The sequence below is a fragment of the Corylus avellana genome, chromosome 2 (genome assembly GCF_965113065.1).
Source record: "Corylus avellana chromosome 2, dhCorAvel1.hap1.2, whole genome shotgun sequence".
In the NCBI taxonomy this organism is placed as follows: Eukaryota; Viridiplantae; Streptophyta; class Magnoliopsida; order Fagales; family Betulaceae; genus Corylus; species Corylus avellana.
The window spans coordinates 40,291,007-40,411,836 of record NC_142491.1 but is presented as its reverse complement, the minus strand read 5'-3'; the positions used below and the strand labels follow the sequence as shown (position 1 = coordinate 40,411,836).

The following is a 120,830-nucleotide window of genomic DNA, read 5'->3' as shown; positions in this document are numbered from 1 at the left end:
TAACCGATAATTTCGGTTAAAATTCTTATTGGTTCGGTATCGGTTAAGAAACCGTTTAACCAAATAACCGATAAGAGCCAAAACCGGACCGTTTTGACCGATACCCACCCCTACACGTGGCACCTACTTAATTTTTTAATTTTTTTTAAAACTAAAAAAAAAAAAACAAAAAGGAAAAAAAATTGGGGGTGGCCATCTGGCCGGATGGGGGAGCCAAGGGGGTGGCCGTGCCACCCTCTAGGTGCCCAAGGGGGTGGCCGAAACCACCTCCAGTGGTACTGGGGATGGCTCGGCAAGCGAAGGGGGTTGGCCAAAACCACCCCCAATGGTGGTTGGGGGTGGTTTCGGCCACCACCTAGACTCTCGGCCACCCCCAATTTTTTTTCCTGTTCTTTTTTTAAAAAAATAAAAATAAATAAATAAAAAATTAAGTAGGTGTCACGTGTCAACATTTAATTGGTTTACGTGAAATTTCGTTAGGTTAACTAAGAGATGGACTAACTTGGTCATTTATCAAAATCGCAGGACTTCCTGTGATAAAAATGAAGTCCCGTGGAGATAAAAATAAAGTTGTCAAATTTTAACGGTATTAGGTATTTATCCTTTTTTTTTTTTTTTTCCCTTATCCACTTTCTTAACAAGTGTGCAATGTGGCAAGAATATGATATAAATTAGCGCTGGTCCTGGCCTAGTTTAAAAAATAAAAGAAACGTGGCTTCCAGAGTGAAGACATAAATTGCGTAAAGTGTGTTCACACCCTTTGATATCCTTCCATGCGATGGAAGAAAGAAAGGTCCATGATTGACGAAGCAAGCCTGGAAATAGGATCATGCGGCCCCACCCTTCCAACTCTGCTTACTTGTGGGTCATGCATCAGATGGATGCCTTCCTCCTAGCTTTGACTCTCTCAACCAAACTCCAGAAAATCTCACATGCAGCTCTCTAATGGAGATCAGAACCATTGACATGGCTAAGGCCTAGGGAGTAGGGATTTGTTTTTCAACAGATTTGTTATGAGATGCATCAGAAGAATATGACTGCAACTTCCCCAAACTCAGGTTCCACGACTTCCTTTTCTTCACATTTTCCTTTTTATCATCTCTTCCTGATTATAATAAAGAAGAACAAACAAACAAACAAAAAAAAACTAAGGAATGAATATATAAAATTAGCCTTGAACACAAAGTGAAAGAGACTAGGGGAGAAATTTACTTACATGCTTAAGCTGTACACAAAGTGCTTTGCAAAAACAAAAACAAAAAGGCATTGGGAAAAGAGAAAGATGTCTGACAGAAGCAACATGGGGGAAACCAATTTTCTCCTTTACCTTTGTTGCAACCCACAGAACATAACCTTTCTTCAGGAGCAAGCTTGCTCTCTTGTTCCCCTCTCTTTTAAAGCAAGCACCTGCTTGTATGAATATGTAATTAGCATGCACATATTAGGCTATACATTAATATTTAATTTCATGAGGGGATACAGGCCGCTTTTATATACGAGCAGGAATGCTAACATTCTTTTTAGTGTACATTCACTCTTTGAAGTAATCGTAGTGAAAGAGATGAAATAACAAATAAAAGTACATATAAAATTCACCCAATGATGATTTTCACCTATATATTTGTGTGTGAAAGACTACAATTTCTTACATATTATAGGCATGCATATGAATTTCATTTATGAATGAGTGAAAATGCCTGTTGTGATCTTCCTCTCACTTAGAGACATTAATGGTATCCCCATACAACTTTGCCTCTTTCAGTGTAGTCTCTTTTGAGAGACTTCTTGGATAAAATTAAAGGTCTTATCTAGAAACATTCCATCAAACCCAACCACCTATGACTTTTACACTTTTTTTTTTCTAACTTGCAAGTTTGAAACCAGTTGTCCATCCTTTGCCCCCCACCCAACAACCCTACTTTCTTTTTCTCCAATCGCTCGGGTCACTGCTTTTTCTGAATTCCATCATGTGTTCTTCAACCTATTTTCTTAGAATCAACTTTCACCAACTTTTGTACCCTTTTTTCTACAAGGAAAAACGAATATATTTTACCACTCAGTTAGTGCTTAGTTAAGGAAGACAAGTAAATATTGAAAGGGTTTTTGTCGGAGGAAATTGACGAAAGATAAAGTAGTGCATGCTCCTTTTGACTCATTGAAGTAGTACTAGTGGGTTTTGTTGGCTTACTTCAAGCAAATGGGGAGAGATTTTTCAAGATTTTAGACTCCTAATAAGCTTAATTGGTTGCAAATTAACCAGGCATTGTATACCTTGTAAGGCTAAAGAGCATATATATACTTTCTTGTTCCGAAAATTATATATAATTAACCTATCTTCGTGGGCGGAACTAAGATTTTAGATGTGGAGAAACGAATTTTGAGGCTTTGGTAATTCAATATATGTTTCTTCTTTTAATTAATGGTTATAATTTATACATTAGAAAAAGGAAAAAGAGAAAAGCAAATATGAAGGAACATCTCAAAACAATTGTCTTAAGAAGTAATGTAATGAACCGACAATGATGTCTCATTAGGTGAAAGTTATTGGTTTGAATGATGAATCCTTCACTCTTTTTTTTCTTTTTTCATACCAAAATCATTTCTCAGAAGAAGAAAAAAGAATCAATCACTCCCACAAATGATCGATGATAAGTGAAGGTTGAAAAACTGTATACATATTTTGAAAATGATTCTCTAGAGTTTAAAGCAACAATTAATGTAGCCATCAGTCATGCAAAAAAAAAACAAAAACAAAAAAATAAAAGAGGAAAAGAAGAAAAGGGTTCCCATAATAGAGCAAAAGCTTCGTCGTGGACATGTATATATATATATATATATATATATATATATATATATATATATATGCAGAGGGAGAGAGAAAGACAGAAGATGGGAAGGGAAACTCATTCATCATCCTCTTCCATAGACAGCAGCAACCACTCAGGTGCTGCCTCCTCTTCTTCCTCTCTCTCGCTTCCAATCCAAACTAATAGCAAAAGCGGCGGCGGCGGCGGCTGTGGTGGTGGAGGAAGATTGGATTTGACGACAGACCTGAGACTTGGTCTGAGCATCTCACCCTCTTATTACAATGACTTCTCTGCCACCCAAATGTATGTGATTAATATCTGACAAACATTTTCAAGACAAAACTTGTGAGATTTTCCCGTTTGAGTTGCTTATAATGTTTCTGACATTAATTTCAGGCCGCCCATCAGATCAATCCTGAGGAGCGAAGATGCAGGGAAATCACATCAGGATCTGCAGGAGAATCGACGACCCTCCTTATTTATAAAGATTTACATGGAAGGAATTCCCATTGGCAGAAAGTTGAATCTATTTGCACAAGATGGTTATGAGGGTCTAATAAGAACCATTGCCCATATGTTCCCCACCACATTTCTCTGTAAGTAGTAGTCCCAAAACATATATAATTACTTCTTACTTTAATTGCTCAAATTCGTTGCTTTCAAAACTTTAATTAAGCTGATAAATTTGGGCTCAATTGTGTTATATTAATTACTATTATTCATATGATATATCATTTGGGATATGTAATTAATTTTCACTCACTTTGTGTATATATATATATATATACAACAGACTCTAGTGTTGATGATGATCCAGTTCATTCTGATAAATATCATGTGCTGACTTATGAAGATAAGGAAGGAGATTGGATGATGGTTGGAGATGTGCCATGGGAGTAAGCACACCTTAACATCTCTCTCTCACTTTTTTTTTTTTCAATGTCTCTTTTAATCTTTCAATTTTTGTAATATTCTCCTCCGATCTATCATTGAGGTAGCAATATTCCCTTCCGCGCCTAAAACAACAAAAATTACTCTAACTAAAAGTTTAGAAGAAAAGGAAAAAAAAAAAAATCGCTTTTTCCTATTTTATTATTATTATTACTATTATTAATTTCTATCATTTAAAATAACGATACGAGACCATGCAATAGTAAATTGGAGGGACATTGCAAAAATTAAAACATTAAAAGGGACATTACGAATTTATTGATAGTTAAATAAGATAAATGTTTGGGAAAACTTCAATTTAACTTCCTGAACTTTTAGCCAATTTGACAAAGTCTCTCTCAACTTTAAGCCATTCCCCCTTTTTTATTTGGCCCTCTGGGGGTGGCCGGACCACCTCCTTGACCATGGGGGTGGTTCCACCTTGATTTTTTTTTTTTCTTTTTTAATATTTGTGTTTTTTTTTTTTTAAATAATAATTTAATGCCCAAAACAATGTCGTTTTTGGCTGGGTGGGTGCTGAAGTTTGGGGTCCAAAATGGTGTAGTTTTAACGTAAGGATATAATGAGCATAAAAAGTCAAACCATTTGAGTTTAACGTTGAAAACTAACAAATGGGTTTACAATGATAGAAATTGAAAGTTCAGGGGTCAAAAGTGAGAAATTTGAAAGTTTAGGGGGCTTTATCAAATTGATTGGAAGTTTAGGAGACCAAACTGAAGTTTTCCCTTTTTTTTTTTTTTTTTTTTTTTTTTTTTTTTTTTTTTTCCATGGCTTTACACCTCCTATCTTATTTAATCAAATTTGGCTTTGGCAGGATGTTCTTAAACAACGTGAAAAGACTGAAGGTGACGAGAGCCGACAAATGCTAGATTATTGAATTTGTTCAATTCCTTCCACCAACATTATATATATCAACGTAATTAGCTCATCCATAAAATGTATTACGCTTAATTTTTAACTAAATTTATTAAACTGACAAATACTTTTAGAATATTAATTCAATTTTCGCATTCAATTTTAAAATATATATGAACATCACATACTCTATTAATCTGATTAAAAATACATACAAAAATCACAAACACGTTAACTTGCATGAGTTGCGCCATGATGCTTTTGATAACTTCAATTTCGATTACAAAAGCATTCACTTATTGCTACATTCATGTATGATCATCGTTCGTACTAGAAGAGCATTTGCGTCCGGCTCAGTAAATTTTATGTGTTGGATAATGCATAGACAAAACTCTTCACCTTGAGTACAAATTAATATTGTTGTATACACCGTTGTTATCGGGAGTGACGAGGGTTCAAAATTTTAAAACTCTCCCAAAGATTTTTGTTTTTGTTTTTGTTTTTTTTTTTTCTTTTTAAATATACCCTTAAAAACTTTTTTTTTTTTCTCTGCATTTTTTTTTTTTTTTTGTATAGTTCTGCCTACCTGGTTGTTATATTATTTAATCAATTGGTCATTTAGTTAAGTGGGATTAAGGAAGACAGGAAAATTAATGAAAGGGTTTTTGGCTGAGAAAATCAACAAATTAAGTTTCCTTTGTTATTTTCCTTTTGATTAATCGCAACCATCCTAGAAATGTTAATTATTATATTAGCGTTCTTAATAATACATTGATATATAATACATCCACACTCCACCTAAAAGAGTCATGCGTGGAGAAACTTTTTTTAAAAAGTCCAAGAAGTCAATTTATTTCTTGTTTTGGGGAAGAATTACATGAAGATTCACTAATTAAGTTTTGCTTCTTAAGAAAAGATAAGGTGCTTCTTTTGACCTATTGAAGGACTAGTGCCTAGTGCCCTACCTATTTATACCACTGATTTGCTGGTTCTGTTGGCTTATTTCAAGCAAATGGAAAGATAATTTTCAAAGTTTTACATCAGTTTGTAGCTAATTTATGTCCCTTGCTAATGTTCCTTGGACATTTATCTCCAGCATGCGTTTGCATTGGCATGATTGTAATTGGATATTGACCAAAAGAGAAATGTTACGAATTCATCTCTTATTCATCATTTTGTCAAATCCACTACTAAATCTATATGACATACATTTAGTCTTACATATTTAATGGTAGATTTACCCATCTCTTATACAGAGATTGACAACAAATGAAAACAAAACATTTCTATGACCAAAATTATCTTACCTTTGTGACTTGTGTCAAGCTCTATGGGAACAGAACCTCACTGGTGGCAATTGCAATTTAAGGAGGGTAGAGCACAAGGACGAATCTTAATTAAGTTCTTTCTTAAAGCATCTCGAGCAGAACAGGCAAATGACCTATAATAATCAATTGCTTATTAGTGTCGGAAATGTTCTTATGAGTCATGATCACTTTATCCTTTTAATAGACGCAACGTAATCTGTGACATCATCTTCTCCCTATGATATTTGTCTTCCTGGAACAAAGTGGCGCATTTCTTTGTTTTTGGTTTTTGTTTTCTTTGTTAATTGGGTTAAGATTTTTGTGCTAGCCGCTTGTATTCAGTTTCTCAACTAAAAATTATATTTTTATCTCATAATTATTTCGTAGAACGGTAAACTTTTGTGCCCATAATGTGGCATATTTGGCCAGTCAGATTTTTTTTAACCGCATTCATATAGCTCCCCCTCGCTCATTTCCTGTTGTTAGTGGAAAAGACTCCCCTTCCCCGACTTTTCTTAGTTAAGCTTTAGTTTGTTTGTTTTGCTTTTGTGCTTGTTTTTTTTATGTACCTTATAAAGAAAAAAACAAAAACAAAAAACAAAACAATGCAAAATCACAAAGACCCTTCCTTGATGTACATGAATGAGAGTAGTGACACACGAAAAAACAAGCGACCTTTTATGTCGGGAAATTTCCCGGCAAATGTTCGCCTGCTCGGAGTCGCACCTCCGAGGCCTACAAATACCAGCAGACGTATCCCAAACCACCAACAATTCTCACTCTCACTCTCTCCGCTTACTCTGTTTCTCTTGGTTTGCTTTCTTCTTCGTTTTCTTGTAAAAAAACTTTTTTGATCTCCGCTTAATTACTCTGTTTTCTGGTTTGCTTTCTTGGGAAAACTTGTTTGATCTCCTCTTACTCTGTTTCTTGGTTTGCTTTATTGGGTTTTTTTTTTTCAAGAAGAATTCTCCAACTCACCCCTCTGAATTTCACAATCCGACTCTATGCTCTCTCACCAACACAAGTTTTCTTTCACTGCCATGGATGAAAGAGAAGATGTGTCCACTGACCTGAAACTTGGTCTGAGCACCTCATCCTTTGATGACAATGGCGTCCCTGCCAGCCCAAGGTATGCGATTGGCCTTTCTTTTTATCTGACAAACATTTCAAGACAAAAACTTTAAGATTTTCCTTTTTGGGTTCCAGTTCCTCATCCATGTTCTCACATTTCAGGCAGCAGCCATTAAACGATCTGCAGGATCGTCCCTCCTTGTTTATCAAGGTTTTCATGGACGGCATTCCGATCGGTAGAAAGGTTAATGTATTTGCACAAAATGAGTATGATAGCCTCATCAGAACCATTAATCTTATGTTCCCCACCACCAATATCTGTAAGTACCAAAACAGAATTTTTTTTTTTTTTTTTTTTTTTTGTAACTTCTAAATAATTTACCACATTTTATATGAATAAGATTCATTCAATTTTATAAACTTTTTATTGTTGAAGTATAATGAAGCTACAATAATACGAGAATAATAGCGGAACTGAAAAAGAGACAAAGAATTACAGGTGGTTGGATGCTAGATAATTAATTTTTACTCACATGTGTATACAACAGACTCGGGTGCTAATCGGGATCATTCCGAAAAATATCATGTGTTGATTTATGAAGATATGGAAGGGGATTGGTTGATGGTTGGAGATGTGCCATGGGAGTAAGTCTATCTCGTATTTCTTTGATTTTTGTTTTTCTTTTTTTAAGGAGAAAGTAAATTTACCTTCCTTTTACTAACAACAAATTTGCAATATTTGCCTAATCTTTTAATTATAGCCTGATAAAAAAAAAACAGGAAGAATGAAAAAAAAAAAAAAAAAAAAAATCTATATATATTCATGGCTTTACAATAATTTTCCTCCTAAGGTTTTAACAATTTTGGCTTTGGCAGGATTTTCTTAAGCAATGTGAAAAGGCTGAAGGTCGCCAAAGCCAAAGCTGCCACTTCTTCCATTTCTTTGCCATAAACATGACAATAGGGTTAGAAATGGTGTTTGATTAGAATTTGTATTAAAGTAGAACTTTATTTGATAAGGATTAGTGGTTATCAACTAGGATTAGAATTAATTTCTTTTTAGGTTTATTGTTATTAACTAGTTAGGTATTATTTATCTTATTTTATCGTAAGTGTCTATTAACCGCACTCAAATCGGCCTCAATAAAATAGCTAAAAGCTATTTTAGCCGATAGCAAATAAAACTCCACATCTAGCTTAACAAAATAATTAAAGATTTGCCGAGTTTGCTACTGTGCTCAACCAACATCAGCTCAACAAAATAGCTAAAAAGCTATATTAGCTAGTATTGTAGCACCCTTTCAAAAAAAAAAAAAAAAAAAGCTAGTATTGTAGCAAAAAATACTCCACATTCGGCTCAACAACATAACTAAAGATTTGCTGAGTTGCTAGAGTGCTTAGACTGCTTAACAAATCTTTAGTTATATTAATTAAAAAAAAAAAAAAAATTCTTGTTCTCTTTCTCCTTGGGGAATAATAAAAGTAGATAAATAACGAATATTTGAAATAAAAAAGAGAAAGCGAATAACTAAAATGCTGAATTGGATGTAAGTGTTTTGAAAAAGTTGATAGCTAAAATAAAATTAAAAAAAAAAATGTATTTTTCTCTTTTTTCCAGGCGACTTCCTTTTGTAATTTGCTTAAGCAAGGACGAAACTGTGATGATTTTTGTTTTTGGAGGGGGGTTATGTAATTCAAATATAAATATAAAGTTATATATTTTTTAACAATTGATTTTTGATTTTTTTTTTTAAAATGTTACTCAACCTTTTTAAGTGTCAATTTTTCAGTATTCTTGTCTACTTAGCACATGAGATAGTAGGAGAATGATTGTAACTTTAAAGATTTATATATGTTCAAAATAAAATTTTCAAAAATTTAATGTTATTTGGATAAAAGGAAAGGATCCAACTTATATGCGGTAGTAAAAACTACTGCATAGGTGCGGTTAAATAGGTTGCATCAATAATCTTAAGTCAATATCATTAAGAAGAATTAATGATGTAATTAGGTGAAGCAACCTTGGGACTATATGTGCGCCCCAAAGCCACCAAATATGGTTATTAACCACGAGTAATGCATGAAATAAATAAATAAATAAATTTGAAAGAAATGTAAAATCAATCCTTATAATTTACCTCATTTGTAATTAGCTTTACATATGGTATTAAAATGAACTCAGAGATCCTTGATGTATGCCAAAAAAAATCTAGTCCCGACAATCAAATTTTATTCACTACTTATCAGATTCTGATAGCGTGAAATATCATAGTCAATAAAATTGTGACATTTGTCATATTTAAGTCAGTATTACACAAATAAAATATGTTAAATTAGTGGATGGAATTTGATTGTAGGGACTAAATTGTTTTTTTGGAATACATAAGCCTCTAAGTTCATTTTAATACCACAAAGAGCTAATTATAAATCAGGTAAACCATATGAATTAATTTTGTATTTTTTCATTTTCTAAATTTCATTCGAAAAAATGATGTGAGACGGCAAAAAATTAATTTTTTATTTTTTATTTACTCTTTTATCCATTTTGTCATCCCACTCACTCTTTTTTTTTTTTGATGAATTCTAAAAGAAGTGACGCTTCACATCATTTTGGTATTTATTTTTTAGTAAAAAATTTAGTATCTCTAACTCTTCTCTTAATTTATCACATACTTGCCGGTGACTTGACAACTTGTTGATATCCAATAATTCCGTGGGCAATTAAACTTAAAAAATTGGCTCCACATGAGGCTTTTTTTTATATATAATTTTATTATTTTTAAGATATAATCATAATTTTACAAAAAAAGAAAAGAAAGTACAATATGTTTAATTTGGAGAAGTAAAATGCTACCCTCTCCCTCTCATTTACGTCAAAGTGAAAATTATCATTAAAATTAAAATTCAATAAATTTTGTGAGAAATTTAAAAAAATAAAAATAAAAATTGTTGGAGTAAATCGCTTTGAAGGTAATAAAAATTGAGGGAGTGATTTTTTTTTCTTTTTTGGATAATTGTATAATAAGTCCTTGGGTCAACTCTCTAAAATTTAAAAATTCTTAAATTTTTTTTTTTCGAAAATTTACTCATGGGTTAATCAAAATGATAATAAAATTTTTACTGTCAAAATTTTTTAACAGTCGTTTAGTTTCACTCAAAACGCACCGTTTTACTTCATTAAAATATTAATTTTTTTTATTAATTTAATTTTAAATTGAAATCTAAAGATTAAAATTAAAAATTAAAGAAAAAAAAAAAAACCAAGAATTGCCCGACGGTGGGAATTGTTCCTCGAAGATTGTTTTCCGAGAGGTCCAGCGTTGTGAAGCTGGTCATGAACTTGATTTCGCTGGGGATTTCGCCTGTGAGCTGGTTTCTCGAGAAATTGAGAATGCTGAGATCCTTTAGCTTGGAAATCCCTTTGGGAATATCACCAAACAGGTTGTTTCGACTGAAATCGGCGGAGGTTAAAGAGGTACAGCTCGAAATTGAAGTCGGAATTTCGCCGCTGAGATTGTTGGCGCTCACGTTGAGTGTAGATGAAAGATTTCTTCCGGAATCTCACCGGTAAAACTATTCATTTCCAGCGATAGAGTCTGCAAATTCTTGAAATTTCGAGAGCTGGGGTGTGTTCGCCGGGGTTGGGGCAAGAAGTCCTGTCGGTAAGGGTAAAGCCATGGCTGCTCCTCATAGGATAGGGACGAACAATAAGACAACTTCGTCCTCCCGAGGATTTTGGCTTTTTTTACAGATCAAATCTCATACGGACTCATCTATGTGTCTCTAGCAAACTAGGCTGTAGGAAGATCCAGAAAGCATGTCGCCAGTTCCAGACATTTACCGCAACATCATTTGGCTGTGTCTCTCTGTGTGTATTTGGGTAAATGCATCTTCCAAACCCTCCTATCCACCTCTATCTATGTAGTTTTGGTCAGGTTCATCTCCCATTTTTCCTCGCATCCAAACACGAATTTAACGGAAACCCAATTGAGCTAAGGAATGAAAATCAAAGGATACGCCTAATCATTACATTATTATGAATTTATACACAAATTTCACAATTCCATTTCAATTTATACAACAATCGCAAAAGTCAACAGGGAAACCCTGAAGCTGTGAAGTATAGTAAGCATACAGATCTAGATCTCAATACCCAAATCAAATCCAAACGAGAAAAGGAAACTCAATGCTACATTTAGCGAAGCCAAGAAGATAAAAAGCTGCAATTAAAAATATTTATTGAGAATTAAGAGTCATCTGCCTCTGTTATTGAAATTCATCTTCTCGTAGTAGCGAATCGAGAGAAGCGAAAGCGAGAGATGAACCTCGTCTTTTCTTCACCGAGTCGGCGGCTTCGACCTGATTATCGGCGCGAAGGGAGACCAAGACGACTACGACGAAGAACAGTACGGCTATCCACCACTTCAATTTTTTTTTAATTTTTTTTTAAAATTAATATTTTAATGAGATGAAGCGGTGCGTACTAATTGATACTAATAGCTGTTAAAAAATTTTGACAATAAAGATTTTATTGTCATTTCAATTGACCCCTGGAGTAAATTTTCAAAAAAAGAAATTAATTTTTTTTTTGGAAAAATGTATAATAAATTCCTGAGTCAACCCTTCAAAATTTAAATTTTCTTAAGTTTTTTTTTCTTCGAAAATTTAGTCCCTGGGTCAATTGAAATGACAATAAAATTCCTACTGTTAAATTTTTTTAAAAAACGTTAGGATAACTCAAAACGCACCGTTTTACCCGATTAAAATATTAATTTAATTTAAAAAATTAAATCTAAAAATTTTAAAAAATAAAATAAAAAAATTGGGGGTTTGGCGGTGGCTTGCGGGCCACCCCAAGTAGCCACCCAAACCACCCCTGGGGGTGGCCACGAGCCACCCGAAGGGGGGGTTTGGAGTTTCCCGCAAGTCACCCCTGGTCATCACCCAACCTCTATGAGGTTGGGTGGTGAGTCTGGTGGCCAAGGGTGGCACCTTCAATTTTTTTTTTTTAATAAATTAATAAAAAAAATAATATTTTAATGAGGTAAAACGGTGCGTTTTGAGTTACCCTAACGTCTGTTAAAAAATTTTAACAACATAGATTTTATTGTCATTTCAATTGACCCAGAAACTAAATTTTCAAAAAAAAAAGAACTTAAAAAGATTTAAATTTTAGAGAGTTGACTAAAAGATTTATTATATATTTTCTCAAATTTTTAAATTTTAAAAACTCCTCTCAAGGAGTTATTATACAATTATTATTATTATTATTTTTAATTGAATATGAGGACTAATTTTTAAAATTGGCAAAAACTTAAAAGACCAGTTTTTTTATTTATTTATTTTATTTTCCCTAAAATTTGAGCAATCGTTAACTAAAAGGTTCCGGTGGGTCAACTAGAAGACGGTCAGGATCGGTGGCAAAACGGAAGGGCATAGAGTACGCAAGACAGCCGGAGACGAGGGAGGAGTGGCGCACAGTCAGTGGGACGCCGTGAGGTCTTTTGGGGGATTTTGTAGTGTTTATTCGACATTGGAGCTCCATGAAAGCTCCGGCGTCAACTTCCTATAAGGCTCCCGTCAGGTTCAGGATGTAAGTAAAGTTCAAATTTTTCTTTCGATGTATTTGGCGTTTTGGGCGGGGGATGATGATGATGATGGTGGGCAATGATATGACACAGGCCGACTGCAGAGAATTTGGTGCCAATTCGTCTGGACATCGAAATCGACGGCCAGAGGTTCAAAGATGCTTTTACTTGGAACCCTTCTGGTAATTCTTTCTTTCCTTTACCCCCATATGTTTCTTCTACTTCTGCATCTCTGACTCAATCCCAACACAAAAAGTAAGCACTTTTATGTATACCCATGGCGCCGATTTTCGTTTGCCCTCATATATGGGAACTTTGATTGGTGTATGTAGATCCCGATTCAGAGGTGGCGGTGTTTGCGAAAAGGACAGTGAAAGATTTGAAGCTCCCTCCAGCATTCATAACGCAGATTGCTTCATCCATTCAAGTATATGGAATTGCCTACATGCTTACACCTTTGCTTGTTATGGTGGACATTGATACTTAGATTGCTTCATTCATTCATATGTATTATTTGTTGGTCTCTGCTTACCAGTCGCAGCTAGCAGAATTTCGATCACTTGAAGGGCAGGATATGTACACTGGGGAGAAGATTGTTCCAATTAAGGTTTATTTTAGCTAACTTTTGTCATCTACATTTTTTTGTTCACTCCTTTTCGATGGTTTAGTTATTAACAGAACATCCATTGTACTTTCTTCCCAGCTTGATCTTCGAGTAAATCATACACTTATAAAGGACCAGTTTTTGTGGGTAAGGTTAAAGAATATGTGCTGGATCATATGACACGAACATTAAACTTCATGTTTAGCTGATAGTGCATATCAAATGCTTTTATCTTTTAAGATTTTGACACGCTTAAGCATTCGTTTTAGGCTTGATTGCTTGTGAAATTTTGGATTTCAGGACTTGAACAATTTTGAGAGTGACCCTGAAGAGTTTGCTAGAACTTTCTGCAGAGATCAGGGCATTGAAGACCCTGAAGTTGGAGTAAGAACAACTTATAACCATAGCATTTATAAAAAAAATTAATTATTGCCTCCATGTATGGGTGAGTAGAGGTTGTTTCCATACCCTTCGTGGTCTGGCAGTATATGCCCTGAAAAAAGACCCAAATTGAGATGCAGTGTTGCTTGCTTAGATCTGTTCTTGTTTGTGTGTCATTAACTGTCATGTAGAATGGACCAATGAATGGTATTTTCTGGGTGCTAAAGACAACATTTTGATTTTTCTTCTTGGGTATTGCTTAAAGAAGAAATAGAAGAAAGTCTGAACTGTTTTCATGTGTCTTAGACTTTTAGACATTATTCTCTCTCTCTTACACACCCGCATGCTCACACACATTAATTTCAAGTTCTTGAAAACATGCTAATACCCAAGGTTTGTTTTTGCAGCCTGCAATTGCCTTCGCAATTAGAGAGCAACTTTTTGAGGTTTAGATTTTATTGCTAGTTCTCTCTCTCTCTCTCTCCTCCTTTTTGTCTTCATTTGCACCTTATAAGGTTGGTGGACATGCCATGACTTAGGTAGGCTGGTTCATTCACTATGTTCTTATCATATTTCATGTTGTAGATTGCAATTCAAAGTGTAGCTTCTGCAAGAGAAAGCAGAATAAGCAAGAAGGGTCGCCGCGGGGCTGAACATGCTCCAGCCAGGTTTGTATACTCGTTTCTTGGATGTTGCTCATATCCCATTTAGGATAAGAAGATGGATAATGATTGTATGATCTTATGAATTTGCTTCTGAAATAATATAATGTTATTGCTCTTTTGAATTTTAGAATGTAACATTATGGAAAGACTACTGTGTGCACCTCCTAAGAAAGAAAATAAATTTATACACGAGTCACTAACACTCTTTTTTCTCTTCCAGTAAAGCAGGTGGTGCTGTATTGGACCTGATGAAGCTATTTGGTCATAAATCTACTGTTGTCCGGTATGTATATTCATTTTCAACTCATTCAAACATGCATTAATACCTTCTTTAAGGCCCAGCATTCAGGGCCCAGTATTTTTTTTTTTTTTTTTCATAAAACTAAGACTGGGATCTGAAGAGTGATATAAAGAATGATGGCATCTATGCTAAGGTACTTGAAATTAGAGTCGTCTTCTTAACATTAGAAAGATATACTCTTTTCCACCTGCCTCTCCATATTCTCAAGTACAATGTCCCACACAGCCTTTTTAGAAGAACAGAAGATAACTTATTAAAAGAGAAATAGCTCTCCTTTCTGCATATTGAATATACTGTTATCATTTACATATGAACCACATACTATCACATACTCTTGTTCTAATCTTTTTCTAACCATAAAACCACTTTAAAGTTGGGCAACTAAGTCGCTTAAAGACTGTAGTTGTTCACAATGGCAGTCTTTCCCATTCACCAGGTATAATACACCTTTAATAGAAATAAATGTTGCATCAATTCTTTCATGTCTTCACAAAAAACCATCTTCCCAAGTTGAAAATGCCTGAATTATCATTCAATGATTTGCAGTGTAATTCCATTTCCGTTTACCAAGCTGTATAGTGTCAGTTGTTTGATTAGGAAATTCTCAATCAGTCCTCTATCCTTAAGATATATTTGGATAAATTGGTTTTCTTATGATTTTATTCAGTTTTTCGTTTTTCTTCTAGCACGCTTAATAGTTATGTAACCTGTTGCTCCCAAATGCATCAGGAAAAGAAAGGAGTGGGATGTATACGAACCCATTGTTGATCTTCTATCTAATGAGGAAGTGGATGCCCTTGAAGCAAGAGAAGAGAGGAATTTTTGGTGAATCAACACTTCTGAGAGGCGTGCATGTAGATTTTGAGGCACCTCTGCTGATTTGGAGTTTTCACCATGATAAAAAGCCTTTTGCTGTACTCATAAAATAGCCTAAATTCTAGGTCTGCACAATGAACTTGGTATCTTTTGTTGTCTAGTTTTTCCCCGATTTCTCTGTAGAAAGATGATGTCTAATATTTGACAAGTGTCTAATATTTGACAAGTGAACACGGTGGAACTCATAGGTTCAAACTTTAAATTAGGGATTAGTTTCCAGTATATTTGCAGATTTCTTTCAGCTCTTTTATACTTTCTGTTTGATGGGCTTTATTAATCGTAATTAAATATCACCTTTTAAAGTATTACAACTTTTATTACAAGTCTCTTACAAACTGATTAGGCAATTTACGTAGCACTTATCACATCAGTCATCAGACAATTAAATTTGATTGTGGTTGATGTGACAGTTCATTTTTTTTTTCTTTGAAGGAAAATCATTTTTATCTCATTAATAGAGGAATTAAGAGCATTAAAATTTTTACAATCACAGAATATAACGTTCTGAAAGATCCTAGCCGAAGCTAAAAGATCAAAGTCGTAACTAAAATATTACACATCAAAGATGTCAAACATCCGCTAACCTATAACTAATCTTTAGTTAGAATAATAGATCTGCGCTAGGCAGACACAAACTAATGCATAGGTAGCACTTATTTCTCGACTCTAGAATCAAAAGGACCTCATGCCGACACACATGACACTTATCATTTCAGTCATTAGGTAATTAAATTTGATTTTGGCTGACATTACAATGTCACGTGAACTTGAAAATTGTAATAAAAGTAGTAATACTCCAAGCATCTTTTGGGAGTTCTCCAACCAGTACAAAGGAAGGTGGAGCGGAGATAATGAATGGATTAGTGGCTCATAGGGCTCCATCTTAAAGATTCTCCAATCAATTAATTCTTGACATATCAAATTAATAAGTAAAAATATTGGAAGTATTATAATTTTAACTGTAATACGTGGCTCAAGTAGTAAGTGACACGTAGCAAAAAAATAAAATAAACTAACAAAATTCAATAGATAAATTTAATTGTTTAATGATTAATGTGATAAGTGTCGGTTTGTAAACTGTCAGTTTATAAAGAATATGTAATCTTTGTAGTACTCGTATCAGCAAATAACATTCTTTATAGTAATGCTAGGTACCACATTCTTTATAGCCGCTTCAATGTAAAGGAAAATATTTTCATCCCAATGGAAGGCTACACGAAGCTGACATGGAACATCCAGTAACTATTGGATGAACCTTAACTAAAAGAAAAAAATATCAACTAGCTATCAGATGTTGCCACGTGGCTTAATAAGATATTTGTACTCTTAAAGAAGTGATGTCATGCAATCCAATCTTCCAATAGCAAGACCGTGAGTCCGTGACTATTGCCTAAAGGGATAAGGTGTGAAATGCAAATGCCTTTCCAAATTCAACCCATCATTGATCGGAAACACAAAATGCAGAAGCAAAAATCAAAAGTGAAAGAGAAAAAAAATCTGGGTTTCTATCAAAATTCAAAATCTCACCATGATATTCATTAATCACAGGGATTCCCTATAAACAGTAACATTTTTTCACCAAAAGAAAAAGAAAGAAAGAAAGAAGCTAGACTACAGAGCACCAAATGTAAAAGGGCATTTTATATTAATCTGCCCACTCCAACCTCCATTTTTGGGTCCCTCTTCGGGGAAATTCCTTCATGTTGCCACCATTTGAACAGGATCATCAGCCCAACCCTGAACCAGATCCGAAAGGTTAAGATCTAGCATGATGGAAAACATGAATATTCTTCTTCTTCTTCTTTTTCTTTTTTTTGTTTTTTGTTTTTCTTGGGGGTTGGGCTGTAGAATAGAATATCAAGAAGTGATGTTGCAGGCAGTGGGCTTGGACTTGTCGAGAATGGACCACATCACCTGAACATCTTCATACCCGCAGGCCATCACTTCGCCATGCAAATCCATCCCACGATTCTCATTATCATTCCCTGCAAATCATGCACCAAACATTAACTAAATTATTATTATTATTATAAGTAGTGCTGCTGCTGCTGCTTACATTATTACCTAGGGCGACAACATCAACATGGGATAATTAATTACCTGGCTGTGGCTTCTTCTGATGATCCCTCGGTTGCTGGTTGAAGAAAGTGCAGGCTTTTCTGAAGGGGGTTGTGATTGTCTTCTTCCATGAAGCCATTGAGATGATGTATTTTGCTGTGTTTTTTTTCTTTTTTGCCAAGGAGAGGAAGTTTGTGTAGATCTTTCTTGCAAGTTTCAACGAATGAATTCTCCACGCCTTTGTATAAATGCTAGGGGTGTTTTATATATATATATATATATATATATATATATATATATATATATATAAAGAGGAAGATATGGGGGAGAGAGGCAAGATCCGTGAGATGAGCTTTTGAGAAGAGAGAGGAACATCACTACTTTCTAATTTCTTATCTCATCGTCAAAAAAAGGTTGCCGACTGCACACAAGCACATGGCGCACGTGAACTCACTCCCCCTCATATTTTTTTTTTTTTTTTTTTTTTTTTAAAGAATTTGCCTTTTCATTTGTACCAACGAACCAGGGACGGCATAAAGGAAGGAGCTTTTTAATTTCAAAATTAGTAATATTATTAGTTTTATATCAAATATTAAATATTAACAATCAATTTAAAAATCATTTTTCTAGGTTTTTTTTTTTTTTTTTTTTTTTTAACATAAAAAAAAATTATTAATCAAATTTTTGTATTCAAGTTTTCTTAATACATTATAATATAAGTAATCATTTGATATTTCTTGTGACATAATCGATTGTAAATAAGATTCTATACTAGTTTTAGTTTTGAAAAATCTTTGAGGAAAAGCAATTGCTACAAGTATTGTCAATAGACAATAATATTCCTTTAACTTTTTTTTTTTTTGGCTCAATCCCTAAGGTTCCTCTCATTTTATTTTGGGAAAAATACAAAATCGGTCAATGTAATTTACCTGATTTACAATTAGCTCCCATGTGGTATCAAAATAAACTCGAAGGTCCCTGGGGCATTCCAAAAAAACAATAAACTTCCTACAGTTAAAACTTCGTCTACTAAATTAACAGATTCTGTTAACGTGACATTCACTTAAATACAATAATTTTATTGATTCTAACGTGTCACTCTATCTAAATTTGTTAATTGAGTGGACGAAATTTGACAGTAGAGAGTAAATTATTTTTTTGGCATTAGCTTAGGAATCTCCAAGTTTATTTTGATACCACATAGGAGCTAATTGTAAATTAAGTACATGCAATAGTGCTTAGAATTACTACTGAAAAAATATATAAAAGATCGTTGGGCCATGCGGGTTCTCCTTAATAATTATAACCCATACCTTTAACCAATTTAACTCGTAATATAGGATCGTTCAACTCAGGTGTTTTTGTTATTGGGATAGGTGAATTATTATGGATCTATCCCCTGAGGGAACTAGACATGATAATTTTTCATCATCCGGCTCGAGCACAAGTCAAACGAATGCAAGTAATTCAATTCTTACAGGTAAATGCTCAATACCCAAGTAGGCTTACAAAGTTGACCATAATCAAGTGCTTTTTGGGTCATTTCAGACCTTGCGATTTTATTTTATTCCCCAAAAATAAAAAAAATAAAATATCAAGACTTTTTACGTACAAAGAATTTACTTGTTACTATCAGATGCTAGCGTAGACTGATTTTACATTTTTTTTCCTTTCACACTATTATTATTATTATTTTACAAATTTAGTATAAAAGGGCCTTTGTCTCTTTGCTAAATGCATTATTGAGTGAAGGTTTTCATTATTTTAATTAATTTTATGGTGAGGTTTGACTGCATAATCCATGGACTTGAATTATTTCATTGGGCTCATCGCTGGTACAGAATAACCCAATAGTGAAAAAATTGGGCCTTTGTAATTAAAAAAAAAAAAAAGAAAAAGAAAAAGGAAGGGCATCATGTGATGGCCACATGGTGTAGTGGGAACATGGAGACTGACCAAGACATCCATGTCTCATGTCTGTGTGGGGTCTCCATGTACTTTGCACAATTTCACTCCAATATTATTTATTTATTTGAGACTAATAATTGAAGTATTATATTATATTATATTATATTATTATGCAATCCCCAATATATATTATTAATCTCCCCACATTAACCCCACTCCCAATTATATAAACTATGGAGGTTTCCGTTGATTATAATCATGAGTTGACAAATGACATTCACGTACTTTGATGGAGTCGGATCATATATTATATATTGTTTTCATATGGATAAACATCTCCTACAATTCTTTATCTGAAAATTATAGGAAAAATGTGAGAGACGACTTTTCTGTCCGAACAAAATGGACATATTAGATCTGAATCTCGACCTAATAATTTGAGTAAAGAGTTTATGAATCTCACTCACTCGAATAAGAGATCGGACTATCTAAAACCTATTCGAATAAGTAAGTCAAAGATTACGTAGCCGAAGATGGAATCTTCTCTTTCTCTTCACAAAGAAGAAAAAGAAAAAAATCCATGCCCACGTTGCTAACACAACACGAATGGATAATGATCAATTATGAAGTGAAGGTTTAGCTTCATTGGAGTCCTAAACACCATTATCTAATGCTAATGGAAAATGTAATGATGACTCAATTGGAAACCATAGTTTATAGTTTATAGAGAAATAAATGTAATAGTAAATGTCGGTCTGAGCACCTCGTGGGACGTTAACTTCAGTATTTTTTTTTTCCTTAGAGAAATGTGAGACTAAATCAGTGCATCCCCCTTTGTTTAAGCTTATGTAAAATGTTCTTTTGTTTTTGTTCTTCCCTTTCACTTGTAATTTCTTTATTCCATCCCACAACCCAATCCCAGACCCAGAAGTCTTATATTATTACTATTATTATTATTATTGATTCATCAAATGTTTTAAAAACAATGAATGTTTCATTTCAAACCAAGAAACATCACTCACTGAGCTGGGGATATATACTGGTTTGCACATGTAGACATGATTGCATTGCATGTTTGGGCATTTAATACATTGTCGGTTCCTGATCTTGTTTTTCTTTTTTTCTTTTTTTTCTTTTTTTTTTAAAATAGCATCTCTTGTTGCGAATAAAATATAGTAATTTACACGGGAATAACAGAAGAAGTAATAAGTAATGTTATATGTCACTCTCTTATCTGTTAATCTTCTTAAAACTTGTGTAGCGTGATTTTTCTTAACTGTTGCATGGGAATTAACTTTCTTTTTTTTTTTGGTTGGAGGGACCATACTACATAAGCTCTAGGAGGATGACGGATAATGTCATGGTGTATAGTGTTACTTGTCACGTGGGTTAATTTAACCTATTTTTAGTAATTTCTTATGCCAACCACTTAAAAGAACAAAAGAATAAGTCACTTAAAATAAGTCATATCAATCAATGTAACATGTGTATAATAAATGACTGTAAAGAGTAATAACAATACTCTAACGTGTGAAAGAGTGATAAGTATAATTCTTAATTGAAATTGTAGTAAATTGTAGAGTTAGAGTTCAAATCAAAACATATGTTCTAACACCATGTGAAATTACTTATCATTTTAAAAACTTATAAAAAAATATATATTAATTTAATTATTTAATTAATATTCTACATGATATATTAACAAAACAAACACAAATCTATAATCAATCTATTCATTGACAAAGAGAAATCAATCTCACCCACACACATACACACCTCTAATCTAAGAAACACATTTTAAAAAAGAATCATGTCTATTTTACCAAAGATCTCAAGAATGATTGGAGGGAAGTGATTGATTAAGAGAAAAATTGGGATGGTTTTGTGGCGGTGGGTGAAGAATGAAGATGAGGGAGAGGGACCACAGAAAGCCCAACTTATTTGAAGAAAAGAGATGGTGATGATGATATTTGGAAAGTGCAAAAAGGAAAATACGGAATACGGCCAAGCAAACAACACCCACACCCACCAAACCCTAAAGTAATTTGTGCTTCCCTTTTTGAATGCCCACACAATATGCTTCTTGTCCCTTAAAGCACAGAAACTGGCCCCTACATAAAATAAACCATATTATTATTATTATTATTATTTTGTTGAGAAGCGTTAGGAAGCCAAACAAATGAATTCAGAAAATTTTTCAAACTGACGTGACAAACCGTGAGTGACAGACAAGAGAGAGAATTGCATTTTTTTAATTTAAAAACCCTTGTTATGTCAGTTTGAAAAATTTTTTGAATTCATTTGTTTGGCTTTCTAACATTTCTCTAATTTGTTTTTGGCGTTTAACTTGAGTCAATTTCGACCGACCATTTCTCTCTTTGTTTTTATTCAAAATTTCCACCTCTCCCTTCAAACCCCAATCAAATCATTACACTGCAAAAAGGTTAAAGTCTTATACTACTGCATTGCCAATTGTGAAAGTTTTGACCATTTCTTGCCATACCAATTAATTTGACGGTGGAAGACTAGACCTTCCATTAGAAATATTAAGTACATGAAATTTTTTTTAATTAATTTAAGGTTTTGAGACGACCTATGATTTAATATGATATGAAAAGAAAAGATCATCATGGTTATGTTTGTTTAAATTTAAAACAAAAACGTTAACAAACTACCCAAATACAAAATATTCATAAGAATCATAAAATAGTTTTTATCTTTATGTCACATTAATACGCTCTAATTGTAGTGCTTTCACCTAAATCTTGCAGGATGGTGGCATATTACTGTCGACTAGTTCGGATGTGAAGGCTAAGGGACTAACGAGTTTTCTCGATGATGACTCTAGAATAGTTTTTCAACCAGGCTGAGACATCTCAATTTGTTATTAGCTGTAGTTTTTCCCAATGCAATAAGGTGAGTATATATGTTTTCAAATATATGTAATGAGGGTAGGTTTTTACGGACAGAGATCTCCTACAATTGGGAATTCTAAGAATTCTATGTGTCTCTAGATCAATCAAATCGGGTAGGGGTTGTGAGGGAGGCTTAATGAGACTCTTTGCCCGAATCGAGAGTCCATCGTCATAACAAGCTGCACGAATAGGAAAGTTCCCTATTCGATTTGATTTTGACATTATATAGGCTTGTGTTGCTCTCCATGATCTCTACCTCTAGAAGAAGAAGAAAACTTAGTGGTAACATTTGCTTATTTAGATATCAAGATTATTGTAATTAGCTTATAATATTTATAGAAGAAAGACGCATAGATTAAGACAGTTCGGCCTATGACCAACGTCCACAAAATAAAGCTTTTTTGACTACATCTTTCAGGTTAAGTTTACAATACATGCAAGGGTTCTATTTATAGGGTTAATACATGGTTTGAATTCAGTATAATCATAATCAAATCCCGTGATTCAATCTCATCAAATCATCTTCAAATCCTTAAATTTAGGATAATATAATCTTCATTAATCTCAAAGGCTTTCTATAAAAAAACATATAGATAGATGAGTGTTTATATATAGGAAGGCATAAAAATAAATATACCCTTGACTGGATTCTCCTTGAATGAGATGAGTTTGAACTTTGAAGCACCTTTTCAAGGTGGAAGCTCAATTCAAATGCAAAAGAATCTTCAACATATATATGAAACTCCAAAGCATTCAACTTTTCTTTTTTCTTTTTTCTTTTTTGTTTTTTTTTTGTTGTTTTTTTGTGTGTGTTTCTTTTGGATGCATCCAAGCGATCAATGTGATTCTCTAGCTCCACTGTTACAAACAAATGGGAACCGTGGAAGATCGAGCACCAATGGTGCCATTCACGCTCGATCTCATCTCAACCGCAGCTTATATATATACACCGCTGATTCTTCTTTCCACTTACCACCTCCATTAGAATTTAAAAATTAAAAAATAAACGACTAAATGCTTTTACTGTTTTCCTTTTGCCGGCTGGAATTGAACTTAACTAATTAGCTAGTAATGATTATTATAATTTTTTCACAAAAATATCAAGCTACATCAACTGTGCACCCCTCATTTGGATCATATGTGGTGGAATATTTTTCTTGTTAATTAGGCCTTATTTGGTTAAAGAGAATGTTAGAATATTAATTAAAGATAAATGCTATTTAGTAGCAATAGCACCACCTTGTTTGGTATAGATGGAAAGGCTATATTCCTTGGCATGCCATGATCCTTTGGTTAGCAATATGAGGTAAACTCAATGTGCCGGCATGCAAAGGTTCAAATACTTTTACTTCAGATTATTAGCACCTGATTGGCTTCGGTTTTCAAGGCCGACTCTTTCAACCGCTTAGACATCCATCCCTTTCGCGCTTCGCCCGCCCTATCTATCCACACCCCGGCAAATAGGGGCTTATCTATGTGATTTGGTATGCTTTGCTTGCGCCTATCGGCGGATATTGTCATACATACATATGTCTCCATACAACTTAATGATGTAAGTACGTGTAACAGACTAACAAAGAAAATTGGACCTTGCATCAACAGTTGTAAAACAAAAATAAATGATTTTCACTGCAACATCATCCTAGTTGTATTGTAGTCTACTGAATAATATTATTCTTAATTAAATAATTAATTTTTGTAATTTATTTATAACAAAAAATTAAAAATTAAAAAGCCAAAGAGAAAGAAATGAAGGCTCTAATTATTTCGGCATAAAATGATTTTTTTTAAAAAAAATATTTTTCGTAATTTTTTAGTATTTTGTGCGACGGAAAGTACGCAATAACTAAACGGAAAACATTTTTGGTTTAACTAGAAAAGCCTCTTTAATTTCCGTAAAATAGTTTCATTTTTTTCCCCCAAAAATAGAGGATATAATTTTTGATAAAATGAAGAAATAATTATGGAAATCAATAAATTCCAAGAAACTTGTAACACAAACACAGTGGAGAGGAATGGTGGGCTTAAGAGCACCAATACTTTAAAGCTGCACATGGAAGAACCAACAAACAAAAGATACTGAAAAAGGGATCTTGAAAATTAAAGAAGAAGCTCCAAATAAGTTTAGATGGTCCTCCTTCCAAGCAACTACACAAAAAGAAACACAGAACCATTTAATTGAGACTTGCTTTTATCAGCCTGATTCCTTCACTTAAGGGAGCAGGAACAAGATGTAGATCATGTAGCTTAGAATCCTTTATTATGAGTCAATAAAAATTTGCATATGGCCCTGTCTTCCTTCTTAATTAAACATTCAATATCCTTCACCACAATCATTTTCTTCTTCTTAGGGTTAGGGTTACTTTTTCTTGTGTTTGCTTTCTTTAGGATATATATATATGGCCATGAGTTGTATACCATATACATGCATTAGGTTCCTGCACCATTTTAATCCCTCAGATTAAGACCCCGCATCGAGATCATATCATGTTAGAGAATCTATCATATTTCTCATAGCCGGTGAGATGCAAAAAATAAGAACGCAATCACAAAACATAGAGATTTAAGTGGTGCACACGTCCACAAGGTTTCAACAAGATTTCACTATTTTCTAGAGAAAACTATACAGAAAGCGTCAAGAATACATCCGTACAAAACCCTAGTCATAAACGACTATAAATATGACTGCAAACTGGGTCAAAACACCAAAACAAGCCAAAAAAAAGTATGACTCCACTCCATAGACGTCTATGCCTTAGGAAAACTTCCATTTAAACCGTAGAAATCCTAACGTCGAACCGGGTTAGATAAAAAAAAAACTAGGCTCCACATAGCCTAACATATCATTCTTCAAACCTTGATATTTTCTCTGGCCATTTCTTTTCGTTTTTGGTTCTCATTAATTGGTGTTCAGAATAGCTTGAATCTTTTTTACTTTATTTAAGACAGATGATGGTCAACTTTAAGTCCATTGATGCCTCACAAAATGATCTAAATATGTACAAAATCTGAGTATTCTTACATGGTATTCTGAGTATGAGGAACAAAATCTGTAGAGAATATGTAAAGTTCAAGCACACTTTCTTAATTGTATAATTAACTTGTTATTTATGGTGTTTGCTTTGTATAGGCTACTCCATGAGTTGTACACCATATACAACCAGGTTCCCTGTACCTTCTCAAACAATCTTTTTTTATCTCTTTCTTTCTTTCTTTTTGGGTTGTCATAGGTTATTATATACCATACGCATGCAATTACTTCTCAATGTTGGTGATCATTACTGCCTCACAAAATGTTAACGCAACCATATATAAAACGCAGGGCTCAAGGTTTATTTTTATTTATTTAATATGGAAAAAAGGGTTACAACATAATGAAAATCAAGAGGGGGTGGCCCGAACCACAAGCCAAGATAGAATTATAGTGCTTGCAATAAGTACAACTAAGTAATAGAAAATCGGCAATCAACTGGAGACCGTTAAAGGAGGAGAAGCGCTACTAAAAACTAATGCAAGAGCTAATTTTTTTAATTGTCACATCATCAAGTTGTGTAGCAGTTGTATACAAAAGGGTTCGTTTTTAGTTTGAAATTTCATAAATTATGCAATTTGAAAACGTGATATTTAAAAACGCAGTTCAGTACTTGGTAAAATCGTTGTTTGGTCTTTAAAATCAAAGTTTAGCATTTAAAATAATGCATTTTTAAAAACGCACCCTCATTCCCATATGTCAAAATTGTAATTTCTTAAAAACAAACTCCCAAACAATATTACAAAATCAGCGATTTGGTTTAAACTCATATTTTGGTCTAAAAAATCACAATACCAAATACACTCTAAATAACACTGGTACTGATCATACTCTATTAAATCCGTGAGTTATAATTTGGACTATGAAATGCAGCGTTTCTGTTTCAAGTGAAATCGAGAGAATTCCCTTAAAAGAGAATAAATTATAGAGGGAAGGTAATGATCATATTTATCTCAAAGAAAGTGAGTCCTAGAGGGATTGTCCTTTATTCATCTCCAAATTCGCATTATGTAGCTAAGAATGTCAATATGCACTTTCCCTATATCGTGAACTTCACGCCCATAAAGGTGATCATATATCATCGCTTAAGAAAAAAAAAAAGAAAAATACATATTACCCTTTTAAACTATTTATCTATTTGCACTTTGATCTTCAATGTTTAAAAAGTGATATTTGACCCTTCCAAACTTTTAAATTGTTGCAATTCGACAATTCTGACTCTTTTTCTCCCAAAATGCCCTCATCCCAAGTTAAAAAAATAAAAATAAAATTAAAATTAAAAATTAAGGGGTGTCCGGTCTGGGGGGCCCAACTGGGGTGGCCGGTCACCCCTTAATTTTTTTTTTTAATTTTTAAATTTTAAATTTTATTTTTTTTAACTTGGGATGGGGCATTTTGGGGAAAAAAATAATCCAAAATGGTCGAATTGCAACAGTTTGAAAGTTTTGAGGGGGGGGTCAAGTGTCATTTTTTAAACATTGGAGATCAAAATGCAAATGAGGAATAGTTCATGGGATAAAATGTATTTTCCCCCCAAGAAAAAAACACTAACACTATACTCTAAAACTAATATCTACTTTTGGTTTCGTTGCAAAACTATATCTATATATAACTTAATTGTTACGTATTTGATTTATTTTTTCACCATGTTAGAACCTTAATTTACACAGAAAATAGGCAGTCGATGTTTTTGCATAGAAGATGAACAACTATATATATATATATATATATATATATATATATATACACAATAATACAGAGTATATATTATGGTATCAAGGGATCATGATTCATGCATATATATTGGTCTCCCTCATCTCCAAAGCAGATTGGTCTCCTCATGTTTTATCTTTAATATCATATAGATTAGTTGAAATATGTTGTGCGATAGATAGCGGCTGCTTTTCTTTTCAATTGTGGGAATTACAGAAGTACTGTATTCATAGGATGTCTGTCATCATTGGTTTGTAGTTAATTAATATATTTTGATGGCGGAATTTTGTTTGTTATGATCAAGATCAAGGGGCTGGAAGAAACAAGAACCCAAATTAAAAGAGAGAAAATCTAAGTAAAAGTAATAATAATAAATAAAAAATATAAAGATATTATTATTAAGTGGTAATCATGATTATTTATTGCTCAGAGATTAGGTGCACACTTTAGAATAAATTACATACAAGAAGAGAATGGAAAAATTAAAGGGCATGGATGGGGGGAAGCATAAGCTGCTATGGAGCTGTATCTGTCAGGGGGCAGTGACGGCGTAAGAGTCGGAGACACGAGATGCATGGAATCTGTCAATGAAGGCGGTGGCTTTGCCGTCAATACCAGGCTCTGCAATCCAACGTCCGCCGTCTTCATCGCTTGTACATGTTCTTCTAACACCTTCATCATCATAGTAATAATCATCTCTGCTGCTCCCCCCTGAGAAACATGCCTTGAATATGCCGCATATTGAAAAGGATGATGATGATTTCCTCCCCATCTCTCCAAATTATCTTCTTCTTCTTCTTCTTCTCCTCTGTTTTTTGTTTCTGGAGTTGTTGTGTGAGTGCTGCTGGAGCAAGAAATATCTGGGTGTATTTATAGGAGGAGGGAGAGAAGTAGAGGAGACACTCCCGCCAGGTTGGTGGTTGTTTTAAGATTAAATGGACGGTATGGATGGTTTGAAAAGACAGGTTGAGAGAGAGGAAATCAAGGGTGTAAAGTAAATGTGAGAGAAAGAATAATTTTTATGGTCCTCTGGTTTTGAAATTGACCAAACAGTTTGATTTGGGTGGTACATTACCAACCATTTTCCATTTCTTTCAACCTTTTTTTGCTTTACCCAAAAGATGCCTTTAAACTCTATTAATTTAATGCCTATGGAACTCCCATTTACTTACTTTGCTGAATCTCCTCTTCAATTCTCTCCATTCCCTTTCTCTCTTTGAATTTTTACTTTCTTTGTTTCTTTCTTTGCGTAACATTTAACTGACATAGAGAATAAACGATAAAGTTACGATTAGAATTCAAACTCATGATATTTTGACACTATGTTGAATCACCATTTAAATGGATGAAAAAAGTATATATAGTGCATGTTTAGAATTGCGTACAACTTACTTGTAGGTGCTCTTTGTTAATTGTTCAGCTCTAGAACGATACAACCAACTTGTAGGTGCTCTTTGTTAATTGTTCATGGAATGAATCATGGGGCTAATTAAAATAATTGTGGGTTTAAAAAAGTAGAAGAAAATTTTGTATTTTCAAATTGCTGGCAAATGAATGCATAATTTTAAAGCTTAAACTGCAATTTAACTAATCGCATGCACGTTTTCAAATCGTTACTTTTAAATGGTTCTAGTTGAATCCATCTTATAATTAGAAAAAAAAAAAAGGGTGAAAAACTTGTGATCATTACACTCTTCTTTTTTTTTCTTTTTTTTTTTTTTTTTTTTTTTAATTTAAAAGACGGGAAGGGGCAACCAATGTAATTTTTCTCCTTGGGTGTGACCATCAGGGTTTTCACCCGCTGTGAAATGTTCGGTTTGAACCATAGCTACTGTCTGGGAAGGCGAGTCCGTCACCACAGTCCCACCATAGTGCAAGTTGGTAAAGCCCCTTCTTAGTAGCATCTGGCTCGCGAATTACTACCACAAGCGGTTCGAACCCGAGACCACTAGGAAGAAAGGAGGGAGAGAATTGAACCTTATCCTCTACTGCTTTACCAACTCAACTATTACCTTAGTGGTGATCATTACACATCTTTTGGTAGCCAGAGAAAGTTTCTCCGCGTACTTTGTATGTATCTGACATCTCCTTTGCTAAGAAGAAAATTCAAAAGCATGCTTTGTGGGTGCTCTGCTTTGCTTTCTTTCTCTTTTCTTTTTTATAATATTTGTATAACCCAGTTGGTTTCCTTTTGTGAAAGGCATTGGCTGGTTTCAAAGAAAGCCCCTAGCAGTGGCTTCAAGCTGTCTACCTTTTAGGCTTCTAAAAAACCCTAACTGGAGCCAGGGTTTGGCATGCACTACAAAGCCCCCAAATCTGTCTATATAGTATATATCTTCTCCTTTAGCTTCTCCTGCCAATCACTATTCCATGTTTTCTAGTTGTAATCACATCGATCCATTATATTATTTTCTTTTTCCCCTTCATTGGAATAACAATCTTATAAAACAATTGCCTGATACTGTTTTCTCAATCAACATGATCTGGGAAAATACTATACCCAATATTCTCTAACACGTGTCAACTGATCATTAGAACCCATGATCTACAGATGATGATCAATTAATAGACCACTTTCTCCAACGATTCTCATGGAATGGGAGGTTTTGTTTTCACATTGATTTACATAAAAATTAGCAGTTTATTTGTCAATTTTGGACCAGGCCAAATTAAGTCTAGTGTTGTGATATTCTTAGTTGAGTGATTTTGTCAAATTTGTGATTAAGATATAGTTTTGGTAAGCATCAAATGTTAATTAACTGTTGTTGAAGACGGCAAAACTGCTAATAAGATAGGCTTTGCTTTTTTTCCTGTGGTAGAATGCCTAACCAACCTAATCATGACCAACTTGCATGTGATTAATTATCTATTTTTAGATTGTTGATGCGTTTTCTCGTCCAAGAATTTGCTACCCAGTGATTTTTTTTTTTTTGTGTGTGGCTAAACTGTGACAAATTTTTTGTACAGCAATGAAGCTCCTGCAAAACAAAACAAGGTCAGAATCTCATAGGGTCTGCGATTGGGGTTGAAGACTCTCTAATATTTAAGTTAGCATCTTTATTTGTTTATAGAAAATATAATGAAAATTTATCTTTATTCATCTATAAATAAGTGTGTGAATAGTGAGAGATGTATGTGAGATTTACGGGGAGAGAGAAGGGTTCGAGAAAAAGAGAGAGCAGGAGAGACATGGGATAGAGAGTCTCAGAGATACGTGAGAGAGAGATTTTCTGGAGTCCGAGAGAAAAGGATCCATAGGAGAGGAGGAAGAGAGCCCCCATAAAAGGTGCCCATTTCTCCTTTTATTTCCAGGTGCAAAAAATAGTATGAACATGTGTTATAAAGTGAGTGGGTAATGGTATATTGTAAATAAGTGTAAATAGGTGAGGCCCATGGTAAGATATTTTCTCCCCAAGAGATTAATTAACTTCTATAAGAATGTCGAACAAATTCAATCATTTGTGCCGTCTAATGAGAGATAGACAACTAACATGAAACAATTAAGGATTTTAAAGAAATGAAGAAAAATTGGTTTTTTTTTTTTTTTTTTTTAATTTTTAATTTGAGTTGTAAGAAAAATCTGGTGTTTTAGCATTCTCTTTTGTTGTTCCAGGCTGAAGTGTGTCCCTCGTTGTAGGGCACAAAGAGTTAGGCATGTATAAGATCTTTATAAAAGTTATTCTCATCTTCTATTTCTTTAAGCTTGGTTCCTTTTTTCTATTTTCTTGAAATAACCCTACTAAGTAATGAAAACTAATGGTAATTAAACATTGGACTCATCCTCCATCACCCAACCAGTCGCTCTCCAATTGAAGAAATGGTCCAAGATGAAGAAGACACCATATCCAATTTGCAAGAAGCCATTTTTCCATTTTTCCATGGAGTTGTATGAGCCGGGCATAGAAAGAAATGGTAAAACGGGCCAAATCTTTGGTGGGTGTGGGTGTGGGTGTGGAGCGGGCGAGGTGTGAAGCTGAGAATTAAGAGGAGAAAAAACGAAAACCGCGTGGGGGAATGGTTCGCCCATACTCCTTTGCCACGTATGGCCAGCAGCTAACCAACCCAATGAACCCATGCACCCAACCAATCAGTCACACTCTCACCTACTACCCCCCACCCTATCCAACGATCCATCATCATCGAACAAAGAAATTTGTCCAAGATTCCATTCAGCAAGAAGCAGCCTTTTTCCCATTTTTCAACGTCATATTATCTATCTAAAGACAAAGACAAGGAAGACGTGGGAGAAGCAGAGGCTATGGAGAAGAGGGGGCCAGCAACAGCAGCATCGTCCAGGACTGGGGAGCTTAATCCTCCGCTTCAGGCGATCGGATTCGAGATTGAGGAGATATCCCCACAAAAAGTTACGGGTCGGCTTCATGTAACCCATAACTGCTGTCAGGTGAGGTCCCCTGTCACTCACTCTTCTCTTCTTCCCCTGCCTTGCTTGTTTCTTTGTTTGAAGACGCAGACAGAATTGAAGATTTCTTTTGCATATATGGGAATTTGAAAACAGCCATTCAAGGTGCTGCATGGAGGGGTGTCGGCTCTGATAGCAGAGTCGCTGGCAAGCATGGGAGCCCACATGGCTTCGGGTTTCCAGAGAGTGGCTGGAATTCATCTTAGCATCAACCATCTGAAGCGCGCTGACCTTGGTGATCTTGTGCTCGCTGAGGCCACTCCTGTCAATGTTGGCAGAACCATCCAGGTGCCTTTTACTGTATTCTGTCTCTCTCTCTCTCTTTCCATTATCTTTCCCTATCAATCAGTCCAAACAAAAAAAAAAATTATGGGCGCTTTTTGGGAATTGAATCCACGACTGGTTTGTGAGATAATTTACGTGGGATCAAGTTATTGGGTAGGTGATAGACCTGATAGGGTAACTCCTAAAAATTGATTTGAATAATTGAACAGAAGCTGTCCAAATTGGTAGCTACTTCTCATCCCATTTTTGTTTGGTCCAATTCCTATATAAAATTTCAGAAGTTAGCTGGCAAACCATGCACATATTTTCAGTAAATAAAAAATGTAAGCACAAGGGATTTGTCAACTTCCAATACCAATCGCTGTTACTGTTGTTGTTGTTGTGAGACCCCCACATTGGTGGGTTTGATTGTCCACACTAGTCATGAGAATTAAATCCAATTTCATTACTTGTCTAGGTTAAATGAGTGATTTTAAAGACTTCCAATTATAAATGTGGTTAATGCTTTCTGTTCATCATTATAGTTATAGAGTCTTTATCATACAAACAATTAGTTTCTATCTAGAGACCATCGAGGGAGGTGGTTGAGTGGCATTCAAGCTAATTTCTAATGGTTTAGTGAGTAGAAGTTCCGAAATGAGAAGCGCTTAAATTTATTTTCATATCACCGGCTTGTGTGTCATTAGTGTCCTCGGTGGATTTGGATCAAGCTATAACTCAACCGACTGGAGGAAGTGCCTATGATCCCTAATTTTTTTATTTTATTTTTTAAAATTTAGTCTCCCCATATCTAAAATCCTTATCCCGCCCCTGTCTCAATGCTTAACTACTTAGTTCATGATAAGTTAATAACGTGATTGCTGCCTTCTGAAGTTTTGGAGTATGGTATCATATAAGACTTCTATTATAATGTGCATGGTTAATGGAAATTTTGGGCAGGTGTGGGAGGTGCAGCTCTGGAAGGTTGATCCTTCAAATTCACAGAGCAAATCCTTGGTGGCATCGTCGAGGGTTACTCTTCTATGTAACATGCCTGTGCCGCAGCATGCAAAAGATGCGGGTGAAAATCTCAAGAAGTATGCGAAATTGTGAACCTGCTGCACTATATTTGCATATCTTGCAAGCAATATACATGTATTTAACCCTGGTTGGAATCAAAGCATCAATAAGATGAATAATTTGTTACTAGTTTGCTAAAGAGAAAGGGAAGTAATTAACGAATAATTTCACAAAAACGCTGAACTCTGCTTTCCAATTGAACTTTTTACTGTTCTGATTTGGCAATCCCAACTTTGCAACAATTTACAAGATTCAAGAAGGTTTTCTACAAAGTGCAGAGATTCGAAATGAAGAAGAGATAGTTAGTTCTCTGCAAATAAATTCTAGATGGGCTGAGAATGCCCTCAATGGCTTGACACTAATTATCAAAAAGAAGCGCCTAGCTTCACCAACATGCGTCAATTCTCAACCACGGCATGACATAATCCTCTTCAAGGGTAGTTCCTCCTTCCAAAAGAAGAGGGCTTATTGTTTCTGACTTTCTTTGGGTCTTGAATTCCAGAAATTCTTGACCTTGAAAAGCCAGAAGCAGAAAAATGAATACTTCTAGTTATGTAGCCAAGCAGCAACAAATTAAAATGTGAAGCAAATTTTTTAGTACCTGAGATTGCTAAGTTGTAGGTTCAATTCGTTAATCTCAAGCCCAGAAAGTTTGAGAGAGGACAAGGTGCCGGGTACCTCCTCTGAGACAACTCGGGACAATTTATCCATTGAAGCTGCCAATCTTCTAAAAGCCTACTCCAGAAGTAATATACAGGCAAAATTAATTTGGGAGTGTGTAAATACAGATGGGAACAAACAAAAGCAAAAAAAAAACAAGCTTACGTTGATTGTTGGAATGGAAATTACAGCCAGGGAGAAAATGGCACCAATGGCCTGCATAATAGCATGCCCACATGCTCACAAACATCAGACAACAACAAAAGAGCATTCCATTTGTAATAAATATGCAATATTGTTACCATGGAGAGGGCGAAGAGGAGACAAAGCAGACCCAGTTGAGGGGAGGGTCGAAAGCCTGGAGCTTTGAGCTTGAGGAGTTGAATGGGGGCCAGAGCTGAAGAAAGCGTCTGGCTAAGGGCACTCCCAGATGCAGTGGATGGAGACGGGGACGATGATTTCCAATTGGGTAGAGGTAAAATCCGCAGCCTCGGATCTCGATTTCCGGCCAGTGCCACGGAGACGCTTCTCTGGCGCATTAATCCGGGAACGACGAGGAAAGGAATCCCGGCTTTCAGTTTCACTGCCTGGGGATTCCACAGAGGCAGAGAGCAGGATTGCCCTTGCCCCCACATGTTTGGAATCCTTCCGCAAAATGTTTCTGCTTCTACACCCTTCTCTTCAACGACCCAGCTGTGATTTGTTTGTCTTTTGTGCGTGTGGCCATGAATGGGTGTTTTCTGACTTTTCAGAAAGAAAGGAAATTTGGAAATTTGGAAAGTTGAAAAAGTTGAAAAGGCCTTTGGCCCTGCCACGGCCAGGTCAGAAATCACTTTTTTTCCTTTTGGGTGGCCAAAGTTCGTTTCTTTTTCCACTAAAATTTGATGAATCTACACCAATGTAAAAGAATCCAGGCGTGAACAACTAGCCCTAATCAGGTCTCTGCTAGTTGTTTGTATTTTTTATTTTTTATTTTTACTATCCCCTCTTTTCACCCAACCCAAACAAACAAATAAGGTGGCATTTAATACACACACATATATATTCGAATATTATATAATTCTGTGGACCAACGACTTTCTCAGTTTATTAAGATCCATCTCCTATTTTCCTTTCTTCAAAAAGAGAAAGAGGTTGCTCGATTCCCATCGGAGAGATTCTTGGCAGTCTTGGATCGATTGATTTTGACAGTCAGTCTTTCGACATCCACACCAACATGGAGGAAGCTAAGGGTGCTCTCTTTCATTTCTCTCTGATTCTTTTTCTTTTTTGGTTTGTTTGTGCTGTCTCTGAGATTCGAATCATTTTTGTCATCATGTAATCCAATTTATGATCACATCACATATGTAGGATTTTTTTCGGTCAATATTGTGGAATCATGCCCATAATTTCAAAGCCTTGATTGCTGTAGTTTTTGGGTCCAATTCCTTTTCTTTGAAAGCTTATCTAAAATGCGATTACTTGGTTGCATGTTTTGGGTAATCTCAGTTGTGGAAACCAAGGATGGAGCTGTTTCTGTGGCTTCTGCATTTGCTGGATATCAAGAAGGTAGGACTAATAACTTGCTGCTGCTCCAACCCTTTTCATTGCCACACTTTTTTCTACCGTAAACGTTTTGGTGCTCAAGTTTTTTTGTGTATTATTTGACCACTCAAATTATCTTCCATGCCGTTGAATTGGAATCCAATTACGTGGGTCATACTGGGTAAAAAGAGTTTTTGAATGATTATAAGTCTAGCACTTGTTTTGTTAGACATGCCCTTGTTTAAAGTGTTATGTCCTCTGAGCATGGAATATGTAGTAGCAGCTGTTGTTCTTCAATTGTTAGTGGTGTTACTTCTTACAAATTACAATTGATCTTGCATCTCGGCTCGTGGTTCCTCAAACCAGCTGTACAGGATAGAGACCACAAATTCTTGACAAAGGCAGTCGAAGAAGCTTATAGAGGGGTAGACTGTGGAGATGGAGGCCCTTTTGGTGCGGTTGTTGTTCGAAATGATGAAGTGGTTGTGAGTTGTCACAACTTGGTCTTGAAGAACACAGATCCAACTGCCCATGCAGAAGTCACTGCGATAAGAGAGGTTAGTCTAGCAAATAACTTCGCCGTATCAATTCAAACTTCCTTTTTCCAAGTGGATTGGCTAAAGCTATGCATGAAATATGTGAATCCCCACTTACTTATCAGGTGAAACTGGTCTTTATAAGTGATTATAAGGAAACTCTAAATTGACAAGTTTTTACAATGACTCTATGTTACGAACCTGAATTTCAAGTTCTTAGAGGGAATCTCCTTCAAATGTATGTTTGGAAATAATCTTCTCTCTAATGATTTTTTTAGCACTAGAACAATCTTTAAATAGACTTACAATGAGATAACACCCAACTTGATAAGAATCCTAATCATACTTCATAAAACTAATATTAAAATCATAATCCTTAAATAAAGTCCTACTCTAACACTACTTCTAATCCTATCCCCTCTTAGCTGGATCCGTAACACCCTGTTGTTTAAGTACTGGTTCTCTCAGTAAGAGATCTATTTAGTAAGAAGCTACAATCTTGACCTTATAGGGCAAGTGTTATATCTGTGGAGATATTCCAAAACATAAATATCAGTTTGACGGTTAGAATTGTGTGATATTGTCGAATTTGGTGAAGTACATGTCTAACTTGATTCAATTACCAAACTTGATTCAATTAATGAGGAATGCCTTTTGGCCCATAAATACTTTGGGGTTTACTAGTTTTTCCTGTTGTGGTGTGGTCCAAGGCCCTCATTAATCCACACTCTTTGCTGGGCATTACACTAAGTAATATCAGTTGGAAAGTGACGGATACTGCCTCCAGCTTGAATGCCATTGTTAAATCCCATTTGAAGGCTTGGGAAGAGTCTCATTCCTCTTCTGCAGCTTGGGTTCATCCTTCCTTTGGTTTCCAGGCAAATTTCGATGATGTAATAACTAATAAGGCCCTCTTTTAGTGTTGTTGCTGCTGTGTTGAGTGATTACTTCAGTTTTATTTTAGCTGATTGCACTAAGAAGCTTCCACGTGTTGAAGCCTTGGTTGGGGAAGCCATAGCAGCTCTTCTAGCTGCTCGGTTTGCTGCTCACTTTGGTTGCTTCTCCCTCCATCTTGAAGGAGACTGCACACTCACAATTCTAGCCATCAACAAGGACCATTTGGTCTCTGGCTGGCCTTGTGCCCCTGTGGTGGCGGATATTCATTCTCAGCTTCTTCTCTTTGAGAAATTGGCCACTTCGAAAGTTTTAAGATGTGCCAACTTTGATGTGCCAACTTTGGAGCACACTTAGTTGTTAAATGAGCAGCTTCCCACAATATGTTTGGAACCATTCCCAAAAACTCCCTGTTTCTATTCTCCTTACGGATTAAAAGTGGAAAAGTCTCTCCTGTAATATGTATCTTTCCCCTTTCCATTTCCAAAGAACCACTGCTTCACTTTTTGGACTATTATGTGATTAGCTCTACCACTTGTGGATATGTTTTACATCCCCTTTTCGGCTATATTTGCCGTATGAAAATGTGATTAATAGTGGTTGGCTCTGCTCATTATAACACGACTTGTAATGATTTCAACCAGTTATCTGATCCGGGTGCATCCTTTGTGATCCTATTATGCGCTTATATTGTGGACAAGCATCCATTCGCCTCCTTCTTTCTTGTGACTGCTATACTAAAAATAATGAGATTGAGGATTCCTCTATGATCAATTGGACCAACTGTAGTTCAATTATTTTTCTGCAGTAACTGAATTTGACAGCTGGAAGGGGGTTCTCGAGACTTCTCGGTAGACTTTGATATATTTATTTCAAGAAGTAAACTTAAGCTGTTAAGACCTAGTTTTAGGTCCCAATTGTATTGGGCATATATTGCCTGCCTGGTTGGGAACAATATCCTGCCTGTATCTTTGCTAGAGAAAATCAGCAAGGTAATCATATGCTGTGATTGAGTAAAGCTGAAGTTCCTTATGAATGTCCTCCCTTATGATTCTTAACATAAAAAGAACACTATCTGGCCTTGTTAAAAACTAATAAAAGTTGCGTTTACGACATCATGGTTTGCTGCCTCACTCCTGGGGCAGCAAGATAGCTATTAAGGGCATCACATGAATAACAAATTGATTGACCTATCAAATGCTGTGTCAAACCCATAAATATCCTAAAAATAGACAATCCCCTTGTGAGTTTATGCATCTGTTAGTTCTTCTTTCTTTGCCTCTTTATTTAATATTTAACTGGGAATCTAGTGGTGGGCGCTTGTAACTTCATGCAAAGTTCTAGTGTAATTTGGGAAGTGTGTTTTGTCATTGTTGCTTACCAGGCATGTAAAAAGCTCCAGCAAATTGAGCTTTCAGACTGTGAAATTTACGCCTCTTGTGAGCCTTGCCCCATGTGCTTCGGTGCTATCCATCTTTCGCGAATTAAGGTTGAAGTATCCTGCTGTTTCTTTGTCTCTTTTCCTTTCCTGGTAGTTGTAGCATATGATATTAACATGTTTTGCTACTATTTTTCTTTTTTTTAATGCCAGAGGTTGGTTTATGGGGCCAAGGCTGAAGCAGCTATTGCTATTGGGTTTGATGATTTTATTGCGGATGCATTAAGAGGCACTGGTTTCTATCAGAAGGCTCAGTTGGAGATTAAAAGAGCAGATGGTAATGGGGCTATCATTGCAGAACAGGTCTTTGAGAAGACAAAGGAAAAATTCCAAATGTATTGAATTCTTCAGTTTCCTCTTTACTTTATTTGGCACTAACCATTCATTCATTCTGAATGGCTTCATTTTCAATCCATTTGATTACAAAACTGCTTATACACTATCATGCTCAGTGTTGTTGATCATATGCTTCATTTCTGATGTTGTATATGCGTGGTAGATCCTCTTAACAGAGATATACACTTCATCTACTCTGTTGTAGTTGTTATCTACATACATCCACAATAAATACATTTTTCACAAAGTTGGGTAGGGTGATCCTGGAGGTTTTCTTCCTGGTATTCATATGAATCTAAAAAGAATGGAGGAACTACTTACTTGCCTAAAGTGTAGGTCAAAATTCAAAAGTACAAAGGATTATGACAGAAATACAAATCTCAAGTAAAACTCACCATTGAAAATCGGTTTACAAGGGGATGGCTCTCAAAAGATTACACTTAAACCATGTAGAACACTTGAAATCTTAACACTTTCTTGGTGATAAGTAGGGCTTCAACTTGGTCGGTTCATTGGCAATTGGCCGTAATAGCCACCCCTCCATTTCCTTTGTTCTAGCAGGATCCCTCACTCTAAGTATGTCAGTTGGTGCATTTGATGAATGTGTTTGTCCATTATATACATAAAAACATGGGGAAACTATCTTTTGCCCCCATGAATTATAATATCTTGGTACTTTTCCTCTATGAACTGCCAACTGTATTACTTTGCTCCCATGAACTACTATTTTGTGCCTAAAACTCTATTTTGTCAGTTAAAGCTGTTAACTCAGACAGTCAACACATCACTTTGCCTCCATAAACTACAACGTATTGTCACTTTGATCGTCTGAGTTAACAGCTTTGACTAACATAAGGGGGTTTTAAGCACAAAATGGACAAATGGTAGTTCATGGGGGCAAAGTAGTACAGTTGATAGTTCATGGGAGGAAAGTGCCAAAGCGTTGTAGTTCATAGAGACAAAAGGTAGTTTCCCCTAAAAATATGAGACGAGGTTTTCTGTCTAATATCCTAAGATTGGGAAGTTGGACAAGGAATTACTTGGTTCATTCTGGGAAGCTTCAAACAATTTTCCTTTGTATGTTATGGAAATGGTACTCCCTTCTAAGTGTTGCAAATGAATCATCTCAAATATTATCTAGTTTGATTGGGAGTTTTAATTGAAGTTGAAAAGGATGACGAATCTTAAAACTAAAAATACTGTTATCTTGCTGCCTTTTAGTAGTAGAGAAGAAGTCTTAGTGTAGAATAAACATCAAACACTATATATTGATGTACACTTCGCTTTCATAAAAACACATTTAGAGTAATACTATTATTTACATCTATTTATCAAACTCATTTTACATCAGCTAAAATTAATTGTTTTAAGTGACTTCTTATGTCAGCTACTTAAAAAAAGTGATTATAAATGTTAACCACTTAAACACATCAGGATATGAAATAAATGTAAAACAATAACATTACTCTTTTCTTTATTCAATTATTATTCTTGAGGTGCTACTCCACTTGCCGTTTGGTAGAGCCATAGAGGTGAGACTCCATTGCCTTTCCTTTGCTAGGTCACCGAAACCCTAATCTCTTCAAAGGCTCTCTTTCATACGTGCCAAACTTGTAGCAATATTAATCAAAGATGTGACGTACGTGGGGATCTATTCCTAACCCATTAATTCTTCCCAAAGTCCTCCATTGAGAATATAAGAAAGTCTAGAAGGAAGAACCGACAAGAGGGTAAATCAATTAATTGGACCAACTTTGGGAAAGGCGTGTTGAACAACGGAGAGCAGCCGGCATATATATACATCTAGAAATGCCATTTAAATTTCCACTTATGTTGTCCAAGTTTGAATTGGATATTCCTCGGCTAAAATTCAAAGGTTCCTTCTTTTTTACAGTTATGCACCGATAGTTGTTTCGATGTAAATTCTAACGTTTAACTTGTACGAAAAATTAGTGATAACTTCCTACGAAAAATTAGTGATAACTTCCTCTAAAGGTTCAGCCATTTGAAAAGAAGAAATTTCAAACCATTTTCCGAAACTAAAAAAGATTTTTAATAAAACTAAAATTATTTTTAATTTAATTATTATTTTCAATCGCACCAAATACCCATAAAATATATATATATATATATATATATATATATATAACCTAAACAAACGAAGCCTTGGTTTAAGATGATTATCATATTCGTTTTAAAAAAAAATAAAAAATAAATAAGTGGTTGTCATTCATTGGACAGGTACTTGGTCTTTGTTAGTAGGTCTATTTGTCAAATCCTTGTTGGAGAAAAGAATATAAAAACACGTTATTAAATTTGTAGTATCCTTCATGGTTCATATGGAGACCTGGACTTTTTTGTAGGTTAGCTAACGACAGCTTGACCACATTTTCAAACATCTTGACCAATTACCTGTCTACCCCAACGTTGGTTTAACTGCTTGATCATTCATTAATGACATTTTATTAATTTTGATATTTTATGATCAAGATTCTAATCAATCAACTGGTTGATTTTATTTTATTGCATCCGTCAGATATTCACCATTTTATGATCAAGATCTGTGAAATATAATCAATTTTTAAAATTTAAAAAAAAAAAAAGAAAAAAAGGGAAAAGGTTCCATTTCTTTGGTTGAAATATGGACATTATATTAACAGTTTATGATAATTGAGATGTCATGCATTAATTTAAAAATCCAAACATGTAAGAAGCCTTGACACACTCCTTAATTAATTAACTGCTCATGGTTGAAATATGGACATACATTAACTGCTTATGCAACTGCTCTATATATGATGTTGAAAACATATCTGACATTGTTTATGTATTTTATTTTAGGACAGAGTTTTCCTCCAAACTGAATTGAAAGAATTTTCTTCAACCTAGTTTATAAAAATAACGTGTGTCATTTCTTTTAATAACATGTGAGATGCACATAAATTAAAAACATGTCCTTTTTTTATTCCAACTTTGTCCGTGCTATTTAAAAACATGTGCATCTCACATGTTATTAAAAAAAAAAGACACATGTCATTTTTATAGATTAGGTTGAAAGAAATTTCTCCAACCCAGTTTGGAGGAAAACTCTGTCCTTTATTTTAGTCTCAATCTTTTCGCTGCTTTTTTTTTTTTTGTTCCCTCTAAAAAATTTGAATATTTAAACTTTTGGCTATATTTTCAAATCATTTTCTTCTATTTCCTGTTTTTTCAGATGAGTTTAGAAACCATTCATCTCAACATTATTCTGTTTCAACTATACACAAAAATATCTATATATATATATATATGGAAAAAAAAAATGCACCTAATAATGAAATACATCATTAAGTTCCACTCTCGATCACTCTCTCTATGGGTGAGCACTGACTCTGATATAGTTACTGTTTAACTTCTGTTTCTACCGAAGTTAGAAGTACTAGCAGAAAACTTTCGACGCCACCTCCGACGAAGATAATTTTCTCGATCTGACGCCAACTCTAAAAAGTTGATGACTGTTTGAGGTCGACACCACAAATCAAGTGGTGGCTGCCATCATCAAGCGGCCGCTTGTTAGGGACATAGAGGATGAGGGGTGTAACAAATTAACTGCTTCGAAATATCAATTAAAAGTATATAACTAAATAAAAAAATGGGTGAATTACAATAGAAAATACATAATATGAAGTGATACTTAGAGAGAATACTTAGGCAAATGATGTCTTAAAGACTTAAAATAATGCATATTGGGGGATGGCCGGCACAAAAAGTGGCTCTCATATCATATACAAAAAGAAAACGAAAATATACGAAAGAGTTTAGTGAGTAGAATTGTATAATGACCAAACTTATTTATAGTCAAATAATTAAGGAAATATCCCTTGGATATCGTCATGCTAACAATCTGTAGCACTTCAAGGTGCTCTTGCATTGGAGCATCTCCAATAGTATTATGTAAAATACCTAACCAAAAAATGTTAAGTCTTTACTTTACCTACTACTTTTTTTGTATACACTCCAACCAGATTCTCTGTTGTCTTCTATATTTTGAGGTTGACTTGAAACACTCTCGACCACACACGGAGCGTTCCGCACGTAGAAGAGCCGGATTTCGAAAACACGTTGAGCAGTTCGAATACGGTTCGTTTGAGAGAGCATACGAAATATTCCTAGAACCTGAAATTTCAAGGAAATTAGGGCTCTAAAATACTAGAGTTCAAAATAAATAAGGGTAGGTGGGAGAGAGAGGCTTGGGGGCCGGGGGTTGAGGGTTGACCTGAGAAGGCGAAGACGGGCGCACTCCCTTTCATCAATCTCTCAAAAGAAAACATCAACAACGCCAACTTGCTTATATTAGCCTGCAGCCGTGACACACACAACAACCTCAAGTCTTCTCTCCTGGTCAAGAATTAATCTTGGTCACAAAGGAAGTTTCTTATCTATTCATTTCTTTTTCTTTTTCTTTTTTTCTTATCAAAAGATGATGAAGAAAGTCTTTGTTAAATGCAGGAGAAGACTTCAAAAGACTAGTGGAGCGGCATATATACACATTCTTTATATATAGTCCCTCTTTTGCCGTCAATATTGTTCTTCAAAACTTGCAAAAAAGTTTGATCTCAAACTCCAACCAATTGAATTCCATGGATGCAGTGATCAAAGAATTTGACTTCTTTTCAGCAAATCATCATCACCAAGATAACAAGGATGCGCCATCGAATGTTGATGTAAGTGCATGTTTCTTAACTTTAGATATCGATCATCTCATGCGTTTTCAAAAAGTTGATATATATGTTTTTTGAAAAGTTGAAAGCCAAAGTCTTTGTCGTATTTCATATGATGTTTAGTTGAGCATGCTACGGGTGAAGCTTGAGAAAATGAAGGAGGAAAATCGGAAACTGGTGGACATGTTGGATCGGGCTACCAAGAGGTACAAGGATCTTGAGAGACACCTACGTTTGGCAATGGAACAACCACCAGCAGCAGCCCACATTAATAACTATCTGCCGGTAATTAAAATTTGGTTTGTCATCGTTTCCTACTAATTACCTCATCAGTATTTCAACTACTACAAATACTAGTACATATATCAAGATGTATGCGCATGTGAGTCAGTTTATTCATTGGAGTTTTCATGATGTAATTAATACAGAATTCAATTCAAAGAACTGATCACTTTTTTATCAGCATAAATTAATGGGTCCTGCCTCTTAGATCGTCTTAATTAATCCCTTCTAGCTCCAAGGGTTGTTTGGCCTCTGCAATAAAAATGTATAGTTGTTGATAAAGTATCATGACCACCGCCTCCTACCTGTGCCTAAAGTACCGGAAAAACAAAGGAGCAAAGGGATACCGGCGGGATACTCTGATGCTTAATTCAGTGTAGAATTTTTTAAGAAGAAATAAGGCTATTAGGCATGCACAAGAGAAGGGGTGTGTTGTATGCACCTTTAACCTAAGGTTTATGCCCCTCTTTAAGTCTTTATAGTGCGGTTCCCTAAAAGGTAAGAGTATCTGTAAAGGAGAGTACAGGGGATTAGACCCTCGTAAGGAATATGGCAGGTCTCAGGGATCCCTTTCTTTTTTAGTATTTATCTCGAAGGATCTTCTCCTGGTATGGTGTGAAGGTTCGTATTGGATGAGGTAATCAATGACTTTTCGTGTAAGGACCATCTGCATATACATGTGCTACAGTCAAGGCAAAGCCACCCACCCCCAACTACGCTCGAGGCTTATATTGTGGGGCTAGTGGCTGGAAAATTGCTCGAGTATCGCTCCTGGTGCACGCCCGTCAATTATGTTTAGGGGTCATTCGTTTCCTCCATGGATCGAGGGTTTGTGAGCCAAAAATCATAGGGGCCCACAAGTCGCAGGCCTAGTGGGCAACTGAGGGTCAGGAGGGTAGCTGAGGGTACATATATAGCTAACGGGGATTTTTACTTCATACTGTATCATTCAAAGTTCAAAATAATGCGATATGTATTCACACAAAAAAAAAGAAAAAAGAAAAACTAATGATCCTCTTTACACCATGTTTAAATCAGAAGGAAGAGAGAAATGAAATGGATGGTTTGTCACAACCCAGCCGGCAGTCCATAGAGACAGTGCCATCTACTTCAATGTTGGATATCAATGAGCCTTCCGATTCAGACGACAAGACAAACGAAAAGAACATGATGGAAGTAATATCCAAGGAAATGGATCATCATCATCATATGACCAATATTAATGTTGGAAGGAAACGTATGTCCAGATCAGACGATGAAGGTGTCGGGGGTGTTGATTATACATCAAAAGGTGAGGGGGAAGCTGGAGCAAAGAACTCAGAGGACAACATGCCTCATGTATCTTCTCAGAAGGCCAGGGTGTCCTTAAGAGCACGATCAGATGCCTCTTTGGTATGATATATTCTTTTACTATATTCCTTTTCTTTTAATTTTCATTCTTTTCTTCTTCTTTTATCTGCATTGATATATTGCATGATGAACTAATAAGAGGGAAGAAGTTAATTGGGTTTTCAGATGATCGATGGATGCCAGTGGAGGAAATATGGACAGAAGATGGCAAAGGGTAACCCTTGTCCACGTGCTTACTACCGTTGCACCATGGCCATTGGATGTCCAGTTCGTAAGCAGGTAATTAACAATCTTTCATATGTCGGAAAAGCGACAGTACTCAACTTTGACTTTTTAATTTGCATGAATTCCCTTTCACAAAGTTTTATTATTTATATGGAAGGATTGATCCGTTGTGCATATTTAAGATTAGGAAAATTTAATTGCAAAATCAGTCTTGCATGTGGTTTGCAATTGTTATAGAATCAATCCATATGCTTTGAATTTTATAGAATAGATCCGTGGACAACTCTAAACAACACCTAGATGGGGTGAATATGTGTATACCAAACGACTCATGTGTCTCCTGCCACAGTATAGCTCCAGAACTCTTGCCAATTTTTCTATCAAGTCTCCTCTTATAACCCGAAACTTCGGTAGTCTGAATTTTTTTGTGACTTTGTGTGATTTAAAGAAACTCTAAAGGCTTATTTGAGATTGTGTTTGAGAGGCCTAAAAATGCTTTTAATACTTAAAAAGTCTGTTTAAAAAAATTATATTTGTTTGGTAAAAAAATTAAAAGCACTTTTAAGGGTCCAAAAAGCCTAAAAATAATCAAAATGCACTTTTGACAAAAGCTTAAAAATAAAGCTTTTGCCTGAAAGCTCTTTTTGACTTAAAAACTCTATTGTTCAAACACAATCCCAAACAGACTCTAAGAGTGATTAGCTGACAAATTAAAATAATGGTCATATATGGGGTCTCTTGAAAATTGCATATTCTGAGTTAGGTTTATATATGTAGACCCTCAGAAGAAAATGTTGTTTTGGGCACAATTTATATTTATGTGTCAGATTCGCAAGTTGTGTCAAAAATTACTAACCTTACCAAAATAATTTATTTATAAAAATACAAACCACGTAAACTAATTTTACTTTCTTTTTTTTCCCTTATTTTTTATTTATTTATTTGGGTTGGAGTAAGTGTTAAACTCACTCATGAATACGTTCCATGTCACAACAGGTGCAAAGGTGTCCGGAGGATATGTCCATCCTCACAACAACCTACGAAGGAAACCATAACCACCCTCTCCCACCGGCAGCGACATTCATGGCTAGCACAACATCGGCAGCGGTGAGCATGCTACTTTCCGGCTCCACCACCTCCAACATTAACAACCCCTCAAATTCAGGCCTCTTGCCGTTAATGTCCAAGTATCCCTCCACCATCGCCACCCTTTCCACCTCCGCACCACATCCCACAATCACCCTCGACTTAACCCCCACCCCCAACGAACACAACATGCAATTCATCCAACGTCGATCTTTCGTCCCACAGCAACTCCCAGGGCATCATCATCATCATCATCATCCCTTGAACATGTCATCCATGCTGCCAACATTGTTTCCGGCAGAGAAAGGCAAGCAACAGGCCATGGTGGATATGGTCACCGCAGCTATTGCCACCGACCATAATTTGACGGCAGCATTGGCTGCCGCCGCTTCCTCTATCATGCGTGCAGCTCAGAGCAATAGCCATGGTGGGCACCACACTACTTCTTCTTCTTCTTCTAAAATGCCTGCAGGCTCTCCCACACACCACGTCAAGGATCATCACTTTCAACGGTCATCTCCAACAGAAGAAAATAAGTGTACGCTGTAATCTCTCAACATATACAGGATATGTTATGATTCTTTGTGTATATTATAAACCATATGGTATTTAGTCAATCCAAGTATGGAATACAGAAAAAGTGCATTTCTTTCACACTGATTTTCTAAGAAAAAGTACACTTGCTTGATTTTTCCACATGTATTTTTAAACATGTGATGGGGATCCTAAAAGAAAGGATATCAACATTCTCTGATCTAATAAGAACCGTTAATTGAGAAGGGTTTGAAGAATTTTTGTTTACATTCGTTTAATTTATTAAACTGACGTGTTCAAAATGCAAGGGGCATCTTGAGGCTTGCCTCCAAGCAGGCAGGCACAAATAACTCGTGTTGGGGTGGCTAGCCTAGGGCGTATTTGGCTTGTCCATCTCGAATGCCTTTGTAGTGTGGATAGAGATTTAGTGCAATATCCTGTTTTATTGCAATACAATAGGATAGAGGTGTGTGAATGTAGGAGTCGGAGGGCTTTAGCTATTCGAATAGGTGTTCAAACAGTTTGAGCAAGTGAGACTCGAACTGTCTGAGCACCTACTTGAGCAAATGAAGCCCTTCCTCTACATTCACATAGGGCAGAAGTATTGTACTAGATCTTAATCCTTGTAATGTAGTACTCAAGATGTCTCTGCAATTCTATGTGTCGTTATAACGGTATCTTAAACTTAGAGCAAGCTTTCCCGGGCCTGATCAAAAAGAGAAAAAGGGGAAGTATAGAGGGCAATGCAAAGATAAACAATCAATTCCTTCTTTCTTAATAGAGCATGTGAGTTTTATAAATGCATGTGGCATTTTAAACATGTGTTTAATAGACTAGGTTGAAATAAATTCTTCCGACCCAATTAAGAGGAAATCTTTGTCCTAATTTGTGACCTTGTCTCCATGTTCACTTTGATCAATACTCTGAATAAATGCTCAAGTTAAATTGGGGGTCATCAATCATCTTTAATTGCATAAAAATATGAAAAGAATTTGTTTTTTAAAGGAAGCTTTGGATTGGTGAAGATATTGAAAAACGTACTATGAAATGGTGGGGGACGATTGATTACAGAAAATAGAACTATAAACTTTGATAGGTGATGATTTTCCTGTTGGGGATAGGATTTGCACTTAATTTGCATGCTAGCCACAATTACAGAACTCAGATAACAAAAAAAGGTCTCTCGGGCTGTCAAGTTTTCTTATATATGAAGTATGAACATACCAATTACCTTTATACAAGGCCCCTCACGTTTATTTATGAACATACCAATTCCCTTTATACAAGGCCCTAAGGCATTGGAAGTCAAAGGGCCGGTATGTATAAACTATTTGAATATGGGTCATGTATGGTGCACCTCCTATCATTGCTTTACCATATAGCTTCCCTTAGCTTTAACACCAAACAGTCCTATGCAGATTTTGCAAATCCAATCCTAAGATTACCAAAATCAAACACAGTGTGGTATGCTCCCAAGAATATGTCTCCAAGAATCCTGCAGGCAAGCATGCATATCTGTTATACACTGTAGATTCATATCTTAATATCAGACTTAATGATGCATTAAGAAATCTAGAGCTGCGTGTTACTTGGGTGCATAGGCATCTGGATGCAAGTTCATAACTGGATAAATGAATGAAAGTGACAATCATTAAAGAAGAAAAAATAATTAATGCCTTACCAGACGGGACCTTCAGGAGGAAGCACATCAAAAGGAACAAACCCACTAAGGCAGACAGTGGCACAGCTTTCTTCAACTCTAAGCGTGTACTGAGTCAAAGGTCCAAAAGGAGGTAAGAAATTTTCAAAAAAATGAGCCTTTTTTCTACTAGGATTGCATAGACAAACTAAAAAGAGAGTCATTATAGTACTTTGCTTTTGTTCATAAGAAAAGCTACTTGTAGAACAAAGTAATATGAACATAACAGAAAATTTTGAGCAATGTAGCACCGAGGAAAAGCTTGAGCCCATCTAACCATGTATCTGTGTTTTGCAATGACAAATCACAATTGTGGATATCAATTTCACATGGACGTTTAATATTGCAAGCAGTTGTATGAATCAGTGAATCGTGTTTCTTTAAGAAGCCATATTTGATATATATTATGAGGCATGATTTGTTATTTTCATTGGTCTAACATGTTTGCCTTTTCCAAACAAATTACATGAATGCATAGAAGTTAACTAATGAGAAATAATAAGATCCACACCTGCTCTGGGGAGAGAGGGAAGGATTTGTTTCCAATTGTGAATGAAATATAGGGCATGGATGCAACGTTATCGCAGTTGATAAATGACTTTCCCATGGGATTCGGGAGCCTGTCGCACAACTTTAGGACATGGAAATTTCAGAACTGTTAGTCCTAGTCTATAGACACATAATATTGATGCAAAAATTAGGGAAAAAAAAAGCTCTATTCTTTGGAGAGGAACTACCTCATTCACATATTTAAAAACTTTTTCCTTTGTTTTCTCTTGTTTAAGCTGTACTTCAACCCAGAAGACAATCATCTCACAGAAAGTACAGAAAGCACTCTCATCAAGTGAAGATCCCTCCCAAGTTCGATTTTGAGCCATTGATGCAATACCAGGGCTGCAAAAGTTAAAGTTTAGTTTTTCTTATGATAACTAAAAATGAAAATATACAAACAAAGTCCATATCGCAACCTAAGAAAAGCGCCAACTACATTTGTGCTTTCACTTCAAAATGGCTAATTAAAGTTATAATTGGAGCTCTCTAAAATCACTTATAAAGCTAGTCTCACCAAGTAAGAAATCAATTTGAGACTTAGCACCCGTGTAATACCATTAAAATCAATGTGGGACCTAACTTTCGTTAGGACTTGCATCACGTTGCAATGCTTAAGTGCTGCATAGTATTTCTAGGTTGACTTTGATACCATTTGTCACAACTTAAAGAAAGCACTAGCCATATTTGAGTTTTCACTCCAAAAAGAATAGTCAAAAGTTACAATTGGAGCTCTCTAGTATCAATTATAAAGTTTGGTCTCACTTAGTAAGAAACCAATGAAAGACTCGCACCCATATAATACTATCACAATCCAACCCAATGTGAGACCTAACTTTCCAAGGTGTCACAATCCTCCGCCCTCATCCTTTAAAACAGCGAAAAGGAAGTAGGTTGATTACCTTACATGATGAGATCCATTGTAAAAACAGAGTCCAAGATCCACACATATTATCTCGGGTCGTATCTGTAAAAAGGGGAAGTGAATTCTTAATCTTCTAAGAAGAAGCTGTATATTTTTATCAATCAAATTAAAAGAAAATGTAAAGGGGTTAAAAGAACCAACCCCTTCTATTAAGTATTCCCATATCATATTCCCATAGTTAAAAACGACAGCTTTACATTCCAAGCTCACGACTCCTGCTGCTCCAATGGCATGGTTGATTTGAGTGACAATAGCCTGAAAACTAGTACTAGTAAGGATGGAACAAAAATTTTCTAGGAAGAAAAATAATGCAAAAGGAAATTGAATCAAGCTTAAAGTATTGAGTATCAATACAGTTGGACCCGCAAGTAATGATGTCCCTGAATCCACAATGGCAGTACATCCACCCTTGCATAATCCTGGAAATTTTAAAACTTGTCACGATTTATTATGCATGTGTGAGCAGAGGAAAAGGATTGAAGTACGTTGCCCTTCTTGCCTCTTTAATGTTGAAATAATAACTGAAGAGTTCATTTTCCTTTTCGGTTCATGTAAAGAAAATGAGGATTTATGCTCATTAATGGTCAAACACCTAGTGAAACACCAATTAAGAGGACATATAAAATGGAAATCCATCAACAATTAAGAGTCTAAGAATTTTGGCTTATCCGGATAAGAAAGGCACAGACTTCATTTATTGGCAATGCTTTATTCTTGACTAGACCTAATGCAATCTTCAGCAAATTTAATTTCACAATGTCTTCATTCATGCTCATTTTAGTGTAACAAAATCAAAGACAGTTAAACACCAAAGGAAATGGAAATGTAATAAACCTGTTGAATAGTTTTCAATAAGAATGTCTCCCACCTGAATCTGGATAGATGAATGTATTTCAAGTTAAATATCTCTCTGTTTGATGATAAGAAGATAATTAAGGGGAGCAACTAATTCTTAAATTTGCAGACCTGCCAGTAACCCCTGCGAATCAAGGGGACATAAGTATGGTCACCCCTAAAGTGCCTCCAATCAATACCTCCAAAGACAATCTCACCTCCCAATTTTGCTGTTGGATCTCGATTCAGCCAGAAAGAGAAAATTTTCTGGCTTACGTGATGTTGTAAAAACATATTATACCTGTAATCAGAAAGGACATTTGTGTGTTCGAGGCATCAAAAGCAAAGAAGAAAAAGAAGAAAAAGAAGAAAAACAGAGAATAGCCTTTTGAATTTTTCCCTAAATGAAAAAAAGTAGTATATTGTTAAATAGATGCATCAAAACCATACGGATTACAGAAAAAGGAGGAAAGGGGAGGGGGGGCAAGTGTTTACAGATTAACACTAAACCAGGTGAAAACTATACCACACTGGCGTGACTTGCCGGGCAGCTGTATCTGAAAACCCAAGTCCAAGTACTCCATCAAACTCTGTACCTAAGAATGTTAAAAATCCTTCCCTTGTAACCTCAACGAATTCCTGAAGGATAGGAAATTACACAACATCATTGCAATGAAGACACTAACAAGTTTAAAGCATGAAACTTTGGGCAAGCCAACAAACCCAACTTGATTTTTAATGAGAAAGTCTCCAACTTTGACATGATCTTGGCTGAAGAAGCCGGAAAGGGAACCAGAACCATAAGGGATTTTGCAATGTATTCCTAAATAAAATTGAAAAACAGATTTGAGAATGACTGTATTAACGAAATATTTCGTACAAGCTATGTTATTTATATTCACAATACAACAGAACTGCTTTAAAGATAAATAAATTTAGAAAAAGTAATGCACCAGCAAAATTTACCAATCTTAGTATAGGTATGGGATAGCCTGGCCCTGTACTTAGAATGGGTATAGCAAGCAATCTGCATAAGGTCATCCTTTACAAAGAACTTCAATAGATTGAAGGAATATTAAACACTTCGGATTACTGCAAAACTTACAGAAAGGATGCATTTTGAAGATGGAACCCAAAGATTGGAGCTACCAGTATCAAAGACAACAGTAAAGGTTTGCCGGGGAGTACCAATACTAATCTCTCCATAATATTGGGTATCAAGATAATTCTTTAGATATATTATATCTGCATTCACATCATTAAAATCACTATTCGTATCCCCAGAACCTCTAGGATGAAAAACCTCTCTACTGGTGATTTTTGCAGCATTTATACTCTGAAGGTCTAAAGAACGCTTCTTTAGACCAATTCTCATCAACCCATCAGAGGAAGTTGTAGAAACAAAGGAATCTGACAAAGCCCATATACAGAGTGCGACTAGAAGGCACTTGATAATCCCCATGCTCATGCAGGTCTCTGATTTAACATCATTTCACCCAAAAAAAAAAAAAATCAGCCAAAAAGGTATAACAATTCCATATGATATAAAAACCGGTGACATTTATCATATTCATTTTAACAAACGCCTGTCCTACAAAAATGGGTTCAATAATTTTTTTTCACATGCAACCATTTTTTCATTGCAACTGAACTTTCCAATCACAAAACACCCCACATAGAAGCAAACGTTGATGAAACTAGCAGTAGGATACGAAGAGATTAGTGTTTATATCTATAGCATAGTTATAGTTTTAACAAAAATCCCAGTAGGAAACGTCGCATGCACTTGATACCTGAATTGGGTTTATGCCAGAAATGGGAGCCAAGTATTTGAGGCCGACATAGTCCACCAGACAGAGGAGTTGCATGCTTTTATGCAACGAGATACGAGAGAGAATGGGCTTTCTACCAATCATGCTCATACCAAGCAAAATTACTCAGTCAGTTCAGGAAACCACCTCGTAACTTCCTGCCGGCGGATGTATGCGCCATGAGTACGGGTTTCGAATTTGCTTAACGCATACGTTTTCCAGCGGAGTCTCTATTAATCTCTGTTCTTTTTTCATCTGATAACTGTATTAACCAACAATTTGCATGATTGGGTCTCCGAGTTCTCACATTATCGCTATTGTTAATGCCAAGACCAGTCTCCAAGTTCTCACATCATCTGCATTATTAACGGCATCACAAACATTCTCCTCCGTTGTACACTATTTTTCTTTCTTTCTCTGGATAAGCTTCTATACTTGTTTTTATAGGAAAATATCTAACCGAGGATAGATTATATATTACTCCAAAAGTACTTGGTTTAATGATATAATTGTTAAAATCACTTGTAAATTTCAGTTTAACCGATTAGCGACAGATTCACAATCGTCACACAATCACAGCAATATTGGCCGTGGGCGCGGAACTAGCTTATAGCTTGGGGGCTTCAACTTCAAGCCTACGAGTAAAAAATGCCGGCGGTTTTTACCGTTAATCGCAAATGGCTTCTTAAGGGATAAAGTTTACCTTCAAATTTGGTCGAAGGAATTTTCTTCAACATACTCTATAAAATTGACATGGGTTTCTTTTATTAATAATATGTGAGATGTACATGGGTTTTAAACATGTTCTAGGAACACATGTCACTTTTATAGAGTAGGTTGAAGAAAATTATTTCAACCCAATTTGGAGAAAAACTTTGTCCCTTCTGAAGGCCGTTAGAAAAAATTCTTAACCGCCTAGGCAATTACGGTTAGCAGTTTTAGGTTTTTTCAAAATTGCTGACCGCCTATATATATATATGAAACGATGTCATATGTAGTATGATATTATCATCTTACCATAGAAACAACATGGATATGATCCTTTTAAAAATATATATATATATATATATATATATATATATATATTTTTTTTTTTAAAAAAAAAAAAAAAAAAGCTGTTAGCGGTTATTAAAGTTACTAACCGCTAACCGTCTAGGCGTTTTTAGCCAATAATCACTAACCATAATTATCTTTTCACCCCTTTGAATCAAGCCATAAGCTAATTCCCCGAAAAATTTAAGGGGTGTTTGATAACCCTTTTTAACGAGTGTTTTTATGTGTTTTGGTAAAAAAAAAATGTTATGATATAACATAAGGTAAAATGAGTTTTGAGTTTTTTTGGTAAAATAAGTTTTTTTTTTTTTTTTTTTTTTTGTCAATGTTTTGACTTTTTTGAATAAGAAGGAAAAGGAAAAAGAGAAAGGGTTGGCAAACACATATCCTAACTTCCTCAAAAATATATATTTTATTAGGTAGACCTTCAAATATTAATTTTCTCCTCCCCATTTTTTTTTTAACGAGTCTTGCCCCCTAACTCTAAAATTCCTAGTTTCGCTGCAAAGAAAAAGAAAAGAAAAAAACTAGCATAATAGTAAGCAACATCTTCTCTATACTTCAATGCTATAATTGTTAGAATATTAGTTAAATGATTAAATTTATTATTTTTTATAAGCTTAAGCTTCTAGGACTAGTAATTATTTAACACGTTGCAAAACTTAAATCTTAAGTTGAACTTTATCTTAGTAATTCATCTATCATTTCAATTGAATATTCTGCGTGTTAGACCTCACTTATTAAGAGTGTGTTTGAGTCCGCACGTTAAGAGTGTTAAGGCATTAAATTCACAGATGTCTCACTTATTAAGTGAAAGTTTGAGCCCACACACGTGAGAATTATTAAATTTACAATTTTTTGTCAATTTAAATTTTTAGGAAAAGTCGTAATTTAACACAAATCGACTACTTGATTATTGAAACCTAGTCTTAGATTTTACATAATCAAGCTTCCATATGTTAATTGATCTTCGAAGATGTTTGCTGAGAATCCAAATTCATCTAATCAAGATTTCAGCTATTCATCTTTCTAAAGTTTTCGTGGAGGATAAATTTGGTATATCACTCACTCAATCAGTGAACGGAATCTAGGATATTACAGATCGAAAAATACTAGAATGAAGGCTCATGTCCTCTTTGTGTCCTTATAAAATTGACGTAACTTTTAAAATCATCATTAAATTTGTGATAAATGATTGCCAATCAAAGTACATGTGTTTATGCTCAGTTGCTGCTTACATGAGAGACACTCCCTCGTTTAGCATCCGTCAAACCTTGCAATTAGCTTCCAACCAATAAAAGTATGTAATTCCAATCCGCTGCCTTATTCTAAAACCATGCAAAAGGATATTGAGAAAAGGATAATGTTTGGAATATTACAACTTTTACTGCAACCCTTACAAACTGACATGGCATTGTTACGTAAGCCATAATCTAATTTAATTGTTTAATAGCTAACGTGGTAAGTGCCAGGTGGATTGCAACGTTAGTTTGTAAGGAACTTTTAAAAAAAGTTGTAGCAGCTCCAAAGTTATGATAGTGAAAGGGATACTTTTCAAATTAGCAAATTGTATGAATTACTATTTTGGATTATTCCTTCAGTTTAGGAAGTTGCATCATCTAAAAGCAAACATATTAAGCAAGAATTCGATCTCCACAAATCAGTATTTATAAATACATGACCAAAAGTATTTGACCATAAAGTATCATAGACATCTATCAGTCATTATTAGACATCCATCATTCATTCACAACCTACCATACCTCCATCTAGCTAATAGCACTGTCTTATTCATTGGAGAATCACTAAGCAGCCTCTGCAAATCCTACTTGGAGCTTACCAAAGTCAAACACTGTGTGATAAGCTTCCATGAAGATTTCTCCAAGAATCCTGCATGAATAAAATTATTTAATGTGTGCATAAATAACAAGAAAACAATTACAAATGCATTACGATTTTATCATCTGTACTGCATAGAAGGATCCATGCTTTAAATAAGAACATACCAGAGGGGACCTTTTGGAGGAGGAACATCTAAAGGAATAAAGCCACTGATGCAGAAGGTAGAAAACCCTTGTTCAACCTTAAGGACATACTGGATCATACAATGCAAAACACAAAAAGAAACAGAATGAGAAAATGCCATTTCTTACAACATATATAGTTTTTCTTTTTTCTTTTTTTCACTTGGACTTCCATACCTGCTCAGGTGTGAGATGGAAGGATCTATTCCCAATGATGAATGAAATGGATGGCATGTTTACAATATTATCACAGTTGACAGCTGATTCTGCCATTGGATTCTGCAAGTTGTCACACAGCTTCAACAAAAGCAAAAATGTGCAGAGAAGATTAGTCCTATTATGCAAATATCAGTGATTGATTCATTGAGACAAACAAAAGAGGATGTGGGAAAATAACCTTGTTCACATATTCGAATACTTTTGTTTTTGTCTTGTTTTGTTTAAGCTGACTATGGATAAATATAGCAGTCATCTCACAGGCAGTACAAAGGAGATCATCACCAACTTTTAATTCCTTCCCACTCTTCGCTTCCACCTTTGTTTCAATAATCTTGCTGCATAAATTCAAATTTTGGATTGAATACAGAGGCTACTGAGAATAAAGAAATCATAGTAAGAAAAAATAAAAGGCTTTCATAACCTCATAGGCTGAGTCCCATTTAAACAAAGTCCAATATTTGAACACAATTTGCCTGGCTGTACCTGTAGACCAGGGAAGAACAGTGTAAGACATATAACATTAGCATAAAAAGGTTATCAGAACAGACATACCCCTGATATCAAGAGATCCCACATCAGATCCCCATACTGAGAAACAACTCTTTTACAGTCCACATTCTTCAATCCTTTTACTCCAATGGCACGGTTGATTTCAGTGATGATGGCCTGAAGTTGATGAGCTTATTACAATGAAAGCATAAGAATTTAAACAAAGAGAGAATTTATTATTATTTCTTAAAGCATGTTTGGAATTGCGTTTGAGAAATAGAGCTTTTAAGTCAAAAAGAGCTTCTGAGCCAAAGCTTCGTTTTTAAGCTTTTTTCAAAAGTGTGTTTTTGCCATTTTTAGGCTTTTTGGACCCTTAAAAGTTAAAAGTGCTTTTAATTTTTTTTTACCAAAAGAGTTTTTTTTTTTTTTTTTTTTCAAACGGACTTTTTGAGTATTAAAACATTTTTAAGCTTCTCAAACGCAATCTCAAACAGGCCCTTGATCTGATTAAATGAGAAAAACTGAGTTCAACAAAGCTCTTTCCAAACTTTATGGCCACAAAAGTGGCATAGAAGAATTAGGATCCTCTTCAGTTAGTTATAGTAGAAGGGTATTTTTATCCCATAAAAAATTAAAAAGACAAAAATACCCTTTCAGTATAACTAACTAGATATTATCCAGTTCATTTGAAAGGAGGGGATCGTGTTCCGGCATAGAAGTACTATCACATACCGTCGGTCCAGCAATGAAGGATGTGCCTGAATCCATTATAGCATTACAGCCACCCTCACAGAAACCTGAAATTTCAAACTTTGGAATCTTAGGAATTCAATGAAGCTTTTTATCAGAAAACAATCTAACTCTGAATGGAAGGCTTTTTGTCAGTATTCACTTTAAATGGTAATCATTTTAAGTTTGTAATGGCATTACCTGTAGAATGGTTTGCGATAAGAAAATCTCCAAATCCAATCTAGAAGATGAAACATCAAAGCAAAAGACATAAACTTAATATCTATAGAAGATTAGAAGAACTGCAAATGTGAAGTATAAAGACAATTGGGTGGAGATGAGATAGCATAAGAAGTGCACCTGCCAGTAACCTTTTTGAGTAACCGGAACATAAGTATGCTCACCCTTGAAGTGTTTGGGATCAACACCACCAAAGATGATCTCACCTCCCTCACTTTTCTCTGGATCCCGATTGAACCAGAAAGAAAAGATCTTCTGGCTTATTAGACCTTGTTGCACCATGTTATCCCTGTAACAAGTGCATGAAACATTGTCCAAAGCAACAGAAGTGAGGAAAAATCCTTTCAACATTAGAGTTAAGACAATGAAAGTTGAAAAGAATGCCAAAATCTTTACCAAACTGGCACAGCATTCTCTGCAGAAATTTCCTGAAACCCAAGTCCAAGTATCCCATCAAAGTTTGATAGTACGAAAGCAACACCTTGCCGTGTAGCCCCAATGAGTACCTCAAGGATGATAGAAATGTCTTAGCATCAAATGAAACAAACAAACATAGCATTACTGCACTAAAATACAAGGTGGAAATTTCTCACTTGATCTTTGACAACAAGATCTCCAACTTGCACATTATCTTTGCTGAGAAAGCCCGAAATTGATCCAAAACCATAATTTATATTGGAAGGTTTACCTATATCAGAAACAATAAGAAATCAAAGTCTTTCCTATTATATTCCCTCTCAAATGCTACACGAACTTCTCTTTTACACTCTTAAGTGCTTATTTTTTTTATTTAAATTCCGTCTGCTTACTCTCTTTCTGCAAGTACATGTCTGAGAGTAAGCATTTGGGAATGTAAAAGATTGAGTTCGTGTAGCATTTTTACCAATAATTTCACGAAACTGTAGGAGCATTCGACTGAAAACTTTACCGATCTTCGCAAATGTACTGGACTGGCAAGTGTTGTACCTAGCATGGCCATAGCAGGCCATCTGCATGATTAAAGGGTTTCTAAGAAAACAATAGAGGGGAGTATGAAACCAAAAGCCCTTAATTACAAATACAACTTACAGAAAAATAACAGTGTGACGATGGAACCCAAAGATTGGAACTGCCTGTGTCAAAGATGACACTGAACTTCTGTGGTGGTGAGCCAATTCCAATCTCTCCATAATACCGGGCATCAAAAAGGTTCTTCAATGAGGCATTATCTGTTGCTGAAGCACCCACATTAAGCGATTTCTTGGCGAGTTTTCTCTCTTTCCCAATTATTCTAGCCGTTTTTATACTGTTGAGATCAAAACGTTGTTTCTTCAGATAGATTCTCACTATGCCATTGGAGGAAGAAGGAACAGCCAAGGAGCATACTGAAGTCAATAGGCAGAGAGCCACCAAGAGAAACTTATTCGCCATCTATGCAAAATATCAGACGCTGAAGAATAACATAGCTTTTTTATTATCATTGAGAGAATGCATTAATGGCAATAACTAATCAATTATTAGGAAAAGAAAGAAAAGAAAAGAAAACACTTGTAAAGTTCAACTCCTGCTTTCTTCATTGTTTTCATCAGGTTCTGGGAAAATGATAAAAAGATAAAAAGAGGCTGGGAAATTGCTAGATATATCTAGGAGTTGCATTCCACCAGTATCCAGAATGTAGGGCATATTGAACAATGAAGTCCATAGTGATCACACATGAGTGCATATGCACAAAAACACACTTCCACAAGTGAAGGAGAGAGACTAAGAGCATTTTAGTATGTGCAGCAAAAACTGGGATATGCATAGTACATGTAGAGCATGTTGGGGATTGTGTTTGAGAAATATAACTTATAAGTTAAAAAGTATTTTTTTGGCAAAAGCTTTACTTTTAAGCTTTTGCTAAAAGTGTGTTTTGATCATTTTTTACCTTTAAAAGCGCTTTCAATTTTTTTTATTAAACGAGTACTTTTTTTTTTTTTTTTAAACAGACTTTTTGAGTGTTAAATGCATTTTTAGGCCCCTCAAACGCATACCCAAACAAGCTCATAATGGACTGTTGGCTTGTAAGTTGTAACACCCAGTCTTACATAGGTAAGATGATTCGCCTATATAGAATGTGTAAATTATAAAAAGAGTTTATAAGTACTAATTAAGAGCCTGTTTGATATTGGGTTATGGAGCTTAAAAAACATTTTTAGTATCTAAAAAGTTGTACTGAACAAAAAAATTGACATGTTTGGTAAAAGATTTCAATTTTTTTTTTTATTATTTTTTTTTTTTTCACTAAAAAAAATGGCTACACACTTTTGTGAAAAAGCTTAAAAATACAATTTTTTTTTTTTTTAAAAGCTCACTTTGACTTTAAAAGCTCTATTTTTCAATGCAATCTCAAACATGATCTAAGTCTCACATTAGTTATTTACTACGTGTGACTGAGCTTTATAAGCAAATATATAGAGTTTTAATTACAATTTGACTAGTTATTTTGAAGTGACAACATAGATGTGGTTGGTGCTTTTCATAAGTCGTTACAAATGGTATGTTAGGGATAAAGGGAGATATTGTAATACCCAAATTCCATACTAGAAAAATGATTAGCCCTGTGGATGGATTATAAATGAGCTAATGGGTGCTAAAAGTTATACATTGATTATTTATTAAGTGAAATTGAGCTTTATAAGTGATTTTAGAGAAACTTGACTAGTCATTTTGGAGTGACTAATGTTTTTTCTAGATCGAATTTGTTAGTACGTACAATGCAAACATGAAAATTCTGAATGGAATGGGAAGGGAGCTACTCCTCAGTGGAAACTGTAATGCAGTAGTTGACCTAATCTGGAATAAATTATACTTTCAGAATATATAGTTCCATTTATGGTCTAATCAGAAGGCAACACAAATCAATAGATCAGTTGATCTTGAGTGGATTAAAAAGGATGTTATATGACAATTTAACTATGAAACATGTGTTGTCATTTGTGTTCAATGTTAACATGTTGTTGTGGATAAGTGTTGCAGAAACATGAAGCACTAGTCTAATCAAAATGCTGTGACAGACGTTTAATGAAGTAAATTAAAGCAAGTAACCTTTATATCCATCAACTCACATGCAGGCTTGTAGATGATGATCACCAACATAAGCAGCATTGAAATCATTTTTTCAAACTAGACAATTCCATTAGAAGATAATTGATCATACCAATTAAGAAGAAAAATTACCAGAACTTTGAGGAAGATGAGGACGCTGCAGAGAGACAGCAAAGATGGGTTGGGCTTTCTCGAGTGTGAAGCAGTGGACGTAGCTCTTTTAGTAGTAATTCTTTTCTGGGGAAAAAACAAAGCCAATGATTAACGTACTACGTTTCATGTTTTGCATTAGACAATATTCAGTTTACTGTTGAGGAACACCGCATGAAGTTTCCTCGTGCATATATGGTTCAAAGAAAACTGGCCATATGGAATATAGCCATTGGGAGGAGAGTGATGGCACAATTTTTGGGAAGCCAACGCCGTATAGAGGGAGCAAAGTTTTCCTCCAACCAGATGAAACATGGAAAAAAACTGTCTACAATTTTTCTTCAAATTGAGGCGAGGAAATTCATCTAACTCAATCGATTTGTACGTTTAAGGACATATGTCGTATGTTCTATTATTTAGTTGAAAAAAAATTCTTTAACCCGGGCACCATTTGTTTCGACATAAAATATTTTTTGAAAAATGTTTTCTATTTTTTGGTTTTTGGTACGACAAAAAATCGTTGTCAAATTGAAAATATTTTTCAGTTGACTAAGAAAACCTCATTTTATTTTCTGTAAAATGGTTTTTTTTTTTTTAATTATAAATCATTTTCCGAGTTTAAACTTCTCATTCTTGCACGAAGTCTTCAAAACCACCGCCACCATCACTGAATTTCGTCAAAATCCTTTGCCACCAACCGATTGTCACCACCGGTGTTTACTGGAAGTTGCAACCTAGCGCCTTTTTGGCCGTTGTGGGAGGTCGTTGGCCATTGTCTGCCATCAGTGATTTTTCGTACGAGTCAAACACTAAGAAATATTTTATGTCATAACAAACTAAGCGTTCGAGGAAAACACTCCTTATATATATAACAAAGTTTTCTCAAAATAATTCTTCCAATATAATCTATTAATATGACATGTGTAAGGATCTAATGCATGATTTAGTACTCATGATTATTTTTACAATAAATCCACTCTATGTGTGCTACTTTTCTTTTCGATGTGGACTGGGGTGTTACACATATCAAATTAATAGACCAACCAAATATTTTTTTTTCTTAAAAAAAAAAAAAAAAAAAAAAAAAAAAAACCTTTGGAGGTGGAGGAAGGGGAAAGGGTTTTTTTGAACTGATCGAAAACAAAAGAGGCCCATTTTCTAGGGTTACCCAAACGTTTGATTTCTTTTGGGCCAGCAAAGAAAGGAAAGAAAACAATATGGAGAGTTGAAAAATCAAAATTGGGCTATGGCCCGACACACGAAAAGACGAAGGAAGAATTGAAAAATCAAATCCGTGGCCATTAAGTTTGCCCCCCAAAAAGCCTCTTCTCCTTCCAAAACCAAAGCAATTGAGCAAGTGGCAGTGTACCAGTACTACTCTATATGCGCAGAGGAAGTAGAGAGCGCGCGCAGAGCAGAAATGGAATTGGACGATGATGACTGGGAGTTGAGTCCAGAAGAACTGGATTCCCTTGAAAGAGACGCCTTTCAGAAGATCGCTCAACTGCAACGCCACAATCCCAATTCTTCTTCTTCTTCTTCCTCCGCTTCCGTCAACTGTTCTTACTATAACAACAATAAACCACCACAACAACAACAAGAACTGCACCAGCGGTCTTTGCCTCCCAAACCCACTACTGATTCTTCTTCTAACAAGGTTTAAAAGCTCTCACATTGGTAGTTATTTGTCAAAAAATTTACTGGGTTCTTTTCTTAGAGTTTCTAGGGTTCAATTCTCTATTTGCTCTTACCAAATCTTTACCTGTGTGAGACTTGCTTGCGTTTAAGTTTCGATTTTTTTTCCTTAATGGCTTGTTTGGATGTCACTTTGAAAGATTTTATTTTTCTCTTTCTACGCAGCTTTTGAAAAATGTAAATATGTATATTTCTTTTTTACATTTAATTTCAGGTTGAAGCTTTGTCTTCTGGGTCCAGGGCATTGCCCTCATCAATCACAGTCAAAGTGAACACTGGTTAGCGACTCTCTTAAATTAATTTTCTTTCTTTTGGTTTGTTTTGTTCCATTTATGTGGCTTGCAGCTTCTCCAAATTATCTGCTATTTTTCCCAGTGCCCAGAGGTCCCTACTCTTCATGGACCGACTCTGCCTCTCTCTTGTATTCTGATTCAAAAATATTTCTTTGCAATCACTAACATAAAAACACAGATTAAAGAATCAGTTCTTCTTTGACGATGAAGAAAAAAAGATTGAATTTTTTCTACATCCCAGCACCTGTCTATAGTGTTTCTACCCAGTAACTGATCTTATTGTCCACAGGGTCACATCGTTTTGGCTGTAATTTATGATTGTGATGATTTCAAGTCAAATGTTATCTGAATAACTGCATATGTCTTTCTTTCTGTGCTCGAAGATAAACCATCAATGGGACTACCCAAGCTATCTGTCAAATTTTTTCTTCATGCCGGCGGAAACATTGCTTCAAAATTCTCATATGACCAGGTAGTGCCTTTATCTGCTTGCAGAATGTTAATTTTTACACGTGCGAGTCTTCTTTTGCTTATGCACTATGTTTTATTTTGTATCAGGTACTAGTAGCTGCTTTCCGCCAAATCCCCAAAGCTACTTGGAATGCAAAAGAAAGGTTTCGTCTCTCTCTCTCTCTCTCTCTCTCTCATTAATTCTATAGTTGTATCCTATATGACTTCAGACTTATTATGATTGCTTGTTTTGCACATTTGCTGGAACTATGGAATCTGTAGGCTGTGGATGTTCCCAATATCTTCCTTGTCATCGGCAGAAAAAGTTCTTGGTCAGATATCTGGTTACAATGTTGAGGTGATAACTTGTGCCCTTTTGAAATGCTGTATAGTTGGGCTACTGCAGTGATGGTTTATTTTGAATTTGTACAATCTACAAGGTTTTTTGTTCCTCTCATGTTTTAGTGTCTTAATAACTAGTAATGTTTGTCTGGAATTTGTGAATGTTTGGATTGTGCTGTTCTGTTTTTTTGTTTGGGTTGCCACATTGGATTATTTTTATTTATTTGATATTTTTTCCCAGGTGGAGAACATAGATCCCTTGGTGCATCGTGCTATTGCTGCTGCCTCTGCTCTTCCGGATCTTCGAAGTAAGATTAATGTGTGTGTATAAAATTGATTGCTACAGTTAGGTGTAGAATAGATTTGTTGGTACATCACATGATTCACATGTGCTTTGACAATTTTCAAATACTACATTATTTTCTTTTAGATTGCTTAATCTATGCCATTGTACTTTTTTTTATCATGGAATTCAGTTGAAAGTTTATTACTGACCAACATAGAAACATGCATTTTGGTAGATAAAGCGTGTCATGTAAATTTGATTTTATGTTGAATGAGAGAACTCAGCTTTGAGGCTGCATTTTGATTTCAGTAAATATATATTTCGGCGTTGTTCAAAAGTAATATTTTATATACATTTTTGGATTTCCTTTTTCTTCGTGCACAGTTTCTGAAGATTTTTTTCTTTTTTTTGGTGCTTTATTTCAAGACCGATATGACAGGATGCCTAAACATGTTGAATCTAAGCTTTTGCCTTTTCAACGTGATGGTGTTAGGTATGTAGTGGATTTGGATATTTTTCCTCATTGGATTACCGTTATTTAACATGCATTAATTATTTTCCCTAGGAACACGATGAAGTTTCTCTATTACTTCATTATCACTAAACTATCGTAGTTTTTGAAACTAATATGCGTTTTTATATGTTTTTTTTTTCAGGTTTATCTTGCAGCATGGAGGGCGTGTTCTCCTAGCAGATGAAATGGGACTAGGAAAGACTTTGCAGGAAATTGATTATCACTTGAACCATTTCTAGTCTTCAATGTGATTTAAGCATGTATATTGAGTTCATATGTCTTTTGCAGGCTATTGCTGTAAGTGCATGTGTCCGTGATTCGTGGCCTGTTCTTATTCTTACGCCTTCTTCCTTACGTCTGCATTGGGCTTCAGTAAGTGTTTTGTTAACTTCATATTTCAGATTTAGAAGATGGCTTCTGCCCAAAGTGTATTTGATCTTCTACTTCTTTCTTCTTTTTTTTTTTTTTGTTTTCTTTTTCAGATGATTCAACAATGGCTGGATATTCCTCCATCAGATATACTTGTATGTTGTCTGAAGTTCCTTTCTAAAATTTTCTGGTTACTTTTTCTTTTGTTGTTGAAGTTGGAATCTTAAGCACTTATTTTGTTTCCCTTTTATGCCCTTCATCTTTGAGAATTTGAATATTGGTTATTTTGGTTGTTTATTTTTTTTTTTATCTAAATTATTTATGTTTTGTGAATGAGTTATTCTCTAGGTTGTTCTATCTCAATGTGGTGGATCAAACAAAGCTGGGTATACAGTAGTACCATCAAATACCAAGGGTAGCATTCATCTTGATGGCCTATTCAACATCATCTCCTATGACGTAGTCCCCAAGCTACAGAATCTACTAATGGCATTAGAGTTTAAGGTAAGTACTGCCATTATTTGATTTCTACATCTTCACTGTGTTTTCCTTGTCTCATTCTCTTGGATCTTAACAATTAGTGCTGAATGGATAGCGGGGAACTAATTTTGTAGTTTCATTTTATCAAGATTCCTAGAAAAGTAAGTAATACAATTATCATGCTGAAACTTAGACAGTTAGAAAACACATGAATAAAAATAAGAGTGGATGAAATGGGGTTCAGATGGATGAGTGGCAATACTAGAAGTGATAGAGGCCTTTCTTCTCTCTTCCTCATATGTTCATGTGGCTTATAAATGCTCAATGGTTATATATTTGTGACTTACCAAGAAAAGATAATATATTGTTGTGTGCCTCCATATGCTCTCAGCAATGATACATATATTCTTTTTATTCAGGTTGTGATTGCAGATGAGTCGCATTTTCTAAAAAATGCTCAAGCAAAGAGGACAACTGCTGCCCTTCCGGTCATAAAGGTCTTTCTTTCTTGATTAAATATGACTGTATACTTGTATCTGCTAATTTACTCCTAGACTATGTTCATGCTCAAATACTAATTATCGATCCTGCACTCTTTTTGAATTACATGGTTCTTCTTGATCCTTTGTATGCAGCTGATACCCTCAGCTGCTTTTTCCCTTTCTGCCAATTAATGGAGAAGTATATTCATATCTGTGAGCAAGTTTGCTTAAGAATGATTTTTAATGGCTTCTAAGCAATCTTATTGGTCTATTCGAGGGATTTTTGTTTTCTTTTGGGGAAGCAATTGAAGTTTAAATATGCTATTTGGCCACTTCAGGGTCCTTAACTGCAGAAACAGGCGTACCTACTCTTTAATGTATTTCTTCATCAATGATCTCCAAGCATTTAAATTGGTAACCTTATGATGATCTCCAAGTATATCACATTATAAACTTTGGTGGCTATATAATCTTTCACTAGATTTGCTTTTGGTGGACAACACTGCCTCACTATAAAAGACTTGGTTGATGCCCTTAAGCAAGCTAAACCAGCACCCCCTTGCATAAAGCATGCTTAAGCAGTTACATTTTTCCTTTTTGTCTTATTGAACCAGCAAAAGTGATTATGGTCCAAATAATGATGTTGAAAGGAGGTATCTTTTGGAAGAATTGGTTGGCATTATGAGTTGGTGGAAGCTGTGGTGTATTAGAGGTGACTTCAATGTTTCTTTTTCATGTGAAAAATCATGTGAGTCTAGATAATAGCAGCTACATGGGAGTTTTCGGAATTTATATTTGATCAGCGACTCATGGACAAAGAGTGGGGAGTCTAATCACCTTCTTCTTCATTGTGATGTAGCAAGAGATTTATGGTGCTTGCTATTTAATTTGGTGTGTAGTGGGTTAGGTGAGAAGGGTGAGAGAGTTGTTGATGAGTTGGGGAGGTTAGGTGAGGTGTTGTAACTTTTTGGAAGTTTTTAGGTTGGCTCCTTTATGCTTAATGTGGTGTATTTGGAGAGAGTGAAATGCATGAAGCTTTGAAGATAGAGAGACTTCGGTAGTAGAGCTGAAAATGATTATATTCAACTCCCTTTACACATGGATAGTAACATATAATAGTTTGTTTGTTTTTCTAGTTTTTTTGAGTTTTTGAACCTTTTTTATTGAATAGTTGTGTACTAGGTTTTTGTCTTTCTGCATTTTTCAATGAGATTAAGTTACTTAACAAAAAAAAGAACAGGCCAAATGCATATTGATCTTGCTCTCTTTGTGTTTCCTCTTTCCTCTCATTCCTTCTGTTGCCACAAAACTTACAAGATCAATGATTTCAGAAAGCTCAATATGTAATACTGCTTAGCGGAACTCCTGCTCTATCCCGACCAATTGAGCTATTCAAGCAGGTACTTTTACATGCCAGTTCACAAGTTATTTGTCACCATCAAAAGAACAGTTGAAGGCTATATTCTAATCATTCTGTACAAATTGTGTTACATTTTACAGCTGGAAGCATTGTATCCTGATGTATATAAGAATGTTCATGAATATGGTAGCCGATATTGCAAGGGTGTAAGTGACAAGTCTCTTTGAATGAAAAACCTGTGTAGTTTAGTTATTCTACTGTTATATAGGTCATGAACGATGCTGCTTCTTTCACTAATCTTTTAGGGAATTTTTGGAGTATATCAAGGTGCAAGTAACCATGAAGAATTGCACAATTTGATGAAGGCAACTTTGATGATTAGAAGACTTAAAAAAGACGTTCTTTCTGAGCTTCCTGTGAAGCGCAGGCAACAGGTAGTTTTTCTTTTAACCTTTTCTCCTTGTCGTTTACCAGCAGTCCAGCCTGTGGCTGGCCTTTTTACATATGAGGAATACTACATTTTATAATGTCTGGTTGGTTTTGTAGTATATGATAGCTCTTTGCCCTTGTAATTACTGAGCTTTTGTATTTGCTTTGAATTTTTTTTTTTTAAAAAAAGGATCAACTTTGGGTGGTAATAATCTGGAGCATCAATGGGTTTGTGCAATCCAAATTGGGAAAAGTTATGCAGTTTGGATCTGGGAGATTTTTATTCCATTGGCTTGGTGCAGCTATTTTGGCATTTAAATACCATCCTGTGGGTAAAACTCTTACATGGCTGGGAATCAAACATTGCTTGAATTGTGTTTTTCGAATTATTTTTCTTATTCTATATATATATATATATATACCTTCTGCTCGTGTGGTGTGTCTGTTTTTGTGGGTGAGCATTTGATTGCATGTGTGTTTCTATGCACATGCACACCTGTAAGTATGTCTCTATGTGCATTTGCGGGCACTCGTGCCCAAGATCATATGTGTATGGGTTGGAAGTTGGAAAATGTTTATCTTTGCGGTCCTATTATATAATTTCCTCTTAATTGATTCTCAGGTCTTCCTAGATTTGGCTGAAAAGGACATGAAACAAGTCAATGCTTTATTTCGTGAGGTAATTTAGTTCATTCATAGTTGATTTTTAACTTGAACTTTGTCTGATTAAAGTAATTATGAATCTTTAGGGAAGTAAAAGTGGTCACTTGTGCGTTGCAACTTTATCTGGTTTTGGAAATTTAGTTTCGATTCTGCGTAATAGTTACAGTTTCATCAGTTGCATGGTAGATGTCAAACAAGTGGAACCGGTTTCAGTGGTTCTCTACTAAGTTTCATAGGGTTGATTTGCCTTAACCATTGGCTGCTAGGTTGAGAATACTTTTTATATTTATACGTATGTAGTACTTATTCGATAATGTTGAACAATGGACTTTTTTTTTGTGAATAATAATTTATTAAAAAGAGAAGGCAAAGCTCTCGTACACGAAAAGTATACAAGAGAAGCTACTAGCCCTAAAGGTGTTTGAAATCTAAAAAGTTAATAAGATCTAAATACTTGAAGAGGGGAAGTTAGGAACATAGATAATAGCCCAATCCAAAAGAGATCTAAATAAAGAGGTTTTTAAACAAAGCATTTTTGACTTGCAATCCTTGAATAGGCGCCGATTTCTTTCTCTCCAAACGCTCCACATTAAAATCACATAAATAGCTTTCCAGATAGCCTCCTTGGGATGTCCCCACCGCTACTCTTTAACGAAGTAGCTCTTGGATGTTGTTAGGCATAGTCCATGTAAATCCGAATAAGATGAGAACCAAGTGCCACAGATCTCTAGTGTACTTGCAATGGAGAAAAAAGTGATTAACGGTCTCCTCATTCTTTTTATAAAGGCAATACCACTTAACAAGAATGATACCCCGCCTTCTAAGATTATCAGCTGTAAAGATTCTACCCCAAGTTGGCGTCCAAGTAAAGAAGGCTATGCGGGGCGGAGCCTTAGCCTTCCAAACACCTTTCTAGGGGAACAAGCACGACTTTTTAGTTTGTAAAGACTTATAAAAGCTTTTCACTTCAAATATATTGTTGCTGGTTGGGTTTCATAACAATCTATCCTCTTTCCTGGATGGGTTGTTGGGGGGTATAACAAAGAGAGGAAAGATTCGAGAGATTCCAACTCCCAATCCTGTATTGCCATGATGAAACTCAAATTCCAATAAATAGAAGTTTTTTGGATTCCAAGTAATCCGACACCAAGGCCACTTTGACACGAGCTATTGTGTACAAATTTGGGAATGAAGGTTTGAGAGTAGCTTCACAACACCAGACATCATGCCAAAACCGAATACGAGAGCCATTTCGAACCCTAAATGAGACAAAGTTGGAGAAGAGCCCCTACCCATTCCTAATATTCTTCCAAATGCATATCCCATAGGGCTGCTCGGGCCAATCCCCACTCAAGATCTTGTACTTCTCAACAAACACTTGTTTTCATAGAGAAGACTCCTCTTGCATGAATCTCCAAAGCCATTTACCAAGTAAAGCTTTTTTGAATAGCATGAGGTTTTTAACTCCCAATCCTCCCTTGGGAATTGAGGAACATATTATTTTCCTAGTTTCACCAGATAATGCTTGGCTCTCCGTCTAGTCCGTCCCAAAGAAAGTCCCTTTGAAGGCACTCCTACCGTTTAGCTACTTCGACCAGTAAAGGGAACAAGGACAAGAAGTAAGTAGGTAAGCATAATAACATGCTCTTGATTAGGGTAAGGCGGCCACCCCGAGACAAGTAAATTTTCTTCCAATTACCAAATATTCCTTTCATTTCTCAGCTACCCCGTCCCAAATAGCTTTTGATTTAAAAGAAGCGCCCATTGGAAGTCCCAAATAAATCAAGGGTAGAGAGATGTTGTAGCTGACAATATCAGCCAACTCTTCCTGATGCGGAACCTCCCCCCACTGCAAAAACTGATTTCCAAAGATTAACCTTTTGAGCATTCCTAGTGAGCTCTTCAAATTTAGGTTTTCTAAAAAAATTTGAAAAACTCACAAAAAGGGGCATTTGACAAGCTTTCTACTCTATTTCTATTAAAGTATTGATTAAGTGATTAAATTTACCTTTTCTTATTAGCTTAAACTTTTGGGATAACTGGTAATTTAACATGGTATCAGAGCCAAAGGTCCTGAGATCAAACATTGACTCCATTTAAATTAACAATTCACCCTCATTTAAATAAAATATTCCACGTGTTGGGCCTTACCTATTAAAAGGGAGTTTGAGTTCACACGTGAGGGGGAGTGTTAAAGTATTGATTAAGTGATTAAACTTACCTCTTCCTATTAGCTTAAGCTTTTGGGATAATTAGTAATTTAACAATTTCAAATTTTACTTTTGTTAGACAAGCTCTTCAAATATCAAGAGCCAAAATGTGAAAGCTATTTACTTTTTCAAGCGTATATATTCATTTCCCTCCTCTCTCATCTATTAAGGACATAAAAAGAAATAAAAATGAATATTTAACTAAAATAGAGAAAGAGAAAACCTTTTAGAAAAGGTTTGAGAATATGGCCCAAAATTTTGGGCTTAGGCCCAAAATTTCCTCAAAATACATGAGAATATGGCCCAAATTATAGATTTGATCTCGGTCTGCACCGCACATAGTAAGTGTATCATTTGCAAAGAGGTGTGATATTCCCAGTAAGGCGTTCTTGGAATCTTGATTGGTAACCACCAACCATAATTCAAGAGAGCATTCTATTGAGAACCTCCATGACAATCACGAAGAGGAGAGGCGAGAGAGGATCCCCTTGACAGAGGCCCCTAGAGCTACTGAAGAAACCATGAGGACTACCATTGATCAAGATAGAGAAGCAACCGTGGAAAGCCTGTTTTTCTTGATATAAAACATTTCTTTTATTGATATCTGGATTTGTCTGTAGTGGCTAACATTTCTTTTTCCATATCTTGTACAATTGTATTTTCTATTTTTCCCTGTATGTGTTAGTGTTGCTATCTTTTAGAGTCATAGTATGCATGATCTTCATTCATTGCAATTGGTTCCTCAAAGTTCCTTGAAGCTGCAGTTTGTTTCCTGAAGAAAATAGGGTTAACAGAAACTCATATCGACATCTGTTTTGTAGTTAGAGGTGATAAAAGGCAAAATTAAAGCCTGCAAATCTCAAGAGGAAGTTGAGTCACTTAAATTTGCTGAGAAGAATCTTATTAACAAGGTATTCATATATAGTTTTGAATATATCGAAGAATTTGGTGCACATAATATGTTGAAAAGGTCGCTACTATCATTTACATGACTTTTCTTAATTATGTGCAATAGGTGCCTCTTTAACCCATTTTTTACCTACTGTTCAAATTGATTTTTCTTTATAGTTGCATTACCTAAGGTAAATTCTTACCCCTGCTAACTCTTTATTGGATTCCAGATATATACTGATTCTGCTGAAGCCAAGATCCCGGCAGTTCTAGATTACCTGGGAACTGTCATTGAGGTACTTTTACCTTGACCTGCCTTCAATTATCTCCTCCCTTCTTTATTTAGAAGTGTTTAACTGCATACATCTATGGAGGATGGAAGTTATTCGAAGACATCTCAAAAATTTAAAAGATATGATTTGTTCATTGATATTCTTGGTGTATGCACATGTTGTGAGGTAGTCTTACTTTGGGAAGAAGAATTTTCCACATTAAGTAGGTGGATTATAAATGTGCTCATGGGTGTTAAGTCCCACATTGGTTCCTTACTATTAAGATTGGGCCTTATAAGTGATTTTAGGGAGCTCCAATTGCAACTTGACTAATCCTTTTGGAGTAATTGCGCAGATGTGGTTAGCACTTTCTCTGGGTTGTACACATGTATATTAACTGCATATTTTTGATGTGCTGACATTCATGGGCATGTTTGTTAAGTTCATCTTTGCCTGTTTTGCATTTTACTACATGGATTATAAGTGCTTGTTTTGGATTGACAATCTTTGAATACTTGACATACATTTCCTAGAAGTTTCACGCTTAAATTTTTTATCTTTTTCAAATCATGCAATACACAATAGACCTCAGATCTACATGCATTTGCAAACCTCTCTGTTCACTGCATGTATGGGACAACTTTACATATTCCTGGGCAGATTATTTCCTATTTTAGGTTCTTAGTTCAAGGCTTTGTTTATACTCGTTCAAAGATTTAGATCGAACTCCATTTTTAGAGCTCATTTAAGTGGTGATCTTATGTTCAGTTGTCTGGATTGTTTATGGTGGTGAGTTAAATACATCAAAAAATAAATAAAATTGTGACATTAATTAGTTACATTAGGTACATTATATTTCACTGAAGGGTTATTATGTTTGTCTGATCCATGATGAAATATCCCCAAACCAGTAACTCACACTATCTGCGTGCAACTCATGATGTTTCTAAATTCTACCTCCTGGCAGAAGGCATTCTCAATTTCCAGTATTACTTGTACACTTGTTTCTGCATTGTAAATTGTATTGGAATGTTCCTTTCATGTGTTTTAACATTGTCATACAATGGTTGTTGCAGGCAGGCTGTAAGTTTCTTATATTTGCACACCATAAGCCGATGATTGACTCTATATATGAGTTTCTTCTTGTAAGACCTCTTACAATTTTATTGAACTTCTCTCATGATTGATCAATTCTCACAAAAACTGCCAAAACTCCAGAAGAAGAAAGTGGGTTGCATTCGAATTGACGGCAGCACCCCCCCAGCATCAAGGCAAGCTTTGGTTACAGATTTTCAGGAGAAAGATGCTATCAAGGCAGCAGTAGTATGACAGTTTGATCATTTATTTCTATAACTTGTTGACTACTTTCTCCATCAATCTTCTTTTTTACTTGTAATCTGGTATTAAAGCTATAATCTGAATCTAAGTTTGCCTTTTTAATTGTCAATGTGCAGCTATCTATCAGGGCTGGAGGTGTTGGGTTAACTTTAACAGCTGCAAGCACGGTTATTTTTGCAGAGTTGTCTTGGACTCCAGGTGATCTGATTCAAGCTGAAGATCGTGCTCATAGGATTGGCCAGGTAAACTACAGCAAAATGTTTCTGGAGTCACGAAACATAGCACACATTAATTCAGAGTTATTAATTGTGCCTCTTTAGCACTGAAGAAGTGGAGGCTGTGGATTGTTCTTGTCTGTGGTATGTGCTTACTGGTGGTAGTGAAAATAGGAATTACTTAAGATTTAGGAATCCTCCCTGGGCTATTGCTTCTATTGGTGAAATTCAGGAATCAGTTTAGTGGAAAGTATGATAGGTGGCTGTGGAACAATGGTGATTAGAACTTTATTTGTACTTTGTGAAGGTGCAGTGATTGGGTTGTTTCGATAATATGCATCAGTGGCAACCACACATTTCTTTTGATTAAGTGGTACTTCTGCACACACACATTGATGCAGGCCTGATAGCTTCATTTTCTAGATAGGACATAAAGCAGCCTGGGAGGCTTGGAATAGGGGGCGTAGCACTACTTTTTAAGTGTTCTGTTTTGGTGTTATTGTATGTGTGGTCCTTAAGTAGGGTTCTCAGCCATTATTCTGTTACCTAAGAAGTCATGTGCCAGTAATGTGATATGTTTAAGGGTGAGTTTATTCACTTTTATTTTAAGAGTGAGCATATATTTGCTTTTTAAGCCTCTTGGCAGAACTTCTTGCCGCTAAATAATATGAAATTGGTAAGTAATATGAATTTTAATACTCTCTCTGAGCTGGGACTTTCTGCACTATTCAGAGGCCAATTGGGTTTGGTTGGTCCCATTGCCTAAACACATGTTTCTTGGTTTTCCTCTTGTATATGTGATCTGGAAAAGAAATGTTAGAATTTTTTAGGACCGTGAGAAGACGATGGAGAAACTTAAGTCTTTCTTTTTCAAATTTTTTTTCCACTGGACAACTTTAGATCTTAATGGGCTTAACTTTCATTATTTTCTTGCCTCTTTTCTCCTTCTTAATAGGTGTATCACTTGTATACTTTTTGTGTATTTGGGTTGCGCTTTTCACCCTTTTCAATGAAATTTCAATTACTTATTAAAAAAAAAATGAAATATGTCAATGCATCAACTCATCATGTAACTTGAAATGCATGTCAGCCTTATCAGGATAAAAGGAATTGGAATAAGGTGCTGGCGTCCACCAATAGGAGTGTTTAGCTTTATTGTCTCTGATTTCGAATTGTTGGGGTTTACTGTATGGAGCAGACTTGAGGCGCAATTCAATTCTGGTTAATAGTTACCAAAACCATGAGACAGAAAATGCTGAAAGTCAAACACTCTTATCTTGCTCAAAATTTTTTCTTTTTCTTTTTAAAAAAGGCATTCCACGTTTTTGAAAGCATATGTGTGTTCTTGGAAGATTAAGAACATGGCAAAAGTCACTAAGTACACCTCGTCTCCTACTTTCTTCCGTCAAGTTTTTGTTCATTTATAATTTCGGGTTTGTCGGTCCATAACCCGACTATAAACTGACCTGAAGGAGATCGGTTTGGTTCATTAGCTGACCCCCTTGGTCTGTTAGTCGGTTACCATAACTGACCACGGATGGCCGTTGGTAGGGCTGAATATCGACCCAAGGGGGCTGGTGCTCGGCCCTAAGATTAGGAATTTGCTGTACTGTCATTGCTCCTTATTTTGAGCTTTCTTTAAATATTCTACTAGCTAAACCCAATATCTGTTTGTCTAGTTCTTTGACATGCTTGTTTTATGTTTCTAGGTGTCTTCAGTCAATATATACTACCTGCTAGCAAATGACACAGTTGACGACATCATTTGGTATGTTTATTTGCTATTATTAGAGGGCATAATTTATGTCTTTGTTGGAGTTTTAATGGTTGAACAAGGCTGTGGTCAATGATTATGATGTTGATGATGATGATCGGTAAGTAGCGTTGATCTATTATTTCTCCTCCAGGGATGTTGTTCAGTGCAAGTTGGAAAACTTAGGACAGGTAAATTTGCCTTCTTTCTCTCTCTCTGTTCATGTGGATTAATTGTGTCTTGATTTTCCTAAGAGCTCTGAGATTTGTTTGTCTACCAAAGTAGTAGTAATAATAATATAACAATATCATCAATAATAACAATAACATATGCAGTCACTGTACTGTGCTCTTATATGTAGTTGCTACATTCCTCTTCAGTATCTTGGTTTGAAGTATTTACGAAGTTAAAGAGGTTTTCATTTTCCAACTACCTGGTAAAAAAAAAAGAAAAATAGGGGGAAGAGAATATCTTATTTTTTGTGATTTGCAGTTGGTGATTAATTTTTATACTGCTTGATATGCCCCTTTAGTTTGTAAACTGAATTCCAATTACTGAACAATTAGATGCTTGATGGCCATGAGAATACCTTGGAAGTTTCATCCAGCCAGCCAAGAAGCAGCCCCGCAAAGCAGAAAACACTCGACTCTTTCATGAAGCGCTGTAAAAACGTGGATGACTTGGAACATCAGTCCAAGTTCAAATATCCCCGGCACTGAGCCACGTACCCACATATACAAATGTACAGGCACACGGAAATTGTCCTTTTCACATGGCAGAGGCATCCAGAAGTATTTTGATCATATCCAGGTGTGTCCTCTTAACCCCCCATTCTGCAGTTGGGGCTTTGGCTCCCAGCACTTTTTAAGGGAAGAGGAACCCTCAGATTAGAGTTAGGAATCAGTAACTAGATCCATTGGAGCCGAGGCATGTAGATTTATTTAATAGATGCCTCTTCCCGTAAATCAGATGCTGCTGGAAAAAAAATCCAACAGATCAGATGGTTCAGCACTTCAGCTTGCCATTCAATAGTTTTGATTTGTCTTGTCCACTTCGCTTCGTGGGGGCAATTATACAGAGAATCCTGAACCAATCCTGGGCTTTTTGTTTCTTTCATTTTTCTTGTAACATAAACAGCAAATTTTAATACAAATACACAGGTGTTGAAGTGCACATCGCTATATCTAATCTAAGCCTATTTACAGAGTATTGTTGTGAAGTATCTCTACTCCAGACTGATAAGGCAATTACTTAGAGAAACTGCGACGCAAAAGAAATTATTAGAGCAAGTTATTGCAGAATGCATTCCATTACGCAATAGGCATATTTAGATTTACACTAATGAAAATAGGATCTTTAAGTATGTCAGAAACAATGCAAATTTGTTATCACAGACAATTTGACCAAATACATATTGGAGCCAAGCAATATCACTAATAAAAAGCTCTACTGAACCGCTGCTGCCAAGTCTTTCTGGTCATCCCCAAAGAAATTAGAAACAATAGCACCCACATCTTCCAATGCAACCCCAATAACCAAGGGATTCGTAGGAGCCATAACAGAAACATCTAACCCCTCAGCTTGACTGCCATCAGCACAATTCAAAACCCTTACATTAGGACCATCTTTGCACTTGCCCAAGCATTTACACTCAACAACAGCACCCTCGACACCTATTACCCTTCCAAATTCTTCCAACAATGCAGGACCTCCTGATTTTTTGCACTTCTTACCCATGCAAACCTCAATCCTCTGTGCTCCTGTCGCTATGCTACTTATGTCATTATGGCCTACATTGCTACTACTAAAACTCGTACTGATTTTAGTGCAGCATTCTACTTCATTGTTCTCTGATCTACAATCCCCCAATCCATTTGCCTCAGTTGTGTTCCCTTCTTCCGTCAGCCAGCTAGAAAGGGTCAATGTTGTTGCATTTTCTTGAGTAGCAGATTGCAATTCATCTAGTTGCACTGGTTCTTCATGGGGTTCACTTCTCAGGCAGCTCATGTCAATCACCTCTTCACATTCACTGTCACTCGATTCAGACAATGATGATTCACAATCAAGCTTGGAAGTCTCTTGCTTCCTTTTTCTCTTCAAGTCATCCTCTGCTCTTAGATGTTGCAGTTGTTTCATCAATACCTCTGCTGCATCCTACATTGCATAAAATAGGCATGTCAATTATGAAGCTAGAAGAATTACGTGCGACACAATCTACAATTTCCTCTGAGCTCTGTACAAGAAAAAATAGATCATCTATGCATTGTTCAAGTTTTCGGTTCAACCCAAACATCTGCAACAATATCAAAAAACTATGGAAAAAAAAGGCTTCTAGGTTCAATAACGAATCAAATAGTTTATAGAACTACGCCATGAAACGTCCCCAAGAATTTCATGTATACCCTTAAGTTGGTGCCTACATAAGCCTAATCTAGTTATCCCAACAGGGTATAGGTTAATTATACAACCAAAAACATGGCAGCCAGTGCAGATCCACAACCAACTAGAATCATGATTAAATTTAAGAGATTCTTCCATAAACCAATATATATATATGAACATTCAATTCTAAAGATAATTTTGATAGGATTCTCAAATAATCCCCTTCCTAATTTAGCTTGATTTTCCTTTGATTTTGTGTCCGAAAACCTTGGGTTCCTCCTATCAACTTCTATGAACAACGTGGTGATTAAGACGCGAATCATAATTATAACTATACAAGCCTGATCACCTTATAGAACTACAGATAAAACAAAGAGAAGTTATAGGGGATCAAGTAATTAAAAACCAAAATTATACCAGATTAATAGAGGTTTAAAACAGGCAAAAGTCATACCGACATAGCCTTCCGTTGAGCTTGAGCAGCCAAATCGTCGTCAGAGTCCACGCCAAAGCCCATATCAGAAAACTTGGACAAGTCCTTGGTCAAACCCTTCAGCAATTTCAACTTCTTCTTTGCAGTGACCGCCTTCTCCTTCTCCTTCTCCTTCTCCTTTTTCCCACCACACCTGGGACCCGCATAATAGTACTGCAGATGCCCGTTATCGCAAAACCCAGAATTTATCATCAAAGCCCCATACAACTTTCTGGGTCTCGTGAAAGCTCTGGAATCTCCGTAACCCAGAACCCGAAACTCGCTCGGACCGACCGAGACAGATGGCTTGGCAGAGTGGGCATCGATTACAGCGCCGGATAAGCACGGAACCCGCCGGAAAGCTACTCCGGAGACCTCCATCGACTTTGCGCGTTTGATTGATTTTGACGCCGAAACTTCTTCAACAGTTCAACCCACCAAAAAGTCGCGCACACAGAGAAAGAGAACGAGAGAGAGAGAGAGAGAGAGAGAGGGGAGGGATTACTTTGGACGGATACGTATCTTTATACTACGGAGAGAGATGGTGGGAAAGTGTCTGCAAACGTGGGTGTTTTCCATTGGGTGCTTGTGACGTGGCTCAGAATCTGGAGGCTCGTGACAGTTTTCTGTTTGCCACGCTCTTTCCTCGCACCGGCGTACGAACCCGGTCGATCTCCGATGTTTGATTGTTCGGTAGGGGAATACACGGCTGACAAGTGAGCCAAGTGGTTCCACGTGGGTACTTATCTTTTTTCTTTTCCAATTCAATTAAAATGAGATAAGTGGTCTATTTTTATTTTATTTTTTAGAAGTAAAAATAATAAGGAAAAACAATCAACTGAAGTTAATCTATTTGGGTGTAATCATACTAACACTTGTTGAAAATCAATGATAAGAAAGGTCTAGACAGTAAAAAACTAAAGCATTCTTTGAGTTATGGTTGAGTTATGGTTTGATCCAATAACATCATAGACTAGGTGTCTTAGCTTTGTTGTTGTATGGAAATTAAACTTCATAGTATTTGGTTGATTCAATGATTGCATCTCCCTTTCCAACCCCATCTTCCATTCAAATCTTTGGAAATTTCTTCATATCTAGATCTCCTATTCGAGATTGTAATCCTTTTATTTTTTTATTTTTTCTAATGAATAAACAAATATATTTGGATGCATAAATAAATTCACAAAATCATATTCTAGAGAACAAAAAGCATGATCTAATTGTATATGTTGTCACATAATGAATATGATTCCACGTCATTTGATTTTCATTATGTACACCGTTGAGTATAACAAAATGAAATTTAAACCATTAAATAGGTTTAAATGGTCAAGATTACTGGCCCTTAATCTGCCAAGAAATAAGGCATGGAATGGGCTATGGAGAATATAATTGGTGGTTGGGAGGTAAATTGATGAATAACCATTATTATTATTATTATTATTATGTTCATTTTTTTATTAAGGGTTAAATACTCCAAACAACCCTAGGGTTTTCCAACTTTATTTTTTCTCCCCTGGGGTTTCATTTTTATCACAGGAGGTCCCTGTAGTTTTGATAAATGATCAAGTTAGTCCATCCGTTAGTTGACTGTTAGTTGACCGTACGGACTGACACGTGGACCAATCAGATGTTGACATGTGATACATATTTAATTTTTTTAATTTTTTTTTTAAATTAAAAAAAATGTATATATATATATATATATATATATAAAAGGAAAAAAAATTGGGGGTGGCCTGGCCGGATGGGGTTGGCCGAGCCACCCCCAAGGCTCTCAGCCACCCCCAGTGGGTACTGGGGGTGGTTTCGGCCACCCCCTTGGAGCCCAAGGGGGTGGCTCGGCCACGCCCATCCGGCCTCGAGCCACCCCCAATTTTTTTTTCCTTTTCTTTCCTTTTTTTTTTTTTTAAAAAAAAAGACATTATTTTAATTTAAATTAAAAAAATTAAGTAGGTGTCACGGGTCAGCATCTGATTGGTCCACGTGTCAGTCCTAACGGTCAACTAACGGATGGACTAACTTAGTCATTTATCAAAACCACAGGGACCTCCTGTGATAAAAATGAAATCTCAGGGATGAAAAAATAAAGTTGAGAAACAATATGGGGATTTGGAGTATTTAACCCATTTATTAAATTGCTCCCTAAGGTTAAATTTTATTAAATTTACTCTCTAAAGTTAGAATTGTGAACGTTAAATTTTTAACAATGCTGTCAGGTCATACTTGATAAGAAAAATACTATTAATATTTAGAGAACAACAGACAAATAGACTAATATCATATGCTAAAATCTTCAGACTTGCCTTCTTTTTAGCTCATTGCCTCTCCTAGTCAAAATTGGCTTACAAGTGTGCCAACCAGCCCAATGAACCAAACTATTGTATTGATGGTGTTAAGGAGATTATACTTGCAGGAACTTTTTAGTGAGTCGTTGAGATATCATTTAACCAAAAAGTTTAAGCTTATGAGTCCGAGCCAAATTATGTTGTATTAACTACTCAAACTTGTTGTGGTGAATGGAAAACCGTGTGGGCGTATTACTCCATCTAGGGGTTTGAGACAAGGGGATCCTATTTCGCCATATTTGTTTATTATTTGTGCAGAGGCTCTGAGTGCTTTGGTGGTTAAAGCAAATACGGAGGGTGCTCTCATGGGGGTTCCTACCTCAAAATTTGGGCCGCGAATTAGTCATCTTTTCTTTGCGGATGACAGTTTGCTGTTTTGCAGGAGTACTCTTCCCCAATGGGATTTTTTGACATCCTTATTAAGAAAGTACGAAGAAGCCTCGGGACAACGGCTAAACTGTAACAAAACGGCGATGTTTTTCAGCAAAAACACCCCACTAGCTACCCGAGAGGAGATTGTAGGGGCGGCAAGAATTCCAGAGACACAACACTACGACACCTATTTGGGGTTACCGGCGTTGGTGGGAAAATCTCGAATGACTGCTTTTAAGAAACTCAAAGACAAGGTGTGGAAAAGGCTTCAGGATTGGAAGCTCAAATTTCTGTCTCAAGCAGGGAAGGAAATATTGCTTAAGGCAGTCATTCAAGTTGTACCAACATATAGTATGAATGTTTTTCTCTTACCCAAAACGTTGTGTTCGGAGATTAATTCTCTAATGCAACAATTTTGGTGGGGGATCCAAGACAAGTCAAGGATACATTGGATGAGTTGGAGCCGATTGGGGTTTTCTAAGAATGAGGGGGGAATGGGATTTCGAGATTTACGAAGTTTTAACAAAGCTTTGTTGGCAAAACAGGCATGGCGTCTATTGAATCAGCCCAATAGTTTTATCGCCCGTATTATGGAAGCCAAATATTATCGAGGGCAGAATTTTTTAGATTCATCTCTTGGACACCGTCCATCTTTTGCATGGCGGAGTATTCACAGTTCTCAAGATTTACTAAAGGAGGGTTTGATTTGGCGGATAGGGAATGGGGAGACAGTTCGTATTTGGAAAGATAGATGGATCCCGGGTCCTTCTACTTTTCAAGTTTTTTCTCCACCCCTTTTGCTGCACTCAGAAGCCACGGTTAGTGAACTAATTGATGCAGATTCACGATGGTGGAAGACCCAGCTGCTGGAAAACTTATTTTCAAACGAGGAGGTGCAAATGATTCTTTCCTTACCAATCAGTCATCCTAACAGAGAAGATGTTTGTATCTGGAGAGGAACTAAGAATGGTATTTTTTCTGTACGTTCTGCTTATTATATTCAGAAGGATATAGAAAAAAATGGGCTGGCCGAGAGTTCTTCTCCAAAGGGGTTATGTTCAGTTTGGAGGAATATTTGGGGATTGCAGGTACCAAACGTGGAGAAGAATTTCTTGTGGCGGGCGTGTCATGACATACTTCCAACCAAGAAGAATCTGCAACGAAGGAAAATACTTGATGATCCACTATGTCCCATTTGTGGTTTAGAGGAGGAAACGGTGTTGCATATTCTGTGGGAATGCCCTTCGGCAAAGGACGTATGGAGTGTGGGCTGCATCAAATTTCAAAAAAGCTCCAGTGCTGGTATGAGTTTTTTTGCAATCGTGAAAGAAATCTTCAAAAAATGTAAAACAGAGGAAGTAATCCAATTTGTCGGCATTAGTCGACGATTATGGCTGCGGCGTAATGAGGTCGTGCATGGGGGGCCTTTCTTGAATCCTAATACACTGAAGCAGAATGCTACACTAGCTGCTGCACTTTACGCTGATCTGCTGCAGTCCAAGGGTAGTAATAGTCCACGGCTGAGTGTATGTTCGAAGTGGAGTGCTCCTTCTCCGGGTTGGATAAAACTGAATTGGGATGCCTCTGTTGAAATGGAGAGGGGAAGGTTGGGTTATGGTGCAGTGTTACGGGATGAGAAAGGGAGGGTTGTTGCTGCTCAGTGCAGAAATTTGCTGGGCAGATTGGATCCGACATTAGCAGAAGCGGGGGCACTCTTGATGGCAATTAAATTTTGCAGAGAACTGGGCTACCAAAGGATCCATTTTGAAGGTGATTCCAAGATTGTGGTTGATGGAATAAATTCAGCAAAGGATGACTGGAGCCGAACCGGAATGCTATTGGAGGATATAAAGTCCGAGCTTCAATCGTTTCCCCACTGGCGGGTGTCGTTTATTGGTCGAGACGGAAATAAAGCGGCGCATAATTTATCGAAGATGGCCATTCAAAATAATGTAACTAATCAGTGGTTTTTTACTATTCCTGATTGTATCTCTGATATTGTTAGGATAGAGTATTTTGCTCTATCTTCGTAATTTATCAATGAGAACGTATTCATCTTTCAAAAAAAAAAAAAAAAACTACTCAAACTTGTTACACTTTTTTAATGTAAGACTCAATCTTCTTACACTCATCCGCATAAACTCAACAAATGGAAGGGGACACATTCAAGCATAGACTTTAACCACCATGAACCCTTTGATGCACCTATGCTAGAATATTAATAAAATGATTAAATTTATTATTTCCTATAAATTTAAGCTTTTGAAATAAGTAGTAATTTAATATGGTATTAGAGAAGAAGTCTTGAATTCAAAACACGTCTCCATAATTTACCTTTCATTTTAATGCCCACAAGTGAGGAGAGTATTAGAATATTAATTAAAGAAGAAAATACATTCAACCCTCCTGAGTTGGACCAATTTTTAGATTTGTCCTTTAATGTTTAAAAAGTGATAATTGAACCTCCGAAATTTCACAAGTTAGCAAGTTTGCTCATCCGTCAATTTTTTTTGTCTTCCCTGACAGAAAGTCAATCAAGTGCATTGCACGTGACTTTTGATCACTTGGACTCCTCAAAATGCCATAAGGGGGTAAAGGGTTAAAAAAAAAAAAAAAAAAAAAAAAAAAAAAAAAAAAAAAAAAAAAAAGAGGTTAAATACAAATAGTGTTTGGCCACACCCCATTTAGCTAAGGGGGTGATTCCGCTACACCCTTTGCTCAAATTGAGGGTGGCCAAATGAGAATAGCCGAAATTACCCCCAAATGATTTGGAAGTGGCCTGACTACCCCATTTAACTGGAATGGAGGTGGCTAAAGACCCTGTGAGCCGCCCCCATTTGGCCACCCCTTTTTCTGTTTTGTTCTTAGTTTTTTACTCACTATGGGCATTTTGAGGAGTTAAGTGAATAAAAAGTCACATGCAATGCAACCATGCAAGTGGCTGACTTTACATCAAAAAAGACGAAAAAAGTAAACGATGGCCAAATTTGCCAACTTGTGAGAGTATGCAAGAGTCAATTGAACAATTTTTAAACATTGAACACCACATAGAAAAAGTGGTCAACTTTAAGATTCTCCCTAAAACTCTTGTCGGTTTATTAGAGTCGGGCTTTTTAGGCAGCACAAAGTCGTAATTACAGTTACCAGTAACCATCCATATCACACATATTCCATTGGTAGCATATCCCCACTCCCCACTAAATGAATTGGCCATCTTTTACAACAATAAAATGGAGCTTTGACAGGTGAAGAGCCCTGGTACATCCAATTTGGACAGCCAACATCTGACCAGCAGTGTATTGGACAATTTCATTCACAGGTAGCAGCTTTTGTGTATTTGGATCTTGATCTCTTTTCAGCCAGAGGATCCACGTTACTAGCTATTGCAAATGCTTTTGAAAGCATCAATTTCATATTGGGAAGAAAGAAGAAGGAAAACATAACTGCTAATTCTCATAAGAATGGCAGCAAGTGATATTCACATTGCATGTCACGATGATTTTATGCCAGCCAACACTGCTCGAGACCCTCCAAAATGTCCTGGAACTTGTTGCCGTATCTCTTCAAAAGCGCACAATGTTTCTGGATCGAGACCCCCAGCAAACTGCAGACATGCATACCACAGAACTGAATGAGGAAAGCATTTCCACAATACTAGCAAAAGCTTACATAAACAATCACCTAAGTAAACTTCTTAAGCAGAAATGAGAAGTTGGAAAAGAAATATTTCTAACAGATACTTGCAAATCATTATAACAAGACCCTAACATCAAGATTATAAATTGGAATAGTTGGGGGGGAAAATGGAAAAGAAATCAATCCAATTCTCCCAGCCGGGCAGTTTACTCCTATGCAAGAGATTTGGTCTGAAAGGGAAACTAAAATTCCTATTTGGTAAACTTGCCCACCTAACTAAAATGTAGTGAGGTCTGCACACCATTCTGTGAGAACCCCACCATCTTTCACAGATCACACAAGAGAATCCACAAATTAGAAACACCATCCCAGGTAGATAGTCCTCAAGTGCTTTCCCATGGGATCACTAAGTTTCCTTCTTTGAGTTGAGAATTTGCTGGTTTATATTTCCTAATCATGGAGATCATAAAAACTGCTGACTTGATTACCTGGTGAGCTCTATATGCAAATTGCACGCCTTGGAGCAGAAGAGATTCTTGACTGGATTCTCTATCTAAATTCCGAATGGAGTCGAGCTCCAATGACACTCTTTTGATATACATCTTAGCCAGATTCATAGAGGCATGCTTTATCTGTACAAGTTTGCAAATAAGCAGTCAATGCACCATAATTAGAATGTAAGATAGATATATGCTATAATAGTAATTAAATAAAGAACGTCCACAGACAGTAATATAGCCTCCAAATTTCCCAGTTTCTATAACTGCAAGCAAGCAAAAACAGAAGAGAATACCTAAAGAAGAGGATGTGCGCAACATAACATACCTTACTTGCAATTCCAGAATCAAGCATCCAATCAGTTGGAATTTTGTAGTCCTGATAAGAACGCATAACTGAGTTTCGCAGCTTGATCAGCCTTTGTATGCTCCGCTCCGACCTTACTCAGTCAGACAAGAGAGGGGAGAAATCAACACTCTGGCCAGATAAAATTGTATGCTTCTAAATGATAAAAAGTAAAAACATATTTCACATAGTTCCTACTTGTCTAGTAAGCTGGCAATCTTCTTTAAGGCAGCTCCACATGGAATGTTAGTGTCATCTTGATAAGAAGAAATCTCACTTTCTAACAGTTTAAGCTCACGATATTCAATGGCAGCTTCTCTCATGGCATCAGCTTTCCTCTCTGGCCACTTAAAATGCTTTAAGACAGACCGCTCATCAGCCTGTAAAAGACAGGATACAACACAAATATGGAGAAAAAGTAGAAAAAAAGACAGTTAAGAGTCAATGCCATCACCAATGTACAATTCTCTTGTAATACCAAAATACCACCGTATAAATCATGTCAATTTTTATTTATAGAGATAAAATATCTCATCTTTTGCAAACACTACTATAGCATTATGCACTTGAAACAAAAACAATCACTCCCCTCCAAAAATATAACTTCCTCACCACTGTCACTAAAAGAATGCAAGAAATCTTTAGGATATCCTACAACAGCATCCCTAACAACGAATCTGATTATATGCGCACAACTAGATCAGAAAACTAGATTAACCTAAATGCACAATATATAAACAGATAAGAGAAAGATGGAAAAGCATGCAGAAGTAGACCTTATAATCTACAATCAGCATAGGCCCATTCTTACCAACTCTAATCAGCATTTTTTTTAGGGTCAGAATCTTTCATTGTAGCCTAGACTGTCATTCAGTTATCAATAAAATTTTAGAAACCTGTTTCATAAGAATTTTCTCTGTTTATTACTGGATTCCAACTTTCTTTCTGGGTGATTTCAGTACCACTTGAGTTAACGTGTTTAACTCATAGCCCTACACCTTCCACTGTGTTAGTTGCCAACCAATATATATGGTAGTGTCTATGTAAATATACACGGCTCCTCTTTGATTAAGCAAAATCATAATTACTTGGAAAAGCTTTAGAAATTACCAAAGACGACAGTTCATGGTCAAGCCAGTCTACGAATTTTAGGACATCTTCTATATCTGTATAAGCTGCAGCCAGCACCTTCTGGATAAGGCTGTTGATGAAGTCCCCTTTAGTTTCAATGTCTACTTTTATCTGGGAAAAATAATCAGTTGTTCATGGTCCAAACTGAGGCAGTATGCAGAAATAAATCAAGCAGTTAAATATGTCAGGAAAGTCAAATGCTTACAGCTAACAAATGAGCTGACCGATTTTGAATTTCTCCAACTATGCTTGTATGTACACTAATAGCTGCTGCTTTATTATTGTTCCCTGATCCTGAAGAACCTCTCCTCCCCTCTTGCCTTGTCAATGAGCGATAAGATTCTACAAGTGCTGGAGCCTTTTGAGTGGTAGCCACCCTAGCTGTGGGCCGAGGTAGGGCGGGTGGTGGTGGTGGTGGTGGAGGTGGTGGCGCAGACGAACAGGGTGGAGCCTTTCTTTCTACATCCACTGATTTGGGAATTGAACGTATTGCTACTAGTGGTGATGGTGTTTGAATAGCACTTGCCTCATTCATTGGCTCCTTTTTCACAGTTGAGAATTCCAATTTGCTGGCAATGAGTTTCTGAATGTCTCTAAATTTAGGGTTCTGGTACTCCTCCCTCTTCATCCAAAATAAAAACTGAAACTTGTTAGAGTAATTGATAACAAAACAGTAACTTTTAAGACACTCATATTTATTGTCTGTTGAACCAGCCACCAGGTTAATTTTTAATTCCAAATTACAGTCGAAAGTTAAAAAAGTATCTTGTTATGAACATGCAAGAATGAATTAAACTTAGATTTTGAAACAAAAACGCAAGGAGAAACGAAAGTGGAAGTTGCAATGGACTTTAAAGGGGACTCATTTAAAGAGCAGCAAAAATTACAAATTCATGTAAAATCTCTCAGATACTATCAGAAGTCTCACCTGGTGGTCACGACAGCTAAAAGCTGCTATCTTTGCTTCAGAAGCAGCAAGATCGTGGGTGAGCTTCTTGTTCTGCGACTGCAACTCCACGTTGAGACTCTGAGACTTATCCAACTCTGCCTTCAAAGCCAACACCTCAGACTGTAAATTCTGGATCAAATTCTCGCACTGCAACAAATCCTTGCATTTCCCATCTGGGTCGTCTTCGTTTTCGTTTCTCCTACAACTGGGATCCGACGGCCGTCGCTGCCGCGGCCGAGCGAATTGCTCCACAACCTGACGGCTGTTCCCGGTGCGACCCACAGCGACTTCCTCTCCGGATTTGGGCTTATTCACTACAAGATGCCTCCTTGCAGGGGATGGCGCTGACTTTGGCGCGGCTCTAGCCGTCGATACCCGGTTGGTTTTTGCGTCCGGTGTCGATTTGGTGGTGGTTGCTTTAGGGGAAGCTCTGAGGCGAGATGGGGTTGTTGACTGTGACATGTCAGAAGGCTTGCATTCATTTCTTCTTGTTGTAGCCGTTGCAGGTGGCGGTGGTGGCGGTGGCGTCGTCCCTTGCTTCATCATGGCTTGTTTATAAATCCACAAGGGCCTGCAACTGCAAAAAATGCAGGAGAGAGTGAAAATCTGAAGGGGATTTTAAAGGACAGAGAAAACAGTGGGTTTGTTTAATGCCTGCATGCTCTGGTTGTTGAAGGCTTGTCCTCTATTAATGTCGCCTTTTATAATCAAAGAAAGAATGAGTCTGTCAGTGACGCCCACGAGAACCCCATAAGAATAAAAAAAAAAAAAAAAAAAAAAAGAAGCTTTTTTATTCTTCTTTTCTCCGCAAGTTGACTACTACAGAATCAGACAAACATGCCCTATAACTAATCTTTTGGTGCTTGGCCATTCTCATCTCATCTTAAAAAAGCAATCAACCTTCAAGCACACCCCACCCACCACAAACGACTTTCTTTTTATTATTATTATTATTATTATTTTTAATTAGGAGTTGTTTTCTTAAATTATTTCAAATGTATGTATTAATGGTAATTTATTGGAGATGTTTCTGTCTGATTTTTTTTTTTTTATTAATTAATGTGAAAATGCTAGCCTAACACATTTTTTGTGTTCTTTTTCGGAATAGGATCATTTGAGAAGAATTATGATATGCTCAAGATTTTGTTTTATCTCAGATATCATTAACTTCATTCCAGCTTCCTCCTAGGAGACTGCTAGAAAAGTTGATAAAAGTGTAAATTTTTATGCCTACGTTGCAGTACATTGGGTCACAGTTAGATCTCACTCTGGCAGCATTCTCACCACTCTCCTTCCACCTCCTTCTATCCCTATTGTTAGTGGAAATGATCCTTTTCTTAGTAGTATAGTTTTAGTTTATTTTATGCTTCTTGTTGTTGTTCTTTCTATGTACCTAAAAAAAAAATTTTATTACATCTAATAATAAATATGTTGTCAAATCATATACACCTAGATATATGAAACTTAATCTTAGCTATAAAATGATGACTTTTCTTTATTTCTAAACCCTACAACCTACAAAGGTTCGTTATTAGTTGTTTTCATCCTTGGTGCATTCAACTACAACTAACAAATCAATTCCAAATATTATTTCTTTAAAGTTTTTGAAAACTCGTCTTTTTCAAGAGTTTATTGGGTCATTTATTTTGGAAAATTCAAAGTATAATGTTATGAAAATTTCATGAAAATGAAAATGACCCCCTTTATAGAATTTATGAAAACTATATATGAATATGCCCTACCACATATTTCTTGCTCTGTTTTTTTTTTTTCCTGAACGTGTTTTCTGTGTCCTAAAAAATCTTATTTTTATTGTCAAACGTTGTTCTCATCATGATGAGGTGGTCGGACGGCAGCCATTTAAAATGAGAGGGGTCCATGATATATAAAAACAATCAAGCTAGCACACATTGATAGAGTGAGAATGATTGAAGAATGAAGGCCAACTTTAGGTAATATATGGATACTTTAAAATATATTTAGAATAATCCAAGTATGTTATCTTAACCCTACAACCCTAATCATTACTTCGAAATATTAGAGGATTTTGATTCTAAAGTTGCCTTCTAAGGTGAATCTCTTCACCCTCCAAATGTTTGTCTCAAAGTCACGTTAATGGGCACTTAAAAAAGCCTTTTACTAAGACAAAAAAAAAAAAAAATATATATATATATATATATATATATATATATATAGGATTATCAAGTAATCAACTACAAAATAATGTGACAATTTACATGCAATTTACAATCACTGGTCAAATTTAGTTATTTAATAGTTAATGTAATAAGTGTTACGTAAACTTATAAGCTGACGGAATAATGCTAGAAATCCTTCTTATGTCACTCAAAAAATGAGGTGGCTTTTAAAATTACTATTAAGCTTGTGGTTGATTACTATTCAATTTGGGGAGTGTTAGGCTTGTAAACAAATTTTACAGAAAAAAAAATTTACAAATTGATGTGGCACAACATAATTAGCTTTTTCAAAATTTGAACTTATCTTATATCCAATCATGTTGTGCTACATCAGTTTGTAAAAGTTTTTCTGTAAAATTTGTTTGTAAGCCTAGTATTCCTCATTGGATTTTGATCAAATAAAAAAAATTTTTAAAAAAAGAACAGTTTTTTCTCCAAACTGGGTTTGAGGAATTTCCTTCAACCTAGTCTATAAAAGTGACATGTGTCTATTTTTTGAATAACATGTGAGATGCAAATGAGTTTTCAATAAAATTTATTCCAACTTTATCCCTGCTATTAAAAAACACATATGCATCTCACATGTTATTAAAAAAATGGACACATGTCACTTTTATAAACTAGGTTGAAAGAATTCCTGCAACCCAAAATACCTAATTAGAACTTATAGAATTACGCTAGCTAATGTGATAGTTCATGTAGCACTATCGGAAAAAGATCCTCTCCATTTCAAAATCCCTTCATTTCCTCCATTTAGTGCATTTTGAAGGGTAGTGTTGTCTAAAAATTTAATGTATTACCATCATTAAAATTTTTAGACAACACTACCCTTCAAAATGCACTAAATGGAGGAAAATAAAAGAATTTTAAAATGGAAAGGATCCTTTTCCAGCACTATCACGTTAATCACAATCAAATTTAATGGTTTAATGATTAACATGATAAATGCCACGTACACTACCGCCACGTCATTTTGAAAGGACAAATATCATTTTCAGTTCAAATGAATTAGATGGGATCCAATTGATTTTAAAATAAGGACTAAATTATCTTTTTCACATTTTTTTTTTTAAAGACAATTTTACTCTTTTATTTATATAAACCTTTCCAGTTTATTTTGAAACTGAAAAGGATCCAAATTAAATTCATTTTGTAAAGGTTATAAAAGGTCATTTCATTTGAACTAATTGCAAAGGTGTTACTACTGTTTGCAGTGATGGGATCTGTGACATTATTATTGTTTTAATCGACATTATTATTGTTAAAGGTAACATCATATGGAGGATTACCTTTCATTTCAATAATCACAGTAATAATACAAAAATAATATAGAGAATATTCCAATTCTGTCATGATATATGGCGAAAGTGGTATGAGATGAATGTGTAATATTACTATTAATGGTGGTTGGCACCGGCAAAAGTCGAACGATTAAGAACAATGGGTCCCATGATTTTCTAATTACATATCAATATTGTCAAATCAAATTAATTTGATCCCTCTTGGTGGGGGATCTTTAACGCATTATCTATCGTATCTCTTAAGGGAGATATTAAAAAACATTCAGATTTGGGAAGTCCCCCATGATCTGTACAACAGTTCAAGGAACAAAACCATGAAACAAAACGACAAATTTTACAAAATTATTATTTTTTTTAAGAAAAAAAAGGACATATTAATATTGTTGGTGGGCTTGCCGGCCGGCTTGAGCAGAAACCGACATTTTCTAGCGAAAAATTATATAACAGACAGCCTCTGAACTTGTAGCATTGATTATTACCTAATAAATGTGTCATGAACATTGACAACAGCAGTTATTTTGGTGGAGCAGTTAATACAGAGGAGTAATAATTATAGTTAATATTAAATTTTACAGATTTAATAGTATATAAGAAAATATGTATATCTTCTTTATATGTAATAAAAGATTATCTAGTCTAAAAAGATTACATAGGAGTACGTATGAAAAAGGGAATTCATAAACACATAGACTACTCGATCATATATATATATATATATAAAGCTTGTTAAAATCTGAAAAAGCTATTAGAGGTAGTAATGGGTGATCAAACTTAGAATCTAAAAAAGTAAAAATCAAGCGAAAAGTCGGCTTTAGTTTTAACGTGGCACTAGATGTCTGCTGATGCATGTATGTATATCATGCATTTCTGGATATTCTGATAATATAAAGGATGTGCTCTGACCTCGGTAGTCTTGACACATGCATGCATGCATGTGACAAGCAGTAGTTCTGAGGAGAGACATGTGCTGTCGATGGGCTTTTTGTTTACATTTTTGCTGATATGGCGCTTCGGGGGCTTTCCTAGGATTTTGCAGATGGGTCTAACATGTCTGCTTGAGACAACCACCCACGAAGATCCTAGTCGAATAATGAATGTGTTTGTCTAGTTAAAGAGGGTTTTTAATTTCTTCTCAATTCATGGACGATTTTTAAGGTATTTTATTATAATTAATATTCTTTTTCATATTTTAAAAGTAATAAGGTAAAATTCTAAAACAAAGATATTATATAAGAGTACCTGAAAAACAAGAATCCGAAATGCTGCTATCTTCCTCAGATAAATATATAGATTAGCTATGAATTTCTACTGCCAGATGCATCGCCTTCCAGCCCTTTGCAGCATCATTGTTCTTATTATCAATCTGGCTTGGAAGAACCAAAACATCAAATGTTAAATGCATATCAAGCATAAAGTTTCCATGATACACAGCAACTGCAAAAAGCAGAACATTTTAATGCAGAAAATCTGGTCAAGAGAGAGGGGAGGGGCGCACCTTGAAATCTTAGGATTTAGTCTCTCCACCATGAGATTGTTATTATATGCGTAAATTAATGACAGACAAGTTGATGAAATGGTTGGAAAAAGAAGGCTGCAGATGTGAGAGCAGGGGGAATTCCCTTTGAAGGAACACTTGAACTAACCTTAATTAATTGGTTTGGTTGCAACTTCACATCATGACTAGTGATTTTGTAGCTCTGAATATATATTATTTTTTCTATTTTATTTGATAACTTCTGGCTTGCACTGAATTTCACGTGCTTAATTATTCACTCTCTTCTGCAATTGCAGCAGGTCAACATCCTTTTCTCCAGCCTACTTTTCAAGTACCCATCTTGATGTGCCTTTAAACAATTGCTTAGCCAACTTACTTTTCTACCATTCTGGTGAATATGATAAGATCAAATTATTATTTAACCCAAAAGTTTGTTTAAATTAATAAAAAATGATTGACTTAATCATTTAAATTATGGGGTATCCTAAATGAAAGTTAGGATTTTGGAGTACATATTGAGAGATTGAGTATTAGGTGGTGGGTCAGATCAAATCAGCTAATTGATCTTTGATGGCAATGGCTGTCACCATCAGCAGCCCATTAATCAATGATGGCTACTGTATAGGTTCATGATTAAAAACGACTAATGTTGAGTAAAAGGAAAACTGAAAAGGAAGCAGCTGATGGAGGTTGAAATGTTCAAAATAAGTTTCATTTGGGCTTGCAGATCAAGAAAGTGGGCTTTAGTTGTATGCTTTTTGGAGTAATCTGCACTTCTCTTTGTTATTGTGTGAGACAAAAATATATGGTGGTTGAGGGGGAAATTTCAGATGTTAAGGCACCAACGACTTCTATAGTTTTGCAATGTTAAACACATGGAAGTGATGAAACCTTCTTCCATCAGATTTGACTGCAATATATCATATTGTATTGCACATATGAGAATGACAAGTTAGTTCTTAAACTGTTCTGAAAGTAACAAAACCTGTTCATCTTTTTTACTGCTCATGTCAGGTGGATAAACTTAAAAAATGTCTTCCCCAATGTAAGTTAGTTAACAACTTCCCAATCAAATGTATTTCTGTAGTCTGATAGCTCACAAAGAGATCAGCCTGTACTGTTAATTGAAAAGACATTATGCGTATGTTTGTTCGATCCGATTGAGATCGAGTGTAATAGGGCTACCTTATTGTATACAATTGGAATTCATGTTCGCTAATGTGTTTTGAATAGGTAATTTTTTATTTTTTATTTAAAAAGTGATCTGATATGATATAAAAGTAAATTTTTTTTTCTTTTTTTATATATGTTTTGAGTTATTTGTTAATATATATGTTCTTAGAACAAAAAGACCAAAGACAAAACAAAATTTTAGCAAACTGATTTGGAAAATGATCCAAAGCTCTATATATATGTCCAACTGTCTCTTACATTTATTATTGGCAGGCATGTACTAAAACTTAAAGAAAAAGTTCAAATTAAAAATAAAAATTCATAACATATGAATCTTGAGGTGGAAAGTTTATTCAGCATATTTCTTTTGGTGCATTAACTTACTATTTTCAACAAATTACAGTGTAAGAGCACTAGCTAATTTGTCTTCACAAAGTAAATAGAAAAATATGATTCCACTTTTGAGTTGCTTTCAAAGCCCTAAGAGGGCAACAAGTTCAACGTCTCCAAGAGGTAGCTCAATCGGATGGGATTACGCATAATGAAGCGGAGGTCACTTGTTTGAGTCCCCTTCCCTCCTCTTACGCGGACATATTAAAAAAAAAAAGAAAAAAAAAAAGGGCAACAAGTTCAACAGCAAAACAACTGTTTTTTATTTATTTATTAATATTTCTTTTTTCTGAGCAGGAACAACTGGTTGAGTTCTAAGCTCAAGCAGGTTTTAGGATTTGGCCATGTTATGCTGGTTCTATTTTTGATTGCTACTACAAGAAATATTCATTTCATGCACATTCATAGTCATTTGATACAATACATTCATAGTCATTTCGAACTTCTACTCTTATGATCAATCTTCTCCCTCCAAAAATTTCAAAATGCGTAAAAAAATTATATATTTTTATGGGATAACTCTTCTAATTTTTTACCCCTTCTAATTTTATTTTATTTTTTAGTTTTCGCCCATCCCTCCTCTCCCCCCTCTTTAGGTATTGTTTGGAGTCAATTGAGATTTTTTAATTAAATAATTAAATTCATCATTGAACGGCGACCGTCTTTGAAATATGATGGATGTGGTTCGTAGCATGGAGTGAGCATATAATAGGCATGAAGCACATAATGAAAGATGCTGGCTTGCGCAGATGGTGCAAGTTGATGGTCAATATGTGTTGCAATTATCTTCTTTTTTTTTTTTTTTTTTTGCAACAAGTTGGGGTTGATCACTCAACTCAAAGGGTAAGATTTTTATCATAATACTTTCTGTTCTGTGGAAAGACAAGTAGTAGCATGAAGCCTACTTCATGCTTGCTTGCTAAGATGAAGAAGCTTTTTTATGTAATGCTACCAAGGAAGCATAAATTCCATCCTTGATATTGATTAAAGTTTGATGCTTTCCTTTCTCTGCTATGACTCCGTCTTTGACCACGGCGATTAAATCGGCTCCCATGATTGTTGACAAACGGTGAGCCACTATCACCGTGGTCCGGTCAACCATAACCCGATCCAATGCGTCTTGAACCACTCGTTCTGACTCCGCGTCAAGAGCACTAGTGGCTTCATCTAGTAATAACATTTTGGGAGCCTTCACTGTGGCTCTTGCTATTGCCACTCTTTGCTTTTGGCCCCCAGACAATTGGACCCCTCTCTCACCTACTGTTGTGTCATATCCCTGCATGAAATCACCATGAAACATGCAGTTGATAAAAAAAAAGTCTTTTCTCAGTGATGCAACCTGATTAATCATAATTTTGTTTACCTGCTGCAAACTGCTAATAAACTTGTGGGCATTTGCCAATTCAGCTGCAGCTAAAATTTCTGCTTCTGTTGCATTTCCCTCCTTTCCATAGGCAATGTTGGCTCGGATAGTGTCATTAAATAACACAGGCTCCTGGCTCACCAAACCCATTTGTTGCCTTAACCACTTCAGCTGTAGCTTTTGGATTTCAATTCCATCCAGTGTAATGTGCCCTGCATCAGGATCATAAAACCTCTGCAGCAATGAGATCACAGTTGATTTTCCGCTTCCACTTTCGCCAACCAGAGCAACCGTCTGATTGATAATATATTTCAATTTGTTAGTTTATGGATATTGTTAAAGTTAGGCTAAGGTTTCGAAGCTTCTGTTTGGACATTGTTAAAAGTTACCTTGCCAGAATGAATAGCCAAGCAAAGGTCCCGGAATATTTGAATGCCAGGTCTAGTGGGATACCTAAAGCTGACATGGTGAAGCTCAATATCTCCCTTCACATTTTCTATTGTTGTCCCGGATGCATCACTAGAATCTATCTTTGATTTCCTGTCAAGAATTGCAAATAAAGAAGCAACAGAACTCTTTGCTTTACTTGCATCAGGGGTCAAGGAGCCTGACTGAGAAATTCCCACTGCTGTCATGGTGAGAGCAAAGAAAACCTGAAATTTAGGACACCGAATTTAGTTAGCAACTACTAAAACAAAATGGCTGACTTGGTGAACAATGCAGAAGAACTTACACGAAAAACATCAGGGAATGTTGTCTTGCCATGCTCAACAAGTCGAGCCCCAGCATAAAAACTGCATGCATAGACAGAAAACAGCAAGAAGAATGATAGCCCAAAGCCTACTCCACTGATTAGCCCTTGCCTTATTCCAGCCTTAATAGGGCCTTCACATTTTTTATGGTACAATTCCATCACCTTCTCCTCAGCACAGAAAGAAGCAACTGTTCTTATACTCCCTACTGCATCATTTGCAACTTGACTTGCTCCTTCGTACATTTTCTGTAACCATTTATGATGTCAGTATTGTTCAAAATTGGCTTATTTTGAAGCATATGTAGTTCATTTGAGATTATTAAACCCTTTACTTTTTTAAGTGTTTGGGAGCCGTTCAGAAAGAATAAAAATCTTCTTTCCCTTCATTTGGAAATTAAATGTTTTTCATGCATTGGAGCTAGTTCTTTATGATTTATGAGATTTGGAGAAAACCTTTGCATCTGCACTGAATCCTCTCATGAACTTTATTTGGACATATCCATTTACTCCAATGAGAGGCAGCAAAACAAGGACTATCAAAGCCAGTTGCCAGTTTGCTGTGAAGGCAATAACCAAGCCAGCAATAGCAGTTGCAATATTTTGAACAAGCAAGGAAAGTGAATCTCCAACCAGACCTCTCACAGAAGTTGCATCTGTGGAGAGCCTTGCACCAAGTGCACCACTTGAGTGCTCAGCTTCATCAAACCAACTTACTTCCATATAAACTACTTTCTCGAAGCACATTGACCGGATCCGCCTGATTAACTTACAACCGGCAACAGCAAATAAGTATGATCTTGATGGTTGAGCCAATAGAGATGCCACACCAAGCACAACAAAGATTAATGCCCAAAATTTTGAATCATTCTGCAGCTTATCTCTTGGCTCATAGAAAGTTTTGATTATACTGGAGATTAGTATCCCAAAAACAGGTAAAAGTACTCCATTGGCGGCTGCAGCTAGAGTGCCTAGAAGCAACACTGGGATCTCTGGCTTGTTGAGATAAGCCAGGTGGCGAAGTGAGACTTCTGGAGGCGGCTGGGTTGGTGCTGAAGCAGGAGCATTAGTTTCTGCAGTTTCATTTTCCAGCACACTTATTTTAGTGGGTACACCAAATGGGATTGAGAATGAGTGACGACTACTGTTTCCACTTCCAGATGATTCCCGACTTATCGATCGTAAGAAAGAAAACTGCTGACTTGAATTTCTTCCAGAATTCACAGTAAGTTCTGACCTGTCTTGATCATTTAAAGCATTTTGTTCTGAAACTGTGCTAATATCTTGCAATTGTATAAGCTGGCTATATGCTCCTTCAGGGTACTTAATTAGCTCAGAATGTGTACCTGATAAGTCAAATGGAATAAGAATGTGGTAATATGTTTCTCCCAAGAATGATGATATGCAGAAACTAATGCCTTAGCAATTTAGAAAAGAACAATAACAGCAAATGTGTACCTTTTTCAACAACTTTTCCTTGATGTATGACAGCAATTGTATCAGCATTCCTTACTGTACTCAAGCGATGGGCAACAATAATGGTTGTTCTGTTGTTCATAATTCTGTCCAATGCCTCCTGCACAATTCTCTCAGATTCCGCATCAAGAGCGCTTGTGGCTTCATCTAGAAGTAGAATCCTTGGGTCTTTCAAAACTGCTCTGGCTATAGCAACTCTCTGCTTTTGGCCCCCTGATAACTGAGTTCCATGCTCACCAACCATTGTGTCTAGTCCCTAAATGTATCAAAACACAAAACCTTAGATGCTGTGAAATGTAATGCAAGCATGCTCATCTTTGTATATAAAGAGGGAAAAAGAGCATAAAAATACAATCATGGATAATTCAAAATGGTTTTGTCAGGGGTAGAAAGAGTATAAAATTCCATAAGGAAATGCAGAAAATAAATCATTCTAAATAAAAGAGTAGATTAAAAGCTAAACCTGAGGCAGTTTATCTATGAATTTAGCAGCATTGGCCAGCTCAGCGGCTGCTCTTATCTCTTCAGTAGTTGCACCTGCCTTACCATATGCAATATTGTCTTTAATGCTAGAAGTAAACAGCACAGGTTCCTGGCTGACAAGGCCTATTTTCTGTCTGATCCATTTTAGTTGGAATTCTTTGATATTAATTTTGTCAATAAGAACTTCACCAGCTTGGGGGTCATAAAATCTCTCAATCAAACTGAGAACTGTTGATTTCCCACTTCCACTCTGTCCAACCAAAGCAGCAGTTGTACCACTAGGAATTGAAAGAGAAAATCCACTGAATATTTGTTCTTCAGGTCTTGCAGGATAACTAAAATAAACATCCCACAGCTCTATATCTCCACGAATATCATTTAATTCCCGTCCATTAGAGTCGTAAGCATCTATCTTTGGCTTCCTGTTAATCGTCTCAAACATCTTAAAGGCTGCAGCTTGTCCAGCAGCAAAAACGCTCATGCATGGCGATGCCTGCCCAAGAGACCTGGAAATGAAATTTATTCAAATGAAATGTAAAACTTCTAATCATTTTGGAACGATCACACAACACGTATAATATGCGCGAGTTATGCTACCCTTTACACTAAATTTTTACACCGGTTGATGTGGCGTGTTATAAGTGGCTTCTGGTGTCAGCTACTTAAAAAAAAAAAAAGTATTAGCCAATTAAAATATACTACATCAACCAGTATGGAGCTAGTGTGAAAATCTAGTTCAAAGAGTAGTATTACTCAATATGTGCATATGAGTAACTTACAAGGAGCCAGTTAGAACGGCAAATATGACATTAATGACATCTCCTCCCGTATATCCTTTGTGAACTATCATTTTCCCTCCAAACCATATAGCCAGAGCATAACTGCAGAATACAATAAACATAACTGCACCAAGTCCCAACCCAGCAGCCAGTCCCTCTTGGACACCAGACTTGTAAGCTTTGGTTAAGGACTCATTGTATTTAGCTATAGCTTTCTTCTCCCCTGTATATGATGCAACCTGTGTGGGGGATGGTGTTAAATTGTTAATTAAATGATTAAATTTACACTTTTCTATCAGCTTAAGCTTTTGAGATAGCATCAGAATAAAGGTTCTCGGTTGAAATCTTGTGAGCTTTTGGTATAATTAGTAATTCAACAAATGGTTATCATGGATATTTATTCTATAATAAAGGAAAAGGAATTTCCAAGGTTCCTGATGCCAAGTATGCTTATTGCTTACAGTTCTGATAGAACCAATAGTCTGCTCTACTACAGTAGCTGCCACTGAATAAGCATCTTGCCCACGGGAAGCCAGCTTTCCTATCATGATGCTCATGACAGCACCAGAGATGGCAAGAGGTGGAATAGCAGATAGCATGACCAGGCCAAGAAGCCATCCCTTCACGAATGCTACAACAAAGCCTCCTACAAATGTTGCTACCAACTGTATGAACTTCCCAACCTGCAGATTACAAGATAACTAAAAGCATGAAGAAGAGAGCATCTTAATCTCCAATTTAAGATGCCTGGAGGAATTTGTAATGGTTTAAGCCGTCGGCGGTTGCTTCGTTACCTTCTCACCCAGTGCATCTTGAATAAGAACAGTGTCTCCTGACATCCTCCCAACTATTTCCCCAGATTTTGTTTCCTTGTCAAAAAAGCCAATATCTTGCCTCAAAATAGCTTTTAAGTACAAACTTCTAATTCGTGCAGCCTGTCTCTCCCCAGTGACCATCCAACAAGCCATCTCTGGATTACAGCAAACATGAGTAATTGGGTATCTCAGGTTCCAAATAATCAAACTATTATATATATGGTATGTGTTATCTCAGCGAGAAGGCTTATGTACTTACGAAGAAATGATGCCGTACCGGATCCCATAGCCAAGTACAGAAATTTTAGGGACATCTGAGAATTAAAATGATCAAGTTATCACTGATTACAGCAAAATTGCTGGGATAAAACATACCATTGTATTGAATTAAGCATTTATGATAAAACAAACACAAAGTTAGCTAAAGACAATGCATATATATTAGACAGAAAACAGAGAAACGAGTAGAATTTTGTTCTTCTCCATGTTGCATATATATATGATCAAGGTTTTTGTTGTAAAATACCTTGGAAACCTCATGAATTACATCTTTGGTATTGGTAGTTCTTCCGAAAGAATCAACCAAATCACCAAAGATTATGGTCATGAAAGGCATAGAGATTCCACTTCCAACAGCAGCAACTGCGCCAACAGACATTAATAGATAATCCAGGGAGTCAGCAAAGGAGAAAAGCTTGTAATATGGCACTGTGTTAGTGGTTTTCTCTTTCCCTTTGGTCTTGTTTGAATCTTTCCTTTTCTCTCTACTTTCTGAGTTTTTTCCTGAATCTACCATTGCATGGCTTGTCAATGTTGCGGCCTGCTCTGTGATCATATCTCCATGGGCAGTATTTTCCTCTGCCATGTTGCCTGCAGGCTGCAGCAATACTTCTTTTCCTATAGCTTGCTGTAATCACCTCGAACAACTTGGATTATAGGACCAGAGCTGCAAGACAAACAATATCAGTCGTTTAAATTGGCAATAAGTGATGTGAAACAAGATCAAAGAACAAGTTTATGGCTTTTTCTCTATTTGGGTGTCAAAGTAGATGCACATTAACTGATAAAGATGCAAATTTTCTTTCCTATTCATTCGTTGGTTCTCAAAACCAACATGTTTTGAGGCAGTAGACAACATGAAATCAGCATATAAGTAAGAACATTGATTAGTCTCAATGAATTCTGTAGGAGATCATTTCAACACAATCACTAACCAAATTAAACAGAAACGGATAAAAGAAAGAATGGAAAAGTTCTCACAGAGACAGAGAGAAAGAGAGAGAGAGAGAGAAGAGAAGCATCTTTAAGGTTCATTTTGTGGAATAAGGGGAAGGTACAAAAGGTGGTACAAAGACACAATAATGGGGAGAAAAAGAAGGACCATACTAAAGAAATGAAAGGCAAACAAACAAACAAACCTCTTGGTTACCCAATGCTGTTTCTAGAACAAGAGAAAAGAAATGTTGAAAACAGTCCTTAAGAAACCCTCATGAGGAAGAGAAGAAACTATTCCCGCCTTTACAAAAGATGGCATGAACAGGAGAGCAATGCAACAAAGAAACGGTATTAAAGAACATAACCCCAAGTTGCCAACTAATGTAAACCAATGCCACTTCTTTAACCATGATACAGAAAGAAGAAAAGAACATAACTTGTACAAGCATAGGATTCCAAGAAACACTAAAACCCAAATGATCAAGAAGAGAGAAAGAGTTGTGTAATCAGGGAATTACCCCTGTTTAGATAATAGATACACCCGAGCCACCCTTTCTTTATAAGCTACAATATCGAAAACCTCATCATCTTTTTGAGTAGTTTTGAACTCTTGCGAAATTTTGGCAGTGGAATACTATCTACCTTCCTGTCCTGTTTGAAATTGCAACCACCCTCTTCTGGTCCACTAGTAGTGGCCAACTGTTTCAAGAACCCTGCCCCACCATCATTACGTTGCTTGGGGATTGATACTGCAACAGAGAAACCTCTGTTCTTTCGTTCTATATGTTAGAATATAAATCAAATGAATAAATTCTTCCGTACCTATTTGCTTAAGTTGTTGAGATAAGTGGTGGTTTAACATAACGTTGAAGCAAAAATCCTAAGTTTGAACTCTGTCTCTCTCGTTCAACTCCTATCTCAATTAAATATTCCACGCCAATCGAGAATATATAGACTTACCTCACCCGGGTGCCCCTGCGCTCGCGCGCGCGCGCACACACACACACATATATATATATATATATATATATATATATATATGAGCCAAGAAGGCTAGAACATGATATTCAACAGTAGCCTATTATTTTACCATTCTCCTGTCTACTTTAATACTTGGATCAAACTACTCCAACTTACTTAACACTAATTAACATTGCTGAAGCAACTTAATGGACTTCCAAGACGATTTGTGACCCTTTCCATTTGTCTTCAGTTGAAACTACGTACCTTTAACTTCTCTCACAATATTGAAAGTTCTTTCTTTCTTTCTTTTCTTTTTGATTTTGTCATCTCTCATGCAACCTTCCATTGATTTTAAATGTTGTGGGACAACAAATATGATCAAATTAACACTACTGTTCAAGCATCATGGCTATCCTATTCCATCAATCACTTTACCCAAAACCCATGAGCTGGATGGCCTTGGTTCTTCACAAAACATTTGGGCGGCACGATATTTGCTGTTAGAATCTGCTTTTGTTTTTGTTTTCTTGTTGTTTTTTTTTACTTTAACATGGACGGTCTTGTATAGATAAAAGGAGACAATTATTTGTGATTTTGATATTATCAACTATAAAATGGTTGGGGCCCAGTTTGAAGCCAAGTAAAGTTTCAACTTTGATTCATGATTAACAAACTCCATGGGATCTGACATAACTATGCAGCAATTCGTTGCATAAACAAGCTAGCAGATTTTTTGTTTGTATTAATGGAACTCATGATTCCATATGGTCCACCTTTTGACTTGTACGAATTAACTAGGGAAAGGTCTAATGTAATATTGCCCAATTCACTGCATCAGAAAATAGTCTCATACAGTTTCCATAGCTTTTCTGCAACATTTGTGGTGCTGATAGAAGCATGGGTTACTATAAAAAAAGTATCTAAAAAGCTTTACTTGTTAGGTCCTGGTGGATTGACAAGCTTAATGATATTTTCGTAAAGCTTAATTAACCATTAATAGGACATACAGAGGTAGAGAGAAAAGAGAGCATGCTTGACAGGGAAATAATTGGGAAACCCAATTTGCTTTTCTGCCAGACTTTCTTTGACTTTTCTTTTTTAAAGTTAAAAGTAATTATTTAGTATTAATTAAATGATTAAATTTAATTATTCCTATTAGCTTTAGTTGAGGTGTAATAATGTCACTGTGTTCACTTAGACGGCTTTTAAAACATGCTTTGTGGGGTGCGATTTCAAATGCCATAAAAGCATTTGGCTTTCATCGCTAGATACTAATTGGTTTTTAGATAAGATGGTCAAAAGCTCGATTCAACAGCTTTAATTCTTAGAATAAGTCGTGATTTAATATGATATTATGACCTACTTTTGTTAATGCTTTTTAGAGGTTTTTTGTTTGAAAAAAAGTGTTCCAACGCGACATAAAGATAAAAGCATGTAGTTTTGAATGTTTTGTATTTTGGGGCATTTGTTAATATTTTTGTTTTGAAAAGAGAAAGCAAAAGGAAAAAATAAAAAGTGTTATCAAACAAAGCCCTTAAATTCGAACCCCACCTTTTCTTTTCTTTTTTTAAATTTTTGTTAATATTAAAATAATATCAATAAGCCACATGGGACATGTACCGTGTTTTGAAATGCATTGACGTGGATCACTATTGATTTTATGGACATAACAGAAACTATTAATTTTATGGGCAAAACAAAGCCGAAAAATATCATCTCCTTTTATTGAATGTATACAGATACCGCCAATAATACCCTCTAAAACCGAAGTCACTATTTGATAATAGGCCTTACCAAACGATGAACTCCATATATATATATATATATATATACATCATGTGTAACATGCATGGGAAAATCTTGATGCATGTATGTTGGTTAAGTACTATTGGATGTTAGGTTGTGTGATATCATGTGTCAAAATCGATGTGTTTTCTGAAAAACATGTCCATAAAGTGAGCATAATTGATGAAAAATGAAACTTATTCTTAATGATGAAGTCACCTAAAAAGTGCAAAAAACATGTCCAGCCATGACAGCTAGCTCTGCATGCTGGTGCCTTCGTGCATATATATATATATATAGAGAGAGAGAGAGAGAGTTAATGGAAACTTGATGCTTGGGGCATGTCTGTACATGTACATATACAAATCGCAGAGAACCATAGACGTACGAAAAACACACACACAACAGATTCATTACCCGAAAACAAGAAGGGACAGATTCTGACCATGAGATGTCCTCTGACATGTGTTTGAAATATGCTCCCAACACATGTCTCGACTTCACAACCACCCTGTAAAATGGTGTTCAGTACTTGTCCTTTTCCTCGGATTTATGTCCAAGAATGTTTTGACTTCCAACCCACGCTACTGTTTCTGATAATTAACGTAAGTCGTTGGACCCTTTCTCCTGGATTTTAGCTGGGCCGATTGAGCCAGGTGTTTTCAATGCATGGGCTTGAGCAACATTGAAAATGAGGTTTACAACTGGGCTCAATTATTGTTTCATTTTCAGCTACAATGAAGCCATTTCTCTCTAATTCCCTTTGCATTGCATAGAAGAAGAAAAAAAGGGATTGTGTCCCACATGGCTAAGTAGAAGAATGTGTTTTGATCCTCTTCCCGTCACAATTACCAGATGAGGTACTTTTGTGGGTTCGAACCATTCTCTTATATTTAGCTCCGATAAAATCTTTTCTCTTTCAATCGCAATTAGTACCTCGATATGTGGTCCTACTTTTAAATAATTCTCTCACAATTAGTACCTTGATCTATGGTCACACTTTTAAATAATTCTCTCATATTCAACTCCGATTATAATTTGCATTCGATCAAAAGAAAACACATCAACTAAAGTACTAATTTGTTAGGACATTTTTTGGTCTAATAGTTCCCTATTTGTGTGATCTGCACATTCTTTATGTTCTTCGAGGTGCCCTTGATCTTCCATCATCACGTTCTTGCAAGACAATAACCAATTAAGAGAACTCGCTATCGGGTTTCACTCTGATGCCTAAATTAATTCATTTTAGAAAATTTCAATCTACTTTCCTTTGTCAATCCTAGCCTTCAACGTGCCTGTCCACCATCTTCTTTGGCCTTCCAGCTTTCAGTCGCAAGTCATCGCTCTTTCGTCTGATGTCCACACGCCAATCAGTGGCCTCCTTTGGCCATCCACTATCTCACCCCTGTCGACGCTGCTATGTTTTGCCACTTTTTGTTACTGTTGTTGTTGTTGTTGTTTTTTATTTATGTTATTGTTATCTTGTTTGGGCTTTTTACTTTAGCCTCCTTGCTTTTGTGTAGTTGTTTTGTAAGGTGGGGACTTTTTTCTCTTGGCTTTGATATAGCTTCCTTTGATACTAGTTCAGTAGTTCTATTTTTGTGCTTCGTGCGAGGGTTCGTATAGGTCTGCACAGCTGGTGGCGAATCTAAGAATTCGTATTAAGAGGGGCATAACTAAAATAATAATTTTTTAAAATTTTTTTGGAGGGGTGGGAGAAGGAGGAGTAGGGGTTAGGGTCAATAAAACTAAAAAAATTACTCTTAAAAAGAAATTCAAAATTTTTTGGAGGGGGGGACAACCCTGCCCGCCCCCCTTTATAGCTTCAAGCCCTTTGCTTTGCCTCTGCTAGCAGGCCTGAGTGGCCGCTCTTATTATTTTAGTGAACTGGATCATTTATTTGACTAATTCTCTAGTTACTTTGTTACTTTTTTCGACACTATAGGGGATGTTGTTTGGGTTACCATTTTTATGTTTTACTATGTTGTAATTTCCCTTTTTTGGTCCGCCATATTGAATAGAATACAAAATACAAAATACGAAATACAAAAAAAAAAAAAAAAAAAAAAAAAAAAAAAAAAGTACACGTGTATTCTCAACATTGCAACCTAGAAAAATTGAAAAAAATGATCTTCATTTCTTTAATTTAATGCATTTTAAAGGGTAGTGTTGTTCAAAATTTTTAACGATGGTAATACATTAAAATTTTTGGACAACATTACCCTTTAAAATACACTAAATAAAGAAAATAGATAAAAGTTTGAAATGGAGAGAATCTACTCCTTTGGAAATGCACTGAATGAAAAAAATGGCAGGAAATGATTTGTAATGGAGAAGATTCTTTTTCCAGAAAAATTACCGAGGGAAAGGAAGGTAAGAGCGTGTGCTGACCGGGACCGGACCCTGACTCGGACAAAAAACGGTAAAAAAAGAGTGGGAAGCAACAAAGGTGACAAAAGCATCCCTCATGATTGGAGTAAACGATTATCGACACAAAGATTCTCCCTTTTGAGTCCTTCGCTTTCAGTTTCGCGGTCACAGATTACTGCCCGTAAGATATTTTTGACTTCGGACCCCAAGTTGAAGTCTTCTTCAGCTACTTGCTATGTTCAGAAACTCAAAAGAAGAACCGACAAACACGTCCACGCTAGAAACGGAGAGAGAGAGAGAGATAGAAATGTATGCGCCAGAGGGTTTGGGCAAATTCGCAGTGTTCAGAGAGAACCCTTTATCTCTATCAATGGCCTCGACCAACTTTCTTAGAAACCCAGTTCTAATTAGACCACACACTTCTCATATCAGTCAGTGTAATACGCGTATGATATCCGGCAGAGTTCCAGTGCCGACTATGAGGACGTGTCGCTGCAGTATCGACGCCAAGCCCGTCGGAGGCGATGTGTTCTCTGTGACGTCGTCCGGCAAGAGCGACGTTGATTATCTGGGACAAAGCACCAAAGGGGATTTGAATCTCAAGTTGGAGCATCTTGAGGCTTTTGGTAAGAACTACATTTTTTTTTTGTCCTGTTGGTTTTTCTGTTCTGTTTTCTTTGTTTTCCTATCATGTACGTAATGTATTTTTTGTTGCTCCATTGCAAGGCATTTTAAGTTTGGAAATTTATCTGTCTTCTGCCAGTCAATTGGCTTCATTTTTGTGTCTCTAATTTTTGTAGGTGGCACGTATAAATAGCACTTTAAACTTGAACCAATTTTTGTTTCTTCTTAGTGGTTCTGTCATTGGCTCAATGCACTTGGAAACACCAGCCTAGCCAAATTCCTTGCATACCCTGGATAATTTCCACCTTTTGGTTTCTTGTTCTACCTTCATCTTTTTCTTGAATGCCCAACATGCTACCAAAAGCAAGCATGACTTGTTGTTTCACAGTTAAATTTACCTTCTAAACGCTGCCAATCATATGAGGTGGTGATGATATCTAAATCATTTGTACAACTTTTACCAACCATGTGCTTTTTGGCCTTCACATGTAGGAATTGATGGCCAGGAAACCTTAGAAGGTCCCATTGAGGAAGTAGCCAGGGTGGAGGCTCAAGAAGCTGAGGATTTGCTTACAGACTTGGGTATCCCGGTGCAGTGAACCAATTCCTTAACTACGTTTGGTTCCTATAATTGTATAAATATTTTCTTTTTGTTCGGCTAAGTAAAAGGGGTGTTTTCTCCCTTCCGGAGATCTTTGTTAACTAGTGACCTTGGTTAATGGGATTTGAATATTAATAAGGTATTTGCTACTAGTCTTCTATGTGATTTTTCATATCTCATCGCGTAATCATCTTAAACTCTTTCTCAACTGTAATTATAAATTTGACATTACATCTTCACTTTCATTTCACATTTTTCTCTATATAATTCCTTGCTTTTCTATTTTGATACTACCCCTCGTACTTTTCAGAATATGAGACTGTGCTTGTTTTTCATTTTTCCTACATGAATTGGGCAATTGCACTGAACTTTGAACTTTTGAAGTTGCTGGTGTCTACTAAATACTTGTTTCTTTTCCCCTTCGTTCTCCTCTTGTTCAGTTGAAACACTAGCGAAAACTGAAATATTTAAATTTTTTGTACTGTTGATTAATTGGATTTTCTATTTCTTCCTCCTGCTCCTTTGCCAATTTCATGACTTTTCTTGTGAACATGCAGAGCCCTTATTCGTCAAGACATTCACCCCGTGGTATATTCTGCACTCGTACTTTGAATCTCCGATCAATCAGTGCCATTGGATATGACATGGACTACACCTTGATGCACTATAATGTGATGGTATATATTCAGACACACACACACACACACATACTAACGAGTCAAGCAAATTCGTTTTCATTTAATCCCTAAGTGTGTTTTAATTATTTTTATTTCAGATCCCGAATTACACTATAAATGTCTTGTAAATGTCTGGGGTAATGGACTGGTGTCATCTTCATGTTTACTTATGCTAAATGATTCATCAGATCACACATAGCCCTCTATTGAGTTTCCTTCTATCTTTTTATTTTCTCACATTGGCAAGGTCTAATGTTTTTAGCTTAGATGAAGAGTAGTGGAGACCTTTGTTTCCTCTTTTCTGACTTATGTGCATCAAGATCCCAATTTTTTACATGTAAGACACCAAATTGGTGTTAGATGTCGCTAGGAAGTTTCTTAGTAGGAATGAAGTTATTCACCGAACTCATATGTATTCAGTAGACTTTTCATTTATACAGCAGTGGCTGTGTCCCCCTTTGAACGGTTGGAATTTTCTGTCATGGATCTGTTCCCTTGCAGGCTTGGGAAGGACGGGCATATGACTACTGTATGGAGAATTTAAGGAACATGGGTTTTCCTGTTGATGGACTTGCGTTCGACCCAGACTTGGTGATATATTCACTTCTACACAACTTGAAGAGTTTATAGATGATGACATTTTGTTCTAGTCCTGAGATTTGAATTTTCTTTCCTGTTTCTAATCACATGCTGTTCAATTGTGTCATTTAGGTTATTAGAGGCCTTGTCATAGACAAAGAGAGAGGTAACTTGGTTAAGGCTGATCGATTTGGTTATATAAAGAGGGCTATGCATGGCACCAAGATGCTTTCTACTCGAGCTGTAAGGTATGGTTTGAATCTTATATTCTTAATTAAGCAAATTTTTTTACAGGAAAGCTGACCTGTGTGTTGTCTGAACGGTGGAGCAATAGTGAGTCTAATAGTGCACATGCAAGTATAAATCCTGTCTATTAATTAGCTAGAACATGTCCTCTACAAAAAATTGATTATGATCCAATCTTTTGGGGAGACAAAATATATAAATAAGGCCAATAAATTATACCTTGTGTTCTATTTAAGGCTTTCACTCCAATGTATTGTCTATGTGGTACTATGTGAAACTAATTAGTGAATTTATATCCTTGCACATGGATTATGTTTTCTGCTTTCTCTCATGGACTGCCTCATTGTCTTAGTACATTCATTGCTTTGGTTTCGTCAACATTTAGTATTTTGATGTATCAATTGTAAAAAAAAAACTGGAGTAATATGTTTTATAGTGCAAGCTTAACTTTCTTTGCATGGAAGTGAGATGTATGGGAGGGAATTGGTGGATCTGCGGAAGGAAAGTCAATGGGAGTTCATGAATACTTTATTCTCTGTTTCAGAAGCTGTGGCTTATATGCAGGTAGTTTACCTTATAGTCTAAGATAATGTTGAACATCTTAGTCATCTTGTATTTATTATTAGGGGCAACTGTATTTAAGATTAGGGGAAACTATACTTACCCCTCTCAAACTTACGCTCAAATTGCAATGTCCCCCAAACTTTAAAAAGTTGCATTTAATCCAGTCTATTATTCCTTGGCCATGGAGACCCACAACCCTCCACAATTTTTTTACCTTTTTTTTTATTTTTTTATTTTTATCTGATGTAGGGGTATTATTGTCATTGTGGGTCACATGTATCGCACATGGCCCATTTTCTGTTGGATTTAACAAAAAACACAGGGATTAAGTGAAAGGGCTATGTAGTTTGTGGGTTGGGGGGGGGGGGGGGGGGGACGTTGCAACTTTAAAGTGTGGGCGACATTGCAATTTGAGCGTAAGTGTGAAGGGGGTAAGTATAATTTCCCCTTATTATTTCTTTTCATGCTTGAATTTTACTAGTCCATGTTGAAATTATCATTATAATATAAATTTTGTATTTAGAAGAGCTTCTCATTTTGATTATGCTGCTTGTAGAGGTTTCATACAGTTTTTTTTTTTAGAACTCCATTTAATGCGATAAAAATAACATTCCCATCCCTTTCTCCCATTTTATAAAGCTAACATTAATGAGTTAGTAGACGGGTACTGCCATATTGATGTCGAGCGGCCTTTTCTTCTCAGCCCATATCCAGTACAAGCGCATGAAAGCCATGAATTCTGATATCAGTGTGGCATTTAAAGTTCTATGAAATTCCTTGAAATTTCATATAGAGAGCACGATTTTAAAATTCTGAAAATGTGGACATTTTTATGTTGTGATTATACATATAGGTTCTAAATAGACAAGATGGGAGGGAAAAGAGAAACAAGTCGATTGATTCCAAAAACTTTTGTATCAATTAGTTCCCATATGAGTTAGCAATGTTCCAAACAAATAGAATTATTGGACACTTTTAGAACATATCGGTAATTAATTTATTAAGAATGGAGACAATTTATGCCAGACTGCAAGTTTTCTCTTGAACAGAAGCACTATATACGAATGGGTTTTTAACTTTCTTTCCATACCATCTGTGATGATCTTGTATGTAGTTGCTTCTTATTTACTGTGCCTCATTTATTAAAAAAGATGTTGATATTTGACTTGTCATTGTATATTATATTACTTTTTTTTTTTTTTCCTTTGTGTAATCAACAATGAATTGAACTTTATTGAGGTCATGCGATTCTTTTCAGATGGTTGACAGATTGGATGATGGAGCAATAACTGCCAAACTTGGTCCACTCGATTATAAAGGGCTTTATAAGGCAATATGCTTGAGAAAATTTTATTAGGTAGTGGTATACTGGTATACATTTTATTTGGTAGTTCTAACTCCTGAGATGGTTTCAGGCCGTTGGAAGAGCCCTCTTTAAGGCACATGTAGAAGGTCAACTTAAGGTACATATAACCATGGGTATAGATTTCCTGGTGTTCAATATTTTGGTTCATAAGAAACTATTAATTTTGGCATTCATACAGAGTGAGATAATGTCTAAGCCTGAACTGTTTGTTGAGCCTGATCCAGAACTGCCTTTGGCACTTTTGGACCAAAAGGAGGTATTGTATTTTAACTTTTTATCCTTGCATAGCATGTAAAATCATTTTACTCCTTAGTTACTCTTGGATTTTCATGTGTCAGGCTGGTAAAAAGCTTTTGCTTATTACCAACTCAGATTATCATTACACAGACAAGATGATGCAGCATTCCTTTAACAGATTTCTTCCCAACGATATGGGTTGGCGAGACCTATTTGATATTGTGAGTAGACCTCTTCTACTTTATGCTGCACTGACTAGTTATTATTCTCTAGGACCTTTGCTAATTAATGCTCAAACCATAATAGAATAAGCTTTGGATGGGACCATATTTTGAAGTATGGTACAAAAATGTTGTTATTCTCACTATCATTCCTTTCCTAATCATGTCTGAAACAACAGCCTTGATTTTTTTTTCCTGAACATTATCCTTCTCACATGATTAGATTATTTTCTCTCTTCATTTTTCTGGAAGAAGAAAAAGATTAATGAAAAATGGAATTCTAACAGAGCATCAATGAGCACTACATGTGTTTTTTTCCCTCCACGCTATGTGTAGGTAATAGTTTCAGCAAGGAAGCCAGAATTCTTCCAAATGTCGCATCCGATGTATGAGGTGGTGACAGGGGAGGGCCTTATGCGTCCATGCTTCAAGGCTCATACAGGTTATTGTTATTTTAGTCCTTGTGCTTGTTAAATCATTGCACTGTGTGTCTTAGTTCTGAGGTGAAAAAGTTCAAACTTTTACCTTATCATGTTCTCCTGTCTCATTACATTTGCTTTTGTTTCTAAGATGCACAAACCTAGTAATAAATTATTGTTTGGAGAGGAATCGCCTTTTGTAGGATACTATCCCTGTATAACATGCTATATGGTTAGGTTATGGATTTTTTGTTCTGTCACATTTAGTCTGGGCTTTGCTTGCCCAGAAGTGCCTGCCTAAGTGGCATGCAAGCACAAGAAGTATGTTAATTGACAGCCTATATATATATATATATATATAGAGAGAGAGAGAGAGAGAGAGAGAGAGAGAGAGAGGGAGAGAGAGAGAGAGAATTATTACTCAGGCTGATTATGATACAACGATTACGATCTAAAATTCAAAAGAGCAATGACATCCACAAAAGCATAATGCATATGGCCCAAAGCATGCACCTTTTGTTGTCCACATAATGCAAAGAGAAACCGCGTCCTTGTGTACTGTATTATTTGGTTGTACATCGTGTGAAAAGCTATATTGGGTGGTAAATGATTTGAGTAATGAATATAAGCATATCATGTAGTAAGTGAAATCAATGCGTATTACGCTAGCATAAGCATCAAGCTATCTTGCTTTTCGAATAATTAATGTGAAGTAACCACCACGCCATTTGATGATGTGCTGTGAAGCTAATGATTTATGAATGATATTCTTAAATTGATATTTCTGTTCTCAACCAACATTGCTAAGACTGCTGAGAAATCCTTAAATACATGCCACGCTATATGAATGGCTTTTGTGGTTTATATTGATCATTAAACATTACTAGTCTATACTTTGAATTTATCAATATGATTCAACATTCTCATAATTCATTCTACATTTCTACCATCTTCTTTCTACAGGGGGCTTGTATTCAGGTGGAAGTGCTCAAATGGTTGAGAATTCCTTAAATATCCATGGAGATGAGATACTGTATGTTGGTGACCATATTTACACTGATGTGAGTCAATCCAAAGTCCATCTTCGATGGCGAACAGCATTGATTTGTCGAGAATTGGAAGAAGAGGTTAGTGTATCTGACATTTGCTTTGCATGCTATAGGGGAAAGGCAATCATACATGTTTTTGGAATATCAGATGTCTCTGAAGTTGAATCACTTGCTGTGATGGGCATAGTATATTAGACTTGATAGTAGAAATTAAAATTTAAAAGAATATTTCCTAGCGCCCAATGATGCTTTATATTGAACTGTATTGGTTCTACAGATGAAAACACTTTTGAACTACCAATTGTTTTTACAGTCAGTTTACCTGCTGTTTGATGCTGTTTGAGATTGTTGACACCTTTGTCTTTTATACTAACGAAGAGTCTTTTATGGTTAATGAAATATTGGAACTGCAGTATAGTTCTTTGATTCGTAGTCGAGGGCATAGAGCATCACTAGTAGAGCTTATCAATCAAAAGGAGGTAGTAGGTGATCTTTTTAACCAACTTCGGCTTGCTCTGCAAAGGCGAACAAAAGCACGTCCGGCTCAAGTAAGCTTTGTCCTGTTACATGCTCCTTATATTATTTATAATGTTATACCTTGTCCTGCCTTTGCATTGCTACCCTTTTTTTGTAATTTTGCGTAATGTTCACCATGTTTCAATGTGGTTTCCTTCATGTACTTGTTCTTGTGATGCTTATCTTATTTTCATATTGCCCTTCCTTCTAGCATGCTTTATGTTGCTTTGCATTCCTTTTACATTTTTCGCAAATTTGAAATCAGTTGGTCTCTCTTCTTTTTAAATGAATAGAAATCCTAACCTGATATGTTTAATGATCTCCAAGATCATGTGTCTGGCAATGTAGTTCTTGATAATTCGTTTGAAATTTCTCCATACACTTTCAGACCCTTGCTGCTACTAACATGGATGATCAAGAACTCACAGAAAGCATGCAAAAGTTACTTATTGTTATGCAAAGACTAGATGAAAAAATTGCTCCAATGCTAGAAACAGATGGGGAGCACTTCAACAAAAGGTGAGATGAGGTCGGCAAACTTTTGATTTAGATCCCTGTCTCTCATTAACTCATCAAATCATCTCTATATTTCTGGCGCCTGTTTAAGATTCCGTTTGAAGGGCCTAAAAGTGTTTTTAACACTCAAAAGGTCCGTTTGAAGAAAAAAGTACTTGTTTGGTAAAAAAATTAAAAGGCTTTTAAGAGTCCAAAAAGGCTAAAAATAACCAAAACACACTTTTGGCAAAAGTTTAAAAATGAAGTTTTTGCCCAAAAGCCTTTTTTGACTTAAAAGCTCTATTTCTCAAAAACAATCACAAACAGGCTCTTAGCCTCATGCTGCTTTCATTGTATATTTATGTGTAAATGAGGTTGTACTGCTTAGTCATTGCCTTGGATGATGTTTAAAAGTATAACTGGGCAGATTCATTATCGGCTAATAAGTTAGGTCACGCCTTTAGGTTTTAATAGGGCAAGCAATTCTTTTTATGCTTCTTGACTCACCTGAGTCATGAATCATGATGCTGGTTTTATTCATATTATTAATCTAGTATTAGAATATCTGTAATAGATCTTTGATGAACTTCTCATTTTCTTTCCTCAGTCCTTTGTTTTTTTTTTCTCACTTCTTTGGGAGAGGGCGAAGTTGAGTCATCATTCATTTGTGAGGAAATTGTATTCACAACTACTTTATATGTTCAAGGAGCTGCCACCTTACAAATACGCTCACAAGTTTCATAAGGATGCGCCAGGTGCAATGCAGAAAGATTTGAACATAAAATGAAAGTCGATTGGAATCTAAAAAACCGCTAGCCTCCAAATAATTTCTTCACATGAAAATCTTCTATCAAAATCTGTTGCTTCACCTCACATCCCACATCAAGTCCTTCTAAGACTTACTAACTTGTTCCTGCTAAGTTGAATTTACTTCTGGCTTCATGCATTTACTCTGTTTCCACTGAAAAGAGAGGAGATTTTTTCTTTTTATGTGATATGTAACTTGGATTTAACGCATTCTAAACATAGAGTTGACATGCTGCACCTGTCATGCATTAGGTGGGGATTCCTTTCACGTGCAGGCCTGTGGGACAAAAGCCATTTGATGAGACAAATTGAGAAGTATGTTCTCTTTTCTAGACATGCTGCACCCAGATCTTAATTGTATAGAATTCTGGTCATGGCTGCAACTGCAGTTGAAGTGTAATTGTAAATATTCTCCCCCAAAATGACCTTCTTAAATCTTTGTAATGCAGGTATGCTGATATATATACTTCTAGGGTCTCAAATTTCTTACATTACACACCCTTCATGTATTTCCAATCACAAGAACAGGTATTCGGAGTATCTTGGTATATCATTTCTTTGTTTTTTTTTTTGGTTTGGCAGATAGACTAACTTCTGATATGCTTTCTCTTCTGCAGACGCTTGCTCATGATTCATATTCATACTACAGTTCGGAGCTCAACGGGACAGCCACTGACAATTAGAGCAAATTTTGTGTTTTAAAACTATCCATGACAGTGATGGTCATATAAATTATCATTGGTGTGGATTTCTAGACAATGTTGATTCAAACAGTGTTCTAAACAATCCATAATGCTGACAGACTGACTGGGTATGAATTATAATGAAACAAATTAGAGTAGTAACATGTCTAAGAGAGTGTTTGAGTGTGCGTTTGAGTAGTTTAAAAATGCGTTTAATATTCAAAAAGTTTGTTTTGGTAAAAAAATTTGAAAGTGCTTTTAAGGGTCAAAAAAGCTTAAAAATGGTTAAAATGTACTTTTGGCTCGTCAAAAAACGCTTTTTTAACTTAAAAACTCTATTTTTCAAATAGAATCCCAAACATGCTCTAATTAATCCAATTAAACATATCTATGTTATTTGTATCATAATATCTAACTTGTAACATTTCTATTTCAAAGTCTCTCGTGCATTGCACATGCCAAAACATTGCAAGAACCAACATGTTGGGAAAACTCATCCTTCCATAGTTTGATCGCAGCAAGATTGCTTGTTCAGCTTTGTTTTTCTCCTTTCCCAAAACATTTACTAAAAGGAAAAATATATTATAAATCCTTAAGTCAACGCGCTAAAATTAAAAACTCCTTAAGTTTTTTTGTTTTTTTTGAAAAATTTACTCCCTGTGTCAATTAAAATGACAATAAAATTTTTGTCGTCAAAATTTTTTAACAGTTGTTAGGGCCACTCAAAACACACCGTTTTATCTTATTAAAATATTAATTTTTTATTAATTTAATTTAAAAATTAAATCTAAAAACTAAAAAAATAAATTGAAAGGTGGCCAGGAGTGGCAAGGTCCAGCCACCCCAAACCCCCAATGGGGTGAGCCACCCCAAGGGTGGTTTGCCCACTCCTGGGGTGAGCCCCAAACCACCCAAGGGGTGGCTCGAGGTTGGTTTGCCCAACCCTGGGGTAAGCCCCAAACCACCCATGGGGTGGCTCGCGGCCACCCCTAACCACCTATGGATGGGGTGAAGGGGTGGCTCGCAAACCCCCAATGGGGTGGGCAAACCATCCTGACCATCCTTCAATTTTTTTATTTTTTTATTTTTTGAATTTTTATATTTAATTTTTTTAATTAAATTAATTAAAAATTAATATTTCAATTAGGTAAAACGGTGCGTTTTGAGTGGCCCTAATAGCTGTTAAAAAATTTTGATGGTAGGGATTTTATTGTCATTTCAATTGATCCAGGGAATAAATTGTCGAAAAAAAAAAAAAAAAAAACTAGAGAGTTTTTAATTTTAACGCGTTAACTTAGAGACTTATAATATATTTTCCTTTACTAAAATAAGCTGTGGTTGGATGCAAATCTATTGACACCCCCTTTTGACTTTCTCTTTCTCTAATTATTTTTTATTTTAAATGACAATAAATTTTGGATCAGTGTATAACGTTTCCTCTACATGAATTGGGTAAGACTTTGACTTCGTTAGAGGGCGTAGTTACAAAGAATTATTTCCACCTAAGAGGATTCGAACCTTGTAGCTAACGGGGATGCTATTAAAACCAAAACTTTTACCATCTGAGTTAACCCTTTAAAGCTTTTCTAGTGAGACACGCTATATATATATTTTTTTCACACCTATTTTAACACTTCTTTAAAATGTTTTAAAAGTTACGGGAGTGTAAAAATGAGTGTAGAAAAGTGAGAATATATGTAAGTCACTTTGGCCGCGGTATCAAACTGTTTAAGTCAATTATTTGTATCAATTTATTCTGATCGGGTTGAATTTATATCGAGTTTGTGGGTTGCGTAAAAAATTAGAGCATTATTTAAAAGCCTTCCCAGTGGCTGGGCACTTTCACATCTTCCTTACAATTTCCCAGGCAGCGGATTGTTGGGGATATTCATCCTTGAAGGATTTGCGGTTTAGAGGAGGGAAGGGGGACGGGAAGAGCCTTAAACCCTAATGCCCTGCCTGTGTTATCTCAGTGAGTGATGAGCGAGTCAACAATTATGCAATCTCTTTTTGATGGGTTTAGTTTAGTTTAAGCAGAGTTGTAGGAAGTCGAAAGCTTTTTGGAAAATTTGGAAAGGGAAGAGATGAAGAAGCTGAGATGGGCAATGGACGGAGACTTTTGGGAGCTGGACGCGTCGACACCCAGGACCCTGGAAGGCTTGGCCCGGCCGGCTCCGGGCGACCCAATTCCACTGGGACTGTCCAGAGGCAGCAGGCTGTCGAGGGCCAAGCAGCTCCACTTCATGCAGCGCTTCATGACCGCACCATTCGTCCCCTCTTACGCCGCCGCCTCCGACGGCCTCGCTCTGCACCGCGCCCTCACCATTCCCTTCTCTGAGAACTGGTTCGTCTCTCTGTTGGGTCAGTTCAATTTGCACAAGTTTTGGTCGTCTTTAATGAATGAGAGTGGAGAAACACCACCACCGAGCTCAGCGTCCTCATGGCGGCAGCATATGGAAAGAATTGGGAGACACCTTCGCAATAAATCATTGTATGCCCTCGGTTTCTCTTCCGAACTATTGTTAACACCCGATGATACTCTGCTTCTTAGCTTAGATTCACATTCATATTCACATGGTAATAAGAAGACTCCTCGAAAGAAAGCAGTCCTTCACCACAAGGTATTCGTTCTGTGTTGCGTTACATTCCCTATTTATGTGTTGTGTTGTTCTAGTAAAGAAAAAGGATTCTGCTTGTTTGGGATAGTGTAAGTCTTCTCTCAACAGGGAAAGAAGCTGGATCAAGCTTCTTCGTTTTGCCTATCTTGGCTAATTAACGAGAAGAGTAATGCTAGATATCACCTTCATCCGGATGAAAAGGTTTTTCCTTCACAATGAGTGAAAGGGGAGACCCCACAAAAATGTAGAGGAAAAACCTTCCCATCCGGATGAAATCCTGATGAAAAGGTGGTACCTACCATTACTCTAGCGATAAACAGTAGGAAATTAACAGGTTCTAAATGATAGATAAGGATTCTATCTAGATAGATAAAGTCTAGTGTAACGACCTATCAAGAAAAAGCACTAGCCACATCTACGTTATCACTCCAAAAGTGCTAGTAAATTTCAAGCTTTCCTAGAATTCTTTATAAAGTCTAATTTTTTCTAGTAACTAGGCAATGTGAGACTTAGCGTTCATGACTATCTTTATAACATGATATGGTGTTAATAGGTGGCTTTTATACCATTTGTAGTGGCCCAAAGAGAATCGCTAACCATATTTGCCCAATAACCCCAAAATGACTCTACGACACATTGGAGTTATACTCCTATGGCCAATGGGCTCCTACGACAAATGGAGCTATGCTCCTTATTGATTCCCTCTTCTAGAAAGAAATCTGCTATTTGTACTTCATAATGCCTTCTATTTGCATAACAGACTGATTCATATGGGTATAATGCATGTGCTTTTTTTGAAGTTCCCCAATCACAACTTAACGGTGGAAGCAGTTTCACCAGGACTTTTTGTTGACAAGTCCGGTAATTATTGGGATGTACCCTTTTCCATGGCGATTGATCTGGCTTCTCTTGCTTCTGATGCTGGTGCAAGTTATCATCTATGTATGCACCATAACACTGGGTCACCCACTCAATTCGAAGGTGATCAGAGCACTCATGAACCACCTGCTACTCTCCTTCCAGGATTGTCCCTCAAAACTGCATTTTCCTTCAAACAGAATTTTGACATTTGGAGGAGTAAAGCTCAGAAGTTGAAGATGGTGCAACCATATGACATGTTCCTTTCAACTCCTCATGTATCGGCTTCAGGGATCATTGGTGAGCAAGCTACTGCCTCTCTTGCCTGCTTAGATGAGGACGGGGACTGCTATAAGCTTTAGTGTTCACATGCTTTTCAATGGATGAATGCTTGACCCAGGAAATATTTAAGGAAATAGATCATCATATAATATTTAAGAAAATAAACCATCATATCTTGTATTTTATTAATGGTCATGCAAGATACTGCAGGTGGTGGAACTAATGACATTGAAACTGTGCACTTGCGTCTATATAACTTATAAAGAACAGAAATGGGAAAATTGGAAATTGTCTTGTTCTCTCTTCTCTCTGACCTCTATTATACCGATATCTCAAATATGAGGACTGGTCTGATAGTATGTTTCTTTCAATATAATAGTTCAGGACATTTTCATCATTGAAGTCTCAGGTTGGGCAAAGTGTAAAAGATCTAGCATTTATTTTGTCATGAACACCATTTGTTGTGTTGCTTAGCATGATGAACATGGTAGAATATATGATCAATGGCAAATACATATCTGCGGTGCTTACTAATTAATGTATAAAACTCATCATATCCTTAATAGCTCTTAGATGTTGTTTCATAGGTGCTGCTTTGACTGCCTCTGTTGGAGATTGCTCAGTTAGAGCACAAGATGGTTCTCAGGATTCCAATGGATTCTCTTTCCAGGCATCTGGAGTAAAATCTGCCTTCCTAGCAGATCTGTTTGCATCAGTTTCATTTGCAGCTCAGCATGGAAATTTCCAAAGGCTATATCTAGATCTCACCCGCTTTCATGCCCGCTTTGATTTTCCTTCTGGTTCCAGATTTCTTTCGGGTGCTACACGTGTAACACAAGATCTTCTTAATTCTCAACAGCCAAGTCTGGAAGCCATTCAGGCTATTTGCCCCAATGCCACCCTTTCTCTTCAGCAGCAGGTTCCTGCATTTCTCTCATAATCTTGTGTTTATATTTTTGCAAAGTACTTTCCTGACTAAGCTAAAAGTTATTTTTACAAAAGATAGAAATACGGGCTATGCAATTCAGTTTAAAAACACGTATCTTTTATTTATCTCTCGTTTTTTTGTGAAAGCAGCTGGTTGAACAACTCTAGTGATGATTGCTTCCTTTTTACTTGTTCAACCTGAATAGATTACTCGCAAATGAAAGCTTCAAATGCTTCTAGCTGAATTTTTTTCTCAAATATTGGCTGCCTGTTGATTTAAACACCAAAATTTTTAGTAAAATGTAAAAAAAGTTTGTTTTGATTTTGAGTAATATGATTATGGCATGCTAAGAGACATGGTGTGAGATTTATCCTCTCTCTCTTTTTCTTTAATGACCTTTTATTGTCCTTTTGAATTACTTATTAATATAGCATATAATGAGGTCATCAACATCACAAGAAGTTCTATCTACTTCTTTCAGATTGCTGGACCTTTTAGTTTTAGAGTTGATTCAGGAGTTGCAGTTGATTTGAAGAACCAAGACTGGCCTATACGTGTGGATGAACCTGTTTTTGCCATTGAATATGCATTGCATGTCCTTGGTTCTGCAAAGGCTGTGGCATGGTATTCGCCAAAGCACCAAGAATGCATGGTGGAACTGCGTTTTTTTGAGATATAATCCATATTCTTTTGTACGTGTGCAGAAGTTTCTCTTCTTTTCTGTGTGTTTTCATATTGTGAATCATTTGAGGGAGACTGTTTCTGTCACTATTTGAAATTTATGTAGTATTCAAATTATTTAATTTGAGAAATATCATAGTAATTCTGGCAGCTAAGCTCCGTTTACGCATCAAATCTGCGTGTGCTGACGAGGCTCTCTGAAGTGCTTCTAGAAAGGTCACGTCAAGAAGCCCATTTGACGGACTTACCAACAAGGCTCTCAGGTAGCCTTGACCACATCAAAATGCTTTTGCCGACGCCAATACGATTATTCACCTTAATCATCTCAAATTCAAAACCACAAAAAGCTTAAGTCTTTGGGGGCAATGTTTGCCAATGGACCGATTTTTCAAATAGGTTCCTGATAGTAGTAAATAAGACCGAAAGCAGTGAGTAGACGTATTAACTACAGTATCAAGAATCTATTTGAAAAATCGGTCCGTTGACAAATATTGCCACAAAGACTTATAATTATATCGTTTTGATCACTGAATCAGCCAACAATAAAACCTAACTTATTTGATTAGTTTTTAATTTTAGAGAATGATTTGAAAAAAAGGTCAAACCCCATGATTGATTTAGTATCTCTCCAAATGTTATTAGGGTGGACAACCATTGTGCATGAGTGATAGTTTAAGTTTTAACTATTGTAGATGTTATACATACTCTCCCTATGCAACGAGTACTTATAAAATTAAGAATAAGATTACTGTTGTTATTTATTTGTTTGGTTCATATAGTGAAACATACCTCAAAATTCGTTGATTTTATCTTATAATAATTTAAAATTTAAGGTGAATTTTATTTAATAAATTATAATTCCTCCATCGTACAATATGTTAATGTTTATAATGAACTATTTTAATGAATATATATATATATATATATATATATATATATATATATATATATATATATATATAAAACTTCTACATGAGCAAAAAAAGGTACGTAAATTCAATTTTAGGGGTAATATGAGAAATTGCATTCGTAAATGTTGTTATTTTCCAAACAATATATGTTAGGACAATTAAAAAAAAAAAAATGTTTCCTTTTCAAGAGATGGAGAGAGTGGTAATTAAATATAATATTACATTCGAAATATGAATTCATATATTACATAACATATAGTAATAACATTATGTATTTATTTAAATATTACATTCAAGAGTATCTTATTTTCGTGGTCTCCGTACAGTGTCCCATATTAATACTATTCCAAAACTATAAACAACATTATTCGAAACAAGAGACAATGGAAAACTCCTATCTGGGTCACATGTTTTGAGAAGCCTCCAATTGAATTTGAAACCATGATGTCCCCCAACAACAAAAATACCATTAATAAAATTTTACAAAATTGGAAAAACTTTAGTTACTCCCCTTGAATTGTCACCCCTTTTGTAATGTCTCCCATAAAGCTTAAAGCCTCTTAATTTAGTGTATTGCAAAATGGGTGA

General features: G+C 35.9%; 16 protein-coding genes across 24 annotated transcripts; 9 read left to right on the top strand and 7 right to left on the bottom strand.

Annotated features, from left to right (window-relative positions):
• Positions 1–2,842: 2,842 nt before the first annotated feature.
• Positions 2,843–4,760, top strand: LOC132167736 (auxin-responsive protein IAA31). Its single transcript, XM_059578761.2, has 4 exons — positions 2,843–3,110; positions 3,204–3,403; positions 3,601–3,703; positions 4,573–4,760. Exons 1-4 carry the CDS (start codon positions 2,863–2,865, stop codon positions 4,625–4,627), a joined length of 606 nt encoding a protein of 201 aa, XP_059434744.2. The 5' UTR covers positions 2,843–2,862; the 3' UTR covers positions 4,628–4,760.
• Positions 4,761–6,507: 1,747 nt separating this feature from the next.
• Positions 6,508–7,955, top strand: LOC132168098 (auxin-responsive protein IAA20-like). 3 transcript variants are annotated; one of them, XM_059579178.2, is made up of 5 exons: positions 6,508–6,732; positions 6,884–7,049; positions 7,154–7,311; positions 7,540–7,636; positions 7,868–7,955. In XM_059579178.2, exons 2-5 carry the CDS (start codon positions 6,925–6,927, stop codon positions 7,941–7,943), a joined length of 456 nt encoding a protein of 151 aa, XP_059435161.2. In that variant the 5' UTR covers positions 6,508–6,732; positions 6,884–6,924; the 3' UTR covers positions 7,944–7,955. The 3 variants fall into 3 exon arrangements, with proteins under 3 accessions (XP_059435161.2, XP_059435160.2, XP_059435158.2); XM_059579177.2 differs by having other exon boundaries at positions 6,881–7,049; XM_059579175.2 differs by having other exon boundaries at positions 6,508–7,049.
• Positions 7,956–12,336: 4,381 nt separating this feature from the next.
• BSH (transcription regulatory protein SNF5, putative (BSH)) lies at positions 12,337–15,711 on the top strand. 2 transcript variants are annotated; one of them, XM_059599798.2, is made up of 10 exons: positions 12,337–12,584; positions 12,673–12,761; positions 12,912–13,006; positions 13,115–13,186; positions 13,283–13,330; positions 13,484–13,567; positions 13,972–14,010; positions 14,150–14,232; positions 14,450–14,512; positions 15,260–15,711. In XM_059599798.2, the coding sequence occupies exons 1-10, from the start codon at positions 12,535–12,537 to the stop codon at positions 15,357–15,359; spliced, it is 723 nt and encodes a 240-aa protein (XP_059455781.1). In that variant the 5' UTR covers positions 12,337–12,534; the 3' UTR covers positions 15,360–15,711. The 2 variants fall into 2 exon arrangements, with proteins under 2 accessions (XP_059455781.1, XP_059455782.1); XM_059599799.2 differs by lacking the exon at positions 13,283–13,330.
• A 1,101-nt stretch (positions 15,712–16,812) lies between these two features.
• LOC132167337 (SsrA-binding protein) lies at positions 16,813–17,830 on the bottom strand. Its single transcript, XM_059578283.2, has 2 exons — positions 17,507–17,830; positions 16,813–17,391 (listed from the first exon to the last, which is right to left on the bottom strand). Exons 1-2 carry the CDS (start codon positions 17,601–17,603, stop codon positions 17,264–17,266), a joined length of 225 nt encoding a protein of 74 aa, XP_059434266.1. The 5' UTR covers positions 17,604–17,830; the 3' UTR covers positions 16,813–17,263.
• Positions 17,831–31,164: 13,334 nt separating this feature from the next.
• Positions 31,165–32,928, top strand: DHNAT1 (Thioesterase superfamily protein). The gene is made up of 3 exons (XM_059591694.2): positions 31,165–31,433; positions 31,548–31,739; positions 32,676–32,928. The coding sequence occupies exons 1-3, from the start codon at positions 31,290–31,292 to the stop codon at positions 32,826–32,828; spliced, it is 489 nt and encodes a 162-aa protein (XP_059447677.2). The 5' UTR covers positions 31,165–31,289; the 3' UTR covers positions 32,829–32,928.
• A 32-nt stretch (positions 32,929–32,960) lies between these two features.
• Positions 32,961–34,195, bottom strand: LOC132179041 (uncharacterized). Its single transcript, XM_059591663.2, has 4 exons — positions 33,758–34,195; positions 33,621–33,671; positions 33,397–33,530; positions 32,961–33,308 (listed from the first exon to the last, which is right to left on the bottom strand). Exons 1-4 carry the CDS (start codon positions 34,088–34,090, stop codon positions 33,227–33,229), a joined length of 600 nt encoding a protein of 199 aa, XP_059447646.2. The 5' UTR covers positions 34,091–34,195; the 3' UTR covers positions 32,961–33,226.
• Positions 34,196–34,567: 372 nt separating this feature from the next.
• Positions 34,568–38,430, top strand: LOC132179050 (guanosine deaminase). Of its 2 annotated transcripts, XM_059591683.2 has the most exons (5): positions 34,568–34,687; positions 34,944–35,003; positions 35,346–35,536; positions 37,794–37,898; positions 38,001–38,430. In XM_059591683.2, exons 1-5 carry the CDS (start codon positions 34,672–34,674, stop codon positions 38,187–38,189), a joined length of 561 nt encoding a protein of 186 aa, XP_059447666.1. In that variant the 5' UTR covers positions 34,568–34,671; the 3' UTR covers positions 38,190–38,430. The 2 variants fall into 2 exon arrangements, with proteins under 2 accessions (XP_059447666.1, XP_059447657.1); XM_059591674.1 differs by lacking the exon at positions 34,568–34,687 and having other exon boundaries at positions 34,694–35,003.
• A 4,226-nt stretch (positions 38,431–42,656) lies between these two features.
• On the top strand, positions 42,657–46,555 carry LOC132167430 (putative WRKY transcription factor 47). The gene is made up of 5 exons (XM_059578398.2): positions 42,657–42,886; positions 43,007–43,168; positions 44,204–44,557; positions 44,681–44,794; positions 45,737–46,555. Exons 1-5 carry the CDS (start codon positions 42,803–42,805, stop codon positions 46,373–46,375), a joined length of 1,353 nt encoding a protein of 450 aa, XP_059434381.2. The 5' UTR covers positions 42,657–42,802; the 3' UTR covers positions 46,376–46,555.
• A 971-nt stretch (positions 46,556–47,526) lies between these two features.
• On the bottom strand, positions 47,527–52,642 carry LOC132174863 (aspartic proteinase). Of its 2 annotated transcripts, none has more exons than XM_059586588.2 (14): positions 52,161–52,642; positions 51,473–51,843; positions 51,334–51,409; positions 51,096–51,190; positions 50,894–51,006; positions 50,500–50,668; positions 50,368–50,407; positions 49,888–49,952; positions 49,675–49,788; positions 49,511–49,575; positions 48,797–48,953; positions 48,571–48,690; positions 48,042–48,130; positions 47,527–47,855 (listed from the first exon to the last, which is right to left on the bottom strand). In XM_059586588.2, exons 2-14 carry the CDS (start codon positions 51,833–51,835, stop codon positions 47,771–47,773), a joined length of 1,551 nt encoding a protein of 516 aa, XP_059442571.2. In that variant the 5' UTR covers positions 51,836–51,843; positions 52,161–52,642; the 3' UTR covers positions 47,527–47,770. The 2 variants fall into 2 exon arrangements, with proteins under 2 accessions (XP_059442571.2, XP_059442579.2); XM_059586596.2 differs by having other exon boundaries at positions 51,334–51,394.
• Positions 52,643–54,912: 2,270 nt separating this feature from the next.
• On the bottom strand, positions 54,913–60,216 carry LOC132174875 (aspartic proteinase oryzasin-1). The gene is made up of 14 exons (XM_059586609.2): positions 60,131–60,216; positions 58,001–58,361; positions 57,861–57,921; positions 57,526–57,620; positions 57,329–57,438; positions 57,053–57,221; positions 56,894–56,933; positions 56,696–56,760; positions 56,027–56,140; positions 55,896–55,957; positions 55,653–55,809; positions 55,433–55,552; positions 55,238–55,326; positions 54,913–55,121 (listed from the first exon to the last, which is right to left on the bottom strand). The coding sequence occupies exons 2-14, from the start codon at positions 58,340–58,342 to the stop codon at positions 55,037–55,039; spliced, it is 1,509 nt and encodes a 502-aa protein (XP_059442592.2). The 5' UTR covers positions 58,343–58,361; positions 60,131–60,216; the 3' UTR covers positions 54,913–55,036.
• Positions 60,217–61,469: 1,253 nt separating this feature from the next.
• On the top strand, positions 61,470–75,363 carry CHR18 (chromatin remodeling factor18). Of its 2 annotated transcripts, none has more exons than XM_088513100.1 (24): positions 61,470–61,805; positions 62,058–62,121; positions 62,520–62,608; positions 62,695–62,750; positions 62,869–62,944; positions 63,170–63,236; positions 63,641–63,707; positions 63,871–63,938; positions 64,018–64,100; positions 64,211–64,252; positions 64,446–64,601; positions 64,997–65,074; positions 66,391–66,459; positions 66,560–66,625; positions 66,725–66,853; positions 67,471–67,527; positions 70,543–70,632; positions 70,843–70,908; positions 71,961–72,029; positions 72,103–72,207; positions 72,339–72,464; positions 74,147–74,205; positions 74,320–74,381; positions 74,757–74,848. In XM_088513100.1, the coding sequence occupies exons 1-24, from the start codon at positions 61,569–61,571 to the stop codon at positions 74,762–74,764; spliced, it is 1,989 nt and encodes a 662-aa protein (XP_088369226.1). In that variant the 5' UTR covers positions 61,470–61,568; the 3' UTR covers positions 74,765–74,848. The 2 variants fall into 2 exon arrangements, with proteins under 2 accessions (XP_088369226.1, XP_088369225.1); XM_088513099.1 differs by having other exon boundaries at positions 61,472–61,805; positions 74,345–74,381; positions 74,757–75,363.
• Positions 75,364–75,467: 104 nt separating this feature from the next.
• DGAT3 (diacylglycerol acyltransferase) lies at positions 75,468–77,727 on the bottom strand. Its single transcript, XM_059588149.2, has 2 exons — positions 77,027–77,727; positions 75,468–76,344 (listed from the first exon to the last, which is right to left on the bottom strand). Exons 1-2 carry the CDS (start codon positions 77,423–77,425, stop codon positions 75,637–75,639), a joined length of 1,107 nt encoding a protein of 368 aa, XP_059444132.1. The 5' UTR covers positions 77,426–77,727; the 3' UTR covers positions 75,468–75,636.
• Positions 77,728–82,773: 5,046 nt separating this feature from the next.
• On the bottom strand, positions 82,774–87,039 carry LOC132167552 (hydroxyproline-rich glycoprotein family protein). Of its 2 annotated transcripts, XM_059578563.2 has the most exons (8): positions 86,978–87,039; positions 86,303–86,900; positions 85,580–85,996; positions 85,354–85,485; positions 84,442–84,623; positions 84,226–84,337; positions 83,889–84,032; positions 82,774–83,368 (listed from the first exon to the last, which is right to left on the bottom strand). In XM_059578563.2, exons 2-8 carry the CDS (start codon positions 86,867–86,869, stop codon positions 83,255–83,257), a joined length of 1,668 nt encoding a protein of 555 aa, XP_059434546.2. In that variant the 5' UTR covers positions 86,870–86,900; positions 86,978–87,039; the 3' UTR covers positions 82,774–83,254. The 2 variants fall into 2 exon arrangements, with proteins under 2 accessions (XP_059434546.2, XP_059434545.2); XM_059578562.2 differs by having other exon boundaries at positions 86,303–87,025.
• A 6,665-nt stretch (positions 87,040–93,704) lies between these two features.
• Positions 93,705–99,875, bottom strand: LOC132167639 (ABC transporter B family member 11). 2 transcript variants are annotated; one of them, XM_059578646.2, is made up of 13 exons: positions 99,808–99,875; positions 99,074–99,493; positions 98,807–98,861; positions 98,527–98,702; positions 98,194–98,415; positions 97,733–97,971; positions 96,934–97,459; positions 96,453–96,726; positions 95,451–96,340; positions 94,977–95,243; positions 94,633–94,896; positions 94,244–94,537; positions 93,705–94,156 (listed from the first exon to the last, which is right to left on the bottom strand). In XM_059578646.2, exons 2-13 carry the CDS (start codon positions 99,410–99,412, stop codon positions 93,800–93,802), a joined length of 3,903 nt encoding a protein of 1,300 aa, XP_059434629.1. In that variant the 5' UTR covers positions 99,413–99,493; positions 99,808–99,875; the 3' UTR covers positions 93,705–93,799. The 2 variants fall into 2 exon arrangements, with proteins under 2 accessions (XP_059434629.1, XP_059434630.1); XM_059578647.2 differs by lacking the exons at positions 98,807–98,861; positions 99,808–99,875 and having other exon boundaries at positions 99,074–99,130.
• A 5,135-nt stretch (positions 99,876–105,010) lies between these two features.
• LOC132181025 (HAD-superfamily hydrolase, subfamily IG, 5'-nucleotidase) lies at positions 105,011–114,128 on the top strand. Its single transcript, XM_059594070.2, has 17 exons — positions 105,011–105,506; positions 105,997–106,094; positions 106,663–106,782; positions 107,284–107,373; positions 107,494–107,609; positions 108,072–108,171; positions 109,430–109,501; positions 109,587–109,634; positions 109,716–109,793; positions 109,876–109,995; positions 110,332–110,437; positions 111,378–111,541; positions 111,877–112,011; positions 112,368–112,498; positions 113,534–113,596; positions 113,731–113,809; positions 113,899–114,128. Exons 1-17 carry the CDS (start codon positions 105,116–105,118, stop codon positions 113,962–113,964), a joined length of 1,977 nt encoding a protein of 658 aa, XP_059450053.2. The 5' UTR covers positions 105,011–105,115; the 3' UTR covers positions 113,965–114,128.
• Positions 114,129–115,782: 1,654 nt separating this feature from the next.
• Positions 115,783–119,476, top strand: PDE320 (pigment defective 320). Its single transcript, XM_059579118.2, has 4 exons — positions 115,783–116,585; positions 117,383–117,740; positions 118,310–118,641; positions 119,132–119,476. Exons 1-4 carry the CDS (start codon positions 116,049–116,051, stop codon positions 119,327–119,329), a joined length of 1,425 nt encoding a protein of 474 aa, XP_059435101.2. The 5' UTR covers positions 115,783–116,048; the 3' UTR covers positions 119,330–119,476.
• The last annotated feature ends 1,354 nt before the right edge of the window (positions 119,477–120,830 follow it).

Bases quoted from the DNA above. Each gene is read 5' to 3' on its own strand.
- LOC132167736 (XM_059578761.2), top strand. From the start codon at position 2,863: ATGCAGAGGGAGAGAGAAAGACAGAAGATGGGAAGGGAAACTCATTCA. The intron at 3,111-3,203 runs GTATGTGATTAA...CATTAATTTCAG, and splicing joins GACTTCTCTGCCACCCAAAT to GCCGCCCATCAGATCAATCC. The intron at 3,704-4,572 runs GTAAGCACACCT...TGGCTTTGGCAG, and splicing joins GTTGGAGATGTGCCATGGGA to GATGTTCTTAAACAACGTGA.
- LOC132168098 (XM_059579178.2), top strand. From the start codon at position 6,925: ATGCTCTCTCACCAACACAAGTTTTCTTTCACTGCCATGGATGAAAGA. The intron at 7,312-7,539 runs GTAAGTACCAAA...TGTATACAACAG, and splicing joins GTTCCCCACCACCAATATCT to ACTCGGGTGCTAATCGGGAT. The intron at 7,637-7,867 runs GTAAGTCTATCT...TGGCTTTGGCAG, and splicing joins GTTGGAGATGTGCCATGGGA to GATTTTCTTAAGCAATGTGA.
- BSH (XM_059599798.2), top strand. From the start codon at position 12,535: ATGAAAGCTCCGGCGTCAACTTCCTATAAGGCTCCCGTCAGGTTCAGG. The intron at 12,762-12,911 runs GTAATTCTTTCT...TGGTGTATGTAG, and splicing joins TTTTACTTGGAACCCTTCTG to ATCCCGATTCAGAGGTGGCG. The intron at 13,568-13,971 runs GTAAGAACAACT...TTGTTTTTGCAG, and splicing joins TTGAAGACCCTGAAGTTGGA to CCTGCAATTGCCTTCGCAAT.
- LOC132167337 (XM_059578283.2), bottom strand. From the start codon at position 17,603: ATGGCTTCATGGAAGAAGACAATCACAACCCCCTTCAGAAAAGCCTGC. The intron at 17,392-17,506 runs GTAATTAATTAT...CATGATTTGCAG, and splicing joins TCAGAAGAAGCCACAGCCAG to GGAATGATAATGAGAATCGT.
- DHNAT1 (XM_059591694.2), top strand. From the start codon at position 31,290: ATGGAGAAGAGGGGGCCAGCAACAGCAGCATCGTCCAGGACTGGGGAG. The intron at 31,434-31,547 runs GTGAGGTCCCCT...ATTTGAAAACAG, and splicing joins TAACCCATAACTGCTGTCAG to CCATTCAAGGTGCTGCATGG. The intron at 31,740-32,675 runs GTGCCTTTTACT...AATTTTGGGCAG, and splicing joins ATGTTGGCAGAACCATCCAG to GTGTGGGAGGTGCAGCTCTG.
- LOC132179041 (XM_059591663.2), bottom strand. From the start codon at position 34,090: ATGTGGGGGCAAGGGCAATCCTGCTCTCTGCCTCTGTGGAATCCCCAG. The intron at 33,531-33,620 runs GTAAGCTTGTTT...CTTCTGGAGTAG, and splicing joins TTTCCATTCCAACAATCAAC to GCTTTTAGAAGATTGGCAGC. The intron at 33,309-33,396 runs GTACTAAAAAAT...TGGCTTTTCAAG, and splicing joins CTACAACTTAGCAATCTCAG to GTCAAGAATTTCTGGAATTC.
- LOC132179050 (XM_059591674.1), top strand. From the start codon at position 34,907: ATGCGATTACTTGGTTGCATGTTTTGGGTAATCTCAGTTGTGGAAACC. The intron at 35,537-37,793 runs GTTAGTCTAGCA...GTTGCTTACCAG, and splicing joins AAGTCACTGCGATAAGAGAG to GCATGTAAAAAGCTCCAGCA. The intron at 37,899-38,000 runs GTTGAAGTATCC...TTTTAATGCCAG, and splicing joins TCCATCTTTCGCGAATTAAG to AGGTTGGTTTATGGGGCCAA.
- LOC132167430 (XM_059578398.2), top strand. From the start codon at position 42,803: ATGGATGCAGTGATCAAAGAATTTGACTTCTTTTCAGCAAATCATCAT. The intron at 44,558-44,680 runs GTATGATATATT...TTGGGTTTTCAG, and splicing joins CACGATCAGATGCCTCTTTG to ATGATCGATGGATGCCAGTG. The intron at 44,795-45,736 runs GTAATTAACAAT...ATGTCACAACAG, and splicing joins GATGTCCAGTTCGTAAGCAG to GTGCAAAGGTGTCCGGAGGA.
- LOC132174863 (XM_059586588.2), bottom strand. From the start codon at position 51,835: ATGAGCATGGGGATTATCAAGTGCCTTCTAGTCGCACTCTGTATATGG. The intron at 49,953-50,367 runs GTTTATTACATT...TAAAATTTCCAG, and splicing joins TATTGAAAACTATTCAACAG to GATTATGCAAGGGTGGATGT. The intron at 47,856-48,041 runs GTAAGGCATTAA...GCTTGCCTGCAG, and splicing joins CCTCCTGAAGGTCCCGTCTG to GATTCTTGGAGACATATTCT.
- LOC132174875 (XM_059586609.2), bottom strand. From the start codon at position 58,342: ATGGCGAATAAGTTTCTCTTGGTGGCTCTCTGCCTATTGACTTCAGTA. The intron at 55,958-56,026 runs GTATGTCTGTTC...CCTGGTCTACAG, and splicing joins GGGATCTCTTGATATCAGGG to GTACAGCCAGGCAAATTGTG. The intron at 55,327-55,432 runs GTATGGAAGTCC...TGTATGATCCAG, and splicing joins TCCATCTCACACCTGAGCAG to TATGTCCTTAAGGTTGAACA.
- CHR18 (XM_088513099.1), top strand. From the start codon at position 61,569: ATGGAATTGGACGATGATGACTGGGAGTTGAGTCCAGAAGAACTGGAT. The intron at 62,945-63,169 runs GTGATAACTTGT...ATTTTTTCCCAG, and splicing joins TATCTGGTTACAATGTTGAG to GTGGAGAACATAGATCCCTT. The intron at 64,253-64,445 runs GTATGTTGTCTG...GTTATTCTCTAG, and splicing joins TTCCTCCATCAGATATACTT to GTTGTTCTATCTCAATGTGG.
- DGAT3 (XM_059588149.2), bottom strand. From the start codon at position 77,425: ATGGAGGTCTCCGGAGTAGCTTTCCGGCGGGTTCCGTGCTTATCCGGC. The intron at 76,345-77,026 runs GTATGACTTTTG...TATGCAATGTAG, and splicing joins CTCAACGGAAGGCTATGTCG to GATGCAGCAGAGGTATTGAT.
- LOC132167552 (XM_059578563.2), bottom strand. From the start codon at position 86,869: ATGATGAAGCAAGGGACGACGCCACCGCCACCACCGCCACCTGCAACG. The intron at 85,997-86,302 runs GTGAGACTTCTG...TTTTGGATGAAG, and splicing joins TTAGCTGTCGTGACCACCAG to AGGGAGGAGTACCAGAACCC. The intron at 84,033-84,225 runs GTATGTTATGTT...AAACTTGTACAG, and splicing joins ATTCTGGAATTGCAAGTAAG to ATAAAGCATGCCTCTATGAA.
- LOC132167639 (XM_059578646.2), bottom strand. From the start codon at position 99,412: ATGGCAGAGGAAAATACTGCCCATGGAGATATGATCACAGAGCAGGCC. The intron at 94,897-94,976 runs GTAAGTTCTTCT...CCTAAATTTCAG, and splicing joins CATTCCCTGATGTTTTTCGT to GTTTTCTTTGCTCTCACCAT. The intron at 94,538-94,632 runs GTAACTTTTAAC...ATTATCAATCAG, and splicing joins TGGCTATTCATTCTGGCAAG to ACGGTTGCTCTGGTTGGCGA.
- LOC132181025 (XM_059594070.2), top strand. From the start codon at position 105,116: ATGTTCAGAAACTCAAAAGAAGAACCGACAAACACGTCCACGCTAGAA. The intron at 107,610-108,071 runs GTATGGTTTGAA...TTTGCATGGAAG, and splicing joins CTTTCTACTCGAGCTGTAAG to TGAGATGTATGGGAGGGAAT. The intron at 111,542-111,876 runs GTTAGTGTATCT...TTGGAACTGCAG, and splicing joins GTCGAGAATTGGAAGAAGAG to TATAGTTCTTTGATTCGTAG.
- PDE320 (XM_059579118.2), top strand. From the start codon at position 116,049: ATGAAGAAGCTGAGATGGGCAATGGACGGAGACTTTTGGGAGCTGGAC. The intron at 117,741-118,309 runs GTGAGCAAGCTA...GTTGTTTCATAG, and splicing joins ATCGGCTTCAGGGATCATTG to GTGCTGCTTTGACTGCCTCT. The intron at 118,642-119,131 runs GTTCCTGCATTT...TACTTCTTTCAG, and splicing joins CCCTTTCTCTTCAGCAGCAG to ATTGCTGGACCTTTTAGTTT.